At 44.5% G+C, this 144,179-nt stretch overlaps 1 pseudogene; it reads left to right on the top strand.

The window, feature by feature from the left end:
- Positions 1-34,139: 34,139 nt before the first annotated feature.
- On the top strand, positions 34,140-87,723 carry LOC126470901 (AP-2 complex subunit mu-like; annotated as a pseudogene).
- The last annotated feature ends 56,456 nt before the right edge of the window (positions 87,724-144,179 follow it).

The following is a 144,179-nucleotide window of genomic DNA, read 5'->3' as shown; positions in this document are numbered from 1 at the left end:
TGTATGGAAAACCGACACACACGGACCGATACCTGCACAAACTGTCAAACCACCACCCGAGCCAGAAAAGAGGTATGATCAGTACGTTCGCAGGCAGCGGAAGAAGCCACCCCTCCACAAAGGGATGACCCGCCGCCGCAAATACAGCTCCCGGAACACTTGCTAGCTCAAATTCGACATAAGAACAGAGTGGCAAAAGAGTGGAAGATAACCCGAAACCAGGCCATAAGGAGGCTGCTCAATCGTCTACAGAGAAAATTGAAGGTAGCGCTCAATGAGCATAGAAACCAGCAATGGCAAAACCGCCTCTCAGCCCTCAAGGTAGACGATCACACACTTTGGCAAGCAACCAAACAATTCACAAGAAGACGCGCTAGGATGCCGCCACTGCATGGCGAGCGGGGTATGGCCTACAGCCATGCTGAAAAGGCCAACGCCCTCGCCGACACTTTCGAGAAGCAGTTCCAAGCGGCTGAACCCCAGGATGATGAGCATGAAAGACTGGTCCGTCGTCAACTGGCTGTCTTCCTCAATGCTGAGGAGGACGCAGAAGACGAACCCATAGTTTTTGCCCCTGAAGACGTGGCAAAAGTAATTAGGTACCTCCCCTCCAAAAAGGCGCCAGGACATGACAATGTCACCAACCAGTTGGTCAAAAACCTCCCACCCACGGCGATCGAACACCTCGCGAACGTCTTCAACGAGATTACTCGTACCCGCGAGTTCCCAGCTTGCTGGAAACACGCGGAAGTGGTCGCAATACACAAACCAGGGAAAGACCCTCTATTCCCGCAGCACTACAGGCCGATTAGCCTCTTGCCAACTCTCAGCAAGATCTATGAGCGCCTCTTGCTAAGACCCATACAAGAACATATCACCAGAGAGCAAATTATGCCGGATTTCCAATTCGGATTCCGGCAGAACCACTCTGCCCCACAACAGATCATGAGAGTGGTTGAAGCAGCCACAGAGGGCTTCAACCACAGAGGCTACTGCGGGATAGTGCTACTAGACGTAGCCAAGGCCTTTGACTCAGTATGGCATAGAGGGCTACTCTACAAGTTGTACACCCAAGGGTTCCCCGGGAGTATAGTTAAACAGATCAAATGCTATCTCTCGAACAGAACTTTCTCTGTCAAAGTAGAAACGGCCACCTCCACCAGAAGGCGTATTCGTGCTGGGGTGCCACAGGGATCGGTCCTGGGGCCCGTTTTGTACAGTCTGTACACTGCGGACACACCAACGGCCCCCTTGGTGCACACTGCACAGTACGCTGACGATACAGCCTTCTACACAAGAAACGCGAACAAGGACCTGGTCATCCGTAGGCTACAAAGGGTTTTAGATGACACAGAAACTTGGGCCCGTCGCTGGCGAATCACCATCAATTCTGAAAAGACGCAGGCGATGCTGATCACCCGTAGGCTCGGAAGGCGCGAACCTCCTCAACGGCCCCCCCTCCACCTTCACCTAAACGGAACCCAACTCCCCTGGCGCCGAACCGCCAAGTATCTTGGCGTAACCTTGGACTCTCGTCTTACGTGGAAACCCCACATAGACGAGGTCCATAGGAAGGTCTGTGCCAGAATGTCCATCCTGTACCCAATCCTCAACTCATCCAGCTCCCTTTCCTGCTCAGTAGGAGTGAACGTATACCAGGCCCCGATCTGGCCAGTCATGGAATACACGTGTCCTGTCTGGGGATACGCGGCGAAGCAGCACCTGGACAAACTCCAGAGGCTGCAGAACCGTGCCCTCAGGAGGGCATTGCGTTTACCCCTTGGATTCCCTATCGACGATTTGCATGCCGCTGCGGAAATCCCACTCCTGAGAGAGCGTTTTCAAGACCTGGCAAGGGCCTTCTATGAAGGTACTTCCAGGTCGGGAAACGCCCTCATCCACTCCCTAGGTCGGTATGACATGTCCCGCGATAAACACAATCGCCCCATGACGATCTTCGACGACTAAGTCGAAGAGAAAAATCCCAATATCCATTCCCAAATCCTGCTCCTACCCAAATTACTAAAATTATCTCGCCAAACCTCAGGCAAGTACCAGACTCACACAGAACAATCATCACAGTTCACAGACACCAAAAAAGTACAGAAATAATCACACACACAAGTACACAGGGGAGTAAAAGCCGAAAGGCTACAAACTCCCCCTCACACTTCCCCAAAGAGGGGAAAGTACTAGATGAAAGCAGCAGCGGCTCCAGTTCACCACCGGCAATGTAGGGTGAAGCTTTGACAATGCCAGCCACTCGTGCTGGCGAAACGTCAGAAAAATCATTAGATGAACGTCGGCCGAAGAACCCGAGACAGAAACCAATAGGCAGTTTGTCAACAAGTGGCCACGAAAGCCTTGACAATTTTGTATTATGATCACTGTCCACCGCGACGCTGGATGCCGCCTGGTGGCGCTGCGAGCACGTGATGCGGTAGCAAAAGTATGTTAGGAGGACAGACACGAACGGGGGATCACCTTGACTAAGATACAGGCTGCAAATGGGGAACTCCATTGAGATAAACGACTTTGACAAAGGGCAGATTATTATTACGCAGATCCTGTGAACGAATATCTAGAAACCGGCGAAACAGGTCGAATGTTCACGTGCTACTGTCTTGAGCACCTGCGGAAAGAGGTTGAAAGACAGTGAAACTGCCACTAGGCATTAATTGGTTGACGTCCACGACTCTTCGCAGAATGTGGGGTTTGAAAGATTGTCTGCTCTGTAAAGTAGGATAGATGGTGATCTGCGGCATGTATGCCGTAAGAGCACAATGCTGGTGCACGCACAGCGTTTCGGAACACACCGTTCGCCATAGATTATTGAACATGGAGCTCCACAGCAGACCATCCCTACGTGTTCACATGTTGAGCCACCGACATCGTCAATTACGATTGCAGTGGGCATGGGACCATGGGAATTCGATCGTCGGCCAATGGAAACATGTCGGCTCTTCGGACGAATCACATTTTTGCTACACTAGGTCGATGGTCGTCTACACAAACGCCGTTATCGAGGTGAACGGCGGTTAGAAACGTGCAGCGAGCCACGCACGCAGGCTGGTGGGAACAGTATTGTGCTATGACAGATATTCTTTTGCGCTTTCATGGCATCTGTGATAGTAATCGAAGACACGCTGACAGCTGCGACCCACCTGCGTCCCCTTTTGCTTGGTGTCTTCCCCGATAGCGATGTCATCTTTCAGCTGTATAATTGTCCTTGTCTCGGGGCAAGAACCTTGCTACAGTAGTTTGAGGAGGATTATAGTTGCGAGCGTGTGGGTGCTATTCTGTCATTCTGCGCAACGGATTAATCTGAGATGTACCCTTTACCCTGTGGCTCCTGCAAGATGCAATTTCCACCCCCACACTACTACAGAAGTCAGACAGACGCTCCTAACGTTCTAAAAAGAAATGCCTGAAAAACTTTCAGCAATAAATATCTTCTGGAGTCGTCCGCTGTAAGGAAATGAAACAAAAATTCACAAAATTTCTTACGTAACTAGTGGGATACTTGGGTACTGGAGTAGTGCTGTTTAGTGTAAGAAAAACATGAAACTAACGAGAATTATTATTTATTTTGCAAAAATTCTGAGAAATCACAATGGCACTTTTAGTTATGAACTGAACAAGTTATTTCCGGGTTCATTTCGGAATGTGAAGTTACCTCTTAAGGATAGGAATCGCTAATGAAATTTCTATACAAAGTTTAAGATTGTTATTGACTTGGCAGAATGGCTGAGAGCTGCGCCTACTCAACTTGAACAATTATCCGTTAGAATGTTGCTAGGTACGGTCGAGGCTGTCGCGTTTGGAATGCAATGAAGTGTATTGTTGTGGAGGAAATATGGGGCTCGCAAGAGCTGTAGTACACAATACCGTAAGCTGTGATGACTGCTGTCTGCGCCGCTTGCTGCTGACAAATAAGATAACTCTTGTTCTATCTGGATTGACCTTCGCCAACCAAACTCTCCCTACGCCTTGATGAAGTCAAGGACTCCTATTCGCCCCTAGTATAACTATTGGCATGGTACACCGGTCAGATAACCAGTCCACCGCGATGCCACTCAAAAATTTGCTCGCTGTCATTTAACTATAACTCTGTGCATTCACACCGCACAGTAAGTGTGGTGGCCAACACAGTGAACAACGCTCTTTGAGTACACGTACGAGCGCACACGCTCTCGTTATGTGTTCTCGTCCCAAGACCGACAACGGAACGGCCCCTCTCCATGCTAGACGTGAAGGGGTATATCTTTCGGTCTTTTCTGTTACCCCTTCAGCTCAAGGTGTCAGGAATATCGTCTGGCAATCAGCATTGCTCTTCTAAAACGGTAGAATGACGTTTCGTTTAAGTCGACCAATCTGGAAATCTGTAGTATCGGCGTTTGTCGTTTGCTGTCTCCTTGTGAAAACCTCTGAAACTGTATGTTATGTTTTTAAAGAATGCGTAGGCTGCGCGCTCCCACACAATGTAGTGGAATTTGCTTTTAAGCCGAACACAGGGTCGTTCTCCCCTTTCACTCGGGCAAATGCTGTCCGCTCCACAGGCGGTCGCCGTCCGATGTAGATAGACTGAATCGTCCTCTGAAGGGACCGGCCTCTCGACGTGCGGTCCGCCTCTCCCGAACTAAAAGCTCTTGTGACCGTGTCTTGAATGTGTGTGTGTACGCCAGCCTCGAGTATCTCAACCCCGTCGTGCACGTGTTATTTGCGTATCGTTTACGTGAATTCATACAACATTGACTTTATCTTATCGACTTTCGGTTCGAATGAAGCGTTTTGATGTTTGGAATATGATTGTGAGGGCATAACATGTAAGCAATGAAGGTCAGGAGACCACGATGTCTTACATAGTGAACTCACATACAAGTCTTAACGACTAAATTCGCTTGGTGTAAATCCTATTGAACACATCTCGGTCGCTGTCGGACGTCATCACTGCATACGCAAATCAGAGAGAGAGAGCCATCTTACGATGCATGGCGGAGGGTACACTGTGCCACAACCAGTCATTTTCTTTCCTGTTCCACTAGCAAATAGAGCGAGGGAAAAACGAGTGTCAACATAACTCTGCATGAGCCCTAATTTCTCTCATCTTATGTTTGTGGTCCTTACGTGAAATGTATGTAGAATTGTTCTGCAGTAACCTTCAAATGTCGATTCTCTAAATTTTCTCAATAATATTCTTGGAAAAGAACATTTCCTTCCCTCCAGGAATTTCCATTTGAGTTCCCAAAGCATGCCTGTAGCACTCTGCGTGTTTGTCGAACGTATCGGTAACAAATCTAGCAGCCCACTACTGAACTGCTTCGACGTTTTTCTGTAATTCGACCAGGTGCAGGTCCCAAACACTTGAGCAATACTCAAGAACAGGCCACACTAACGTCCTATATGCGGTTTCCTTTACAGATGAACCACACTTTCCCAAAATCTCCCAATAAACCGGACTTTGGTTTATCGGGCGCCATCCTGGCATGCTCAAAAATGGTTCAAATGGCTCTTAGCACTACGGGACTTAACATCTGAGGTCATCAGTCCCCTAGACTTAGAACTACTTAAACCTAACTAACCTAAGGACATCACACACATCCATGCCCGAGGCAGGATTCGAACCTGTGGCCGCGCGAATCCAGACTGAAACGCCTAGAACCGCTCGGCCGGCTCTCGCATGCTCGCTTCATTTCATATTGCTTTGCAACGTTATGATATTTAAACGATGTGATTGTGTGAAGCAGCACACTACAAATGTCAAACATTACACGTTTGTTTTTCCTATTCATCTACATTAACTTACATTTTTCTACATTTAGAGTTAGCTGCTATTCACCACACCAAGTAGTAATTTTTTCTAAGTCATCTTGTATCCCCCTACAGTCACTCAACGATGACACTTTCCTGTACACCACAAAATCATCAGCAAACAACCGTAGATTGCTGCCAACCCTTTCTCCTGATCATTTAATATAATAATGTAATAGGTGTTCTACCACACTTCCTCGGAGCACTGTTGACGATACCCTTGTCTCTCATGAATGCTAGCCGCCGAGGACAACGTACTGGTTCCTATTACTTAAGAAGGCTCCGAACCACACACATATCTGGGAATCTATTCAATATGCTCATACTTTCGTTAACAGATACCTTCTTTAACCAAACGTTCATTAAATTAATAAATAAATATCGTAAGGCATCTGATTTTGACTTGTATATTTTGGATTCCCAGAATGATTTGGTGATTTATATGACAGATTTTATATATGACAGGTTTTATATATCACAAATTTTATAAGTGACGGAATTTTTTGTGTTCTGTGCATCATATGATTTTTTTCTTGCCTTTCGTAATGTGGGAAGTATAGCTCCAAAGAAAACGTCTTATCTTTTACTCTTGATGCCTATAAGATTATGACCAATTAAATTTTGTTTTTCTGAAGAATGTAGGCACTGCCAGTTGCTGTTCACCTATAATTACCGCCTGATAACGTATCAGCGCCGACTTATTCTTCACAACATCCTGTTTGTGGTAATTAAACAGCTTCAATGTTGCATGTAACACTCCTTAGCTTGACAGACATATAATTGGTTACGCCACGCTGACGAGCTCTAACCGTGTTCCCCAACTCGTGCAACATTACTAGTTTCATTATAGTGTGAAAATGTGTTTTATGTCGGCATTTGCCTCTTGTTAAGCCTACGTAGACTCGTACCAGCGTACGACTTAAACAGATGTATACTCTGAATTGTCAAAAACAAATTGTTGTGTAACATTTCCAATGTTGAGATGGCGTACCCAGTTAAAAAAAAAAAAAAAGGAAACTGTTGCAGTAACAACTCGGAAACACACCGACGTAAATGTAGAATAGGCCCTATAATTACGAAGCGTTTTGGAGTTTTTCGTCACGTAGTGTGTTTTAAAATTATTGAGCAACGTTTGTTTCGAAAACAACGATCGTGTGAAAGTCAGCTCACTCTCTTCGTCCACGAGACCCAGAAAGCAATAGACACAGGCGACCAGGTAGATGCCGTGTGCCTTGACACTCGATACAGTTCCGCAATGCTGCCTAATAATCAAAATACTAGCGTATGGAATATCAGACCAACTGTGGGACTGTACTGAAAGATTTCTAGCAAACAGAACACAACATGTCATTCTGAAAGGAGATAAATCTTCAGAAGTAAAAGTAACGTCTGGTGTGCCCCAGGGGAGTGTTACAGATTTAACAATATATAGAAATGACCTAGTAGATAACGTCGAGAGTTCGACGAGGCATTTCGCGGATGATGTTGTTGTATGCCTAACAGTCGCGACGCTAGAAAATTGTCGTGAAATGCAGGAAGACCTGCAGAGGATCGACACTTGGTGCCTGGAGTGGCAACTGATATTCAAATTAAACAAATGTGGCGTATTGTGAATTCATAGACAGCGAACTTCCGCCATTGGAACAAGAAAGGGAAGAAGTGATAGTGGTACACAGAGTACCCTCCGCCATACACCGCAAGAATGTCAATGTAAGCATGTAGATGTCAATGTAAAAAGTTCAATGATAAGCTGCACGAACACGTCTTCTGAGCAAACCGTGTAAGGATTATCTGAAAAGTTCCAGTAATCTTAAATACACACAATAGTCATCAAGTATTCACACCCTCTTCATTTGTAGAAATAGCTTTTCTCTGTACCGAAAAGTAAGGTTTCACAGTGTTTGAAAATTTTATCGCCATATCCCTCAAGCGTGGAAGTGCGGGAATGTGAGTTTGGTAGCTTTCGGCAAGGTGTTAATAACACTTTCCATTTCCGTCAGTGTATTAATCCAAGTAATAATGCGTGTCACTGCGTAGTCATGGCGTGTGACATTGGCAGTCTGTTATGAAACGTACAACTGAACACCAGATAGCAACTATTTATTTATTTACTAAGTGAGTACCCGTCATGGCTAGGGTATACATTTATTCCAGTCCTATTAGACCACCTCCTATTTCCCCCTCTGTCTGACCATGTATTACTCCCCAGACTGTCTATCTGTTCCTCCCTTCTGCATCCATCTACTCCTTCTCTCCTCCGTCCCTCCCCTCCTACCCCATCTAAGCCAATTTCCTCCTGCTCCCTCTACCTCCTCTTCACCCCCCCCACCCCCACAATCATGTGGTGAAAACAACAGTCTTGGTTGCAGAATTGATTTTATTGCTATATTTATTCATGACGAGTGTTTCGCATAATACAGGGTATCATCAGATTGACGACTATAGTGTTGGTAAGTGGGTTTTGGTTGCCACGATTAGGGCATCGGCAAAAATAGACTGCACTTGTCATATATAGCAAAATAAATCTAAGCAAGTATTCGCTCACGCCATATGTTAAAAGCGTAACACTTGTTAACCTTGCAGGTCTGTGTAGCATATACCAGTGGATACAAGGCAGAATCAGGCATGCACATAGTTCGTAACATGATAAATATGCTGAAGGCACCGTTCTTCGTTCTCTGGTTGGGTTGGATTGTTTGGGGGAAGAGTTCAAACAGCAAGGTCATTGGTCTCATCGGATTAGGGAAGGAAGTCGGCCGTGCCCTTTCAAAGGAACCATGCCGGCATTTGCCTGGAGCGATTTAGGGAAATCACGGAAAACCTAAATCAGGATGGCCGGACGCGTGATTGAACCGTAGTCCTCCCGAATGCGAGTCCAGTGTGCGAGCCACTGCGCCACCTCGTTCGGTCGTTCTCTGGTCTGATGCGCTATACTGAGCTCAGAATGACAAGGGCAGTCTATTTTTGCCTGTCCCCTATTTGTGGCACCCAGAACCCACCTACCAACATCATACTGGTCAATATGAAGTTGTCTTGTATTATGTGAAACGCTCGTCGTGAATAAATAAGGCAATAAAATTAATTCAGCAACAAAGACTGTTTCTCTCACCACATTCTGCATACTGCTTGCTGTACCAACACGGCGTGAAGGGGAAAGGATTTCCCCTTCCCCTTCTATCACTTCTTCCTCCTCTCTTTATTCATCTCCCCCTCCCCTCTCTCAGTCCATCTCCTCCTCCACTCTTTTTCCTCTTCATCTCACTGTCCATCTCCACCTCCCTCCTCTCCCTGTCCATCTCTCCCTCTTTCCTTCTTCTGGCCATCTCCTCCTCCACATTCTAACTGCCCATCTACTCCTCCTCCGTTTCTTTGTCCATTTCCCTTCCCCTCTCTCTGCCCATCTCATCCTCTCCCATATCTCTTCCTCCCTCTGTTGTTTCTCCACGTTATGACTCCTACCACAATAGGAGATTCCTGGTTCTTACACCCACAGTGTTTTTTACCAGATAGTAAGTAATATGTGTACCAAGTTTGTCTGAAATCGATCGAGGAGGTTAGAAGGAGTTTTTTATCCACAGCTTTGTTCCCATACGCACATGTCACATACTCGTTTATTTCACATATATTTAATATATTTCACACATATTTGTACACGTATTTCACCTGTATAGCGAATTTCGTCTTGCAGTTTCGTTTCCACACAGCTCAGTGTTTATGAAGTCATACCTCCTGAATTATGTGTCGTACAATTATATATATATATATATATATATATATATATATATATATATATATATATATATATATCCAGTGGTATATGTGAATTCTGTCTCCGAAAAATGTTGCGAATAGAATTAGTAGCAAAGATGCAATAAATTTAATCGTCATGCATGATGTGGCAGTTTTACTGCATGAACAATGAAAATGTAGTAAGCGATAAACATTTTTAATTTAATTAGTCCGTCAGACTTGTCAAGAAGAAAAAGTTTCGTGAAAGTTTTAAATTATGTGTAAAGTTTGTTGCATGTCACTAAATGCCCTCATTATGAAATACTGGATATACAAAGACTGCCTATTCACGTGTCATGGGTTACACAGCTTTTTCACCCTCACCCCTTTGATAGGTAAGTGGTTATTGCCCCCAAAGCGATTTCTCGCAGACATTGTTATGTATACTAAGTTTGGTTGAAATAGGTTCAGTGGTTTAGGAGAAGTGGAACATATGCACATTCATATATACACACATACGTGCTTACATATTTTTAATATGTATGGAGTCTGACAGATTAGAAATATAAGGTCGTCTACTATTCTTCACTAGACATTCTTCAAATTACGTCATTACATTAACTATGGCTCAAGTGCTGCAGTAAAAATTATATCTTGAATGGAATCTATCACTGAGATATAAGTTAGGACACAAACAGTAAAATAAGTAGCAGCTTTATTAAAGTAGAACACTTTTGGACTTATGTGAAGAGGGCGACGTAATAAGAGAGAATTTTCAAGCTATGGATGGTGGGAACAATGTACTTGATGGAAAAGATATGAGAGACAGAGATAGAGAGGCTTAGGGAAGGGCTGGAGTGCTATTGATTCATCGCTCTGTGAAGTTTTGTTCGTGAGACTGATGTGCCACTCTCACTAAGAGTACGTCTTCCCATGCCTGCAGAGTCTACACGGAGCTCTGCTGCAGTTTCACATTTTCTCTCGTTGTCTGACTGAATTATCTCGTTATAATCAGAAAATTCTGTGTTCGATATATCCATAAGGTCAGCTACTACATTCGACTGAGAATACTCCGCAACGTTCTCTTTATCAATGCTATCAGTCTGACATTGGTCCATTTGTGATGAGATTCGAATTTTCTCACTGCTTTGGAGCACATGTGCCTTGCTTCTAGTAAGCCTGCATTCAGATTCCTACTCCTAAGAGCCTTAAATTGCTACTGATCGCAATGCCAAGCAATTCTACCTTGAAATTTGTTCTAGTGAGCCACTAATTCTAAATCTCTGACAATGCATATCAAATAAAAACAACCCTAATCTACGATAACGTACAAGAGCCTCAAGTAATCTACCATCCTACGTATTAACACAATGCTGTTCTCCATCAGGAACAGTCAACAAGTGACACAGAAGTAACAGCAATAAATGAATGAGAATACAAACAAACAACACACAAAAATGTACAAATCATCAATGTATTTAGCGCCAGAAATTCTTATGGTTATGCAAATATAATTTACCTCAGTGCACCAGATGAATTTTAACATGGGAAAACAGAAATCTTGTAGCAGAAATCTCATCTGACAGTTACAGAAGGTGTCATCAGTTCAGGATCCTGGCAGAGTCACCAAATTCGAAGACTGTACTGTGCCTGCAGTTTGATTTGAAAGATTACAGGCGACTGTAAGTTTACACATGACAGCATATCACTTTAACTTGTAAGCCTTCCACTTGTTTACCTGGCCATGAGGCTGCTAAATTAATTCCTCCCTCTGACAGTGATTGTTGCTGCTAGCCTGCATTAGAGGTTATCACTTTTATTAGAATTTTAAATAAAACTGGAATGCTGAGAAAAATTAATGAAATGACAGCCCTGTCATTATATCAGTCAATTTTTGATGGGTGACTAATGTATGGGATTAATATTTCAAAAAATATGGCAAGAGTTTATTTATCGTAAACTAGGACAAAAGGCATAAGTTAAGCAAGGTGACAAATAAATCATGAACTGTTGAAACACAAATAGAAGCAACAAATAATTAGCACTCCACTGGCTGGCGTTTGGTTGGCAAAGACAACAGTTAATCTGTTTAATCTATTTACCCTGGCCTAAACCTGGATAACGCAGTCTGAACTTTTCTAATGCTGAATAGACTTTGATGGATTTATTCTACACAGAAGTTATACTGCGTTGGTGCAGCTGAGAACAAGTGGCAAGACTGTGATATTGTTTGCCCCAACAAGCCACAGCAGCAATACGATATTGCTTCCTCGATCCATAGCACTATCTCAGGTGACTGTCATGGTGCAAGCATCTGCAGGGTAGCAATGTGTGGCACCTGTAATTTATTATCACAGGCATGAAATATATGAAGTTGCAGGCAGGACATCTGTTAGACGGCCACAATCACTTTCTAATGGAGACCTGAAATCTCAGCAGACTCCAGCGTGTGACCCTCCTGCTCGCCAGTCATACCATGGAGCCATTTGACTCGCTTATTCAATACAGCAGTGCAAACAAGGAGATCAAACACCAAGGTGGCAGACCTGACATGAGTAAGATTGTCCTCGGCACAGTGAGATGTCAAAGGTCTAAATTACATCTAAAATTTCACCACACACTCCCCAGTCAAGACCAATGCTGGTGCGATGTCACGCTCAGGATGAATGTCGTCATGCTCAGGATGAATGCCCCAAGTGTCCACCAATAACAAGAGTCCAGGCCAGAATTTCCTCTCTGGACCAGAATCTCAATAAGGAGAGCATTTCTCCACTCTTCCCCTTCCATCAAAAACTCCATGAACTCCAAAATTACTTCAGCACAACTGCCCCCCCCCCCCCCCCCCCCCGCATGGGTTTCATGCCAATCACAAGACTCCACGAGTGCCACATCTCCCGTCTAGCTCATCTGATCTACCTCCCAGCAAATTATAACCAAAGTTAATAATATTCATTTCCCTGCTGGAGAAGCAGTCAATCCCTGACTCGTAAATTTCCACAGAGGGAGGAGAAGACGTTACGCTCCCGAACTGTGTTTCCCATGCCCACTTACGGCAGCGTGTTTTGAGAGTTTTCATTTAGGCCTAAAGCTAACAACACATTTATCACAGAGATCTTATCTAGACAGGCTGAATGTTATAGCATTTACGAGCAGGGGCCTCAGCTAAAATAAGAGTAGGGCTTTTGTGTTCCAACGTGGACCATTTCGAAGCCATCATAAATGTTGTGTTCCATCCTAAAATTCTTCTGAAGGCCCAAGATTTCCCAAAAAACTCGGCAGGCAGACGGACAACACCATCTGATGGCTCCATCTATAGCATCCGGTCCAAGGCCAACATGGAAACTCATGGATTTTTACGACATCGTCTAAATGCCTTTGCTGGGCGATCCACTTTACCTCCTGCGCCCTGTTCCTGCTGTGGCCAGAAACGCCTAGCCGCTATATCCAGGCAGGCAGTTTTTCGCCTCTTAGGCCAAAAGCATTGTTTGCATACCGATACAAGAAATGTTTGGGACCAGCACTCTGCCCCCGCTAAGTGCTTTGAAGTGCTCCTCTCTCTAACAGCTGCAGGTGGCTTCCAAGCCCCAAATGTCCACTGTAGGATTTACTATTCTCAACTCCAGAAAATACTATTCAAAGGAGAGCTACCATAAAGATCCCTCATGCATTATCAATGTGCATGCTCCCATCAGTGCCTCCTCATGTTGATGACTACCTGTTGTCTTACAAAAAATGATGCCTAGGGTGTAATAACAACATTAAAGAATAGTCTTGCATATGAAAATAAGTAAGAGAGTGACTTGTTCCCTTTCATGGTCTGCACACAGCTGTATTGTCACTATATTAAACAACCATTTTCTGTCAGAAACGGACCATACTGATGTATGGTATGTTGCGAGATTATTAATCAGATGCATGACAAACTGAGAAACATGCACCCCACAATAGATAACGTGACAAAGCACTTGGTAAGAGTAAAGTGGCATGTAATCTTCGGGATTAAAAACATTGGCAAAGATCGTATAACTGAAACCAGGTATGATCCAGAGGCAAACAGCTGCAACGAAGAAGGGGTTTGTGAACGTTTTTATGTTGGGAACAGCTAGGACACTAGATATGTGAAACTTTTCGTTGCGAATGTGATGCGGAGTTAGGTATATGGCATGTGATGTAAGGTAGTATTTGCATTTACACTGAAGAGCCGATGAAAGAGGTAACCATCATGTAGCACTAGCGCGGTCGAAGAGAAGGACATTGAGGACTTAAGAAGTAAAAAATTTGTAGTTAGTTTTAATCACGTAAGGTTTCCAGTATTCGTGCCATGATGTAATGCATCGAAAATACCCTGAAGCGCCAAACAAACTGGTATAGATATGTGTATTTAAATACAGAGATATGTAAAGAGGCAGAATACGGTGCTGCTGTCGGCAACACCAATATAAGACAACAAGTGTCTGGCGCAATTGGTAGATCGGTTACTGCTGCTACAATGGCAGGTTATCAAGATTTAAGTGAGTTTGAAAGCGGTGTTATAGTTGACGCACGACCGATGGGACACGGCATCTCCGTGATAGCGATGAAGTGCGGATTTTCCCATACGATGCCTCCACGAGCGTACCGTGAATATCAGGAATCCGGTAAAACATCAAATCTCCGACTTCGCTGCGGCCGGAAAAAGATCCTGCAAGAACGGGACCAACGACGACTGAAGAGCATCGTTCAGTGTGACAGGAGTGCAGCCCTTCCGCAAATTGCTGCAGATTTCAATGCTCAGCAATCAAAAAGTGTCAGCGTGCGAACCATTCAACGAGACATCATCGCTATGGGCTTTCGGAGCCGAACGCCCACTCTTGTACCCTTGATGACTGCACGACACAATGCTTTACGCCTCGCCTGGGCCGGTTAACACCGACATTGGACTGTTGATGACTGGAAACATGTTGCCTAGTCGGGCGAGTCTCGTTTCAAATTGTATCGAACGGATGGACGTATACAGGTATGGAGACAACCTCATGAACCCATGACCCTGCATGTTAGCAGGGGACTGTTCAACCTGGTGGAGGCTCTGTAATGATGTGGGGCGTGCGCAGTTGGAGAGATATTCGACCCCTGATACGTCTAGATATGACTCTGACAGGTGACACGTACGTAGAATTCCTCTCTGATCACCTGCATACATTCATATCCATTGTGCATTCCGATGGACTTGGGCAATTCCAACACGACAATGAGACACTCCACACGTCCAGAATTGCTACAGAGTGGATCCAGGAGCACTCTTCTGAGCTGGCCACCAAACTCCCGAGACATCAACATTATTGAGCATATCCGGAATATCTTTCTACGTGTAGTTCAGAAGTGGTCTCCATCCCCTCGTACTCTTAGGGATTTATTGACAGCCCAGCAGGATGCATGATATCAGTTCCCTCCAGCACTACTTCAGAAATTAGTAGACGCTATGGCACGTCGGTTGCACGATATTAGGCAGGTGTACCAGTTTTTTGGCTCGTCAGTGTCGTAGAGCCTGGGCAGTAGGGTGATTGAGCCCTGTCATTTTTCAAATTCATCGGAATACACCCATTCTTTTCACAGTTTTTTGGTACTGTATTGGGGTACTGCCAAGAACAGTGCGAGTCGAGTATTTTCAGTATTCGTTACTGAGAAAGTCGTGATGAGATACTAGAATTTGTTGAGATTCATCTGAGTCTAGGTTTTGGCCCAGGTTTTGAGATTGTTTGAACTCAAAAGTATTCAGAATTCATGTGGACTATGGAAAACTGATGTTTACAAATTTGAACCATTGTAAACCAGTATATAGAAGTCATATTTGCAGGAGAGCTGCAGCTGAACGTTTTTGATACACTGTGAGAAAGATTTCGGGTACATGATTGACCCATGTGGCTCTCCTGAGCGAACTTGCTTCCTTCAGTGTAGAATTTATCTGCCAGTTTTAGACTAGAATCAATGAATTGCTGCTTCTAGGATGTAGTAAATGGATTTATTTTAGTTTTGTTGAAGGAGAAAAGAACTAGCCACATATATCTCCAAGAATCTTTATTTTACTTCTATAGCCGGTTCAGGCTGTGGCCGAGCGGTTCTAGTCGCTTCATTCTGGAACCGCGCGACCACTACGGTCGCAAGTTCGAATCCTGCTTCGGGCATGGATGTGTGTGATGTCCTTAGGTTAGTTAGGTTTAAGTAGTTCTAAGTTCTAGGGGACTGATGACCTCAGATGTTAAGTCCTACACTGCTCAGAGCCATTTGAACCATTTGGTTTGGGCTGTTATATCCGTCTTAAGATGGCTACACTTGTTTCAGTATGCTCTGAATATCGTCAACAGCATGTCCTCTTCTCCTGTACTGCGTAAGTACACTATCTTATCAAATGTATGTGGACACCTGTTATTGGACATTTCCATGGAGTGTGTCCAAACTTCTCCAGGCTGCTTGAACTCTGTTGCGGACATTTTCAGTGAGGTTTCTGAAAGTCTGTGGAGGAATGATAACCCTTTAGTCCTCAACAGCGGAGGCCAAAGGAAGTACTGACGTTGGACGCTGGAATCTGGAGCAAAGTTGACATTCTAAGTCATCCCAAAGGTGTTCCAACGTGCTCAGGTTGAGACTCTGAGCAGACCAGTCCATTTCAGGAATGTCATTATCCACAAGCCATTGCCTCACAGATGCTACTTTATGAGAATGGGAATTGTCATACTGATACAAGCAATCATGAAAATGTTCAAATGTGTGTGAATTCGTAAGGGAGCACACTGCGGAGGTCATCGGTCTCTAGACTTACAAACTACTTAAACTAACTTATGCTAAAAAGAACACACCCACCCAAGCCCGAGGGAGGACCCAAACCTCCGGCGGGAAGGGCCGCGAAATCCGTGACATGGCGCCTTAAACCGCGCGGTCGCTCTGCGCGGCTAGACAATTATCGTCTCCGAACTGTTTCTCTACTGTACACAGTACAAATTGCTCTAAAATATGTTCATATCCTTCATCATTTTGCGTCTTCTTAAGCGCCGTAAGCGACCACACCCTAACCACGAATTCCAACCTCATACGTAGGCGGCACTATAATGACAGCCGTCCGCCAAACTCGAACCCTTCATCAGATGTTGTAAGGAAAAGCGTTATTCACCACTCATTCCAGTCATTCACTGTCCAGTGGTGTCGCTCTTTACGCAGTATCAACCGTCACGTTGACTACAGAAATATATGTTTGACCACTTACATGACTGTCTTAAGCAAATTTTTTTTCTTCTGACAATGATTTATTGACTCTAAGACAGAAAAGGACACGCCACGAAGGAAATGCCCGAATGAGACGGAAATCTGTAGATGAGATGTATATTTACAGAAAAACAATTGATTACAATCGCTGAGAAATTTCCAGACATGTCTTTCCGCATGGAATCTCATTGACTGGAGTGGAATTGTCTACAGTGATGTCCCGCTTCGAATAGAGTCCCGATGACTAGCGAAGACGTGTCTGGAGACACACCAAGCTTTCGCCCGCCATACGGCCCAGCAAGTAGGACTGATGACCTGGGATGCCATTTCTTTTCATAGCAGCACTGCGGTACTTGGACGATATTCTACGTCTCGTTTTTTTTGCCCTTCATGGCAAGCCATCCTGGGCTTACGTTTCAGCAAGATAACGCGTACCCGCTCTCGGCGAGAGCTTCTGCTGCTTTTCTTCGTGCGTGCCAAACCCTGCCTTGGTCAGCAAGGTCGCCGGATCCCAATTGAGAACATCTGTAGCATTATGGGCAGGGCCCTGTAACCAGCTCGGTGTTTTGACGATCTAAACCGTCAATTGGACGGAATTAGGTATTATATCCCTCAGAAGGACATCGACTCAATCAATCAATGTCAAGCCGAGTAACTGCCTGTATTACGGTCAGAAGTGGACCAATACGGTACTGATTTGCTCGATTTGTGAAGCTCTTTGTCTTGAATAAATCATCAATTTTTTCTGAAATGGTAATCATTTATTCGTCTGTACATATGCACCACATCTACCGATTTCCGTCCCATTCGGATTATTCGTTTTTCTAATCTTATACTGTATTTCACTGTTTTAACCACCATTCTTCTCTCCCCGCCTCCCGACAAACAGACATTATATTCTGATGAACCAAAACATTATGACCTGCTTAATAGCGTGTTGGTCCGCCTTTGGAATGCAACACAGCAGCGAGTTTACGTGGCATGGACTCGGCAAGTCCTTGCTATGTAGCACCACACGTCAGGCCACCTGGTGTAGCCGTACGGTCTAAGGCGCCTTGCCATGGTTCGGGCGGCTCTCCGCTTCGGAGGTTCGAGTCCTCCCTCAGGCACGCGTGTGTGTGTTGTCCTTAGCACAAGTTAGTTTAAGTTAGAGTAAGTAGTGTGTATGGCTAGGGAGCGATGACCTCAACAATTTGGTCCCATTGGCACTTACCTCGAATTTCCAAATTCATCAGACGTCTGCACCCATGCCACGCAACTCCCGTAAATTGTGTTTTATGGCGTTCGATAGCATGGCAAATGTATTCGATGGGTTTCAGATCAGGAGAAGCTGAAGATCAAGACATCGACATGAGTTCGCTATCATGGCCATCAAACCACTATAGCCCGATTATAGCCTTGGGCACGGACAGCTATCCTGAATGAAGTTGCCATCACTATCGGGGATTACAGAAAGCACAAAAGGATGCTTAGGGCCCGTAATAATGTTTACGAAGTCCACATCTGTCATGGTGCCTTCGATTACTGTCACGGATCCCATCGAAGACCAGGTCAATGTCCTCAACAGCATAATATAGCCTCCACTGACGTGCATCCGTGGTGCAGTGTATGTTTCCAACAGCTGTTCGCTGAGATGACGGAATATCCAGACATGAAGATCGGCCTGGTGTAACAAGAAATGTGCCTCATACAACCGGAAGAGACGTTTCCATTGACCCGAGGTACAATGTTGATGATTTTTTGCCTATTAAATCGTAATTGACGATGTCATTCGGTCAACATAAGAACACGTAAGAATGTCTACTGCAGAAGCGTATTTTCAACAATATACGATGAACGATGTGCTCTGAAACCCTTATGCTGGACCGTCATTGTACTCTGATGTCATTTTTACCACAGATCGTCGCTCATCTTGCCTTACATAGTGGGCAAGGATCCAACCTCCACATTCTGTGATGTGTTGATTCTGGATACCCAAACACACTGGCAGTACTCAAGAAAGGGTCACTGGTAAGAGAATGACTTCCGGTGGTACGATGACGCTGTAACTGATAAACAGTAGTTGTTTACTGCAGACAGGGGCGGAAATAACGATCTTATCTCAAGGTCACTGATAAGAGGTTCCAGTGTCAGGTTACCTACTGACAATTGGGTGAGGTGACATCCACTTCCTTCTCCCTAGGGAACCACCGTCCTGCCTACACACATTAGACAATTATGGGAGGTATACTGAAGGTCACAACATAACCTGATATTGGTCACATGGCCTCAAGGCACTTGTGTGATGTAAAATCGGCGGGAAACCCCTCCCATTACCCTGTCTCTCTCAGCCAATGGGAGCACATTAAAACTATGGGAAACCCCTCACCTCCCTCTATCCCTCTCGACGAAAGGGATCACATTAAAATGGTGCGAACACCCTCTTCCTCCTTTTAGCATTAGTTCAATTGCATGAACCCCTTCATACGATGTTAGTACGTCATAGGGAGGGATGCAGGTTTGTTATAAACAAGTTATTACTATCATTAATTTTTCTTTATAGTTCAGTAGTGAAAGGGTCAGGCGATAATAACAATGATTTAGCAAATTAGGTTGTTGTTTACTATTAACCATTTTTGGCAATACAATTTGTTAACAGGGTTATTAGATTTCTTATCAACATTTTCTTTTACAATCCTTCTTCTGATTTATTTACAAAGCCATTTGTTTATGACGACTTATGTACAGTAAATTTAAAATGTATATCTTTAGAAGTTTTTGATGACACATACACATCAGTCTAATTACAATATTTCTGGAATAGGTTTGGGATTGGGTTCAGAAGTTGTCTGAAGGTAGATCCACTGGAATTTCGCCCAGGATATTGATCAGGGTGGTTACTCTTGCACTATGTCTTAGATAGCATCTGAAGATGGATCCACCCACTTTAAGTCTGGGGTTACCATCCGAAGGTGGAACCACTTGCAGTATCTCTCTCCCTCTCTCTCTCTCTCTCTCTCTCTCTCTCTATCCCTCTGTGTGTGTGTGTGTGTTTTGGTGTATATAAGAGGACGTGCTGAAAAGTAGTGCCGCCGAATTTTTTATTCTGTTCTCAATGTTAGTTGAGGTATTACATGTCATATACAGGATGTCCCAGCTATCTTGTCCACCCAAAATATCTCTGGAACAATAACAGCTATTGGAAAACGACTTTCACCGGTATCAATGTAGGGCTGGGGCCCATGAATGTACATATTTGGAAACATTCTAAAATGAAAGCTTATGTGTTTCTTAACACAAACTTATGTTTTTTTTAAATGGACCTCCTGTATTTTTTCTTCAGCAATCCATAGCGTGACAAAGCACATACACAATGGCGTTGATTGCACCGCAATATTCCCATTACATCCCGAGATATTGAGACGCGAAGTTGACGCTTGAAACACCCGACATGCGCTGGTAGCGCACGTTCTGAGGCTCAGGCGTGAACCCCATGCTGCCCGTAATCGCGATGTTATTGACATGTCCAATCACACCTCCATACTTATCAAGAGGTCCGAAACGAATAATACGGTCTGCTGCCATCAACTCTCATAAGCACATAATGGTTTCCCTCTTGCACGTTTCACGTATCTACGTACACAATATGAACCAGTATCGATCGGTGTACACCCGTGTTATTTATCCTGCGCTCCCAAAATAAGGTTTATCTAATGCGTTATATGACCCATTGTGCCTGTCGCGCAGGGCCTGGCTCTACCTAGTCAAGTGTCCAACGTAGTTCCCACTACTGCCACAGTTACCACTTCTCCTTGTTTATGGTTTGCGACCCATGCAAACTCCTGCACTCCACCACCCTCCGAGCATCCCATTTGTTGTTGCTTTGGCGTGCAGTACACCGCTTTCCAGTGTAGTCGTGCATCAGAGTAATCTAGTGACGGCACGGAGGTAGTACACATTGTGAATAAACGTTATGTTGTGGAACTTATACTGTACAGTATAATGTACACACATGAAGATATGGTAGAAATGCCACTGACATATGGAGAATGTACGTTGACGGGAAACACGTTATGAGATTACTTGTTTGTTGATAGTACTGTTAGCGAACATTATGATTATTAAGTTAATATGTCTGTTTTCTACCCTACTCTACATACCTGTACTGTACCCTGTTGTAGGTGGACGAAATGCTGTTCAGGCAGAACGACTGTACAGAAGACGATTCCCTGACAAGCCATCGCCTTCGCGCCGGATGTTTGGTCGTCTCACATCTCGTCTACGTGAAACGGGAAGCTTAAATCCAAGACCTCGACATCGTCCTAGATCACGCACAGATGAACGTGCTGAAGTTACTGTCTCGCTACCATAGCTGTGAATCCTCAAATCAGCACACGTCAAATTGAACGTGAAGTTGGTGTGTCGAAGTCAAGTGCACAGCGTATTCTTAAACGTCATAAATTTCATCCTTACCATGTTCATTTACACCAGGATCTTCATGGAAATGACTTCTGCAATAGGGTAACATTTTGTCGGTGGGCTCAGCAAAAACTTCTTACTAATCCAAAATTTATTTCAGATGTTCTCTTTACCGACGAGGCATCATTCTCCAACAAAGGAATTGTCAATATGAGGAATATGCATTATTGGTCCGCACACAATCCAAAATGGCTCCGTCAGGTAGAGCATCAACGTCCGTGGAAAGTTAATGTTTGGTGTGAGATTATTGGAGATTCCATTATCGGACCTTTTTTTATAAATGGCATCCAAAATGGCAGACAATACTCCAGATTTATACGACACAATCTTCCTGTTCTCTTGCCGGCCGCGGTGGTCTAGCGGTTCTAGGCGCTCAGTCCGGAACCGCGCGACTGCTACGGTCGCAGGTTCGAATCCTACCTCGGGCATGGATGTGTGTGATGTCCTTAGGTTAGTTAGGTTTAAGTAGTTCTAAGTTCTAGGGGACTGATGACCACAGATGTTAAGTCCCATAGTGCTCAGAGCCATTTGAACCATTTGAACCTGTTCTCTTGGACACCACACTTCTGAACCGGAGAATGGTCATGTGGTATCAGCATGACGGATGCCCTGCACGTAACGCCTTACGAGCACGACGACTTCTGAACCGTAAGTTCCCTGGTAGGTGGATTGGACGAGGTGGCCCAGTTAGGTGGCCTGCCCGATCTCCGGACCTTACACCGCTGGATTATTTTCTTTGGGAGCAGTGAAGGATGCTGTTTACCAACATGAACCAACAACACCAGAGGACATGAAGCAACGCTTTATTGATGCTTGTACAACCATCAAAGAGGCAACAGTAGCACGAAGTAGGGCACCCTTCATCCGCAGAGTGACCCTATGTATGCAAGCCAATGGGCATCACTTTGAGCATGAGATGTGAACGCTATGTTTAGTATGTAGTGCTGGTATCACAGTGGAAGTTTCTACAAAGGGCCATTTTACCCAGTGATGTTAAGAAACATTTGCTTGCAACAATTTGTCATTTAACGCATTAGATAAACATAACATTGATAATTATGTGATAATAAAACTAATTGGTTAAGTATGTTTACATTCATCTTTTATGTCCTACCTGAACTTCCCAAATCAAAACATTTTTACCTAAGCAACGGTAAAAATTTTAGTCCACTTGCTCGTTTCACTAAAACCATCAACATGAATTTTACTATTACGAGTGAATGATTAACTGTCACTTGCGCTAGATCTACAGTAAAGTAAAGTTTTAACGTTGAACGGCATTACCTTTTAAGTAACGGATTAACGATAAGCGAAGTTAATTTTGTGACTAACGTTGCGGTACACAGATATGTTACAGAACCGCATCACCCCTAGCCTATGGGATAAATACCTGCTGGGATATACGATGTTAATGCAGGATGGCACCAGACCGTATTACTCGTTTCGGACCTCTCGATAAGTATAGAATTGTGATTACGCATGTCAATCACATCGCGACTACGGGCAGCATGGGGTTCACGCCTGAGCCTCAGGACGTGCGCTAGCAGCGCATGTCGGGTGTTTCAAGCATCAACTTCGCGTCTTAATATCTCGGGATTTAATGGGAATATCGCGATGCAATCAACGCCATTGTGTATGTGCTTTGTCATCCTACGGATTGCTGAAGAAAAAATAAAGGAAGTTCATTTAAAAAACACATATGCTTTCGTTTTAGAATGTTTCCAAATATGTACATTCATGGGCCCCAGCCCTACATTGATACCGGTGAAAGTCGTTTTCCAATAGCTGTTATTGTTCCAGAGACATTTTGGGTGGACAAGATAGCTGGGACACCCTGTATATTACGTGGTTGATTTTCCCACTTCGCTGACAAATGGTTAAAATGGCTCTAAGCACTATGGGACTTAACATCTCAGGTCATCAGTCCCCTAGACTTAGAACTACTTAAACCTAACTAACCTAAGGACATCACATACAGCCATGCCCGAGGCAGGATTCGAGCCTGTGACCGTAGCAGCAGCGCGGTTCCGGACTGAAGCGCCTAGACCCGCTCGACTACAGCGGCCGGCTCGCTGACACAAGTTACAACACTCTTCTACAAGAGGTCTTTAAATTATAGTGTGGAGCGCGACAATGTGTAATGTATTTATACCTCTGTGGGAGGAACAGCGTGCTGTGCTCCTTCAGAAAACTGAAAGCCCTAATTCAAAGAGTTCATCCATACATGGAGCACCCTCTCTTCAGCATGACAATGCCCGACCCCATACAAGTGCTGCGACATCTGCAACAATCCAACGCCTTGGGTTCACAGTCATCGATCATACCCCATACAATCCGGAAGGCGCCCCATCCACTTTTCCAAAACTTAATAACACCTTCAAGAACTTCACTTTGATAGTGATGAAGTGGTACGAGCAGAGGTGAGATCAAGGTTCCACGAACAAAGTCAAACACTCTACAGTGGTGGTATCAACAAAATGGTATCTCGTTGGGAAAATTTATTCGTCGCCTGTGTTGAGATACAAATACTTGGATGTGAAGATAAAAGATGTAGAATGTTAATAACGTTTACCTCATTTAAAAAGCCTTAAGAGTTTCCACATAAAAAATTCGTAGGCATTACTTTTCAGCACATACTTGTATAAGTGTTGCTTTTGGAAGTTAGTATTGTCATTATTGACATTTGGATAAAGTATAGTTTGAAGATACTCTGGTTTGGTTGAGACTCTGCATTACAGTTGGATGGTAAAAATAGCAACTCACACCAGGTAATTTAAGCACTAAGGGAATATACACACATCAAAAAACGTTTTGCATCACCCCAGTTCCCAGACCACCTGAAGATAGACGTTCACTGTGGATATTGTATCACAGACACAGTCCCTTTGACTGTTCAGAGATGTCACTAAACCCACCCAAACATTTAAACAACCATGCATGAGCAGTACACCTATTTGACGGAGGGGGTCCGACAGCCGATCAGGAAGACGAGGTACACAGCTCGTGTTGTCTGTAGTTCAACCATGCCTAGACGGTCAATACCGCCCTTCGATGGCGTCCGCATTATTACTTTGTGCCAGGAAGGGCTCTCAACAAGGGAAGTGTCTAGGTGTCTCGGATTGAACCAAAGTGATGTTGTTCAGACATAGAAGAGATACAGAGAGAGACAGGAACTGTCGATGATATGCCTCACTCAGGCCACCCAAGGGCTATTATTACAGTGGATGACCGCTACCTACGGATTATGGCTCGGAGGAACCCTGACAGCAACGCCACCATGTTGAATAATGCTTTTCGTGCAGCCACAGGAGGTTGTGTTACGACTCAAAGTGTGCGCAATAGGCTGCATGATGTGTGACTTCACTCCCGACGTCCGTGGCGGGGTCCATATTTACAACCACGACACCATGTAGCGCGGCACAGATGGGCCCAACAACATGCCGAATGGACCGCTCAGGATTGGCATCACGTTCTCTTTACCGATGAGTGTCGCATATGCCTTCAGCCAGACAAACGTCGGAGACGTGTTTGGAGGCAATCCGGTCGGGCTGAACGCTTTAGACACACTGACCAGCAATCGCAGCGAGGTGGAGGTTCCGTGCTGTTTAGGGGTGGCATAATGTGGAGCCGACGAACGCCGTTGGTGGTCCTGGAAGGCGCCGTAACGACTGTACAATACTTGAATGCCGTCCTCCGACCGATAGTGCAACCACATTGGCGAGGCCTTCGTCTTCATGGACGACAATTCGCGCTCCCATCGTGCACATCTTACGAATGACTTCCTTCAAGATAACGACATCGCTCGACTAGAGTGGCCAGCATGTTCTCCAGACATGAACCCTATCGCACACGCCTGCGATAGATTGAAAAGGGCTGTTTCTGGATGAAGTGACCCACAAATCACTCTGAGGGGTCTACGGCGAATCGCCATTGAGAATTGGGACGATCTGGAACAACAGTCCCTTGATGAACTTGTGGATAGTATGCCACAACGAATACTGGCATGTATCAATACAAGAGGTAACTGGGTATTTGAGGTACTGGTGTGTACAGCAGTCTGGTCCACCACCTCTGAAGGTCTCGCTGTATGGTGGTACAACATGCAATTTGTGGTTTTCATTAGCAATAAAAAGGGTGGAAATGGTGTTTATGTTGATCTTTCTTCCAGTTTTCTGTACAGGTTCCGAAACTCTCGGAACCGAGGTGATGCAGAACTATTTTTTATGTGTGTATACACTTGTACATTTGTATACAGAATGTGGAAAATAAAGAAAATGGAAAAATATGGAAAAACGGAAAAGTGGAAAAATGCGGAAAATATAGTAAAATATTCAAAAATGTGATAATAACGGAAAAACACGGAAAAATCCAGAAAAATATGGACAACAAATGGTAATACACAATATTTGTATTTATACAGAGGGAATAGTCGAAATTTTAGGCATAAGCAGTAAATCAAAGTACGGAAATCACTTCATGATCCAGATCGTACCTATGTGATAGCGGCAGTTGATCAGTGTTCCGAACATTGTTTCCATCTTGTATCTTTAGAATATATGCTAAGCTTAGACAGCCGTAGTTGTACTGTGTTCTGTGTTATTAATATAAGCTCACTGAACAAAAGGTTAGTCACTCCTATGCGCACGCACACATGAATCGGTAAGGATTTTCAGATGACGTTCCGAGCCGAGCACCCACTGCCTCTACGTGACCAGCGATCAGGGAGACATTCATGTTTCAAACGAACATTGTACCGGAATTCTGGTCGGAAAGAGATGCTGATTGAGAGGGACAGGAGACGCGTTTCACTGCTTGTGAGTGAAAATCGCTTCCAAACCCGAAAGATATCGCTGCACGCCGTAAACAAAGAACCAACGCAACCGCTCACCAAGAGAACATTGCAACGGGATCTGCGTGCAGTGAATACATGAAGTCGGCCATCTCACAAGAGGCCATTGCTCACACACGCCCATAAAGTTCATTGGCTGGAAGAATATGTGATTGGTGTTCTGAATCCTCCTACATCTCGATTGATCTGCAGAGTCACCTGGGTTGAAACCCACAGAAAATCTGTGGGACATGTTGGAACAGCAGCATCCCATCAATTTGGTAGAAATGCGCTGTGAAATTCTGGATACGATTTACCTGCACAACCTTGTGGACTCACTTCCTAACTGAATCCAGTCGGTAATCAAGTCCAGGGGCGATATTACCCGGTGTTAAGTAATTCTTGTAATGGTTTCTCTAGGGGTGACTATTTTTTTTCTGCTGAGCTTATAAGCTAGTGTGGGCTGCTATCTTTATCATCTAACTACGATTCGCCACCCAGTCATAGTACCTACAAAGTGAACTTTTTCCGAAATATCTGCCTCGAAAAAGTCCTCTAAACACACGTTGCAAGCTATCAAAAATCATCCCCTACATATGCACTAAAGCACACAAATTGTGGTGGACGACGGATACGCTGCAAGGTTAGTTAGCGCATCATAGACAGGTATGTTCACTTCAACTATCTTAAATTCCGATTTATGCGTACAAAGATCTAACTTCATGACCACTTAACGACGATGATGCTAACTTACACTTTTCTCCTATCTCGATGACACGGAACACCAATCTGCTGCAGGCATAAAGCTTTGGTTCAGGATGTATCTAACACATGGAAATAGTAATTTCCGAGGAGGTTCGCAAGAGAGCTTCTGTAAAGCTTGGAAGGTAGGAGACGAGGTACTGGCAGAAGTACAGCCGTGAGGAGGGGGGTTAGTCGTGCTGTGTTAGCTCAGATAGTAGAGCACTTGCCCGCGAAGGGCAAAGGTCCCGAGTTCGAGTCTCGGTCCGGCACACAGTTTTAATCTGCCAGGAAGTTTCAATTTTCGAGGAATTGAATTAATCCTCTCTGTAAACAAACACGGCTCAATTACACTATTTTGTTTGTTGCTTTCAGACACGAAAGTGACAAATTTCCCTACAAAATTTCGGCAGGGAAGCACGGGAAACCATTTAAAGTAATTAACAGAACCTATAGATATACTGTTGGTCAGTGTTTAATGCATATTCTAATGGCTGAAGTGCATTGAGGGGATTATAACCCTATGGACGGGAATGTAATGCAAGACTTTACTGGAAATATTTTTTTTAAAAACATCTGGAAGGTAAATTGAAATACCTGAAAGCCTGTATGGTTTAAATTATGCAAATGGTTATAACACCTCCATAGTTGACACCCTAAAATACTCACTAGTGGCAAACCAAACACATCACAAAAAAAGAAAATATCCCCATACAGTCCCATTTCTAAGTAATATTTCATATTAGATTGCCAATGTCTTCAAACAAAAAGGTATATACATATCCTTTACCATAGGCAAAAAGATTGGACAGAAATCACCTCACAACAGCGATACAATAAGTGTACAGAACTGAATGCAATGAACTCTGATTGCTTCTACATGGGTCAGACAGGTAGATCATTTGAGATTAGATTCAAAGAACACATGGCAGCACTAAAAAACAAAAAAAAATACCACACATCAGCAATAGCCACCCAACTGCATGAAACAAAACACCTTGTTAACAACACAAGCATCAGCATCCTACGCTTCCAATCTAAAGGCAAAAAACTAGACTTCCTTGAAACACTCCAAATATACAAACACCAAACAAACCAAATTGAATACACTTAAATGACAAAAATGACAATAATATCATCTCTCTTTTCAGCAACTGCCTACGTTATTAAATTTGCAGTGCTCACACACACACACACACACACACACACACACACACACACACACACACACACACACACACACACACACCTTAATATTTACCATAAATCTGTAGCTATGCTGCCATGACAGCCCTCAAATGTACAAGAGATTGACGTCATATACAAACATACCATCACACCAACAGCTTGGATCCCTGACAGCTTGAAACTATATGTACATAAAGTAATGGCAGAAATTGTGCATCTGTTTGCATATTATAAAGCATTAACCAATGTAATACCCCAACCTTTAGTGAGTTATTACAAGTAACAGATATCATCTTAGGAACCCTGCTTTGGAAAGTTTTCTCTCATCCAATCACTCCTTCCACCCTCTCTCTCCCTCTCACCTTCTCTTTCTCTTCCTCTCCCTCTACCTCCAGCCTTACATTTCTGTCTGTGAATCAAAACCAAAAATGTTATTTATGCATATTTCACCTCTCTAGTCAACATAATTATTATACTTAAAATTTGCAACATATCATTATGTAAACGTGTATGAAGTTTAAGCTACATAAACTTGACAAAATCGGATTTATGTACCACCTGAAATATTTATTCCAACACATGTATTAAAACCTCAAAAAAGATCTCCAAATCCTTCAAAACTTATTCTGTAAAAATGTTATAATGATGAATATCCTTTATACTTCGTGATTATGTTTCTCTTTTACTATATGGCTCCTACACCTAATAATTTACAGACGCTAATGAAAGTTAACCCTGTGGGGACTAATATAAATGACTGAGAATGAAGTAATATTTACTAACAACATTTATTTTATCAAACCAGAGGTAAATTACGCCAAACATGTTATTAGATGAATACCATAAACAACTTACAAGTGGTTTAAGAGTACAATGGACAAGGATCATGGGTGGCAAAAGTGAGTCAACTACTCTGGCCATAAAAATGTGGATAACGCAATCTGAACTGATCTGAAGCTGAGCAGACTTCGAATAATCAAATCTACTGTAGTTTCACTACATATTTGCAGCTAAGAGAAAGTGGCGATTGAGATCTGTACGCCCTGACAATGCTGGAGCGGCAGTACGTTACCCTGTTTGCTTCGTGTGACGATATAACTTGCAGCTGGCAAGATGTATGCAGTGGAGGTGAGACGTGAGACAGCACCTGTGAATCGATCGCGGCCACGAAAGAAATGCAAAAATCTCACGGTCTAGCGATCAGGCAGATGGATCGCAATTTACTCTCTACCAGAGCCCAGAAATCACGGTAGGTTATAGTGTGTGACACACCCGTTCGCTGGTCGCACCAAGAACCAATTTGGCTCACTTAAACGACAGAGGGCACAAGGATACTAAACAACCAAGACAGGTAAACTAAAAACGAATAAGTGTGCAGTTGGCAAACGAGTAGTCCGAGATGTTTGAAGTCGCACTGTCGGCACAGTACGAACTTCACCACAGGCGCCCCAGTGTAAACTACTCGCAAGTGAAGTCAGTCTCAGGACAGGTGCCAAGTATCGACCACACATGCCAGAGCATTGACCAGAATTCCTCTTACCAGACCAAAGTCCAGCACCTGAGTGCTTCGCACCTCTCCAGAAAAAAATACCGTTTTACCGCAAAGTGTACGAACGACACCGCCTTCACGCCATCTTGAGCCAATCACAGGGCTCTAGAGGCGCTAAATCTCCCCTCCCACATAACAGCGCAAACTCATGTCAAACCAGGAAAAGAGTTATGAAACCTGCATCTTTGGAAAGAAAGGAAATCATCAATTACTGGCTTTTTTAAGTTTTCGTGGAGGGGGAAGATGATTTTCTTTGAAGTTGTGTCGCTTCCCATGGCAACAACCGAACAGATACAATCTTATAGATATTTATCTCTATCACCTGTGCCTTGGAGCTTGTTAGTCCTTGCTATGAGGTGTAATAAAGATTCTATCTCCAAATGTTGCTCAGATGATGGATTTTTCTTATACAGCCAAGGTGGCTGGGGAAGCGATTCACTGGCTCACTTGCACCATCGGCAAACACGAAAACAGGTGAATTTTTATTATGTGTAGCTCTGTGCACAATGCCCAATTTACGACTCCACTGTGAAGACGCGTTCCTTCAGTCCATTGCCCCCAGCCCAGGCTTCAGCTGGCACCGTGGCAGGTGGCTCAGCATTGTTCTACTGGAGACCTGTCTCAACAAGAGGCTGCCCTGTGTGCCTTATACGGCTGTGAGCCTTTCAGGCAAGATTTACTGAGGGATGGGATCGCCGACAATTGCTTCTAACTCCCAAAATGCCGTTTGTACGAGCTAAGAACCATAAAAATACCTCATGCTTTTAGCGCCCTATCGGGCTCCCTTAACGTCTGCTCAGGCCATTAACTTTCTAGAGTCTCACTCAATGTGCATCATGTTGTAATAAAATCATTCATAATTTTCTGTATGTGGAAAATAGGTGAGAGAGTAACTTGTCTTCTCTTACCAAATTTCTTTACAAAATATGACAGTATACAGGTCATGTGTCATGACAGTGAAAGGAACCTGTGACTCTATCTTACTTATGTTATTATTACCATTGTTTCGAATTTGTTTAGTTTTTGTCAAAAAGAAAAAAAGCCAAATCCATGTTCTGAAATAGAGTTTTGTTTCTCCACTAGACAGTGCAATAAATTCCTCCAAAAAATCGTAACACAACACACACATATGTCATACTAGCAATTGTAAATTCATCTGATGATGGAGGTTTAAACCTTTGAAACATGTTGTGGATATAAATAAACAGTAACTGGTAACGGTAAACTTGTTGTTTCGCTTGATAGAGAATTACTCTTAAGAAAAGGTATTGCCAGAAATGGTTAATAATAAACGACATGTTAATCTGTTCCATGATTTTTACTATTTCCTGACTGTTTCGCTATTGAATCATACAGAAAAATTGCTGTTAATAATAACTTGCTTTTGACGAACCTGAACCACTCCCTAGGATGCTCAGACCTCGAATGAAGAGGTCAGTGCAGTTAAACGAGTTATTGTGCTCCCACAAGTTGAGAGAGATAGGGGGATGGTAGGGTTTGCCTGCCAGTTTTGTATCACACAAGTGCCCAGTATCAGATTATTTCATGACCTTCAACACCTCTCACACAATGGTTTAAGGTGCGTGGTCAGGGCAGTGGTTCCCCAGGGAAAGAAGTGGGAAGATGGGGCGTGCGGGTGATCTCACCCAGTTGTCTTAGTATGGGGCCCAATACTGGAAGTTCTTAGCAGCGATCTTGAAGTAAGATGGTTACCTGGACCCTTACCTTTAGTGCATAACTACTGCTTATCAATCACAGCATTATCTTACGACTGGAAGTTCTTATCTTATCAGTGACCCTTTCTTGAACACTGCTGAAGCCTTTGGGTTTCTAGACTGAACTCTACCATACTACTGTCATGGACGTCCAACATCTTGTTGCCCACCTGTGGTTTCACTGTCTTTCAACCACATTTAATAGAGCCTCACGAACAGTAGCACGCAAACAGACGACCAGCTTCGCCGTTTCCGACGTAATTTTTCCCAAGCTCCGGGCACTAGACCGTAACAATCTGTCCTTTGTCAATGTTGCTTAAGCCAGTCGATTTCCATATTTGTGGGCTATATACTCATTAAAACGATCCCCCACTCGTCCTCGCTCCGCTTATATATTTTCATTACGATATCATATAGCCACATCGTCATTTGGTGGCATTCAGTTTCGCAGTTTCCAGTGATTATAATGTTTTACTTCATTAGAATATGAATAAGGCGTAAGTGAAATAAAGCGTAATCAGTTTTCTCATTAGCCTGTCAAGGTCCAGATTACAGAAGAGTTTTGAAATGATACAGCAAAAATGGCACTGTTTGTCGCACAAGTTCTGAAAAGTTCATTTTGTTCTGGTCCTGAAATCTTTCAACATCCTTCAATCACTTTCAATAGGTGTTCAGGACAGTAGCATGTTAACAGCCGACCAGCTTCACCGTTTTCGAGGTGCTAGTCCTCAGGCGCCCAGCCATCTAAATCTACATCTGTATGATTACTCTGCAATTCACAATTAAGTGTCTATCAGAGGGTTCATCGAACCACCTTCAAGCTACTTCTCTACAGCTCCACTCTCGAACAACTTGGAGGAAAATCGGACACTTAAATCTTTCCGTGCGAGCTCTGATTTCTCTTATTTTATTACGATGATCATACCTCCCTATTTAGGTGGGCACGAAATATTTGCACACTCTGAGGGGTAAGCTGGTGATTGAAATTCCATGACAAAATGCCCTTTGCCGAAGTCGCTTATGTCAGTGGAGTTCCCCTTTTGCGGTCTTACCGACTCTATAATGATTATTTATTAGACCCTTGCACCGTTTATAAGCTGTTCTTGTAATGTCACGTAACCGTAACGGCACCATATGCTATTCAACATTCAGCCATGTAAGTTTTATTACTTGTTATAACACGAAAAGGTACTTGCACCCGTTTCTACGGTACGTCATCTGAGCTTGTGTAGCTGTATTTCGAATTTGTTACCTACAAACAGCAGAGATTCTCTAGAAACCAATATTATTAGTAACCCAATTGCATAAGGCGAAAAAAAATTTCATATGTAACTGAAGCGCACTGTTTTAAAATACCTGGATTAAATTGTGAAACAAATTGTGAGGGCAGAGCACCGACATAACGATTAACAAGGCGCATAAATTATCACAACCTACTCGATCATGTCGTGCGGAGATGGCCGCAAATGACGAAGTGACAGTACTGTAGCCGCTTCGGAAACTACGTTGCGCTAAATATAGGGTGAAAGCGAACTCCACTGACAAAATTTTGAAGGTTGTTCAGGGAAATTGTGATATAAGGCAGCAGCGTTCTCCTGTGGTTCGTTCCATCTCTTACCCACATTTATCTTTGTATCTGTATTGCTCTAAAAATATCTGCAAAGAAGTATAAACTGCAATGGAATGCCTTCTGTGCCATGTTTGGAAGCAAATTGTTCCATTCACTCACGGTATTACCCAGCCAAGTGCAGTACAGACATAGCAATTCTTTTGAATATACTTCTCACATAGCGTCACTTTTATCTATTTCGGATTAATAACCATGGGCTGCTTTAATTATGGTGCTCCATTTTCAGTAAATATGTCGTGTAAAGTGCTACTTTTTCAAAATTGTGTCCTCTCTTTCACACACTCTATGACTCGTTGATTCTGTATGTTTTAAAGACAATTTCCTTCAATATTTCTTTGCCGCGCTTAACTTCGGTGACCTGACGGGAACCGGTGTAGCCACTGCGGCAAGGCCGTTGCGTGGATATTAATAAATTGATTAAAACTGTCAATGGGGTATTTAATATTTTCTGAATCCCACTACAGTCAGCATGGTGTCCTTCCTACTGCAATTTGCACACTATCAACAAACATTTAGCTTGCACGTTCCGTCAGCTATTCTCTCAACACTGACGCCCTTTTTCCTTTCTCGTCTTCAACAAAGACAAGGTGGTCAGAAAAAATCAGGAAACCTTATAAGGGTGTTGCAAGGTAGGTTGTGCTGAGAAATGAAGTTAGTAAATCAGGTCGTTGTGAGCACAAATCCAAGCGACCTGCCAAAGACGGTGTCGCCAAACGAGTTCTTCGTTTGGTTTCCTAAAACCGAGCGACGGTAGAAAGTATCGAACTCAAGACAAAGACCTGGCAGTCTCGTGCACTAATATTTACTCTATGAGAACAACTGACACTAATTTTACATGGCTTGCTGCTTGAATTTGCACGTGCAATGGCTTTATTAGCTAACTCCAATGGCTGTTAACTCAGAAATGGCTTACCGTATCGAATTTTTTCTTATCAATTATTTCTCAGCCCAACCTACCCTGCAACACCCATACAAACTCTTCAGACTGTTTCCGACAACGCTGTATAATTATTTTAGCAGCAAGCCAAGGCAGCGTACAGGACAGACATTTGCTTGCATTGCTAAGTAACAATGTGAACTTCTTTGACATGGACGTGAGTATACATAGTTACGTCGTGAAGTAAGTTTCTGCCATGCGTGGGCATACGGAGCGCTTTGTCAAGTAATACTTTATGTTGACAACAATAATGCCGACTTTACTCTTCGCCCTCAATCTTTTATTCAGTTCTGTTTGGTACTGACTCCCGCAGAGCCATGAACTGCGGACTGCTAGCTCGTTGCAGCTGTGCTGGACTAATCTACCCACTGACTCACCAGCCTGCCGGCAGGCCAGCTACAGTCAGCCTGCCCAACACGGACGGCCCGCAGTTCGTGAACCCAGGCTGCCACGCTCACCACGTGTACACTATAGCACTCATTACCTATACATGTTGTAGGGTCGCAATGTTTCACGTAATCTACTCAAGTGCGTAAGGTAAACGGAAGTTGCAAGGGCTACTTGGCTACAGCATACACAATTGCAATTACTTTTACATTTCCATTTAAGACACACATATCAAAAAACGTTTTGCATCACCTCGGTTCCGAGAGTTCCTGAACCTGTACAGAAAACTGGAATAGAGATCAACATAAACATCATTTCCACCCTTTTTATTGCTCGTGAAAAACAGACATTGCATGTTGCAGCACCATACAGCGAGACCTTCACAGGTGGTGGTCCAGATTGTTGTATACACCGGTACCTCTAATACCAAATTGCACGTCCTCTTGCATTGATGAATGCCTGTATTCATTGTTGTATACTATCCACAAGTTTATCAAGGCACTGTTGGTCCAGATTGTACCACTTCTCAGCGGCGATTCGGCGTAGATCCGTCAGAGTGGTTGGTGGGTTACGTTGTCCAGAAACAGGCCTTTTCCAGTCTATCCCATGCATTTTCGATAGGGTTCATGTCTGGAGAACATGCTAGTCACTCTGTTAGAGCAATGTCGTTATCCTGAAGGAAGTCAGTCACAAGATGTGCACAATGGGAGTGCGAACTGTGGTCCATGAAGACGAATTACTCGCCAATATGCTGCCGATGTGGTTGCACTATCGGTCGGAGGATGGCATTCACGTATCTTACAGCCGTTACGGCGCCTTCCATGACCACCAGCGGAGAACGTCGGCCTCACATCCCACCCCAAAACAGCAGGGAACCTCCACCTCGCTACACTCGCTGGACAGTGTGTCTAAGGCGTTCAGCCTGACTGGATTGCCTCCAAACACGTCTCTGACGATTGTCTGGTTGAAGGCATATGCAACACTCATCGGTGAAGAGAATTTCATGCCAGTCCTGAGCGGTAAATTCGGCATGTTGTTGAGCTCATCTGTACCAAGCTGCATGTTCTCGTGGTTACAAAGATGGACCTCGCCATGGACGTCGGATTGAAGTTGCACATCATGCAGCCTATTGCGCACACTTTGAGTCGTAACACGGCGTCCTATTGGTTTACGAAAAGCATTATTCAACATGGTGGCGTTGCTGTCAGGGTTCCTCCGAGCCATAATCCGTAGGTAGTGATCATCCGCTGCAGTAGTAGCCCTTGTGCGGCCTAAGTGAGGCATGTCATCGACATTTCCTGTCTCTCTGTATCTCCTCCATATCCGAACAACATCGCTTCGGTTCACTTCGAGACGCCTGGACACTTCCCTTATTGAGAACCCTTCCTGGCACAAACTAACAACGCGGACGCGATCGAAGCGCTGTATTGACCGTCTAGGCTTGGTTGAACTACAGACAACACGAGCCGTGTGCGTCCTTCCTGGTGGAATAACTGGAACTGATCGGCTGTCTGACCCCCTCGGTCTAATAGGCGCTGCTCAAGCATGGTTTTTTACATCTTGGGGCGGGTTTAGTGACATCTCTGAACAGTCAAAAGGACTGCTTCTGTGATGCAATATCCACAGTCAACGTCTATCTTCAGGAGTTCTGGGAACCGGGCTGATGCAAAACTTTTTTGATGTGTGTACAACCGGCGTTCAATAAGTAATGCAACTCAATTTTTTAAAGGAAGGTTCGTTTTATTCAGGATTCCCCCGCACCATACTTTTCCCTACCCTTTTGGCAAAAATTTGATAATGCGCCAGCCTTCCGCCACGTTACCGTGAGGGCCTTTATGCCCATGTGGTACCACTCTACCAGACAACGTCTTGCCCATCAATAACCTGTCCATCATCCACATACTGCTTCCCGCAGCGTGCATCCTTCATTGGGCCAAACAGATGGAATTTGGAACGCGTGAGATTTGGGTTTAGGGTGGATGAGGAAGAACAGTTGAGTGACTTCTTTTGATCTCCTCTCGGATGCGCAGACTTCAGTGAGGCCTTGCATTGTCATGGAGAAGGAGAAGCTCGTTTGCATTTTTGTGGCGACAAACACACTGAAGTAGTTTCTTCAATTTCATGTGGATAGTGCAATACCTTTCATGAGGGAGGACATCTAACAGAATAGTCTCTTCAGAGTTCCGAAAGACCGTCGCCATGACTTTACCGGTAGAGGGTGCAGCTTTGAACGTTTTCATTGGAAGAAAGGTGGTACGGTACCAAACCATGATTGGAGTTTTGTTTCTGGTTCGAAGTGATGAACTCGTGTTTGATCGCCTGTAACGATGTTCGATAAAAAATTTTCACGATCAGCCTCGAAACGCGAAAGCTATTCCGCGCGAATGGTCCTTCGTTGCTCTTTATGGCCTTCTGTCAGGTGGCGAGGAACCCAGCAGGAACGTTCTTTAGAGTACCCCAACTTGTGGACGAGTGTATCAGGGCTACCAAAGGCCTCACCGATGACTCACCGTGCTTTTGTTCACTGCCAGGTCGCCACCGACATTCTGCAAGCGCCTATGAATATCTGCTATGCTCCAGTTTTCCGCCAAAAGAAACTTAAGGACAGTTCTCTTCTTCGAACGTACCTCCATTAGAAACGCCATTTTGGAGGTTTGCGCCGCCACCTATGAGAACCTCACCTATAGCTGCACGATTAATCTGCAATCTACACTTAAGTGGTTCACAGAGGTTTCATACAACCACTTTGAGATTATTTATCGACCATTCCATTCTCGAATACCACTTGGAAAAAAATGAACTCCCAAATCTTTCCGTGCGATGTCTGATTTCTCTTACGTTATTACGATGGTCACTTATACCTGTGGAGGTGGGATTCAACAATATATTTTGTATTCGGAGAAGAAAGTTGGAGACAGAAATTTCATGAAAATATTTCGTCACAACGTAATGAGTGCCACACCAACTCTTATATTTTCAGTGACAATCCTTCCTCTGTTTCTCAATAGTAGAAAGCGAGCTGTCCTTTCTATTTCTATATGTCCTCCGTCGTTACTATCAAGCAAGGATCCCATATCGTGCAGCAATACCCCAGAATAGGACGGACAACGCAGTCTTTGGTTCACCTTCCCCACAACATTTTCTATGTGATGCTTTCAATTTAAATTGTTGCTAAGTAACTAAATCGACAACCTTTAAGTTTGTGTAACGTGTTGCGTAACCGAAATTAGCGTAATTTCTTAATACTCATATAAATGACCTCAAACCTTTTATTGTTTAGGTTCAATCGTCATTTTTCACGCTGTGCAGATATCTTGTACAAATCATTTTCTAATTGGATTTGATCTTCTGTTTACTTTACTAGGCGGTAAACCACTGTATCGTCTGCAAATAATCTAAGAGGAATGCTAAGACAGTCTCCTAAATCTTTTATATAGATCGGGAACAGCAGAGGGCCTATTACATTTCCTTGGTGAACATCAGATATCACTTTCGTTTCGCTAGAAGATTTCCTGTCAGTTTCTACGAACTGTTATCTACCGAACAGGAAGTCACCAACAACACGGCTGTGGCGATACCTCATAGACATGCAATTGCATTAGAAGTTGGTTGTGAGAAAATTCTGAAATATTTGTCAACTTGAGACTTCCTGTCGTTGTCATCATTACTTCGAGTGAATAAAGAGCCAGTTGTGTTTCACAAGAACGATACTTCTAGAATTTGTACTAGATATGTGTCAATAGATCGTTATCTTCGAGGTATTTCATAAAGCTGGAACACAGTATATGTCCCGAAATCCTGCTACAAATCGATAACTATCACATGGATCTGTATTTCAGTGGATTACTTCTATTTCATTCCTTGTGTATTGGTGTGAGCTGTGCAACATTACAGTATCTAGAGAAGGATCTGCCGTCGAGCGGGCAGTTGTATGTGATTGCTAAAAATGCACTTGTAGCATCAGCATACTTTGTAAGTAACTTAATTGCTGTACAGTGGACGCGAATAACTGCATTCATTAAGTGACGTAAGCTGTTTCTCTACACCGACGGTACCTACTACCCGGTTACTCATGTTGGCAGTTTTTATTGGTTCAAATTCTTGAATACTTACTACGTGAATACTACTTGAATACTTGCTTTGCTGAAGGAATTTCGGATAGCCGTGTAGAGAAACTTCATCGTCGTTAAGAGTACCATTGCCACCAAGTAATATGATAAGTGTGATTGTCTGTGTCTTGCTGCTGGTATACTTTAAGTACAACCAGAATCTCTTTCGTGTTTTACCAGATTTGGAGAAAGAATTTCGTTGTGGTAACTATTAAAAGCATCTCATATAGACGTCCACGGTAAGTTTCGAGCATCTGAAGTCCTTGCCAGTCTTGGAGATTTTACGTTGTTTTCAGTCTCGCATGATTTTTCCCTTTGTTCTGTAGCAGTGTCCAGATCTGTTTTGTGTCCTATGGGCGAATTGTTTAATCTCTATTAATTTACTTGGTAAAATCTCTCCCTTACCTCCAACACTATTGCTCTGAATATAAGTCACATCTGGTCGGTGATAACATAAAAATACATGGAAATGAGCGTATGGCGTCGTTGGCCGGGAGTCCCCTATTCGGGGAAGTTCGGCCGCCAAGTGCAAGTCTTATTTCATTCGACGCCACATTGGGCGACTTTCGCGCCGGTGATGAGGATGAAATGATGATGAGAACAACACAACACCCAGTTCCCGAGCGGAGAAAATCTCCAACCCGACCGGGAATCGAACCCGGGCCCGCTTGCATGGGAGGCGAGCACGTTACCACCCAGCTTTTTTTTCCTGTTTCTTTATTATGTTCGGTATTGTTCGTTGCATTTGGTCTGGACGGACATCACAAGATATCCGTTCAAGTTCATCGTTGATTCCTGTACTCAGTTTTTTATTACAGAGGGCGATCAGCCCTCTGACCGAACACACTGAGCTACTGTGCTGGCACTAAGCAGGCGGACGGTGATAACATAGTATGGAAGGAATAGACACTGTCTCTTAGGTAGTCATCAAGGGAATTTTTGTCTGTCTATCTAAATACATATATGTTGCGTTTATTTCCACTGTATTTGGATGGTACGACATTCAGTCTCACTATGACAACCGTGTGGTCATCAATCCCTGTATGCATCGAGACATTCTCTATTTGCCCACGATTGTTTGTCGCTAAGAGGTCTACTATGTTACTGCAATCATTGACACTTCGTGTGCGCTCCTCATCTAATTTCTCAAAATAAATTATGGTAGCAGGGATGCCTAATATCAAGCGTGCTACCGTACAAAGTTTTGGGGCAATGATGGTGAATTTCTAGTAGGAAAGCAAAATATTTGGGACTTCACTGTCTGGCTTGTCTGTCATTAGGAACAGTCTCGTCTCGTCTTCAAAACACGTACTGACGTTCTCAAGTGTGCCATTTTCAGAAGCCTAGTTCCAGGTTTTCCCTTCTTCGACGGTAGCCTTTTATTCTCTGACATAGTTTTATGTTGTGCAGCTAAACAAGGAACCAGGTAATTATGTTTACAAGAAATCACTGTCAAATGACCGTTATCAGAATTAAGAAATCAATGTTTGAGATTTCATTCTAATCTGACGCGGCAAGTTAACCGAGAACATTTACTCGAAGAATATCTATACCTCCTGTACTTCCTCCGAATACTTTTCACTTGCACTACCTAAATGTTCACATGTTGACACTCTAAGATACACTCCGTAACTTTCTATTATTTTATTTGACACACAAGCGTTTTCAAAGCGTTAATACATTACCACTTAGCGATTGCAGACGCTCTCGCCAGTTCACGTCCACGTCAAACCTGATCAACTTTAACAATACCAATTAAATAACGCAAGACTATCGATTCCCTTCATTCAGTGATACTAAATACATAACTGTATTGGTAGTTATTCTTTTGCTTATCGATCAGATTCTTTATCTGACGCATATTAACACTCTGTGGACGCACTGTTTCCTCAGTGGTTCGGAACATACCATTTCCACCAACTTCCTAGGCTGATCGTTGGAAGGAACTGCTACCATATTGGACAAATTAATAGTTTCATCTCCACGGTCCGAGATGTTCTCCTTGTCATTTCTGCCATCCAAAATGGCACCGTCTCTCACACCATGCAAAATGTGTTTATGACACAAATTAGTTAATTTTTCAAACTACTAATTTGGACTTCCTTAACAACTATATTTACCAGACAATAGCATACTGTGTTTAGTGTGACTGCTTCACTTAGAGACAACAAATGAAAAGAAATACCCTTCGTATTGCCATAATTCCTGTCTGATAAAGAACTGATAAAAATTTGTAATAAAAGTTTTCCATAACAAAGAAAAACTTAATTTTCGGTCATTTATTTATTTTTTCGGTCAACTATTTATTCTTAATTTTGTCCAAGTCACTGACACTTCAAGCTAATGTATACATTAAGGATCGCCTCATCTCGAGATGACGTTAGGTGTTGGCTCTGTAGGCTAACGAGTCGCTAGGCAAGTTCAGTCTGTGAGAGACGATCAGGTAGACCGGAGCCCGTCAGGCCAGCCAGGGTAGAGTAGGACGTGGCGACACCGGGCCTGACTCAGCACCTTCCGGTTATGCGAACCAGCGCGACTGAGTTGTGTTAATGTGGGCTGTAACGCGCAATGCACGCCGCTTGTCTCCGATTTATTTTCCAGTGGTTGTAGTTGTAAGTTAACAGTGATACACAACAGTATGGATAGGCATAGTGATGAAGAGGGGGCGAATATTCACCTCGTGTATAACTGCTGGATGCAGTGGAAGAGCAGCATAATAAGACTGTTTGTGGGAAACGATATAAGTACCAGGATATCTCATATTCAGATTTTGCACTGAAATCGTTCTATGTACTGCTGCTAATATTGTAAGAAACAATGCAAGTGCCAGGCCATTCTCATTTACATCAATGGATGGTCCAAAGATATTATTGGAGCATCTCCATAACACTTTCCATGGAGACACAGATAAGTACCATCTACACATATCATTAGTGTCTGTTCTCTCTGACTTACCAACGAACATGTACATTTACGTGCTTTAATTCTTTATTTATTGGCTTAATGCATCAAGATGGACCTCAACACAGAATTTAATACTGTTAGGAAGAAAGCGGGTGCCAGAAAAGACTTGAGAGTTCATGGAAGGAGGGAAGGAAGATTGGGTTTAACGCCCCCGTCTGCGAGGGGCGTTTGAAAAGTCCGTGCAAAGTCCGAGAGATGGCACCACCGGTGCGTATCGAGCTCATGTTTAGTTAGTAGCATCTTTGGAAAGAAAGCACACCAAGTTTCAGCCATATTGGTCCATTTCTTTGTGTTTGGCGTTCGTGTGAATCAGGGAAGTCGAATGATAGTCAAAAAATGGACTAAAAAGAATTTCATGTGATGATTAAACATTAATTTATGAAAGGCAAAACGTCTCAGGAGACTAAACAGAAGCTTGATAAACATTACGGTGACTCTGCACTTTCGATTAGGACAATTTATAAGTGCTTTCAAAATTTCCGAAGTGGCCATATGGGCACAAGTGATGTTGAACGTTCTGGACGCCCTGTGGAGGTTATGACTCCAGAAATCATTTATAAAATCCATGATATGGTGATGGATGACAGAAGAGTTAAGGCGCATGAGATTGCTAGTGCTGTGGGCATCTCGAATGAATGGGTACATAATATTTTGCATAAACATTTGGACATGAGAAAGCTCTCCGCAAGATGGGTTCCGCGATTGCTCACGCTTGACCAAAAACGGAATCGTGTGAAGCGTTGCAGGGATTGTTTGCAGCCAGTCAGGAAGAATCTACAGGACTTTAAGCGTCGTTTCGTCACTGTGGATGAAACATGGATACATTACTATACTCCTGAAACCAAACAATAATCTAAACAATGTGTTACCAAGGGAGAATCTGCACCAAAAAAGGCGAAGACCATTCCTACGGGCGGAAAGGTTATGGCGACTGTCTTTTGGGATTCGCAAGAGCTAATCCTCATCGACTACCTGGAAAAGGGTAAACTATTACAGGTGCATATTATTCATCGTTATTGGACCGTTTGAAAACCGAGCTACAAGAAAACCGCCGGGGATTGGACCGCAAAAAAGTCCTTTTCCATCACGACAATGCACCAGCACACACCACAGCAGTTGTGGTCGCAAAATTAATGGAAATAGGATCCCAACTCGTTTCATATCCCCCCTATTCTCCAAACTTGGCTCCCTCGACTACTACTTCTTCCCCAATTTTAAGAAATGGCTGGCAGGACAAAGATTTTATTCGAACGAGGAGGTGATTGCAGCAATTAATAGCTATTTTGCAGACTTGGACAATTCCTATTGTTCGGAGGGGATCAACAAATTAGAACAGCGTTGGATGAAGTGTATAAGTCTAGAAGGAGACTATATCGAAAAATAAAAAAGGTTATCCAAACACATAAGTAGTTTTTATTTTTGCACGGACTTTTCAAACGCCCCTCGTACATCGAGGCCATTAGAGACCGAGCACAAGCTCAGAAGTTGTCAAGGATGGGGAAGGAAATCGGTAGTGCCCTTTCAACGGAACCATCCTGGCATTTGCCTTGAGCGATTTAGGGAAATCACGGAAAACCTAAATGTGAACGGCAGGACGCGGGTTTGAACTGTCGTACTCCCAAATGCGAGTCCAGTGTGCTAACCATTGCGCCACCTCACTCGGTAGAATTCATGGAATGGCTTTGCTACTCAACAGCGATAAATAACGCAGCAAAAATTCCAGTACGACAGATATGTATTGTCCTTAAATCTCAAAATATGTTTCGTGAACCATATTTCTTCATGTTGTTATTATAAATTAAACTGGCAAATGTTTTAATAGCGATAAATGTATATAAATATTTTATTTTATATGTTGCGGTATATTGTATTTATATTATTTTGTTGCAGGTAACAAGCAAAAGCAAGGACAAAAGTAAGGAGCCGTCGAACGAATGGAAAGAGGAGTTATTTCTAGACTTTTCTGCTGTGGGTGCACCAGCATATCTGTACATCAATACATCCAAACTCAAGCCGACCCACCTCTCCTCAACTACAGTGAATGATTCCAACAAAATTCTGATCAAGAAAACCTTCAGCGAAATTGAGGAATTGAATGCTTATTCAATCTTCAAGGAAGGTTGTACAATGCAAAAATGTGACATGTCTGGAGAAGTTTCCGCAGGTAAATCTGTCATCTCAAAGAAGTGCTGAATAAAAGAAAGATCTGTCTATGCTTCCTTACATGGAGAAGAAATACCACGTGTTTTACAGAAACATTTGTCAGTGAGGCAACTGAATCAAACAGAAAATTGGAATTAAATTTTAAAAACTTAACTTTTCCTATTTACGTATCTGTTATTTTGAAAGTTTTCCTTTATAGTACTAATTAAATTTGTATTAATAATCCAGTAAAACCATTATTAATGCTAAACAAACATTACATAACATTTGAGATTTTGTTTTCATTACCTGAAAAAAAAAATTACCATTGGGCACTTAACACCGTTTTCCTCAAACACTCCGCATTATGCTATGCTGCGCTGTTGCTGTAGCAATGAAAACCACGTCACTGTACTTTCGCATCCGAAGGTTTTTGTATTACGCTGTATTCTGTGTTGTACTAAGGTTATGTTTAGGAAAATCACTGAAAACATAAATCTGGATGGCTGGAAAGGACTTGTAGCTCTTTCCTCCAGAATACGAGTCCAGTACCTTACCACTGCGTAATATATACAGGGTGAGTCACCTAACATTACCGCTGGATGTATTTCGTAAACCACATCAAATACTGACGAATCGATTCCACAGACCGAACCTGAGGAGAGGGGCTAGTTTAATTGGTTCATACAAACCATAAAAAAATGCACGGAAGTACGTTTTTTAACACAAACCAACGTTTTTTTTAAATGGAACCCCGTTTGTTTTGTTAGCACATCTGAACATATAAACAAATACGTAATCAGTGCCGTTTGTTGCATTGTAAAATGTTAATTACATCCGGAGATATTGTAACCTAAAGTTGACGCTTGAGTACCACTCCTCCGATGTTCGATCGTGTGTATCGGAGAGCACCGAATTACGTAGGGATCCAAAGGGAACGGTGATGGACCTTAGGTACAGAAGAGACTGGAACAGCACATTACGTCCACATGCTAACACCTTTTTATTGGTCTTTTTCACTGACGCACATGTATATTACCATGAGGGGTGAGGTACACGTACACACGTGGTTTCCGTTTTCAATTACGGAGTGGAATAGAGTGTGTCCCGACATGTCAGGCCAATAGATGTTCAATGTGGTGGCCATCATTTGCTGCACACAATTGCAATCTCTGGCGTAATGAATGTCGTACACGCCGCAGTACATCTGGTGTAATCTCGCCGCAGGCTGCCACAATACGTTGTTTCACATCCTCTGGGGTTGTAGGCATATCACGGTACACATTCTCCTTTAACGTACCCCACAGAAAGAAGTCCAGAGGTGTAAGATCAGGTGAACGGGCTGGCCAATTTATGCGTCGTCCACGTCCTATGAAACGCCCGTCGAACATCCTGTCAAGGGTCAGCCTAGTGTTAACTGCGGAATGTGCAGGTGCACCATCATGCTGATACCACATACGTCGACGCGTTTCCAGTGGGACATTTTCGAGCAACGTTGGCAGATCATGTGTGGGTTCATGGCAACAGCAGCTAACACACCAACTGCACCCGCTTCTCCTGTGACGGGCCTGTTACGGACCCGTTTGCGTGCTACGACCATACCTGTTGCATACAGTTGGCGGTAGGTGTTTTGCAATGTGCGACACGTTGAATGCTCTGTGTCTGGGAACCGTTCTGTATACACACTGCAGGCTTCAGCTGCATTTCGTCGACACTCGCCATAGATGAGTATCATCTCCGCCTTTTCAGAGTTCGAATACACCATGGTCACAGTTCCTACAACACTACACTATCACAGACGTCTGGTAACACGGTGTACTACAGTTGGTCTGCGTGCGGAGACGAATGCAGAATAACAATAGCAGCAAGCTCTACATGCGGACACTGCGACAGCTAGACCAAACCACAACAGTGCACTACAGCCACACTCGTAAACACGGTCGTCATCGTAAACATGTACTTGCAGATGCTGCTCGCCGACCGTGGCCCGTGTTTGTTACAACACGCAACTGAACGTCGGAGGTTTCAAGCGTCAACTTTAGGTTACAATATCTCCGGATGTAATTAACATTTCACAATGCAACAAACGGCACTGATTACGTATTTGTTCATATGTTCAGATGTGCTAACAAAACTAACGTGGTTCCATTTAAAAAAACGTAGGTTTGTGTGAAAAAACATACTTCCGTGCATTTTTGTATGGTTTGTATTAAGCAATTACACTAGCCCCTCTCCTCACACTCGGTCTGTGGAATCGGTTCGTCAGTATTTGATGTGGTTTACGAAATATACCCAGCGGTAACGTTTAGTAGTTTACAACGAACTGTTTGTAACGGAAAACCAAAATGTGAGTAGGAAAGACAGCTCTCCCAAGTGTGAGCCTAACGTCCTACCCATGAACCACACATACCCCGCTCACTTCTTTTTCATAATATGTCACTCAATCGAAGAATAACATCTATAGTTAGTTGCATGATATTCAATCATGGCAGTTTTCCTTTTCATTTGTATCTCTTAAAACTAAGAAACTTAGAAACTCGTGATTAAATAACTGAGACGTTGGAGATATTAAACATGTAATACAAAATTGCTAAGGTTTTTGTGGCCACTTGTGTTCTTCCTGCTGGCTTTTGCCTCAGGACCTTCAGCTCATGTTGGTTTAACCATGTTTATAATGTGTTACCAACATGATTGGCTGGTGTTGTCAAAGGATCATCCCCCCCCCCCCCCCCAAGAACTCCTCAGCCACCGGTAATGAAACGTTAGAAAAATCCTCAAACAATCGTCAGCCAAGGACCCCCACCCCCAAAATAAAACCAACAGGCAATAACGATTTAACCTTCGCAGGTTCAAAGACCCAGCAACATAGAAAACTATACTTACCAGAACTGAAAAAATCTTAGGGAACCATCCCTATAAGGATCACTAGTATTCTAATGAACGATGATAAGGCGGTTCTTAGATGCTCGATAAGATTTAATTCAATTAGCAGTTTTAAAGTCTGGCTACAGCCCAATCGAAAAGACGCTGCCATCGTTTTTAGTAGTTTACAACGAACTTTTTGTAAATCAAAGATAAATGACTTAATAATCTTGTTTGTGAACATTATTAGTAGAGGAAAATCTAATTATTACTTCTGTATTTAGAAATTAAGAAACTTTTCCGTTTTGCTATAAGTGAAGGAACGTTGATAAAATCATTGTAAGCTTCCAGTTACATGAGTTAGTGAAAGACCCACAAGACTGCACCCAAGTGCTCCTCGACCATTGTCATGTGCTTGCTGCTGCCTTCTTTATATAGCGGTGCTACTGCCTGTGACGCCACTGGTTCCCAGTCCAGCGCCAAATAAGTTAATGTCGTGGTTGCAAGACCGAAGCGCCTGTTTCAACTTTCTGATGACCGAATCTGAAACTGTGGTTACCTGCAGACCGCCGTCTTTATTGAGGTTGTTTCTGGAGATTTCTATCTCAATAGCTTCATTTATAACGCTATTCTACGAACTATTTGTCAGCTACAGCTGATTTCTCAGGATACTGTAGGCAGGAAAAACCTTTTGTGTCCTATATTGCGCTGTTCATTAGTGTGAACAGTCCATCCGACATAAACTGTTCACACCGACACGGTATTTTCTGTACACCTGGAGCTCTGATTCAAATGGTTCAAATGGCTCTAAGCACTATGGGACTTAACAGCTGAGGTCATCAGTCCTCTAGACTTAGAACTACTTAAACCTAACTAACCGAAGGACATCACACACATCCACGCCCGAAGCAGGATTCGAACCTGCGACCGCAGCAGCAGCGCGGTTCCGGACTGAAATGCCTAGAACCGCTCGGCCACAGCGGCCGGCTGGAGTTCTGAGGCCGACATTATCTTTCACGGGCTCTCATGAATCGTCGAGGTTTTCTTCGAGGCCTGCAGACTGAAGGATTTTGTTTTTTTTATCCTTCACTGAGAGACAGAACGCCAAAAACGCAGTCTCAGAGAATCTGTCGAGAAAAATAAATGTCGCCTTGTGCAGCAATCACATAATTCTGAGAGTACTATGGGATCAGACAGTATGGAGATTTGAGTCGGTCCTGAAAGCGACCTCGGATGGCCGAAGTGGTAGCGACTTATCACGATGTGATCGCCCTTACGTCTGGTTGCGTTGTGCCCTATCTCCATGGACTTCGATTGTGCGTTTGATAAAATGAGCCATTCTTTCCTGTCTGCCATGATGGGCCGTATGGCCTTCGCTGCCACCTTTACCCGCGTAATCATGAGCATTCTTCATGGTGCCTCGTCGAGGGTGATGATTAAAGATAGGGTGGAAGGACACATCCCATCTTACGTTCAGCCTGGCAGGACTGTCCTCTTCTCAATGATACTCTATGCAGTAGCGGCAGACCCACTTCTAAGTGAGCTGGAACATCTTTTGGTGATCACACTGAGAGGACACAATTTCCAGTGCCGTACTTACGTGGATGATCTAGATTTTTTCGCACGTTCTGAGGAGGAGACCCTCATGACGTTAGGATGGATCGAGCAGTACGAGAATGCGGCATGAACATAGTCAAGCCATGTGTCATGGAATTCGGCAGAGGGCTTCGGGATGGGAGTGGGGTCGTGCTGCGGACGATGGATGCACTTCGGTGTTCGGACACCGTATTTACGAGAGATGTCCGCCGTACGACGGCCCATTTTACAAGCTCTCCGCATAGACGTCCAAAGCGACTTCCTCCGAGCGCTAGACACAGTCCAAAGGGGCGCTTTCATCAACACCCACATAACGTCCCTGATATCACATTTGGCACAGGTCCTACCAGTGACACCATTGATGGCACAGCGAACTCAGGCTGCCTTTGGATACCTACTTACTAACGTACTTATCTTCAAGATGCGGTACGATACCCTCATCTTCCTCCCTCGTAACGGAGTTATCAACGTTAGTTCGCATGCGGCGACCCTTTATTTCAATATCATGCCTAAGATGTAGGCCCATCGGCGACAGAATTTCACCTGTCTCCTCGATGATGAACTGGCGCCTCCGTCCTGCCTGCTCCTTGTTCCACTTCATCACATCTTCCCTGCTCTCTCCCACATCAAAAGATTCATCCTCAAATGGTTCAAATGGCTCTGAGCACTATGGGACTTAACTTCTGTGGTCATCAGTCCCCTAGAACTTAGAACTACTTAAACCTAACTAACCTAAGGACATCACACAAATCCATGCCCGAGGCAGGATTCGAACCTGCGACCGTAGCAGTCGCGCGGTTCCGGACTGAGCGCCTTAACCGCGAGACCACCGCGGCCGGCGATTCATCCTCGATTATAGCTATGTGCACACGCATTTCTCCCGTACCAGGGCACCTAAGGTGCGTGATGTGTACGGCCTGTTGATGAAGAATCACCTACGGAATGTAGTTGAGAGACGCCACGAAGGGATGATGTGGTCTGCCGTGTGGCGAGCGATTCACCAAACATATTTCATGATGGAAACCCGGGCCACCTGTTACCTCATTGTTAGCGAAAAGTTTCCGACAAGACATGGACTGTCTCCGGCCGAATCCCTAATGCGTATGCGACCGACACGGATGAACATCCCCTAGAATGCGGACCTTCAGCGGATGCGTGGCTTCTATTTCGGAAGATACTTGCCTTCTACCCTATATCCGAGTGCCGCCCCACACGATCGAGCCTGGAATGCTCCGTCGTCCGGTTGAGACCTACTTTCCCCAGTCAACGACACGTGCGGTGAACACACAGAATTGCCGAGTGTGGAGATTTTCACCTCCAATCACTGTGCATTAAGTTCCTCTGTATGGTGAACGTGTCACAGTATGGTGTGGCTTCACGGCTACGTTCATCATTGGTCCATTCTTTTTTAAACAGGTTGGCGCTCAAGGACCACACGTGTGCAGTGTGACTGGCCAACGTTACTGCGATATACTTCGCCAGCATGCCAAACCAGCCCAACATGAGAGAGACGCAATGAACTCAACAGTTTTCATGCAAGACAGGACCCCACCGCACATCGCTCGTGAAGTTCACCTGCTTCTCCGAAACGCATTTGTACACAATAGAATTATCTGGTGATCGTTTCCAAATGCTTGGCCGGTACGAATACCTGGTCTCACTCCCTGTGATTTCTGGTTGTGGGGCTACCTGAAGGACAGGGCTTACCAGGGTAAGATTCGCACATGTGCTGATCTGAAGCGCAGTATATCAAGAGAGGTAGCCAGCATACCTACGCACATGCTTTGTTGTGCTGTGCAGAATGCAATCCTGCACTTTCAGACCCTTCTGGACACTGATGGGCACCATACTTGACCCTTTTTGTAGCAATAACGGTACCGGTATGTAATGTTATGCCGGCCGGAGTGGCCGTGCGGTTCTGGGCGCTACAGTCTGGAGCCGCGAGACCGCTACGGTCGCAGGTTCGAATCCTGCCTCGGGCATGGATGTGTGTGATGTCCCTAGGTTAGTTCGGTTTAAGTAGTTCTAAGTTCTAGGGGACTGTTGACCTCAGAAGTTGAGTCCCATAGTGCTCAGAGCCATTTTTTGTAATGTTATGATGTACCGTAGCAGCATATTAAAAGTGTTGCAATTGAACTGATTCTGCATTCTTTCTCCTGCCCATGTCCTTGACATTAATGCTACGAAGTTTGGTCCAGGTACGGTTATTAGTTTCCGTGTTATAACGTGTTAAATAGGGTAAGTTTAACTATAACCACACGGTACACTGCATCTTCCACCTTGTGATCATTGTGATATTTTTGTTTTTGTGATATTTACAATTTTTTAAAAAAGAAAGTAGTTAAGGCGACCTCTATGACAAGTGGGAAATGCGGGTTCGAGTCCCGGTCCGGCACAAATTTTCAGATGTTTCCAGTAAATTGCATAGGTGTTGTAGTACCGCATTCGTAGTTTGCGAATACATTTCATGACAAATGACTTTGTCAGCTCTTAATTACTTTGATCAGTATCTTAAAAAGTTAACTTGTGTGGTGAGTACAATGATCCGCAAACACGAAGCCTCGGGATTCGAAGACATCGGAGCAACAGCATCAGCTACATCCTACCCTGTTTGCTGAAAATCTTTTGCCACATAAAATCTTAATAGGAAACACCTGTGCAACGTAGGCCTGAACAGAGGTTCAAGTGTAAGCAAGAAGCATACCACCCCATGAAAGTACATTAATATTCCAATAAGGACGCAAATATATATGGCTGAATTTACAATACAGGGAAAAGGTAGCAATACACGAGATCTAGATACAATATATAAATCATATAATTCATCGGTAGACAAACTACAGAGTTTTCACCATAGTGGCGACGAAGAGGCGTCGAGTAAGTGTAGTTAACATTTCTTCCGAAGCAATATCTCACATCCACAAAAGAAATTATTATAGAGCGCATGTAAATTTGGGAATGAGTGTAAATGTCTGCTTGCAAGTCACTTTGGTTTACAGATGCCTACTAAGGAGACAGATTTACGTCACGTTGTGTTCTCAAACAAGACAAAAGTGAACAAGGCTAAAATAGTCTGCATATGATATTTGCACACAAAAGCTCACGAATACCATACGACTTCACTTAACCTGACTTTTAACATAATTCCCAATTAACTGAAAGGGTCGGCAGGGCCTGCGGTAGGCTACGATCTTACCACACGTCCGATATTTGCTCGTCAAATACCCTCACATTCAAACTAGACAAAATGTCCGCAAGAGTACTTTCTATACCATACTAAAAGGATCTAAGTAAATTATGTCTCCCGAAAACGCGACCGAAAAGAACACGAATTCAGGTACAGCGTTTTCATTGGCTGAAACCGGTCAAAACTACACTCCTGGAAATGGAAAAAAGAACACATTGACACCGGTGTGTCAGACCCACCATACTTGCTCCGGACACTGCGAGAGGGCTGTACAAGCAATGATCACTCGCACGGCACAGCGGACACACCAGGAACCGCGGTGTTGGCCGTCGAATGGCGCTAGCTGCGCAGCATTTGTGCACCGCCGCCGTCAGTGTCAGCCAGTTTGCCGTGGCATACGGAGCTCCATCGCAGTCTTTAACACTGGTAGCATGCCGCGACAGCGTGGACGTGAACCGTATGTGCAGTTGACGGACTTTGAGCGAGGGCGTATAGTGGGCATGCGGGAGGCCAGGTGGACGTACTACCGAATTGCTCAACACGTGGGGCGTGAGGTCTCCACAGTACATCGATGTTGTCGCCAGTGGTCGGCGGAAGGTGCACGTGCCCGTCGACCTGGGACCGGACCGCAGCGACGCACGGATGCACGCCAAGACCGTAGGATCCTACGCAGTGCCGTAGGGGACCGCACCGCCACTTCCCAGCAAATTAGGGACACTGTTGCTCCTGGGGTATCGGCGAGGACCATTCGCAACCGTCTTCATGAAGCTGGGCTACGGTCCCGCACACCGTTAGGCTGTCTTCCGCTCACGCCCCAACATCGTGCAGCCCGCCTCCAGTGGTGTCGCGACAGGCGTGAATGGAGGGACGAATGGAGACGTGTCGTCTTCAGCGATGAGAGTCGCTTCTGCCTTGTTGCCAATGATGGTCGTATGCGTGTTTGGCGCCGTGCAGGTGAGCGCCACAATCAGGACTGCATACGACCGAGGCACACAGGGCCAACACCCGGCATCATGGTGTGGGGAGCGATCTCCTACACTGGCCGTACACCACTGGTGATCGTCGAGGGGACACTGAATAGTGCACGGTACATCCAAACCGTCATCGAACCCATCGTTCTACCATTCCTAGACCGGCAAGGGAACTTGCTGTTCCAACAGGACAATGCACGTCCGCATGTATCCCGTGCCACCCAACGTGCTCTAGAAGGTGTAAGTCAACTACCCTGGCCAGCAAGATCTCCGGATCTGTCTCCCATTGAGCATGTTTGGGACTGGATGAAGCGTCGTCTCACGCGGTCTGCACGTCCAGCACGAACGCTGGTCCAACTGAGGCGCCAGGTGGAAATGGCATGGCAAGCCGTTCCACAGGACTACATCCAGCATCTCTACGATCGTCTCCATGGGAGAATAGCAGCCTGCATTGCTGCGAAAGGTGGATATACACTGTACCAGTGCCGACATTGTGCATGCTCTGTTGCCTGTGTCTATGTGCCTGTGGTTCTGTCAGTGTGATCATGTGATGTATCTGACCCCAGGAATGTGTCAATAAAGTTTCCCCTTCCTGGGACAATGAATTCACGGTGTTCTTATTTCAATTTCCAGGAGTGTATTAGTTACTGCTAAGAAAGTCCTGCACTTTGTCGCTTTGGCGATGATACCTCGTACCTGCAGAAAGAGGCGACGTGTGATTGAACGTCTGTGATGAAAACGAATGACTTGCATCGACGGCGGAGTAAATGGCTCTGAGCACTATGGAAGACGGCGGAGTACTATTGCGATATACGTAAGGGCTTATTCTAAACGGCCGTCTCTCAGTCTAAAGTGTATCGTACCTTTTTTTTTTATTTGGTCCACCCATTCTCCACACTAACAAGTGTAATACCTGAGTAATAGTGTATCCAGGAACACATGATGTTTCCTGGTCGGTGCTTCAATCTAGTGACCGAATGTAGAAACCCACGAAGGAATGCGCACTACTTGCGACCACCATTAGCAATTTCTGGCATTTTCTACTGTTTTTGTTGTTGTGAGACACGAAGTTGTGATTTGTGCAGCGTTTGTCAATAATTCGAGTTCCACATATTTAAGTGCTGTTGTAACTTGAAACAGTTTTTCACTTTTGGACAATCATTAATTTTCCGGAGCAATTTTAGAAAAATACTGCCGCACACGTGATGTGAAGGCTATCATTTCAATATGGAATACGAAAATGGAATAAGAAGAAGCTACGCTAGGGTCTGCGGATATGCTTGAAATTTCTCAAAGTTAGAAGTGGTAGGAAATCTTCATATTTTCAAAGAAGATTTGTTTCGACTGGAAAAGAGAAATTCATCGTACTGCTTTAGGAATTTGATGTCTGTGTACTGAACTAAAAATCTTATAAGCGTGAATACAATTGAGGGAGTCTGAGCAGTTCTTATGGTCTCCTTACGTGACGTTGTCAGCACGAGTCGGTTCTCTAAATTTGTTTTCAGAAATACCGCAACCAGCAACATTTTTATGTATTTTTATTGATGCCAAAAGGCGTTTCTGGTTTTCAAGTATCTTCAACTGGATCTTCAGTAACATCGTTGCTACTACACTTTGCGAGTTGTATACTTACGATGTATTACTCGTCAGTTGTACTTTCTACTCTGTTTGTTGTTATTACGTTTTTCACGATTACGGAAGCGGCACAAACCCTTTTCCTCTTGTATCTCGCTCAGAAACAGCACGGTATCCGCCATGTTGTCCACTGACATCTTTGTTTACATCGGATAATTGTATCTGTCGTCAAAGTTATATTTTACCAAAAGATTCTGAAACTATTATTTCTAGTCTAAGCTTCCGTATGACTTCAAACACTTGAAACTGTTTAGCCTGAATGAGCTGACTACTCGGTACGGTTATTAAATAAGTGTCGTAGTGACTTATTAGATTATATGGAACATTATAAAAATAATATGGTAAATTTTATATAAAAGAATTAATATTACGTATTTTACTGACAGTTGGAGTGACATTTACAAACATGGACAGAACAACTGACTTACACGATGTAGAACTACTATATGCGTTGGATGGGCTGACTCAGCATTATGTTTTTTATTACTTTACTTAGTGTGTGATTGTATGCGCCAATTATGGAAATTCCTTTCAAGAATTTTATTGACTAACTCTGTTTGGTCATTCAGGAAGTCATTTGAGAATGCACGTTTGTGAGAATAAATTTCCATTTCTTGAAGTAAGTTCATCTTTGTTTCTTCGTTGGCCAGGTACAATATTTGTAACTTTCGAGTTAGGTCTGTTACTTGATGTTCACTTTTAAGCAACATGTAGGGTAAAAATAGAAATGATTAAGTTTTTCTAAAGAAGAGTGTCCACGTGTTCTCTAACTGTATGTTCGACATAATTTACAGGAAAGAGAATCAGTAAAATCTCATCCGACTTTATGTCAATGACGCCAGTTTTGATACCGTCATCTTCCCAGTCTATCGCTGGTTGTTTGAGGTCTCCCCCTTTGATAACATCATGATCAAGAGCTCTTCCACCTGTGCAGTTTGATGGCCGGCCGCGGTGGTCTAGCGGTTCTAGGCGCTCAAGTCCGGAACCGCGCGACTGCTACGGTCGTATGTTCGAATCCTGCCTCGGGCATGGATGTTTGTGATGTCCTTAGGTTAGTTAGGTTTAAGTAGTTCTAAGTTCTAGGGGACTGATGACCTCAGAAGTTAAGTCCCATAGTGCTCAGAGCCATTTCAACCATTTGAAATTCACCTCATATCACGTAAACACGTGAGTCACCCATTGTCAGGCGAAGATCCAAGTAGCATGACAGTGGAAAGGCATCTAGCCCACATGTGACACAATTAAGATTCTACAGAGATTGTGCAAAAGAACTTGCCCGCCCCTCCCTCTGCCCTTCTAGCAGCAGTTTAACGTAGGGCCCTGGAGCGACGAATGGTACCTAGCGACTGGATAAAAAAGTACCGTTCATTCCCTTTTACAAGAACTAGAACAGATGGGCCTAATTATACACTGATCAGCTAGAAAATTATGACCACCGACTTACTAGCGATATCCACCAGTCTAGGCGATAGCAGCGTCATCTAGCGAGGAATGACTGCTAGTCAGACACACGTCTGATGCATATAGGATCAGATAGCGTGCTGCCCGTGTCTAGAATAAAGAATGCGTGCGGTCTATCTGTGGTTTACCGAGGGCAGATTGTGATGGGCCGGAGGCTCGGTACGAGCATTTCAAAAATTGCACAACTCGTCGGGTGTTCTAGGGATGCTGTGGAGAGAGTCTTCAACACTTGGTGAAACTAAGGTGAAATCACGTCCGGACGTCTTGGGGTTGGGCGGCCACTCCTCAGTACATATGTCGGTCGTCGTAGGCTGGACAGACTGTTAAAACAGTACAGGCAGCGAACTGTGGCGGAACTAACATCGGACTTTGATGCTGGACAGTGCGTCTGAACACACGGTACACCGAACACTTCTAATGATTGACCTCAGCAGCCGACCGCTCATACATGTGCCAAAGTTAACACCACGACATCGGCAATTACCACTGAAACGGGCACGTGACCATCGGCACTGGACTTTGACGCAGTGGCAGAGCGTTTGAAGGTCTAATGAATCCCGATGCCGTCTTCATCGTGCCGATGGGAGGGCGCGAATCCGTCGTTTCCCAGGGGAACAGCTTCTTTACACCTATACTGCGGGACGGAGACAAGCAGGCGACGGTTCCCTTATTCTCTGGGGAACATCCACGTGGGGCGTCCATGGGTCCAGTGGAGCTCGTACAAGGCACCATGACGGCCATGGAGTATCATACACTGGTTACAGAACACGTAGGCCCCTTCATGACAACCGTGTTTTCCGCAGCATTGGAATTTTTCAAGTCAATGCAGCAAGTCACAAGCTCAGGAGTGTGATGATGAAGTGGTTCGAGGAACGCAATTGCGAGATCCAGTAGTCGTGCTGCTCCCTGCCACGCCCCCCCCCCCCCCTCTTCCCACTACTCACCAGATCTGAATCCGATCGAACACATCTAGGATGTGTTTGAGCGTGGCGTCAGAGCTCATCACCTCCCTCTCCGGAATTCACAGGAATTAGGTGTCTTCTGTGTGTATATGTGGTGCCAACTTCCTCCAGCGACCAAACCCTCATTGCTTCCATGTCACGGTCGGTCGCCGCTGTTCTAGGCGCCAAAGGTGGACATACAGGCTATTACGTAGGTGGCCATAACGTTCCGGCTGATCAGTGTAGATCAGTATAGGCTTATAACGGCAGTCTGCTGTACAATTACGGAACATGTTCTATTCTCAGGTATTATGTCGTATTTAGAGATTGAAAACCTCATCTATAAAAAAAATGGTTCAAATGGCTCTGAGCACTATGGGACTCAACATCTTAGATCATAAGTCCCCTAGAACTTAGAACTACTTAAACCTAACCAACCTAAGGTCATCACACACACCCATGCCCGAGGCAGGATTCGAACCTGCGACCGTAGCATCCTCGCGGTTCCGGACTGCAGCGCCAGAACCGCACGGCCACCGCGGCCGGCCATCTATAAAATCTCACATGGATTACGCAAACAGAGATCTTGTGAACCTCAGCTCACTCTGTTCGTCCATGAGATCCACTGTCCCCAAGACATCGGCACCCAGGTTGATGCCGTTTCCCTTGCCTTCCGGAAGGCATATGATAGAGTTCTGCACAGTCGTTTAGCGAACAATATACCACCTTAACGAGCATCGGACCAGATTTGCATCTGTATTCAAGACTTCCTTGTAGACAGAACTCAACACGTCGCTCTTTACGGACCAAATTTGGTAGATGAAAAGATAATTTAAGGAGCACCCCAATCGAATCTGACAAGCCAGTTACTGCTTCCAGTGTATATAAATGATCTACTAGGTAATATCGCAAGTTTCATGAGGCGGATCGTGGATAATGCGGCGGTCTATGCGAATGTAGCAACGCCAGAGCATTGTAGCAAACTGCAGGAGGAGCTGCAGAGTATTGATGATTTGTGCAGGACTGGCAGTTGACACTGAACGAAAGTAAATATAACACGTTACGCATATACAATAAACCCGCGACTGTACGATCACATTATTGTGACATGACATTTCACTGTAAATGGCAACTACCGTGAAATACATGTGAGTAACTATTTACAGTGATCTGAACTGTAATTTCAGTCCGGAATCGCGCTGCTGCTACGGTCGCAGAGTTTTTTCTAAACAAGAAGTTTAAAATGTAACAGCTCCTTAATTTTTCATAAATTAAATAAATTCTAGAGATTCATGCTTCTGTAAGTATGGTTTGTACGCTGTGCAAAATTCATCGGAGAATCTCTCTTACTTATGGAGAAAACTGTACCTATAGCGACAAGTGCAGCCAATAGTAAGTGAAAAAAAAAAATGATGAAATTTCACGTATATAAAAAAAAACTTATTTTGTTAGTTTTTGAACTTCCATTGCACTGAGTGTGAATCCTGAATCCTTCCAGGTCATGCTGAGAAACTTTTATGAATTTATTTGTAAAGGTATAGACAGTGGAAATTAAAATGTCCTGTGAAGCCTCCCCTGCTCCAAGTCAGCCCGTTTGACGTCCTACCTCCCCCCCCCCCCCTTCCCCCCTTAACAGAAGAGATTGACAAGATCCAACGAAGAGCGAACTTTTCGTTACGGGGTCGTTAAAACAGCGAGAGGGCATTACGGATTTGCTGATCAAGCTACAGTGGAATACATTAAAAGAGAGACGTTGGTGCATCACGGAGAGGTTTACTATTGAGCTATCGAGAGTACTTTGTGGAAGAGCAGGGCAACGGTTCCACCCACATACGCCTAGCGAAATGACCACAACGAGAAAATTTAAAAATTTTGAGCTAATACGAAGGCTTGCCGACAATCATTCTTCCAACGCGCCATTGGCGGATGGAGCAGGAAAGGGGGCAACTGATATTGGTACCAGAACTACCTTCCCGAATACACCATAAGGTGGCTTGTGGAGTATAGATGTAGACATAGATGTAGATGAAAACAGTCTAATAATCGCTAGCAGTTTTCGAAAATTACGAGCTATGTTCAGCACACGACACTTTTCAGTTACTCGCTTGCGGGCTAACCCACATGGATGTGCTTGTGGACTGATCACGCCCCGACTGAGACACCACTCTAGACTGACCGCAGATGCTCCCAATAACAATTCGGACTCCATTCCTGAGTCCTTAGGTAGAGCCGACAAACCACAGAAAATTAGAAAATTCATGCAGATGCACTAACCACTCCACCACGGTGGCCGAGTGGCTTTGCACAACTGCGTGAATTACCTCAGCACGTCTCCCACCTCAATACTAATTCACACTCACGCCTCAGCTCACTTGGTAGTCTATTATCGCACGAATTAATAATAATCAGAGACTCACTTATGGAGTGCATTCACTTCATTATTAACGTACAAATTTCTGGCTAATACGAGAAAATTTTAACTTGTCAGCTATAGCCTAGGAAACTCACGAGATTAAAACATGTGCCATGGAAGGTACAAGTGTGATATTCAGCTAAACGTCTTACTCGAAAATTAACTTGAGCATATAGAACTGACTCGTGAGAACAGAGTATTACATCACTTATAAAAAAAAATAACCGAATATTAAGATTCAGTTAACAGAGGAGGAAATTAGTAACCATATAGATGCTAAAGCATCAATGCTTACATATCATAAAAGGAATATTTGGAAATATTAACAACAAAAGCTGAAGGTGGCCAAAATGAGCAAGGTGACAGCTACAGGAGAAACGTTCGGTGAATTCTAAAGAAAATTTGTGTCTGTAGATCTTATGGTAATTGCTAAGACTTTTGGTCTCGTGTAAAGTCCGCAAAAGACTCAAAGTGCTCCGTCGGAGATCAGGAATCATACCTTGGAATCGAAACAGAGAATCGTGGAACACTGAACCCTGCCTTCCGAAATCGTTTCATAGATGAATATATTACGGGGGTTCCTCCTTTCAAACGTCACAGAAGTGCCGGATTGACAGATGTTGAGATGAGAGACAGTGGAATAGTATACTGACTAACACAAGAAAGACAAGTGGAGCTGATAGGATACATTTAGATTATGGACAAGAAATTATTCCCCTTCTACCGTATATCGTTAGAAAACGATGCGTAACACGCGACTGGAACAAGATGCAGAGTACTTAACTGGTCAAGGAGGATCATCAGAAGGACACGCGCAACTACAGTCCTAAACCACTGATGTATATCTCCTGTACAGGGTGGTTCACAATTCATGTGACACACTTCTAGAGGTTATAGTTCAAGTTTTACGTAGGAACCCGTGTCCAGAAATATCGCCCAAAAATCACCGTCAAAGTTACAGGCGCCGGCACCTGTAAATGTAAGTAAATGAAGGATGATGCCATGATGATGTTAAAAACTTTCATGAATGACGAAGATGGTTCAAATGGCTCTGAGGACTATGGGACTTAACTTCTGAGATCATCAGTCCCCTAGAACATAGAACTACTAAAACCTTAATAATCTAAGGATATCACACACATCCATGCCCGAGGCAGGTTTCGAACCTGCGACCGTAGCGGTCTCGCAGTTCCAGACTGTAGCGCCTCTAACCGCTCGGCCACTCCGGCCGACTGACGAAGATGGATCAACGTATCAATAAGGTAAGGGTCCCTGGTTAGGAAACGAACGCTTAGAAAGTTACAATCGAAAATTTTTCTGATAACTCTGACAGTGGAATATACGTACTGGTAGTGTTGTTGCTAAGAATGTAGGCTACTTTCAGAGGTGGACCAAGACGAGAACAATTGTGTAGTAAACATGGACTCTAAAATGCGTAGCTGAGGAGCTATGAGCACTTGCTCATCTTCACTACTGTGAAATACATCTCCTCTATTGAGCAAGTGCTCATATATCTTGGAGTATGATTTAAGAGCCCAAGTTTACTAGATATTTTTTCTTGTTTTGGTCCATACCACCGCATCTGAAAGTTTCCTACCCTACAGTCTTAGCAATAGCAATGCCAGTACGTGTATTCCACTGCCAGAGGTAAAGGGTGACAATTATTGAACTACATGAAAAAAACGTAAATTAGTTACAAATTACGACATGCACACGCTTTATTCAACATGTAAAAGTCACAACAGATTTTCGGCTTTAGGTTATGACATGTTCGGTATGACTGCCGCCGTTTGCGATGATGTGGCGCAGACGAATAGCGAAATTCTGCATGAGCCGCTGAAGTGCCGGAACATCAATGCTGTCGATGACCTCCCGAAAGGCTATTTTCACCTCAGCAATGGTTTTGGGTTTATTGCTGCATACCTTATCTTTAATATAGCCCCACAAAAAGAAGTCGCGTGTGTTCAGATCTGGAGAACATGGCGGCCAATCGAGGCCCATTCCAGTGGCCCCTTGGTACCCCAGAGCCTGTAAGCGGTTCTCAAAGTGCTCCTCTAGTACATCAAACACTCTCCTTCTTCGATGGGTTCGAGCTCCGTCTTGCACGAACTACATCTTGTCAAAATCAGGGTCACTTTGGATAATGAGGATGAAATCATCTTCCAAAACCTTCACGTACCGTTCAGTAGTCACCGTGCCATCAATGAATATGGCACCGATTATTCAGTGACAGGACAGTGCACACCAGTCACCTGTTGAAAGTGAGGAAACTACTCGATCGTGAAATGCGGATTTTAATAAGGATATGACACTTTTAAACTGTCTGACGGTGAGTTGTTCCATTTGTTTGTTAATTCTATTAAAAAATTAGATTGGGGACACAAAGAAGTGGCGTTCAATTGAAAGACTTACACCAGGCTGTTGAGCCACACGAAATAATAATAATGCTGCTTGAATCAAATGATCGTTCCAAAGAGATACTGTTCCATAGTCTCAGGAACAGCGCCACCTCACTCGGTATGTTTTTGAAGAAAGGAAAAAGCCAAGAACGTGGGGGGCAATAATCTATCGTGGAATTTGTGCAGCTCTGCTAAGTAGCAAACTGAAATGGGAATGAGGTCTACAGATGACATGTTGATTGTTGACGGAAACGTACCACGCACAACATTAGTCTCATATGAGCAGACTCCAGTAATGTCTTTAAACCATTTCCCTTTAGCGTGCATTACACAATGGAAGGAAGATCAGCACCTAACGTCTCATTGACAAACATGCCACCACTGATGGACCACTTCCCTTCATCAGATACTTTAGTGATACAGGGTGACAATTATTTAACTATATGGAAAAAAACGTAAATTAGTTATAAACTATGGCGTGCACACACTTTATTCAGCATGTAAAGGTCACTACAGATATTCGGATTAAGGTTATGACATGTTCGTTATGCCTGCCTTCACTGGCGATGAAATTCTGCATCACCCGCTGAAGTGTCGGAATATCGATGCTGTCAATGACCTCCTGAATGCTGTTTTCAGCTCAACAATGCTTTTGGGGTTATTTCTGTTCACCTTGTCTTTAATATAGCCCCACTAAAAGTCACATATGTTAAGATCCGGAGAATATGGCGGCCAATTGAGGCCCATACCAGTGGCCTCTGGGTACCTCAGAGCCAGAATGCGGTCCCAAAAGTGTTCCTCCTTCTTCGATGGGGTCGAGCTCCGTCTTGTATGAATCACATCTTGTCGAAATCAGGCTCACTTTGGATAATGGGGATGAAATCATCTTCCAAAACTTTCACGTATCATTCGTTTGTCACCGTGCTGTCATGCAACATCGCACCAATTATTCCGTAACTGAAAATTGCACTCCACACAGTCACCTGCTGAGGGTGAAGAGACGTCTCGATCGCGAAATGCGGATTCTCAGTCCCCAAAAAGAGTCAATTTTGCTTATTGACGAACCCATCCAAATTAAAATGGCCGACAACAACAAGGCGCTTATGCATGCGCATACTAATTCCCATCATGCCCCTCGGCCATCAGTGCAACTTGGACGTCCTAACGCAAATCGTTCAGATGTTATGACAACTTCATTTCATATAGTTCAATAATTGTCACTCTGTATCAGAATGGTTTTCGCTTATAACTTCCGATTCGTTCGTTTCCGGTATACTGACGGTTACCTCAAATTAATACATTTCTAATTCTCCATCGTCCTAGAAATTTTGTAATATCATCACAGAATCACCCTGTATATACACTAAATACTTTGCAGTATTCGTGTCACGATGCAATGCATCAAAAATTACGCTGAAGTGCCAAAGAAGCTGGTAAAGGCATGCGTATTCAGGCAGAATGCAGCGCTGCGGTCGCCAACGCCTATATAAGACAACATGTATAACATAGTTTTTAGATCGGTTACTGCTGCTACAATGGCGGGTTATCAAGATTTAAGTGAGTTTGGACGGGGTGTTATGGTCGGCGCACGAGCGATGGGACACAGCTTCTCCGAGGTAGAGATGAGGTGGGAATTTACCCGTACATCCATTTCACGAGTTACAGTGAATATCAGGAATCCGGTAAAAAATCAAATCTCCGAAATCACTGCAACCGGGGCAAGATTCTGCAAGAACGAGACCAACAAAGACTGAAGAGAATTGCTCAACGTGACAAAAGAGCAACCCTTCCGCATATTGCTGCAGATTTCAGTGCTGGGCCATCAACAAGTGTCAGCGTGCGAACCATTCAACGAAATATCATCGATATGAGCTTTCGGAGCCGAAGGCCCACACGTGTACACTTGATGAAAGCACGACACAAAGCTTCACACCTCTCCCGGGCCCATCAACACCGACGTTGGACTTTTGATGACTGGAAAAATGTTGCCTGGTCGAACGAGTCTCGTTTCAAATTGTATCGAGCGGATGGATGTGTACGGGTATGGAGACAACCTCATGAATCCATAGACCCTGCATGTTAGCAGGGAACTGTTCAAGCTGGTGGAGGCTCTGTAATGGTGTGGGGCGTATGCATTTGTAGTGATATGAGACCCCTGATACGTATAGATACGACTCTGACAGGTGACACGTACAGTACTTAAACATCCTGCCTGATCACCTGCATCCATTCATGTCCGTTGTGCATTCGGACGGAGTTGGGCAGTTCCAGCAGGACCATGCGACACCCCACACGACCAGATTTGCTAAAGAGTGGCTCCAGGAACAATCTTCTGAGTTTGAACACTTCCGCTGGCTACCAGACTCCCCAGACATGAACATTTCTGAGTATATTTGGGATGCTTTGCAATGTGCTGTCCAGAAAAGCTCTCCACCCCTCGTACTCTTACGGATTTATGGACAACCGTGCAGGATTCATGGAATGCGTTCCCTACAGCACTACTTCAGACATTAGTCGAGTGCATGCGAAGTCGTGTTGCGGCACTTCTGCTTGCTCGCAGGGTCCCTACACGATATATGGTAGGTGTACCAGTTTCTTTGGCTCTTCAGTGTAGATCCATTTACAAGCGCTGACGCCTGTAACTTTGACGCTCTGAAACGTCGTTGTATGATGTTTCCAGACATGGGTCCCTACGTAAAACTAGTTCAATTAAGTGCCTCTACAACCTCTACAAGTGTGTAACGTGAATTGTGAAACACCCTGTAGAATTATGCACTATTTTGTATCTTTGACCCTGGAAATCTCCTCTGTAAAAATCAAAATTAATTTTTCACATAGCCATATTCTGAAACTCAGCTCCTTCTTTTCATTCATAAGATCCAAAAGGCATTATTAACGGCGCAAAGCTTGATACAGTGTTCCTGAACTTCCTAAATGCACTCTTTGCAGTTCCGTACTCTCCGTTAGAGAACAAAATAAGCTCTATGTCAAAATATTAATTGTTATCACCCATTAAAAGAGAACACTGGCCGCCGTGGAGCGCTATAATTCGGCGTAGAAATGCTGGCAGGCTGACAAATAACGCTGCACAGCTGGCAAAAGTCACGACAGTGAAGAGGTGTGTATGTGCCAGTCGTTTGTATGGAATTAACACAGTACGGGGGATCAACGCGGAGACGTGGCCAAATGGCAGATAGGGGCTATCGTGTTTGGACGTGTCTATTATCATACTGTAGATGAACTTGCCCGATTTGTTGGTGTATAAATGTGGACTGTCCGCTGTGTCTAAAATATATAGTGTACCACTCGTAGGCGTGTAGAAGACGGCTTAAGAAGAGTGCTCGTACAATCATCATAACCGACAATGACTCGATAGCGTTATCACTGCTTGTTAATGACTATTGGCTTCAAGTCATCAGCAACTGCTGCTGTCAGTGAATTCATGTACACTTCACCATATCTGCAGGTGAACGTAGTTACTTGTCATATAGGTCATATTCACGATAAACATTATGTTGTGGAACGTGTCAACAGAACAAACCTTGAACATACACACACTTATATACGTATAAAAAGACGAATAAATGTTTATTTGGCTGCATGGAAGCCATTTAAAGGCTTTTTCTGTAAATATAACTAATTATTTCTATTCAAGGACTGCTCTACGTATACAAGAAATTGTTAATAAGAAAGGTCAATCTACATTTGAAGACACTTCTGCTATCTGCCAGACCTTTTATTTCGGTAAGCAGATTGTCAGAGAGTTATATAGCTGAATATTTCATCCTTTCTGTGCCAAAGTTAGATTCTTGAAAGGATAATGTGCATCATTTTTCTTTCCTTCTAGGGCTGTACTTGTGAATTTACTCTGTTAATCTCTGTATGAGATGTATTGATCATAATGAATTTCATGAATAAATAAATGTACCACAGACTGTGGTTAATATTCCTAGTAGTTTAAAGATATGCCTAAAAGATATATGTGTGCCAACCTTTCACTTAATTCTAATTAGTTCCTTCTGTACAAGGAATAATTCTTGCGTATACTTAGGATCTACCTCAGAGGGTTGGGTTGTTTGGGGGAAGAGACCAAACAGCGAGGTCATCGGTCTCATCGGATTAGGGAAGGATGGGGAAGGAAATCGGCCGTGCCCTTTCAAAGGAACCATCCCAGCATTTGCCTGGAGCGATTTAGGGAAATCACGGAAAACCTAAATCAGGGTGGCCGGACGCGGGATTGAACCGGCGTCCTCCCTAATGCGAGTCCAGTGTGCTACCACTGCGCCACCTCGCTCGGTTAACTACCTCAGAATATTATCCCATACGACACCAGTAAATGAAAAGACGTAAAATATGTTGACCTGTTGACATCTGTATCTCCAAAACAGGCAGTTATTCATATGTCAAAAATGGCCTGACCTAAACGTTTTAGCTGGTATATTAGATGGTTTTCCAGTTCAAGTTTTCATCGATGTGCGCACCTTACCTTTTCCTTTCTTTTTCAGTGTTTAAATGTAGCTCATTTGTGTAAAGCCAATTAGTAACGCCTAAAAAACATTATTTGCTATTTTCTCTACTGACGCTGCTTAGGAAGGGAACCTGCATGCAACGTACGTTTGGATCGAATGCAATGCAAATGGTCACTGCTGACAGTGGTGCATAAAGGTCCACATGCTCAGTTTCCCAGACGACACTGAAACTGAATAGTAGCAGACTGAAGGCATGAGTGTGGTCTGACGAATCGCAATAGTGCCTCTTTAAGGATTTTGACACTCGCTGAGTGTACTGGCGGTTCAATGAGGCGCTTAACCCACAATGTGTGGGAGGGTATAGTGCAGATGATGCTGTCATGTTTTGAAGATGTTTTTCGTACCATGACTTGGGTACACTTATTCAGATTACCGTGAACATGAATCGTCATGTTTATTTTAACATTGTTGCCCTCTCTCGAACATCTTTACAGAATAATGGAAAAACTGGTATAAACCGACTTCAGGAACGATCAGGATGTTGGTAGATCTCCCAAATTCATATGACCCGATGCAGACTGTGTTTTTTCCAACTAAGGTAAGTAACACAGCCATAGACAATATTTCTCTTCATTCTTCATTACTGGACGGGCACCTGTTTGTAAAAGGATGACTGGCCTTCCAGACCATGACACACAAATTTTAACATTAAAAGGCTTTTGTACGCAAACAAATGTCACATATACTTACAAACAAGTAGGAAAGCTAATCTAACAGCAATAGAGAGTTCTTAAACCTCGGTAAGGAACAAGAGTGGCAGGATATTAATAGTGCCGATAACACAGATGACAAATATAATGCTTTCCTTAACACTTTTCTCATGCACTTTGAGAGTTGCTTTCCATTAGAACGTTCTAAACGGGGTACTAGCAGTAAAAGACAGCCTGGGTGGCTAAATGGTGGGGTTAGGATATCATGTAGAACAAAACGGGAATTGTATCAAAATGTTAGAGGCAGTCACAATCAAACTACAGTTGCCCATTACAAACAGTATTCTCAGGCGCTTAAAAATGTTATTAGGAAGGCAAAGAGTGAGCAGTGCGCAAACAGAATAGCTAATTCACAGGATAAAATTAAAACCATATGGTCAGCTGTGAAGGAAGTGTCTAGTCAGCAGCACAAGGTCGACGAAATAAAATCAGTTAGTAGTAAAAATATTTCCGTTACTGATAAATCAGATATATGTACAGCAATCAACTTGAGGTTGAAGCCCTTTTTCCGTGATTGCTTTAACAATACATATGTTTCTGGACAGAGTCCGCCTTTAGCAAAACACAATTTTGTTTTTTAACCCAAACATGTTTCACTGCAGTTGCAGCATCTTCAGTGGGCTTTTATTTTATGGCTGTTAAAGATAAAGAATGTTCTTTGCTGTTTGTATGCATGTAACTATTAGTTTTTAAATCATAATTGCAGATATTTGAAAAAAACACATAAAATTATGAATCCATACCTGGTGTGGTTTTTCTGAAGTATTGTGTTTCTACAGTGACTGATTTGTTTCACAGTTTGTCATCTGCTACCACTTACACCTTAAAGGAGATAAATTGTTTAAGCCAATATTACGATTTTTTTATGCAACTAAGGCGTTTAATTGTGTTGATCACAAAATATTGCTCCAGAAGTTGGACTATTACGGAATAAGGGGGAATAGTTCACAACTGGTTCACCTCTTACTTTAACAACAGACAGCATAAGGTCATTGTTCTCAGTGTTGAGAACAGCTGTGATGTGGGGTCTGAGTGCGGTATGCTCAAATGAGGGGGTGCCCCAGGGATCAATGTTGGGGCCACTCCTGTTCCTTATTTATATAAATGATATGCCCTCTAGTATTACAGGTAACGGTAAAATATTTCTGTTTGCTGATTACACTAGCTTGGTAATAAAGGATGTTGTGTGAAACATTGGCTCGGTTTCAAACAGTGCAGTTCATGACATAATTTCATGGCTTGTAGAAAATAAACTAACAATAAATCACAGTAAGACGCAGTTTTTACAGTTTCTAACACATAAATCAACAAAACCCGACATTTTAGTTTCACAGAATGGGCGTATGATTAGTGAAACTGAACAGTTCAAATTTCTAGGTGTTCAGATAGATACTAAACTGTCGTGGAAAACCCACTTTCAAGATCTTGTTCAAAGACTTAATGCTGCCATTTTTACTATTCGAACGGTATCTGAAGTGAGTGATCGTTCCACACGAAAATTAGTCTACTTTGTTTATTTTCATCCGCTGGTATTGTATTTTGGGATAACTCTTCCCAGTATAAAAGGATATTTTTGGCTCACAAATGGGCGGTTCGGGCAATAAGTGGGGTGTTTTCGCGAACCTCTTGTCAACCCCTGTTCACTAGTCTGGGTATTTTGACATTAGCCTCTCAATATATATATTCTTTACTGTCGTTTCTTGTTAACAATATCAACTTATTCCCAAGAATAAGCAGCTTTCACTCAATTAATACCCGTAGAAATCCAACCTGCATTTGGATCGGACTTCCTTAACTTGTGCAGAAAGGTGTGCAGTATACTGCTGCATCCATTTTCAATAAGCTACCACAAAAATTCAAGAATCTTGGCAGTAATCCGCGCACTTTCAAATCGAAACATAAGAGATTCCTCATGCGTCACTCCTTCTATTCTGTTGAGGAATCCCTTCACAAATTAAGCTGATTCTTACGTTATACTGTTTACTGCGTTTACTGAAACTTATAGATTGACTTTTTTTGGGGTACATACACATTTTATTTCTTGTGGTCCTTCAGTTTCTCCCGGCGTATTTCTTGCTCGAACAGTCCACGAGTGTACTGCCGGTCCATAGTGTCCATAGTGCCCGTTGGTCACTAAGGACCGGCATTACACTCGTGGACTGTTCTGGCATTTTATTTCTTTTGTGTTATTACTTTTATGTTGTACTTTCATGTACTGACACGTTCCATGACCTTGGAGATTTGCTCCTCAATTTGGTCCTACAGAACGTGACCCTACGACTTATCTTACAAGACAGGTTTAGGAAAGGAAAAGCTACGTTTTTAGCATTTATTGACTTAGAGTAAGCTTTTGACAATGTTTACTGAAATACCCTCTTTGAAATTCTGAAGCAGCAGTGGAAAGTACAGGGAGTGAATGGTTCAAAAATGGCTCTGAGCACTATGGGACTTAACATCTGAGGTCATCAATCCCCCATAACTTAGAACTACGTAGACCTAACTAAGCTAAGGACGTCACACACATCCATGCCCGAGGCAGGATTCGAACCTGCGACCGTAGCGGTCGCGCGGTTCCAGACTGAAGCGCCTCGAACCGCTCGGCCACACCGGCCGGCGAGGAGTGAATGATTACTTGCAACTTTTATAGAAATCAGGCGGCAATTATAAGATTCGGGGGAGGGGGCATGAAAGGGAAGCAGGGATTGAGAATGGAGTGGGACAGGATCTTAGTCTATCACCGATGTTCTTCAGTCTGTATACTGAGCAAGCAATAAAGGAAACCAAAGAAAACTTTAAAGAAGAAATTAAAGTCCTTGGAGAAGAAATAAATACTTTTAGAGTAGGTGGATCGTGAGTCGTGCTTGGATAGCTCAGATGGTAGAGCACTTGCCCGTGAAAGGCAAAGGTCCCGAGTTCGAGTCTCGGTATGGCACACAGTTTTAATCCGTCAGGAAGTTGCATATTAATGCACACTCGGTTGCCGAGTGAAAATCTCATTCTGGAAACATTTCCCAGGCTGTGGCCAAGCCATGTCTCTGCAATATCCTTTCTTCCAGGAGTGCTAGTTCTGCAAGGTTCGCAGAAGAGCTTCTGTGAAGTATGGAAGGTAGGAGACGAGGTACTGGTAGAATTAAACCTGTGAAGGCGGGTCGTGAGTCGTGCTTGGGTAGTTCAGATGCTAGAGCACTTACAGGCGAAAGGCAAAGGACCGAGTTCGAGTCTCGGTCTGGCACACAGTTTTAAAGTGTCAGGAAGTTTCATATCGGTGCACACTCGGCTGCAGAGTGAAAATCTCATTCTGGAAAGTCTTTCAGGTTTCTCATAACATTTTAACTCTCTCAAAGACAGCAAAGGACTTGGAAGAGCAGTTGAACGGAATGGACAAGGTCTTAAATGGAGGATATAAGGTGATCATTAACAAAAGCAGAACAAGGACAATGGAATGTAGTCAAATTAAATCAGGTCATGCCGAGGTAATTAGATTAGATAACGAGAAAGTTAAAGTGATAGATGGCTTTTGCTATTTGGGCAGAAAAATAACTGATGAAGGCCGAAGTGGATATAAAATTTAGAGTGGCAACAGCCAGAAAAATGTTTCTGAAGAAGAGAAGTTTGTTAACATCGAATATAGACTTAGGTATCAGGAAGCCTTTCCTGAAATTATTTGCATGAAGTGTAGTCATGTATAGAAGTGAAACATGGACGATGAACAATTTAGACAAGAAGAGATTAGAAGTTTTTGAAATGTGGTGCTACAGAAGGAAAAAGAAATTTGTGGCGCAACCTGACTAGAAGAAAGGATCGGTTTGTTGGACTCATTCTGAGACACGAAGGGATCACCAGTTTAGTACTGGAGGGAAGTGAGGGGGGTAAAAATCGTTGAGGGATTCGAAGGGATGAATACAGTAAGCAAATTCCGAAGGATGTAGCTTGCAGTGGTTATTCGGAGATGAAGAGGTCTGCACAATATAGAGTAGAATGGAGAACTGCGTCAAACCGCTCTTCGGATTCAAGACCATAAAAAACAACTTCTATATCTTTACAATGAATAGGTTGTGGATATTCCCGTCTTCCAAGATGACAACATCTGTGCTCACAGCGCTGCCGACGACCGTCCCTGGAGTGACGAACACTCAGGCACCTTATGGCTCATCGTCTGGCTCGCTATGTCACCCGATGTTAGTAAAATGTCTGGCTCTGAAACTTCCTTGGAGCTTAAAACTGCGTGTGGTATTTGTCTCGAACCCGGAACCTCGCCTTTCACGGACAATGATCTTATCGATAGAGCTATCCAGTCACAGCTCAAGACCGAACTTCAAAGCTGTACTTCCACCACTGTCGCCCCTAATTTCCACAGGATGCCACAGCTATTCTCTGTACCTTCGCTGAACAGCTGTCCTGGAGGATAAGTCCTTCTTCTGTTGTAAGTCGCCAGGAAGTTTGAAACAACCAACATTCCCACAGTTTAAGTCCAAACAGATGTAATCAACAACGACTGGATTCAGCTGGGTATATTATACCTGAAAAACCATATGGACTATTTTACTCACCGAAGTGAGGCCGATATCAATTCCAGCGGTGGAGATACACGGTTCCAAAGTGAAATCTCCTGTGAGTTGCAAATATTTTGTCCGTTGAACTTATCAATCTACGGAATATTGGACCAGTTTTGTACCTGGACGGATGTATTCCCTTAAAACTACAATCAGATATCGTTATTCAACCTTGTCCTGTCCAAGCCTCTTCTTCGTCCCTGATGATATCGTCGTCGAAGGGAGATTAAACTCTAATCTGCCTTTCGCGTAACTTAATATAATTATCTATTCGCTGTACTCTTTTCTGTATTTAAATTTACTTTGTACAACACAGCAGGTGCTTAATATGCCGTTGACGAACATTAGCCGGTGGCTATAGTATCGTCAAGTTCAATAACACCCACGATGCGGCTGAAGTCGGCAGTTACCACACTCGATTATGCAGAGAGGCTATTGAAATTCATTCGCGCGTCATCTGCTTTAACGCGGAGGAGTCAAGGAGAAAACATAACAGTACGTCCATGCCGTAGTTACGTCAGACCTTTGTTGCGCCATGGAAAGGAAACGCAAACGACCGAGTAACGACGGTGTCATGAGAAACCACGCGCGCCGTCTGCTAACATAAGCCGCTAGCCCTTTGTCTTGTGGGTACTGCGAAGGCTTTGCAGCGTCAACTCATAATCCAGCATATGATTAACGAGAGAGGTAGTGCAGTCGTTTTGACGACGCAGTTTAATTCAAGAGGACTACGGTTTAAATCTTTGCCCTGTCAACCAGATGTAGTTTTCCCGTTCTTCCCCTGAAACATTTGACACAAAACCTGCGAAGGCTCCTTTGAAAAATATCACAGCCCATTTCCTCCCCAGTGTGTGTGCTGAGTCTCCCATGACCATGGCGTGCTCATAACGCTGTCTCACACAAGTACGCGGCTTCTCTATATCCTTCAGAGTGATCTTCTGTTCACGCCCCTTATATACCCTACTAAATCTGGTAACAGTACTAAAAACGAACAATACCAACCCAGTCTGGTGGCCGTTCCATCTGTCACAGAGAATTGCAACTCTAATCGTTTACATACCCGGCGATGAGGTGTACGTTTACGAAGTTCACTGAAATCTGACTATATGCTCAGCGTGCTTCATTTTTCTGGTAGGCAGTCGGAGCTGTGACGAATGGGGTATTGTCCTACGGCCGCTAATATGGATAATATGGAGATCGAATGTCATAAGCGACTTCGACAAATGGCAGAAGATTGTTATGACCTGCATCCTGGGAACGAGGATCTCGGAAACAGCGACCCTGGTCAAATGGCTCCAGACTGAAGTGCCTAGAACCGCTCGGCCAATCCGTCCGGCTCGGGTGCTACTGTGATGAGCATTTATAGAAACATCTTGAACGATGGTGCAGCCACGAGAACGTGATAAGGTGGTGGATGGCCACTCCTCACCACAGAATGTGCAGTTCGGACGCTTTTCCGCTCTCTACAGCAGGATAGGCAGCGATCTGTGGCAGATCTAACTACTGAGTACAGCGTTACTCCAGGAACAAGCGTTTCAGAGCACACCATTCAACGCACATTTTTCAACTCGGGACTCCGCAGCAGACGGCCCCTGCGTTTTCCCATGTTGACCCAACCATATTGTCAGTTACGACTGCAGTATGCTGAAGAACTTCGAGACTGGACAGTGCATCAGTGGAAACGTGCCACCTGGATTGATAAATCACGTTTCTTGTTCCATCAGATCGATGGTCGTGTTCGGATACGCCGTCAGGAAACAGAACGGCTCCTCCAGAAACGTTCCGCACCACAGACGCAGGCCGGATGGGGATAGTATTATGGTATGGGGTTCATTCACCTGTGTTTCCATGGGACCTGTGGTAGTAATAGAAGTCACCACGGCAGCCTGTGTCTCCCGTGAACGTTACTGCGGAATGAAAACATCGATGTCTTTCCCGGCAGCGATGGCATCATCCAGCGGGATTCCTGTCCGTGTCACAACGTCAGAATCGTGTTATAGTGGTTCTAGTGACATGACACTGAGCTCACGTTGATGTCTTGTCCACAAAATTCGCCTGTTCCGATCCCAGTGGATCAACATGGGCGGCACTAGGCGCTAGCTCTGCACCCACAAACCACCGGCTCGTAGTGTACAGAAACTGCGTGACTTGTGCGTAGGCATCTGGAGTTAGGTATTTCCGGAAACGTAGCAATGACTTCACGAATTTATACCAAGCAGAGTCGCTACCGCACTAAGTTCCAAAGGTGCACCAACATGTTATTATGCAGGTGGTCTTAATGTTTAAGGTCATCAGCGTATATCGATCGTCGCGTAAGACTAAATACATCCTCTAACCAACGTCGTGTATGTAGCCATTTACTCGAATTTGTACAAAATTTTACTGACGAGCGATTCAAGCACTGAGCGCGGCATTGTGTGGGAACCAAATCGGGGAAGCCAGTCTCCGACAGGTGCATGCCCTCTGGGGCGTTCTATGATAGTCTTAAAAATGCAGTTTCTCTCTTTAGAATTTAACCGTAAGTCTGTATAAATGTTTTAAGTATGTCGCGTCTTACAGTTCTCAACTATTGATGAAAAGTCCATGTTGAACCTTGAGCGGGCGCACCTGTGTAGAAAGTGCCCCAAACGCAAATAAAAATGTTTTGCACCGTTCCAGTGTTGTTTCAAAATTACAAAGCCATACCTTTTCCTTCGTTATTACTTCAGCTAACACAGCGTTAAACAGTGTTGTTTACGTCTAAGCGAGCAGCAGTAATATGGTTTGTGTGAAATCTTATGGGACTTAACTGCTAATGTCATCAGTCCCAAAGCTTACACACTACTTAACCTAAATTATCCTAAGGACAAACACTCACACCCATGCCCTAGGGAGGACTCGAACCTCTGCCGCGACCAGCCGCACAGTCCATGATTGCAGCGCCTGAGACCGCTCGGCTAATCCCGCGCGGCAGTAATATGGTTTAAACAGCGAGCTACGTAAGAAAAAATTTACGATCGGTGTAAGAAAACGACCCACATTACGGACTACCAACACATTGGCACAGAGAAGCAGTTCTCTGTCAGATAATGAGTAATATAATAAGCGGGTGGCTAGGATCTGATGCAACTGCGCTGTTTAGTGCTTCGAGTGGGTCAGCACTGTGGCATAAAATCTGTCCGCGTCAACAGAGTGATATAATGAAAGTTTATGTCATTCTTGTTAAAGTAAACAGTGTTCTAGCGCACATTATGTACCTTTATTTTATCGTTGTTGAATTAAACTAAGATTATACTATGTTTCTGGTCGTACGTGTTTAACTTGGTCGCATTAAAACAGCTATTCTTTGCACGTGTACAAAGTTCGCCACGAGCTCGCTAGTGTTATGAAAATCGACGCGCCCGTTCGAGGGTTAAAGGTTTGACACCAAAGCTGTAATTTACACTAAGAAGAAGTTGTGCGACATGAACGACAGGTGGTAGGCATGGTTCTACACTGAAGAGTCAGCGAAACTGGTACACCTGCCCAATATTGTGTAGGGCCCACCGCGATCACGCAGATGTGCCGCAACGACGTGGCATGGATTCGACTACTGTTTGAAGTAGTGATGGAGGGAATTAACACCATGAATCCTGCACGGCTGTCCATAAATCCGTAACAGTACGTTCTGAACAGCTCGTTGCAAGGCATCCCAGATATGCTCAATAATGTTCATGCCTGAGGAGCTTGGTGGCCGGCGGAAGTGTTTAAACTCAGAAGAGTGTTCCTGGAGCAATTCTGTGGCAATTCCGGACGTGTAGGATGCCGCATTGTCCTGCTGGAATTGCTCAAGTCCGTCGGAATGCACAATGGACACGAATGGATGCAGATGATCAGACAGAATGCTTACGTACGTGTCACCTGTCAGAGTCGTATCTATTTGTATCAGGGGTCTCACATTACTCCAACTGCACACACCCCACACCATTACAGAGCCTCCACCAGCTTGAACAGTTCCCTGCTGGCATGCAGGGTCCATGGATTCATGAGGTTGTCTCCATTCCCGTAAACGTCCATCCGCTCGATACAATTTGAAACGAGACTCGTCCGACCAGACAACATGTATCCAGTCATCAACAGTCTAATGTCAGCGTTAGCGGGCCCTGGCGGTAGGTAATGGTTTGTGTCGCGCATTCATCAAAGACACACGAGTGGGTCTTCGGCTCCGAAAGCCCATATCGATTATATTTCATTGAATGGTTCGCACGCTGATACTTGTTGATGGCCCAGCACTGAAATCTGCAGCAATTTGCGGAAGGTTGTACTTCTGTTTCGTTGAACGATTCTCTTTAATCGTCGTTGGTCCCGTTCTTGCAGGGACTTCTTCCGGCCGCAGCGATGTCGGAGATTTGATGTTTTACCTGATTCTTGATATTCGTGGTATACTCGTGAAATGGTCGTACGGGAAAATCTGTACTTCATAGCTATCTCCTAGATGCTGTGTATTTTTTCTTTTTTTCTGGCATGTTGTGTTCAAAGAATGATCGCCTTTGGCGATTTTTTCTTCTGGAGTGGCAAGGTGTGAGGAATAGTTTCACTTTATCGTGTATTCGATTGCAAAGGGACTTGAGACCTTTGAAGGTGTTGGTTAGGTAGTTGTACGACTGAGTGACAGTAACTATTTACATATAAAATACGAGATTACATCATCTTTGTTGGTCCTCTGGGGTTGCAATAATGGCTCGAGGCACCTTGGATTTGTGCCAATGATGTGGTAGGGCCTGGCCTTCATTCGCAAGTTGGTGGTCATATCCTCGATACTCGTGTAATTTGTGAAAAATACGAGTTGCCTGGTCTTTTATCTTCTCAGCGACGTATTTCTCTCGAATCAGCTCGTGCATTTCTCTCGTCGTTGTCCACCTTGGGGTACGTAGGCTCCATTTCAAACACCTGTTTTGTAGTGGTAGCAAACTGCGTGTATTAGAGTCACACGTTGTTCCCCAAGACGTCGAGCCGTACAGCAGGGAGCGCTGTACCGCTGCTCTATAAAGTTTTAATTTCGTTGACAGGTTTAGATTCCTGTTCGTGAAAAACGGCGTGAGTGCCCGAATTATCTTCATAGTATTCCATTTTCTATCTCGTAAAAGTCATCCCTTTATCCAGTATCACTCCCAGGTATTTCGTCGTCGTAGTCCAGTGTATTGACTGTCTACTGATGGCAAGTCGCGTCCTCAGTTCCGGTCGTTTCTTCGTAAACAGTATTGCTGCAGTTTTCGTAAGGTTTGGGGTTATTTTATTGCTCTTTGCCCATTGTTCGGTGACGACAAGTTGTCGGTACATCCTGTTGACAAGTTACTCAATGTTCCTTCCAGAGGCTAGGGAAGGCCGTGTCATCGGCGTACAGACTGGCGGTGACGTGTTGAATGGTGGGAATGTCGTTAATATACAAATTAAACAGGTATGGCGATATCGCCGCTCCCTGTGGGCAGTGATGATTTCTTCCCATCTGTTTGTACAAACAGACTCCTGACCTGCAGAAAGCTATCAATCAGCTTGATGTAACAGTCGGAGAGACGGGTTTGATCGACTAGTTTGACTATAAGCTTGTCACGCCACATCCGATCATATGCCTTTTCGGTATCTAGGAAAAATCCAACTGTGGAGTTCCGTCTATTCAGGTTGAGTTGTATGGATTCTGTGATCTGAAGCACCTGAAGCTCCGCCGATAACCGTGGTTGGAAGCCAAACTGTTGATGGCGGATGATGTTATTTTCCTCCAGATAGTCTTTGAGACGCTGTAGCAGTACCCGTTCCAATATTTTGCCGAGTGTGGACAACAGACTAATCGGGCGGTATTTGCCTGGCAACGTTGGGTTTTTTCCTCTTTTGGGAATAGGAATCATCTTCAACGTCTTCCAGTCTGCAGGTAAGTAGCCGTTGAGTAAGCACCTGATAATAATTCGAGTTAAGAGAACGATGGCCTTTCTCAGAAGATACTTAAGATCGGCGTTCGTCACAGAGTCATTGCCAGGCACCGAGTTGTTCGTCCGCCTGATGAATTTTCTAACCGCAGCGGGAGCGTTAAGAACAGGCCTCTGTTGTGTGGGGAGTTGGCGGAAGTCGGCGATTCGCTGTCGGATACGGCCCTCTTCCCTTGCGTTCTGTACACCCTGTGTGGGCCGAACTGTCATGGTTCATAAACGTCAGCATACAATTCAGCTTGGCCAAGAGAGTCGTACATGAGGGCATCGGGGCCGCGTATTACTCGCTTTGGTGGTCTCGGTTGGCGTAGTGCCCTGACAAGTTGCCACTCTTCCCTAGTCTGAAGAAACATTTCGTCCGTCTTTGTTTCCCAGAGGTCTTGGCGCCATTCTTCAGCTCGGCTGCGTAGCTCCCGGGACAAACGATGCATCAGCCGTCTATCTTCTGGATGTCTGTATCGTTGCCATCGTTTTCTCTGAGTATTCCGGTGATGTTTGATGTCGACGAGATGAGGAGGGAATGTTTCAAATTGATGCTCATAACGAAAGATATCACTCGCTGCCCGTCTTGTTGCCAGTTGGATTTTAGCTGTCAAAGTTGCCACAGTGATGCCAATTTCCGGTATGTGGAGACGGCTTGGGTCGGTCGGACGTTATTGTTGAGGTATGTCGCAAAGAGATTCCAATTAACAGCTCTGGAGCTTGAAGGTGGTACTGGGAGGCCGCCACCCTCGAAAAGTCAGAGAACTGGTAGATGATCAGAGGACAGGTCCTGGATGGTCATGAGCTCTAGATTTGCAGCGATATTTTTAACAATCGCTATATCGAGAACGTCAGTCTTCTGGACGGTGAACTTAGGGACATGTGTCGGCTCGCGTGGCCCATAGATGGTGACTTGAAGATCATTCTCTAGATCGTAGTGTAGCTGTCCCTTTCGGTTGGCTCTCCTTGAATGCCAAGCACCATGTTTGGAGTTAAGGTTTCTTCCCAGCAAGACTGTATTAAATCGGTCGAATAGCATGAAGATCTCTGACCACCACCTGTTTCTTGGGGCTAAGATACGCTGCCACCAGAGCTATGTTTCCTATTGCCGTGAAGATTGTAATCGCTGTGGCTGCCAGTGATTCCAGGGGCGGTAGATCCTCCTGATGATGTCGTATAGTGTTTTTGACAAACACTGCAGTTCCGCCACCTCGTTGTCCAACCCGGTCCAAAAATAGTTCAAATGGCTCTGAGCACTGGGACTTAACTTCTGAGGTCACCAGTCCAGTAGAACTTAGAAATACTTAAACCTAACTAACCTAAGGACATCGCACACATCCATGACCGCGGCAGGGTTCGAACCTGCGACAGTAGCGGTCGCGCGGTTCCAGACTGTAGCGCCTAGAACCGCTCGGCCACCCCGGCCAGCCAACCCGGTCCGTCCTATAAACATGCATGTTGCGTAATTTGAAACTAGCCATCTCCGTCAGGTGCGTTTCCGATATCAGAACTATGTCCAACCTGTGCCGACTGAAAAATTCGTTCAGTTCAGTTTGTTTACGTCTTGCTCCGTTGGCATTCCAAATGCAGAGTCGGAGGTGTCTTCTTCTGCGGCCGTTATCCATTGCTTAAGGAGCGGTAAACGCCTAAGATCATTCCTTCCACCAGCGTGAGGATTCCTGTCAGTTTTTGTTGAAGTTGTACGAGGAGGGCTGCGATGTCCAATACGGTTGGTGTCAAGGTGCCTAGGGTGGCTGTAGTAGACGCAGATGTTGCAGGTTGGTCTCTCCTAGGCGACAGTGTGTCTATATAGGGTCGTGAAATCCGTCGCCTCAGGGTCCTCTGTAGGGTAGCTGATATTTGGTGCTATCCGGATGGCTGTTGTTCTGATGCCTCACAGTCCATCTTGCTAGTCGTCGCTGGCGTTGTCGATTGGTGAACGATCTTCACCATCGGGTTCTTGGCCTGCTGTTGCGACTGGACTTTTATATTTCCGGAGGAGTGCCTCGTATTTTTCTCAGCCGCGCCACGAGGCACAGTGGTCTTTGTCACATTTAGCACATTTTGCTTTGGAAGTGCAGGGCAGGCTGCAGTCTTTGGTTTGATGGTCTCCATCGCACTTCACGCGGCGGGGTGGCATCCGGCAATAATTTGCCATATGCTCGAAGCGTTGACAGTTTTTGCAGTGTTTCGCCCCATCCTTGGACTGATAATCTTCAATGCGCACTCTCGTATAGAGAAGGTACCGGATGTCGTAGATTTTATGGTTGTCTGAGGAAGGCTGACACAGTACGTGAGCAGCCTAAGTTACTCACCGATGACTTGATCTCCTTCTCTCCTTTTATACTGATGTACCTTTGGGTGGGGGAATCCTTTTTCACTTAATGCTTCATGGAGTTGACGTTCTGTGACCTGTGCAGGCAGTCGTTTGATCACCACCTTAAGTTCCTTTTCCTCCAGTGGTTGATGTTTGAAGTGTGGCAAGTCGTAGGTCTCAAAAAATTTCAGAGCCTTTTTTTGATCCTCAAAGGACTCGAAACGGTATTTAATCTGCTCCTTCTGGAAGATGGCCTTCAGGGTTCCGGAGAGTTGTTGTTGTAGCGCATTATTCAGTTCCACATACTGGCCAGTATAATAAATCGGCACTGGTGGAACACGTGTTTGTTTCTCTGCGTCAGATGCAGCAGCGGCTTTGTTGTTTCAACGTTCCTAGTTCAAGGTTTCGTGCATGCGTGGAGTCGTCTTTGTTGTCATCTCTGGGGGTAATAGGTGTGAACCTACTGGTAGTCTCAATCGTCTCAGCTCGTCCTTTCTGAGGCTTCGCGTCTTCTTTCGAGTTTCTCCGATACTGCCGTTTGTGTCGCACTAGGACGAAGTCATACGTTTCTGCAAAGCTGTTGTCTCTTTCCGGTGGCTCTTGGTCCATCAATTCCATGTTCTCACCGAATTCTAGCGGTGTTGTGCTGTCGTGGTCCACATCAGGTTCGTCATGAAGGACGCTACCACGCGGTGGGTACGAGTTTTCTTCGTCCCTGAGGGTTTCAGTTTTGCGCGGCACCGACGGCTTCCGCGAAAGCTCTTGTTTACCGGTAGAAGCGGCTGTTGGTGTCAGTTGGGCGTGTTGTTCTGTCGTCACTGCGGCGCCAGGCGGTTACACAGCTCCGCTCGAGTGAAACGTTGAACTTTCATAAACCATGTCCATAGCCTGTGTCTCCCTCCGATGTCCACCTGCAGGTGCCGAAGTCACCATAAGTGGAGTGGCCGATGGGGCCTGAGGCGGGCAGACCCCGCCGACCGGCGATCGACCCCCTCCTGCATGCGCGCTGCACGGTTTGCTCGCGTTGACATCACGCTATAGACTGAACTGAAAACTGTGCCAGACACTTCTTGTCTTATACAGGCGTTGCCGACCGTAGAGCCGTATTCTGCCTGTTCACATAGCTATGAATTTCAATAAGCCTGCCTATACGTTTGTTTGACGCTTCAGCGTACATATGAAACTTGATGCCTATTCAGATTTCGCGCCAGTCGCATAAGAGGTTCGCTTCAAATACACGCTGGAACGGTCGTGACCATTAGTTACCTTTGATACTGAACGTGATGAGATGATGTTACTCAAGAATGCCTTTCAGACGACAAATCCGCCATCATCAACACCTCACTGAGTTTGAACGAGGTCGTGTAACAGGGTTACAAGAAGATGGACGCTTCTTCTGCACTACTGCAGAAAGACTTGACGGGAATGTAGTCACTGTACGTGACTGCTGGCAGCGGTGGTCACAGTAATGTACGATCGCAAGAACCAGGGCTCCTGACGGCCACGTGGCACTACAATGAGGGAAGACCATTGTATTCGGCGCATGGCTCTGGCTCATTGCGCTGCATCTGCAGCAGTTGGCACCACAGTTACACAATGATCTGTTACAAATCGGTTACTTCAAGGACAGCTCTGAGCCAGACGCCCTGTAGCATCATTCCAAGGACCTCAAATCAATGCGATTTGCAGCTTCAATGGTATTAAGCGAGAGCTAATTAGAGGGCAGGGTGGAGGTCTGTTGTGTTTTCTGATGAATTCGGCGCCGTTATGGCCGCATGTTGGTTAGAAGGAAGCCAATTGAAGACCTAGCATGTAGACAGACTGGATTTGCAACCTGGAGTTATGCTCTAGGGTGCCGTTTAGTATGACAGCGCGGGCAATCTCGTGGTTATCGCACCTACGTTGACTGCAGATTTGTACGTAAACCTCATGATTCGACCTGTTGTGCTGCGATTCATGAACAACATTCCAGGGGGTGCTTTCCAACGGTCGCAGGTTCGAATCCTGCCTCGGGCATGGATGTGTGTGACGTCTTTAGGTTAGTTAGGTTTAAGTAGTTCTAAGTTCTAGGGGACTGATGACCACAGATGTTAAGTCCCATAGTGCTCAGAGCCATTTGAACCATTTTTTTTTTTTTTTTGCTTTCCAACGGATAACGCCCGCCCACATACCAGCAGCCTTGGCCTGCTCGATTAGCAGATCCGTCTCCTGTCGAGCGCATATGGGACGTCATCGGACGAAAACTCCAGCACCATCCACAAACAGGATTAACTGCCCCTGTACTGACAGACCGAGTGCAACAGGCATGGACCTCTATCTCACAAATTGATATCCAGCACCTGTACAACACAATGCATGCCCTTTTCCATGTTTGCATACGACATTCTGGTTCTTACACTGGTTACTAATGTAACATCATTTCACACTTGCAGTGTCTTATCTCGCGGTTACAAATACTCTACCTTAATTACATTTTGGTGTTACGATTTTTTTCTGTCAGTGTATTTTAAAACTCGGAAACTCAGTGAATCAAAACCTATAGATGAACTAACACTATACAGGGTGTTACAAAAAGGTACGGCCAAACTTTCAGGAAACATTCCTCACACACAAATAAAGAAAATATGTTATGTGGACATGTGTCCGGAAACGCTTACTTTCCATGTTGCAGCTCATTTTATTACTTCTCTTCAAATCACATTAATCATGGGATAGAAACATACAGCAACAGAACGTACCAGTGTGACTTCAAACACTTTGTTACAGGAAAGGTTCAAAATGTCCTCCGTTAGCGAGAATACATGCATCCACCCTCCGTCGCATGGAATCCCTGATGCGCTGATGCAGCCCTGGAGAATAGCGTATTGTATCAAAGTCGTCCACAATACGAGCACAAAGAGTCTCTACATTTGGTACCGGGGTTGCGTAGACAAGAGCTCTCAAATGCCCCCATAAATGAAAGTCAAGAGGGTTGAGGTCAGGAGAGCGTGGAGGCCATGGAATTTGTCCGCCTCTACCAATCCATCGCTCACCGAATCTGTTGTTGAGAAGCATACGAACACTTCGACTGAAATGTGCAGGAGCTCCATCGTGCATGAACCACATGTTGTGTCGTACTTGTAGAGGCACATGTTCTAGCAGCACAGGTAGAGTATCCCGTATGAAATCATGAGGTAGAGTATCCCGTATGAAATCATGATAACGTGCTCCATTGACCGTAGGTGGGAGAACATGGAGCCCAATCAAGACATCACGAACAATGCCTGCCCAAACGTTCACAGAAAATCTGCGTTGATGACGTGATTGCACAATTGCGTGCGGATTCTCGTCAGCCCACACATGTTGATTGTGAAAATTTACAATTTGATCACGTTGGAATGAAGCCTCATCCGTAAAGAGAACATTTGCACTGAAATGAGGATTGACACGTTGTTGGATGAACCTGTAACGACTACGCTCTTGCGTACGTTAACTTTATAAAGCCTGTACTATAGTAAGTTGACGGGCCTCCCTTATAAGAAAGGATTTTGGTAAATATGTTGACCGCGTGTACCTGAATGGAGGCAAAATCAGACTTACACTCACTCAGTAAATACACTCCTGGAAATGGAAAAAAGAACACATTGACACCGGTGTGTCAGACCCACCATACTTGCTCCGGACACTGCGAGAGGGCTGTACAAGCAATGACCACACGCACGGCACAGCGGACACACCAGGAACCGCGGTGTTGGCCGTCGAATGGCGCTAGCTGCGCAGCATTTGTGCACCGCCGCCGTCAGTGTCAGCCAGTTTGCCGTGGCATACGGAGCTCCATCGCAGTCTTTAACACTGGTAGCATGCCGCGACAGCGTGGACGTGAACCGTATGTGCAGTTGACGGACTTTGAGCGAGGGCGTATAGTGGGCATGCGGGAGGCCGGGTGGACGTACCGCCGAATTGCTCAACACGTGGGGCGTGAGGTCTCCACAGTACATCGATGTTGTCGCCAGTGGTCGGCGGAAGGTGCACGTGCCCGTCGACCTGGGACCGGACCGCAGCGACGCACGGATGCACGCCAAGACCGTAGGATCCTACGCAGTGCCGTAGGGGACCGCACCGCCACTTCCCAGCAAATTAGGGACACTGTTGCTCCTGGGGTATCGGCGAGGACCATTCGCAACCGTCTCCATGAAGCTGGGCTACGGTCCCGCACACCGTTAGGCCGTCTTCCGCTCACGCCCCAACATCGTGCAGCCCGCCTCCAGTGGTGTCGCGACAGGCGTGAATGGAGGGACGAATGGAGACGTGTCGTCTTCAGCGATGAGAGTCGCTTCTGCCTTGGTGCCAATGATGGTCGTATGCGTGTTTGGCGCCGTGCAGGTGAGCGCCACAATCAGGACTGCATACGACCGAGGCACACAGGGCCAACACCCGGCATCATGGTGTGGGGAGCGATCTCCTACACTGGCCGTACACCACTAGTGATCGTCGAGGGGACACTGAATAGTGCACGGTACATCCAAACCGTCATCGAACCCATCGTTCTACCATTCCTAGACCGGCAAGGGAACTTGCTGTTCCAACAGGACAATGCACGTCCGCATGTATCCCGTGCCACCCAACGTGCTCTAGAAGGTGTAAGTCAACTACCCTGGCCAGCAAGATCTCCGGATCTGTCCCCCATTGAGCATGTTTGGGACTGGATGAAGCGTCGTCTCACGCGGTCTGCACGTCCAGCACGAACGCTGGTCCAACTGAGGCGCCAGGTGGAAATGGCATGGCAAGCCGTTCCACAGGACTACATCCAGCATCTCTACGATCGTCTCCATGGGAGAATAGCAGCCTGCATTGCTGCGAAAGGTGGATATACACTGTACTAGTGCCGACATTGTGCATGCTCTGTTGCCTGTGTCTATGTGCCTGTGGTTCTGTCAGTGTGATCATGTGATGTATCTGACCCCAGGAATGTGTCAATAAAGTTTCCCCTTCCTGGGACAATGAATTCACGGTGTTCTTATTTCAATTTCCAGGAGTGTACAATGACACGTCAAGCAAGCCTAAAGTGCAACTACACATTAGGACGGACAAGAAACAACACAGCAGATGCTACCAATTGTTAATAATACGGTCGCCAGCCTAATTAGGCATTAACTGAGTTTCTTCCCTGTACAAGAGGGATTACGTTCAAGCACAACAACACGTAGTAACACTGCATTATATGGTAAGTTTTAGAACCAGAAAATCTACTGAACTAATATTTTCACTTTCTGTACTAATATGGACAAGCTATAAATACACAACAATACACTATAATGTTTACTACAAAATTCGTATTGTCTATTGATCTGAGTGAAATCGGGCATAGGTTACCCTAGAAACAGCACTTTCTAAACACACATACAATGTCAATTTTAAAAAGGTAAAACATTGATAAATTTAAGTTTTATATTGACTTTAACTTTGCTGGTCAAATCAGTTCAGTACACTTCAGAATTCAAATGAATAGAAAAGAAAAGGGGGGGGGGGGCTGAAACTGTTATGATCACTGTACTGAAATTTTTGATTACCTAAATAGTTAAGCACTCAAGATTTCCAATATATGAGTTACTATTCTTTTTGTCTTATTTTCTGCTCATTTAACTACCATTATTTTTGTCTCAAATTAATTGAACTTCATTACTAAACCAATTTCAACATTGTCTTCAAACTTTGTCAGACCTGAGTTATTATTTTATTAACAACAAAGTTCCTTAAACATCATTCTAACTCAGATAGGTCTGCAGGTAATTATTATCAACATAAACTTTAAATCTTCCGCTCGGGACACTCGGGTTGCACAACATGTGGAAAGGACCCTGTCTAGGTTTGTGATGAGGAAAATTAAATGATAGAACAGTTATGGTAAAAGTTAACTTGTTATTGAACAGTCAGGAACAAAAGTAACACTGGTCCACACGAATACAGTACTAAAAGATTCAACCTGTTCGTATCGATGCGGCGGTCGGCAGGCGGCGAGATGGCGAGGTGCGGAGCACACATACAATCACGGCAATGGCTGTTGAATTATCGGCACTTTACTTCTTCATAGCGTCGCAATACTTTCCCATTTAGTGCCTATGGACTATAGCCGAGCTGTATAGTCGACGGAAACGGCTCATCCGAGGCTCAACGAAATCACGTTTTCCAGGATAGCCTCCTCGATCCGAAACGTGTTTCTCAGACCGATGCCCAACTCCGACTACTACTGATGCTGAGCCCGTTATGCCGTGCCGCGCCCGTGTGCATTTTCCCGCGCTCGCCTGTCATTCACCTTTTACCGCTCCCCTACAGACAGGGTATTCCCCAAAGGTTTTACATTCCACATATCCTACCTAATACATTGCCTACGTATGGACCAGACGCACAAGTACAAGTTTAACATCTTACAACAGTTTCAACATTTCTTACATTTCCATTTTGTTATAACATTGCTTGAAATTTGACATAAATATTAATTTTCACATCGAAAATTGTTTACAGTTTCTTTAACATAATGACATGAAAAGAAAAAAGAAATGAAATCAGAACATCGCTTACACTAATTTATCGAAAATCAGAAGAAAAAATTATTATAGGTACAATAGAATAGCGTTGGTGTTGTTACAAACCATACGCAGAAGTGTACCCGTGGAGGCCAATCAGCTGCTGATAGTGCCTGCACACGCTTTACATGGTACGGAAGCAACTGGTTCTCCCGTAGCACTCTCCATACAGTGACGTGGTCAACGTTACCTTGTACAGCAGCAACTTCTCTGACGCTTACATTAGGGTTATCGTCAACTGCACGAAGAATTGCCTCGTCCATTGCAGGTATCCTCGTCGTTCTAGGTCTTCCCCAGACGCGAGTCATAGGCTGGAATGTTCCGTGCTCCCTAAGACGCCGATCAATAGCTACGAACGTCTTCCTGTCGGGACACCTTCGTTCTGGAAATCTGTCTCGATACAAACGTACGGCGCCACGGCTATTGCCCCGTGCTAATCCATACGTCAAATGGGCATCTGCCAACCCCGCATTTGTAAACATTGCACTGACTGCAAAACCACGTTCGTGATGAACACTAACCTGTTGATGCTACGTACTGATGTGCTTGATGCTAGTACTATAGAGCAATGAGTCGCATGTCAACACAAGCACCGAAGCCAACATTACCTTCCTTCAATTGGGCCAACTGGCGGTGAATCGGGGAAGTACAGTACATACTGACGAAACTAAAATGAGCTCTAACATGGAAATTAAGCGTTTCCGGACACATGTCCACATAACATCTTTTCTTTATTTGTGTGTGAGGAATGTTTCCTGAAAGTTTGGCCGTACCTTTTGTAACACCCTGTATATGTCTGACCTGGTGATTGGGGGGGGGGGGGGGGGGGGGGCACCATATTTGAATAGCGATGGAGTAGTAACGCAAGGCGGTCAGACTGCATTTTTAGAGCGATGAAGCTGGTATCTCTGCCCACACATTGGTGGGCTATTTGTGTATAACCATAAAGGTGAGGTACAGATCTGTAGAGTTTATAGAATGACGTTGGACGACATGCTGTCAGTGCTTTCCCCTTCAGTTTTATACATATCAGGCATCAAGTCAGATCACCGGTGACCAATATAGTGCTCAAGAATATCGTTCTTTCGCATTAAGAGAGCAAAAGCATCTGTTGCAGTTGTAAAAAAGCAGAATGTGAGAATGTGAATGATTCTATGGTGTTCTAATTTCTCTTGAAGATAACAGATGTTATGAAGTTACATTTTGGAAATATTACAAACGAAAATATTGAGAACAACATTTTGCTCATTTATGAATAACTTTAAGAAATCTTGGACTCCGATTATCGTCATATGCTGGTGTTCTGAAAACATTCATTACACAATATGGAGTAAAACCTCAGGCTAAGGAAGAACAAGCAGAGATAAATTACTTGGCAGATTGGAAGGTGCCGAGATGGTATAATATATAGAAGGAATGAACTGTTCCTAGATGTGGATTAACAAGTTATTCTTTTGATGTCATCACAAGATCTGGTAGTGTTTGTACAAGTTGCTGGCAAAGTACTCATGAAATCTGACCTGTTAGGTATGCCAGAATGTAAATGTAGTATCAACAATAAAATTGTCACGGAGGCCAAAGGAAAAGGTCTGACTGCAAGTGGTGACGACCCAGCACGTTGGGGAAAGCCTGTAGTTGTCACAGAAGATCGTCAGGTTTAATTAGTGTGTGAAGTAAATCAGAATCTGAAACGGAACATTGCATCAGCTTCATTCCACCTGATGGAGAACTGGAGATAATGAGGTACCGTACGACGAACGATATCTCATTGCCATTCAGAGCTGTTGCTCTTGCAGAGAAGTAGGACGAACCAGGATAGAGGAGAAAATTGTTCTGAAATCAAAATTCTGACCTACTCTTCTGGGTCTGATGATGGAAGTTAAAATTATAATATCCCAAAATACGTTAGATTTACAGTTAATTTGCCTCGAAGGTATGGGAGAGTGAAAAGTATCAGAGAATGCAATTGTGTGGAAGATCAAGACAATGGCAGCTATGAAAGACACACAGTTATCGGCAGAAACAAAACATCTTGAAATTGATACGAACAGGAAACGGTCATGACCGCCTATATCCTTGAATTTTGAGGTTCCGTTCGCTCCCTCTGGCTTCAAAGCTCTGTATTTGAAAGTATTTAAACCAAAGCTGAATTATTCAGATCACGGTGTTATAAAATAGGTTAGATACATTGGAAGTAGTATGAAACATGGCGCTAAAATTCTCATTAAATGTCTCAAATAATAGGTGGTATGAATTTAATACATTACATCCCATTCTGAAACATGTTACGTCTAAAGAACAGAAAAAGCTGAATTTTATGAAGTACCGGTACCAGTAAGATGTAAAAAAGTTGGTTCTGTTTTAAGATTAAACATCGCATATGGTCTGTAATTGTTATACATGTTTTAGCACCTAAATCTATGGTTTAATCAATTCAGAATTCTTGTTGCGGGGTAAATGTTTAGAAACAGTAGTGAAAGAAAATTGTATAAGCAACTTGGATGGACTGCAATGAAATACTCAAACTGCTTATTGCACGCTAAAATGAGCGGTCCCTTTCCCCCGTTTGGATAACTAGCGTAGGTTACGGACACACGGGTCACCTCAGTGGCGTCAAATAGAAAGACTTGCACCAGACCATTGAACCAAACGACATTATTATTACTGCCTATATTCATAATAAAGTTTGTACGGCACTCTTAGAGCACAAGTTCTGCTCGCACTTGGCCGGTTTCCATATGAATAGCAATGCGTGACCGCATCAAACTGCACAGGTGGAAGAGCTCTTGGAAGGAGAGGTTTTCGGCAAATGGACTGGCCTCCCGTCCCCTCGATTTAATTCCTACCGACCACGTGTGGAATGCTTTAGGGACACGTATTGAGGCAATTTCATATGCACCAACGACCATTCAACAGCTGTGTGCAGCGCTGGCGGAGAAACGGAAAGCCGTGTCACAAGAAATCCTTACCAATCTGGTGACCAGCACGGAAGCACGTTGCAGAGGGTTGACCGCCATCTCTATTGATCACACACTTTATTTATAATGTAATGTCCACGGGACCGTCATGAATCGCTGTGATTTCACTGTAATTATTGTCTCGGAATGAAAGTTTCACTTCCGTTCGTGCCACACCGTATATCTTTCAGTTACCTTCTGTACTATACTGTAGCAGTTCTTTCTATGTATGGTCCAAGTTTCATCGAGATAAGAGGGGTGACACGTCATGCGGAAGTTCCTTTCGTCCATACGTTTTGCACACTAGTGTATTTGATCAAGTTCCGGCCGGCCGAAGTGGCCGTGCGGTTAAAGGCGCTGCAGTCTGGAACCGCAAGACCGCTACGGTCGCAGGTTCGAATCCTGCCTCGGGCATGGATGTTTGTGATGTCCTTAGGTTAGTTAGGTTTAACTAGTTCTAAGTTCTAGGGGACTAATGACCTCAGCAGTTGAGTCCCATAGTGCTCAGAGCCATTTGAACCATTTTGATCAAGTTCCACAAATGTTACGTAACTGAAACCCTATTCGAAGGCGCTTATACAATGCCACATAAGAAAGTGTGCAAGTTCCATCAAAGAAAACAAGGTCAGCCTCGAAATGCGGCAGTGAACGTAAGGAATCCATCACATTGTCCGCTATAACTGAGCGAAAACTGCACTTTGTTATACACTCCTGGAAATGGAAAAAAGAACACATTGACACCGGTGTGTCAGACCCACCATACTTGCTCCGGAAACTGCGAGAGGGCTGTACAAGCAATGATCACACGCACGGCACAGCCGACCTACCAGGAACCGCGGTGTTGGCCGTCGAATGGCGCTAGCTGCGCAGCATTTGTGCACCGCCGCCGTCAGTGTCAGCCAGTTTGCCGTGGCATACGGAGCTCCATCGCAGTCTTTAACACTGGTAGCATGCCGCGACAGCGTGGACGTGAACCGTATGTGCAGTTGACGGACTTTGAGTGAGGGCGTATAGTGGGCATGCGGGAGGCCGGGTGGACGTACCGCCGAATTGCTCAACACGTGGGGCGTGAGGTCTCCACAGTACATCGATGTTGTCGCCAGTGGTCGGCGGAAGGTGCACGTGCCCGTCGACCTGGGACCGGACCGCAGCGACGCACGGATGCACGCCAAGACCGTAGGATCCTACGCAGTGCCGTAGGGGACCGCACCGCCACTTCCCAGCAAATTAGGGACACTGTTGCTCCTGGGGTATCGGCGAGGACCATTCGCAACCGTCTCCATGAAGCTGGGCTACGGTCCCGCACACCGTTAGGCCGTCTTCCGCTCACGCCCCAACATCGTGCAGCCCGCCTCCAGTGGTGTCGCGACAGGCGTGAATGGAGGGACGAATGGAGACGTGTCGTCTTCAGCGATGAGAGTCGCTTCTGCCTTGGTGCCAATGATGGTCGTATGCGTGTTTGGCGCCGTGCAGGTGCGCGCCACAATCAGGACTGCATACGACCGAGGCACACAGGGCCAACACCCGGCATCATGGTGTGGGGAGCGATCTCCTACACTGGCCGTACACCACTGGTGATCGTCGAGGGGACACTGAATAGTGCACGGTACATCCAAACCGTCATCGAACCCATCGTTCTACCATTCCTAGACCGGCAAGGGAACTTGCTGTTCCAACAGGACAATGCACGTCCGCATGTATCCCGTGCCACCCAACGTGCTCTAGAAGGTGTAAGTCAACTACCCTGGCCAGCAAGATCTCCGGATCTGTCCCCCATTGAGCATGTTTGGGACTGGATGAAGCGTCGTCTCACGCGGTCTGCACGTCCAGCACGAACGCTGGTCCAACTGAGGCGCCAGGTGGAAATGGCATGGCAAGCCGTTCCACAGGACTACATCCAGCATCTCTACGATCGTCTCCATGGGAGAATAGCAGCCTGCATGGCTGCGAAAGGTGGATATACACTGTACTAGTGCCGACATTGTGCATGCTCTGTTGCCTGTGTCTATGTGCCTGTGGTTCTGTCAGTGTGATCATGTGATGTATCTGACCCCAGGAATGTGTCAATAAAGTTTCCCCTTCCTGGGACAATGAATTCACGGTGTTCTTATTTCAATTTCCAGGAGTGTATTTACTCGTTCTGGATATATCTGGGCTTGACTGTCTTTGTGGCATCATCTTACACATACAGTCTCTAGACAGGAGTGAAATGTGGAGCGAATGAGATCCGAAAGTTTCATGTTCCCTTATTCTGGTAGTAGTGTATTAAATTTTTATATCATTCTGTGTGTAGCCACAGATTTTGCGATGTCTCCGTGTCTTATGGAAACTAATGGCAATAACTGGTAGTTAGACTAACAGGAAATAGTTCTCTAGCGTTTTATGTCTAGCTCTGTGCCTAACGTTGCGCGGTAACCGGGATGGTAGGGTCTCATCATCATGTATGCCCTGGCTCGCTCCTCGGACTGTGCTGAGGCACATGGCGCATCAGTTTGAGATGAATTAGGAGAGCCCATGACGAGAAGTTAGAGACATTCGTTGCACTATTTACCACTTTTTTCAACTGAAGCTTAGCTGTATTTATTAAGGCAGGTGAACTCGTAGAAAAAATGACATTGGAGTTCTGAAAATCCTCATGAGTTGTACCAAGAGTATCAGTTTGATGTGAAACAGCTGTTTTGTGTCCAGTCAGTGCAGTATGAATTATTAAACAGTTCTTTTTCCACAAAATAATAACTCGTGATATGTAGGTGAAGAATCGCCGTCTGTAGTCTCGTCTTCTTGCGACCGCATGTTCTCGTGGCCGCCGATGGCAGCAATTTTGCACAGTGACTATGTTCCTCTCTAGTTTTTCTGCAACATTGCTGAAGCAACATCCAGCTTCTCGTAGCCATGTTACACGACATCGTTCAAACTCAGTGAGATGTTGACAATGGCGTCTTTGTCGCCTTAAAGGCGTTCTTAACTAATATCAACTCACCACGTCCAGTCTCAAAAGTAACTAACGCTCACATCCGTTTTAGAGTTTACTTAACGAAAACCTGATTTGCATCCCTATAGTGGCACTTCTAGTGCGACTCCTTTGCGACTAGTGCGAAGTCTGTATGACATCATCTTTCAGATATAGAAACACGTCTACCAACTTTTATTTATGTCGCACAACTTCTTCTTAGTGTTACGTTTCTGTCCTTCGTCGGTGTATGAAATATACACTCCTGGAAATTGAAATAAGAACACCGTGAATTCATTGTCCCAGGAAGGGGAAACTTTATTGACACATTCCTGGGGTCAGATACATCACATGATCACACTGACAGAACCACAGGCACATAGCACAGGCAACAGAGCATGCACAATGTCGGCACTAGTACAGTGTATATCCACCTTTCGCAGCAATGCAGGCTGCTATTCTCCCATGGAGACGATCGTAGAGATGCTGGATGTAGTCCCGTGGAACGGCTTGCCATGCCATTTCCACCTGGCGCCTCAGTTGGACCAGCGTTCGTGCTGGACGTGCAGACCGCGTGAGACGACGCTTCATCCAGTCCCAAACATGCTCAATGGGGGACAGATCCGGAGATCTTGCTGGCCAGGGTAGTTGACTTACACCTTCTAGAGCACGTTGGGTGGCACGGGATACATGCGGACGTGCATTGTCCTGTTGGAACAGCAAGTTCCCTTGCCGGTCTAGGAATGGTAGAACGATGGGTTCGATGACGGTTTGGATGTACCGTGCACTATTCAGTGTCCCCTCGACGATCACCAGTGGTGTACGGCCAGTGTAGGAGATCGCTCCCCACACCATGATGCCGGGTGTTGGCCCTGTGTGCCTCGGTCGTATGCAGTCCTGATTGTGGCGCGCACCTGCACGGCGCCAAACACGCATACGACCATCATTGGCACCAAGGCAGAAGCGACTCTCATCGCTGAAGACGACACGTCTCCATTCGTCCCTCCATTCACGCCTGTCGCGACACCACTGGAGGCGGGCTGCACGATGTTGGGGCGTGAGCGGAAGACGGCCTAACGGTGTGCGGGACCGTAGCCCAGCTTCATGGAGACGGTTGCGAATGGTCCTCGCCGATACCCCAGGAGCAACAGTGTCCCTAATTTGCTGGGAAGTGGCGGTGCGGTCCCCTACGGCACTGCGTAGGATCCTACGGTCTTGGCGTGCATCCGTGCGTCGCTGCGGTCCGGTCCCAGGTCGACGGGCACGTGCACCTTCCGCCGACCACTGGCGACAACATCGATGTACTGTGGAGACCTCACGCCCCACGTGTTGAGCAATTCGGCGGTACGTCCACCCGGCCGCCCGCATGCCCACTATACGCCCTCGCTCAAAGTCCGTCAACTGCACATACGGTTCACGTCCACGCTGTCGCGGCATGCTACCAGTGTTAAAGACTGCGATGGAGCTCCGTATGCCACGGCAAACTGGCTGACACTGACGGCGGCGGTGCACAAATGCTGCGCAGCTAGCGCTATTCGACGGCCAACACCGCGGTTCCTGGTGTGTCCGCTGTGCCGTGCGTGTGATCATTGCTTGTACAGCCCTCTCGCAGTGTCCGGAGCAAGTATGGTGGGTCTGACACACCGGTGTCAATGTGTTCTTTTTTCCATTTCCAGGAGTGTATATGGGCATATACACTGAAGAGCCAAAGAAACTGGTACACCTAGGCAGGTGTACTAGTGTGGGCCCCCGCGAGCACGTAGAAGTGCCGCAACATGACATGGCATTGACTCGACTAGTGTCTGGAGTAGTGCTGGAGGGAAATAACACCATGAATCCTGCAAGGCTCTCCATAAATCCGTAAGAATACGAGGGGGTGGAGAGGTCTTCTGAACAGCCCGTTGCACGGCATCCCAGATATGCTCAATAATGTTCATGTCTGGGCAGTTTGGTGGCCAGCGGAAGTCTTTAACCTCAGAAGAGTGTTCCTGGTGCCACTCTGTAACAATTCTGGACGTGTAGGATGCCGCATTGCCTGCTGGAAGTGCTCAAATCCGTCGGCATACACAATGGACACGAATGGATGCAGCTGATCAGACAGGATGCTTACGTACGTGTCACCAGTCAGAGTCGTACCTAGACGTTTCAGGGGCCCCATATCACTCCAACTGCATACGCCCCACAACATTACAGAGCCTCCACCAGCTTGAACAGTCCTCTGCTGACATGCAGGGTCCATGAATTCATGAGGTTGTCTCCATACCCGAACACGTCCATCCGCTCGATATAATTTGAAATGAGACTCGTCCGACTGTTTCCAGTCATAAACAGTCCAACGTCGGTGTTGACGGGCCCAAGCGAGGCGCATAGCTTTGTGTCGTGCAGTCTTCAAGGGTTCACGAGTGGGCCTTCGGCTCCGAAGGTCCATATAGATGATGTTTCGTCGAATGGTTCGCACGCTGACACTAGTTGATGGCCCAGCACTGGTATCTGCGGGAATTTGCGGAAGGGTTTCACTGCTGTCACGTTGAATGATTCTTTTCAGTCGTCATTGGTACCGTTCTTGCAGGATTGTTTCCCGGCCGAAGTGATGTCGGAGATTTGATGTTTTACCGGATTCTTGATATTCATGGTACACTCGTGAAATGGTCGTACGGGAAAATCCCGACTTCATCGCTACCTCGAAGATGCTGTAACCCATCGCTCGTGCCCCGACTATAACACCACGTTCAAACTCACTTAAATCTTGATAACCTGCCATTTTAGCAGGAGTAACCGATTTAAAACTGCGCCAGATACTTGTCGTCATATATAGTTGTTGCCGACCGCAGTGCCATATTCTGCCTGTTTACATATCTATGTATCTGAATACCTACACCACTTTCTTTGCCGCTTCCGTGTATTTTGATTGCATTCACTTAGGAGCGTAATTATTTGGTCTGTCAAGGCGCCGTAGACCCTAGTATTAGACATAAACACCAACAGTCGAACAGACAGACAGACAGGCAGACAACAAAGTGATCTTATAAGGGTTCCGGTTTCACCGAATGAGGTACAGAGCCTAAAAATAAGTCAGGGTCTAATGCATTCCTGAAAAGACGCTCATTGGGAAACAGTGTCACAATAACGTGACTAGTGAGTGTACCGTGTTCAAATATGTCCACGCAACGTTATGCCCCCACACACCGTAACACTGTGACCAACGAAAGGCATGTTCGGCAACGCAGGATGAACACTTAATGCGGCCAGGAACATTGTCGAACATGTTCGTTTTGGTGGTCCAGGTGTTAAGGATTGTGGAGACATAACGTTGTATAGGGTTACTGACCTCCATATCTTTGAACATAGTACACTCACCAGTCAACGTTGTTGTGATGCTGTACTCATGTAGGGGTGCATTCGGTCCTGACTTCAGTTTTATGGATGTTAATATGCGACCAGTTGCAGCTGCAGCGGCGCATCTAAAGCTAAGTACTAATTAATTGTTTGTGTATAGTAGTTTATTTAGGAACTTTAGTAGTCTTCAACCGGTGTTCTTGGTGTTTTCCGGTGAAATAACTTCAGAAGAAATTTTTGCGAACTGCTTTCAGTTTCGTTACTGTCATTAGACGTTTGATTTTCTTTCTGTGTTAGTATTTTGTTATATTCTCATTTGTTGTTGATTAATACTGTCAATAATAGTAGTTACTTCCCTTGTAGAGCAAGTTTGTGAAAATTTTAGTCAGTTTTTAACATCTTCTTATTGTAGTAGCGGAACTTAGATAAAGTTGTTTTCTTGTTTCAATAATTGTAAAATTTTACCATGAGTGAGAAGTGTGGGCTTTGCCGTAGGTTCGTGAGTAGTGGATTGCAGTGTGAGACTTGTTCGAAGTATTTTCACTGGGGGGAATGCAGTGGGGAAGCCAGTGGGCATTCTGGTGAGATCCTCTCCTGGAACTGCAGGTTATGTAGCAAGAGTAAGTTGATAGAGGAGCAGGAGCGTAAGATCTGTGCCCTTCAGGTGCAGTTGAAAAACGCACAGGAGGAGCTAGATAGGATGAGGAGGGAGAAGGGGGTTGGGGAATGGGAGCTGGCTGTTGGCAAGAGATCTGCTAGGAGAAGGAGATTTTCAGATAGTTTTACTATTGGTGTTTGTAATAGATATGACCAACTGTCAGAGTCTAGTGGAGAGGAATCTCTAGTAGCTGTAGATGTAGGAAGTATGCAGCAGACCTCAGCAGTTACGGTGGCTAGGACAGTTGCAAAGTCTAAGAGAAAGAAGAAGGTTCTGCTGTTAGGTAGTTCTCATGGTAGAGGTGTAGGCCAGCAGTTGCAGGAAGTTTTGGGGAGTGAGTACCAGGTCACCAGCATTGTGAAGCCTTATGCAGGATTGGCTCAGGTGACTTTTAACATAGGGGGGTTATGTAGGGATTTTACTAAAGAGGATCAGGTAGTGATTGTGGGTGGGGCTGGTAATAGTATTGATAGGGATGGGGAGTATGACATAGATGGTGACCTGGAAAAGATAGCCACTCAGACTGGCAACACGAATGTGCATTTCGTGGAACTGTTTCAGCGTCACGATCGGCCTCATCTTAATACAGCCGTCAGGCGTAATAACATGAGACTTGGGGGTGCGCTGATGACAGAAGGCATGAGTCACATTTCAGTGGTGTCGGTGGAGTCTATCAGTAGGACGGGTTTCACTAGACATGGCCTGCACCTCAACAGGTATGGGAAGGGGAGGTTGGCAAAACTTATAGGTGACAGCATAGGTGGGGGTGGTGGGATCACTCATGAGAAAATTCCGGTAGTTGTGGGTGTTAGAGCTGTACCTTTTTTAGATTGAAGTCAGCTGATAGGTATTCCTGCTTAAGGGAAGTCTCTCTAACAAAGAAACCACTTTCTACAAAGCTTGGGTATCCGATTAATGAGGGAATTAGTATATTTCATCAAAATATACAAGGTATTAGAGATAAAGTTAGTGAACTGCTTATAGATGTTGACTCTGAAATTATTGGTATATCTGAACACTTCTTAAATAAGGAGATAATTCAGAGGCTTCCTTTACCAGGATACAGGTTGGCTGGCAGCTTTTCTAGGAGCTCTTTGCGGTGTGGGGGAGTAGCCATGTATGTGAAAAACGGTATCCCATTTGAGTCAATTGATGTTTCAAAGTACTGCACTGAAAAGGTGTTTGAATGTTGTGCAGGTGTGGTTAAATTTAGTGGAGCTAAACTTCTTACTGTTGTTATTTATAGATCCCCAGACTTCGATTTCACAACATTTTTGCTAAAGCTAGAGGAGGTTCTTGGTTCACTTTATAGGAAATACAAAAAGTTAGTTATATGTGGTGACTTCAATATTAATTGTATAAGTGATTGTGCAAGGAAAAGGATGCTGGTAGACCTCCTTAATTCATATAATCTTATGCAAACCGTATTCTTTCCAACGAGAGTGCAAGGGAACAGTAGAACAACCATAGACAATATTTTTGTTCATTCGTCATTATTAGAAGGGCATTCTGTTAGCAGAAAGGTGAATGGCCTTTCAGATCATGATGCACAAATTTTAAGTCTAAAAGATTTTTGTGCTGCAACACATGTTAAATATAGTTACCAACTTTTTAGGAAAGCTGATCCAGTTGCTGTACAGACTTTTGTAAACCTTATCAAGGAACAAGAGTGGCAAGATGTTTATAGTGCTGATACAGTAGACGATAAATATAACGCTTTCCTCAAGACTTTTCTCGTGCTCTTTGAAAGTTGCTTTCCGTTAGAACGTTCAAAACAGGGTACTAGCACAAACAGGCAGCCTGGGTGGCTGACTAAAGGGATAAGAATATCTTGTAGAACAAAGTGGCAATTATATCAAAACGTTAGAAACAGTCAAAATCTAAATGCAGCAGCCCATTACAAACAGTATTGTAAGGTGCTTAAAAAGTTATTAGGAAGGCAAAAAGTATGTGGTATGCAGATAGAATAGCTAAGTCTCAGTATAAAATTAAAACCATATGGTCAGTCGTAAAGGAAGTGGCTGGTCTGCAGAGACAGGTCGAGAATATAGAATCAGTGCGTAGTGGGGATGTCCGTGTTACTGATAAGTCGCAAATATGTACAGTACTTAATAATCACTTTCTGAATATAGCAGGTGAACTAAATAGAAACCTAGTCCCAACAGGGAATCATATAGCGCTCTTAGAAAAAAGTGTTCCGAGGCTGTTACCTGAAATGCTCCTCCATGATACTGACAAGAGGGAGATTGAGTTAATAATTAAATCACTAAAGACCAAGAACTCTCATGGATATGACGGGGTATCTAGCAGAATACTGAAGTATTGTTCCACGTATGTTAGCTCAGTACTTAGCCATATCTGTAACTTTTCCTTTAGGAGTGGTCGGTTTCCTGACCGATTAAAGTACTCGGTAGTGAAGCCACTTTATAAAAAGGGAGACAGGGATAATGTTGACAATTATAGACCTATTTCTATGCCATCGGTGTTTGCTCAAGTTATCGAGAGGGTTGTATATACAAGGTTACTGCAGCATTTAAATTCACATAATTTGCTGTCAAATGTACAGTTTGGTTTTAGAAATGGCTTAACAACTGAAAATGCTATAGCCTCTTTTCTCTGTGAGGTTTTGGACGGATTAAATAAAAGGTTGCGAACGCTAGGTGTTTTCTTTGATTTAACGAAGGCTTTTGACTGTGTTGACCACAAAATATTACTGCAGAAGTTGGAACATTGTGGAGTAAGGGGAGTAGCTTACAATTGGTTCGCCTCCTACTTTAAGAACAAAAAGCAGAAGGTAATCCTCCGCAATATTGAGAGTGGTAATGATGTTCAGTCCCAATGGGGCACTGTTAATGGGGCGATCCCCAAGGGTCGGTGCTGGGGCCACTGCTGTTTCTTATTTATGTAAATGATATGCCTTCTAGTATTACAGGTGATTCAAAAATATTTCTGTTTGCTGATGACACCACCTTGGTAGTGAAGGATCTTGTGTGTAATATTGAAACATTATCAAATAATGTAGTTCATGATATAAGTTTGTGGCTTGTGGAAAATAATTTGATGCTAAATCACAGTAAGACTCAGTTTTTACAGTTTCTAACCCACAATTCAACAAGAACTGACATTTTAATCAGAGAGAATGGGCATGTTATAAGCGAGACGGAACAGTTCAAGTTCCTAGGCGTACGGATAGATAGTAAGCTGTTGTGGAAAGCCCATGTTCAGGATCTTGTTCAGAAACTAAATGCCGCTTTATTTACCATTAGAACAGTATCTGAAATAAGTGACATTTCAACACGAAAAGTAGTATACTTCGCATATTTTCATACGCTTATGTCATATGGTATTATTTTTTGGGGTAATTCTTTTGATTCAAAAAGGGTATTTTTGGCTCAAAAACGGGCTGTTCGAGCTATGTATGGTGTAAGTTCGAAAACCTCTTGTCGACCCCTATTCAATAGTCTGGGAATTTTGACATTGCCCTCACAGTATGTATTTTCTTTAATGTCGTTTGTTGTTAGCAATATTAGCTTATTCCCAAGAGTTAGCAGCTTTCACTCAGTTAATACTAGGCAGAAATCAAATCTGCATGTGGAATGCACTTCCTTGACTCTTGTGCAGAAAGGAGTGCAGTATTCTGCTGCATCCATTTTCAATAAGCTACCACAAGAACTCAAAAATCTTAGCAGTAGCCCAAACACTTTTAAGTCTAAACTGAAGAGTTTCCTCATGGCTCACTCCTTCTATTCTGTCGAGGAGCTCCTGGAAGAGCTAAAAAATTAAGCAAATTCCAGTGTTACCTTCTTGATTTTCTTTATTTAAACTAACGACTTGTCGCCTGAATATGTTTCTTATATTTCATTTTATCTGTTTCTACAATCGTGTTATAATTTCATGTATTGACTCGTTCCATGACCATGGAGGCTTCTCCTAAATGTGGTCCCACGGAACAATAAATAAATAAATAAAATAAAAAAATAAATAAACAGCGCTGTTTGAGGAGGTCTTGAACGAGAGGATATTCGGAGAATGAACTGACCTGCCCGTTCCCCCGACTTTAATCCTGTCAAGCGCGTTTGGGGTACTTTCGGCAGACGTATTGCAGCACGTCTACATGTTCCATCCAGTGGACGCCAACTGCGTTGTCGGAGGAATGGAACGTCCTTCCACCATAAATCGTTACCAACCTTGTGGCCAGTATGGGAGCACGTTGCTGAGCGTGAATTGCTGTCCGTGGCATCACACTCCCTATTTACAGCAAGGTCCCGCCTTTGTAACGTCCATGGGACCATCATGAATCACGGTGACTTCAGTGTAGTTATTGTCTTTCAATAAAAGTGTCCTTTGTGTTCGTATCCTTGCGTATTTCTTTCAGTTACCCTCTCTACTGTACCGCAGCAGTTTTTTCTGTGTATGGCCCAAGTATCATCGAACTATGTTACTTGACAGTGCAACTTCATGCGATGGCTCCTTTCGTCCTTATGTTTCGCACGCCAGTGTAGTAACAAGATTCGAGGAGTGTTCAGTAAGTGATGCAACATTTTTTTTTCTGAAAGCGGGTTGGTTTTCTTTAGGTTTCCAGTTTACCATATTACACCCCTGTCTTTTGGCTACCAAAACCTATTTTTCAGCATAATCTCCATTGAGTGCGACGGCCCTACGCCGTCTTAATAGGAGGGCTTGTATGAGCGCATGGTACCACACTAGTGGTCGACGTCGGAACCAGCGTCTTGCTGCATCAATAATTTCACCCATCATCCATGTACTGCTTCCCGCAGAGTGCATCCTTCATTAGGCCAACCGGATGAAAGTCAGAAGGTGCGAGATTCAGCCTGTAGGGTGGATAATGGAGAACTGTCCAACGAAATTTTGTGAGCTCCTCTCGGGTGCGCAGATTTGTGTGACACCTTGCGTTGTCATGATCAAGCAGAAGCATTTTTGTGGCGACGCACATGGGTTGCATCAAGAAGGAGGACATCAAACAGAATAACCCTTCCAGACTCCCAGAAGACCGCCACCATGACTTTACAGACTGAGGTTGCAGGTTTGAACTTTTTCATCGAAGGAGAGGTAGTGTGGCGCCACTCCACGGATGCCGTTTTGTTTCCGGTTGGAAGTGATGAACCCACATTTCATCAAAGCAAATCCGCACAGGTGGTCCTTCGTTGGTCTTTATGGTCTTCTGTTTGACGACGAGGAACCCGGCGAGCACACACCTTTGAGTACCTAACTGCTGGACGAATGTGTCAGCACTACCAACATAGATGTCTAGTTACGTAGCGAGGTGTTTGACTGTGATCTGTCGATCACCTCGAATGAGAGGGTCCGCACGTTCCAACATTGCAGGAGGCACAATTGACGCCTCGCCCAACGACTCACCGGGCTTTAGTTCACTGTCAGATCCCCGCAGACATTCTTCAAGAGCCTATGAATATCCGCTATGCTCCGTTTTTCCGCCAAAAGAAACTCAATGTCAGCTGTCTGCTTGGAACGCACCTCCATTACAGACACCATTTTGAATGGTACGTATGGCTCCGCCACCGATCGGAACTTCATGAAACTATAGGCCTGAAGCGGGAATATTCCACAACGTTCCACAAAAATTCCGGATTTTGAACCGAAATTGGGGGAGAAAAAATGTGTTGCATTACTTACTGAACGCCCCTCGTATCAGCGTCAAAAACCACAGTCCCGGCGTCAGTGTAAATGGCCCCACAAATGTCAGCGCTATTGTGCCATATGTAATCAAATGTTTCCTTTGCCCACTGATACATGCTGTAAAGCGATTCTACACAGATAATACCGCGACAAAGCCCCGTGTTAGACGGCATTTCAAGTCCAATGAAACAAGTTTACTGTTACCAGTCACTGTTTATTCGTTTCCACAACGCGTTTCGCGTTTCAAAGGCTTAAAACTCCCTCATCAGGTAGATTTATGTATATTATGGCATGTGTGTGTTGTATTAAGACTTTGGGGTAACCTCTGGCATTGTTTAGTACAGAAAAAAAAACACTATTTCTCAACATGGCTATGTGTAGGTCTCTGACTAAGGACTGAACGTAAATGTATATCTGAAAGTAAATTAACTAAAATATAATCTCTCCAGTGGTCACAGGCTGCTTTCTCTCTAGTAACGCATTATATATAAACCGTCACAATTCGTAAACAAACACGGTGTCTAGAAGCTATCAGATGCAAAGAACATATAACACGACGTAAAAAAATGGTTCAATGGCTCTGAGCACTATGGGACTTAAATTCTGAGGTCATCAGTCCCCTAGAAATTAGAACTACTTAAACCTAACTCACCTAAGGACGTCACACACATCCATGCCCGATGCAGGATTCGAACCTGCGACCGTAGCGGTCGCGCGGTTCCAGATATAGCGCCTAGAACCGCTCGGTCACTCCGGCCGGAGGTTCGAGTCCTCCCTCGGGCATGGGTGTGTGTGTTTGTCCTTGGGATAATTTAGGTTAAGTAGTGTGTTAGCTTAGGGACTGATAACCTTAGCAGTTAAGTCCCATAAGATTTCACACACATTTGAACATTTTTGAACCCCGGCCGGCAACACGACGTAAACACTATTTCAAAGTTCGAAGACCATATAGCAAAACGAAAATATTATTTTGCAGCAGGTCTTAAAACACTGAAGATCTTTGGTTCTACAGATGAATAGGCGGTTCGTTCAAATGGCTCTGAGCACTATGGGACTTAACATCTTAGGTCATCAGTCCCCTAGAACTTAGAACTACTTAAACCTAACGAACCTAAGGACATCACACACATCCATGCCCGAGGCAGGATTCGAACCTGCGACCGTAGCAGTCCCGCTTACACGTTATAAATAAGCAAATTTTGGAGTAACATATTGATATGTAATTAAATTATATAGGATGTGTTACTACAGAGAAAGGAACCTGTGACCACTGAAGGCGCTGTTTTAGTTAACTTTCACATTTACATTTACGTTTACTCCTTAGTGAAAAAACTCCCCCGAAGTATATTCTGAAGTAGTGTTTCGCTCTTACTCTACTGGACAGTGCCACACGTTACGCCAAAGTCGTAACAAAACGCACACGTGCGATATTATGCATAAATAGACCTAATGATGGAGGTTCAAACCTTTGAAACGCTGTTGTGGAAACTAATAAACAATGACTAGTAGCAATAAACTTGTTGTTTCTTTCGATATCAATAACAGGCGCGGTACACCCTGAGATAAAGTGTTCGCATCTAAAAACATTCAATGTCTTTAGGAACAGTCGGTGTTTCCCTGTAGACCTCCTGTTTTAACTTTTCCCTCAGATAAAAGATCAGATGTGTTAAGTCTGGTGGATGTGCAAGACTCTATGTATTTAGCGAACGATCGATCCAGCTCTATCTCCTAGTTTTCTGGGACGTCTTCCAATAATTTGAGTAGCATACCTGCCAGGAACTGTAGATCAATAAAATAGAGTTCAACGATGCGATTCTTGAAAAGCCCGCAATAAATGTAGGCAGACCTAGGTCGTTGTTTATCCACTTTTATCATCCAGTGTGGATTTTCAACTGACCCGTTGTGGATATGATGATGATTTATTTTCCCCGTAGTTTGTCAACGATCCAACATCTGCAAACAAAGTCTTTCACAGGAACGAAGCATGAGTTTGCGTCTTTCGTAGACGCCATTCGCAGAACTATAATCTATTTTGAAAGTCATTTCCATGAAGCAGTTGATAGGATGAAACATGAAAAGGATGAAATGTGTCGAAATGTAGTACTCGCAGAACCTTTTTTATGCCCCTCGTATACTCAAACTGATTCGTAATGCGGCGTGTACGTTATTTCTGTTAAAAAATTAGTTGCGGTTTTTCGTCGGTTGATTTTGTTTTACGTTGGTGTATTTTATTCATCGCCAACGGCTTGGTGACACCCTTTGCCATTAGATCACCCATGTTAAGTACTGACAGGCTGCGCTAGTATTTGGCTGGGAGACCTGTCTGGGTTTGCTGAGCGCTGTTGGCAAGCGGGGTGCACTCAGCCCTTGTAAGTCTTATTAAGGAGCTGCTTCATTGAAAAGCAGCAACTCCATTCGCGAAAACTGACATCGACCGGGAGAGCGGTACGTTGACCCAGCGTCCCTCCATATCCGCATCCAGTGACGTCTATCGGTTGAGGATGACACGGCGGTCGGTGGGTACCGTTGGGTCCTCCGAGGCCTGTTCGAAGGGAGTATTTTGTTCATAACACATCCACATTCTGGATTTTTTTGTTTATGATGTCTGCAGAGACAGTTTGCGATGATCAGGTTATCTTTCTGCACGCAGTTGCTCCGTGATCTAAGTTTGGCGACATGCGCCATAAACGTAACTTCTCCCGCTAAGAGGCACGTTTATCCATTACATCATTTGTGCAAATCATGACAACGCTGTAACGCTACATTGAAGTAAAAGCAAAATTACTTTTAAATCTGAAGGTCTTGACTTACTGAGTTGGACGAGCGGTTCTAGGCGCTTCAGTCCGGAACCGCGCGACTGCTACGGTCGCAGGTTCGAATCCTGCCTCGGGCATGGATGTGTGTGGTGTCCTTCGGTTAGTTACGTTTAAGTAGTTCTAAGTTCTAGGGGACTGATGACCTTAGAAGTTAAGTCCCATAGTGCTCAGAGCCATTTGAACCATTTGAACTTACTGAGCTCTGTCAGCTAGGAAGCCCAGAATCGAGTGAAACAGCTTTTATAGTACTCAGTACGCTCGTTTTTCGTTCAGTAAGTGACGATGCAGATCCGAAGCTGTGTCTACCGGCAGGCGCTCAGACAATGAGTAACAATATATGTAATTTCTAATTAACAAGGGTCGGACAAAAATATGGAAACACTAAAAACACAACACATGGGCGTCTCTAATACGGTGCTGAAAACACGTTGGCACTCAAAACAGCTTCCAGTCACTTCGAAATCGACAATACGAGTAGAGGTCCTGTACGGTTTTCAGAGGAATAATATACGAGGGGTGGAACTTTAGCCGGCCGTTGTGGCCGAGCGCTTCTAGGCGCTTCAGTCCGGAACAGCGCTGCTGCTACGGTCGCAGGTTCGAATCCTACCTCGGGCATGGATGTGTATGATGTCCTTAGGTTAGTTAGGTTTAAGTAGTTCTAAGTTCTAGGGGACTGATGACCTCAGATGTTAAGTCCCATGGTGCTCGCAGCCATTTGGTTGGAACGTTAATAGTGGCAACTATATATTTACAGCTCGTAAAAAATAGATACATGTTTCAATGTTTTACTGACCTTCAGAGTAGTCACCAGCATTGAGTATAACCCGTTGCCAGCTATGTGGAAGTCGTAGGATACTCTCAGCAGTGCCAGTTGTGTTGACAGTTCGAGCGGCCAGGTCTATTGCCCGACGAATCTGTAGCAGATCTAAAGCGAATTCCGTGAAGTGTCTCCTTCAGTTTAGAAATCGAGTTGAACTCACGAGGGCGTAAGTCAGTGGAGTGCAGTAGGTGGTATAGCACGTAGCAGCCCCATCGGTCAAACAAATCAGTAACAGCTTGCACTGTACGTGCTTGAGCGTTGTCCTGAAAAATGATGGTCAGGTCCTGCAGAAAGTGTCATCACTTCTGTCTCTAAGCTGGTCATAGGTTGTGTTCCAAAAATGAACAGCATAGAGACAGAAGTGATGACATTTTCTGCAGGATCTGACCATCATTTTGCACGACAATCGCAGTGGGCGATGGGATCTGTGTGAACTGGGCACTCTCGTCTTGCAACACAGCATCACCATTGGGAAACGAACACCCTACAATGGAACTGACCTGGTCAGCAAAAATGGTTACATAATTCTTGGCAGTAAATGGATGCAGAGTAACTATGAGGCGCATGAAATACCACGATATGGCTGCCAAAATCATAGCGGAATCCTCACCATGTTTCACCCTAGGGACGTAAATTCGACCAGAAGTTGGAAACAGTGTGAAACAAGACTCATGTGAACAAATGAGTTTCTTCCATTTCTACGTACTCCAGTTTTTATGGCTTCGTCACCACGTTTTTCAGTTACGGATATCTGCATCACTGATGAGTGGTTTTGGAATTCCACCTCACAACCCAATTCCCTGCTTTTGTAGCTCTTCTAGCTTTTTTTTTTTTTTTTTTTTTTTTTTTTTGTGCTGACAGCATTCGCGAGTACAACATCCAGTTCTGCTGTGTCTTTTTCAGCTGTCGTCCTCTTGTTTTTGTCGCAATCATCTCCAACGATCGTCTGTCACGATCGCTCAACACGCTCCAATGCCTTCAAGCGGATGATGTTTTTCACTTTCCCTATATGTGGTGTAAATCTTCGATGCGGTGTCTCTTGAATGATCGAAAACTTCTGCTCTCTTGTTTGTGCAAGCATCCACCATACGACCACCGAAAATTTGTCCTTTTTCGAATTCACTTAGCTTCGACATACACTGAAGTGACAAAACTCATGGGGTACCTCCAAATATCATGTCGGACCTCTTTTGACCGGTGTAGAACAGCAATTCGACGTGGCATGGACTCAACAAGTCGTTGGAAATCCCTTGCAGAAATACTGAGCCATGCCTGACATTTCCAGTCAGTGATCAGTTCAGTTGGAGCAAAGGACATTCTACGTAAACACAGCACACACCGTTACGGAGCCTTCACCAGCCTGTACAGTGCCTTGTTGACAATTTGGGTCCATGGTTTCGTGATGTCTGCGCAACACTTTAACCCTAACATCAGTTCTTACCAACTGTAATCGGGACGCATTTGACCAGGTCACGGTTTTCCAGTCGTCTAGGAACCAACCGATATGGTTACGAGCCCAAGAGAGGCGCTGCAGGCGATGTGCTGATAGCAAAGGCAGTCGCGTCTGTCGTCTACTGCCATAGACCATTAAACTCGAATTCCCCCTCCCCCCACCTCACCGTCCTAACGGATATGTTCGTCGATTCCTGCGGTTATTTCACGAAGTGTCTCTAGTCTGTTAGCACAGACAATTCCACGCAAACGCCGCTGCCCTCGGTCTTCAGTGAAGGCCGTCGGTCACTGCGTTGACTGTGGTGAGAAGTAATGCCTGAAATTTGGTATTCTCGGTACACTCTTGACACTGTGGTTCTCGGAATATTGAATTCCCTAACGACTTCCGAAATGGGATGCCCCAGGCGTCTAGCTCCATCTACCTCTCCGCGTTCAAAGTCTGTTAATTCCCATCATGCGACCGTAATCTCGTCGAAAACCTTTCCAGAAGACTCATCTGAGAACAAATGACAGCTCCACCAATGCACTGCTCTTGTATACCTTGTGTATGGAATACCACCGCCATCTGTATGTGTGCTATCGCTATCCCATGGCTTTTGTCACCTTAGTGCCATCCACTCACAAGCATCTGAACACTGTTCTGACCACGGCTGACGCTTCCAAAGGCTTGAAAACTTTGCACAAATGCCGTTCGTCTACATCTACATGATTACTCTGCAATTCACATTTAAGTGCTTGGCAGAGGGTTCATCGAACCCAATCATACTATCTCTCTACCATTTCACTCCCGAACAGCGCGCGGGAAAAACGAACACCTAAACCTTTCTGTTCGAGCTCTGATTTCTCTTATTTTATTTTGATGATCATTCCTACCTATGTAGGTTGGGCTCAACAAAATATTTTCGCATTCGGAAGAGAAAGTTGGTGACTGAAATTTCGTAAATAGATCTCGCCGCGACGAAAAACGTCTTTGATTTAATGACTTCCATCCCAACTCGCGTATCATATCTGCCACACTCTCTCCCCTGTTACATGATAATACAAAACGAGCTGCCCTTTTTTGCACCCTTTCGATGTCCTCCGTCAATCCCACCTGGTAAGGATCCCACACCGAGCAGCAACATTCTAACAGAGGACGAACGAGTATAGTTTAAGCTGTCTCTTTAGTGGACTTGTTGCATGTTCTAAGTGTCCTGCCAATGAAACGCAACCTTTGGCTCGCCTTCCCCACAATATTATCCATGGTCTTTCCAACTAAAGTTGTTCGTAATTTTAACACCCAGGTACTTAGTTGAATTGACAGCCTTGAGAATTGTACTACTTATCGAGTGATCGAATTGCAACGGATTTCTTTTGGAACTCATGTGGATCACCTCACACTTTTCGTTATTTAGCGTCAACTGCCACCTGCCACACCATACAGCAATCTTTTCTAAATCGCTTTGCAACTGATACTGGTCTTCGGATGACCTTATTAGACGGTAAATTACAGCATCATCTGCGAACAACCTAAGAGAACTACTCAGATTGTCACCCAGGTCATTTATATAGATCAGGAACAGCAGAAGTCCCAGGACGCTTCCCTGGGGAACACCTGATATCACTTCAGTTTTAATCGATGATTTGCCGTCTATTACTTCGAACTGCGACCTTCCCGACAGGAAGTCACGAATCCAGTCGCACAACTGAGACAATACCCCATAGGCCAGCAGCTTGATTAGAAGTCGCTTGTGAGGAACGGTGTCAAAAGCTTTCCGGAAATCCAGAAATACGGAATCAACTTGAGATCCCCTGTCGATAGCGGCCATTACTTCGTGCACAAGAACGATGTTTTCTGAAACCATGCTGATTACGTATCAATAGATCGTTCCCTTCGAGGTGATTCATAATGTTTGAATACAGTATATGTTCCAAAACCCTACTGCAAACCGACGTCTGTAGTTCGATGGATTACTCCTACTACCCTTCTTAAACACTGGTGCGACCTGCGCAATTTTCCAATCTGTAGGTACAGATCTATCGGTGAGCGAGCGGTTGTATACGATTGCTAAGTAGGGAGCTATTGTATCAGCGTAATCTGAAAGGAACCTAATCGGTATACAATCTGGACCTGAAGACTTGCCCGTATCAAGCGATTTGAGTTGCTTCGCAACCCCTAAGGTATCTGCTTCTAAGAAACTCATGCTAGCAGCTGTTCGTGTTTCAAATTCTGGAATATTCCCTTCGTCTTCCCTGGTGAAGGAATTTCGGAAAACTGCGTTCAATAACTCCGCTTTAGCGGCACAGTCGTCGTTAACAGTACCATCGGCACTGCGCAGCGAAGGTATTGACTGCGTCTTGCAGCTTGTGTACTTTACATACGACAAGAATTTCTTCGGATTTTCAACCAAATTTCGAGACAATGTTTCGTTGTGGAACCTATTAAAGGCATCTCGCATTGAAGTCCGTGCCAAATTTCGCGCGTCTGTAAATTTTAGCCAATCTTCGGGATTTCGCGTTCTTCTGAACTTCGCATGCTTTTTCGGTTGCTTTGCAACAGCGTTCGGACTTGTTTTGTGTACCATGGGGGATCAGTTCCATCTCTTACCAATTTATGAGATATGAATCTCTCAATTGCTGTTGCTACTATACCTTTGAATTTGAGCCACATCTCGTCTACATTTCCATAGTCAGTTCGGAAGGAATGGAGATTGTCTCTTAGGAAGGCTTCTAGTGTCACTTTATCCGCTTTTTTAAATAAAATTATTTTGCGTGTGTTTCTGGTGGATTTGGAAGAAACGGTTTGAGCCTAGCTACAACGACCTTGTGATCACTAATCCCTGTATCAGTCATGATGCTCTCTATTAGCTCTCTATTCAATACAACAGTGGAGCCCACAAGATTAGCTAGAATCTGAGCTTCCGCGTTGTTTTTATCTTCTGTACAGCCCATGTATGTGGGTATATGCTCATTTTTGCTAGCGGACGATACAAAAATGGTTCAAATGGCTCTGAGCAGTATCGGACATAACATCTGAGGTCATCAGTCCCCTAGAACTTAGAACTACTTAAACCTAACTAACCTAAGGACAACACTGACTGAAGCGCCTAGAACCGCTCGCCCACAGCGGCCGGCCGCTGACGATACAACTTGTCAGCGTTTACAGTACGGCGACAGCACTGCACCAACAGAGGAAATGCCTAAAGAACAACACATTCGAAACACCAAAACAAGAATCTACCGCTCTAAACTTTTTTATGGTAATTTCGATTAGAACGTTGGTTCTGAATGACTGTGACAGATTCCAGTACCGACGGCTGCAAATTGCTACCGAATGTTGGTACCTCCATGTCAATATCGGGCTAATGTATCAGTGGAGAGAGCAGGTGATAGTCCCGCGTAATTGAAAAGCTTATCCTCCAACTTTTTTAAAAACTTGAAACAGTGAAACACGGAAATTTAGTTTTTTATATTTTCAAATAAGTATTTCAGGCATAACATCAAAAATGGTGTGCAAACTTAACTACAAAAATGTTAAGCTTTGGGAAATGATTAGACAGAATGAGTTGATTTGTAGCTAACACGTTTTCTGGGTAACACGTGGCTTAAACACGATTCCGATTGAGTAAATTTCATGTGATAAACTTAGAAAACTGGTAATCAATACAAATACAACATTTATTTACATACTACGACTTTCACTGGCCAGAATATAATGATCACCGACCTACTATCGATATAAACCCGTCCAGGCGATAGCAGCGTCACCTGGCGAGGAATGACTGATAGTCAGACACACACAACCAGTGCTTGTAGCTGTCCATGTGTAGACTAGGGAAGGCACGTAATTTATTTGAGTTTGACTGAGGGCAGATTCTGATGGCCCAGAAGCATTTCGGAAACTACACGACTTCTCGTGTTTCCGAGGAATGTTGTTTCGCGTGTCTTCATCACTTGGAGAAACCAATGTGAGACAAGGCCCAGACGTCGTGCGGTTGGGCGGCCATCCCTCATTACAGATATCTGACGTCGTAGGCTAGGCAGACTGGTAAAACAGGTCAGACGCTGAATTGTGGCGAAACTAACATCAGACTTTAATGCTGGGCTGAGTACAAGTGCGTCTGAACACAAAGTGCACCAAACACTCCTAACGATTGGCTTCCGCATGTGCCAATGTTGACACCACGATATAGCAACTACGACTGAGACGGGAACGTGACCCTCTGTACTGGACGTTGGCGCAGTGTCAGAGCGTTGCATGGTCTGATGAATCCCGATAGCTTCTTCATCATGCCGATGGGTGGTTGCGAATCTGTCGTCTTTCAGGGCAACAACTCTTTGACACCTGTGCCGCAGGACGGAGACAAGCTGGCGGCGGCTCCATTATGATCTGGGGAACATTCACGTGGTCGTCCATGGGTCCAGTGGGTCTCATGCAAGGCACCATAATAGCCAAGGAGTATCGTACACTGGTTGCAGATCACATACATCTGTAAAGGATGAGCCAGACAATAGGGGATTTTACTTTATTACATGAGCCTCAAACCGGTAACTTCGTTTTCCCACTGCGGCCAAGCCACGGCTGGCAGCGTTAGCTGCCTGTAAATTCTTTCGTCCAACGGTTTAGTAACAGGAAGTCAGCACCGATGAAGGGCACCTTGTTCACGCGCCTCTCTCATGTGCTGACGAGGTAACGCCGCCCCAGGCGTCGCTTAGCAGGCAACGCTCTGGAAAGTTCCATGCCGCCCGCACGGTTTGCTCGGTCCTGACCAATCAGGGCGGAGGAAGCCGCGTGGTGCGCTGAACATACCCGGCCGCCCGTCGCCGGGCTCGCCCTCTTGTATTCTTGCTCACCCGCGAGTCGGATGCGCGCCCTGGAGCATTGAACATCCCCCCGCTTCTCCCGGTGCTGCGGCACTGTGGACTTAGTTTTGGCAGACAACCACTTTCGGTAGCTTCGCGAACAATGTTCGCCAAATTGTGAGCTCTGGCTCACCCTCACCTCCCTAGGCCTATGTAGCCCCTTTTCATCATGCTTTAGCCAATAAATGGCCTTTCTCTAAAATTTACACTATTATTCCATAACGCCCACCGCCTGCCCATACCCGCCATCCTGTACAACTGGTGTCAGAAGTGGGATTACGCGTGACATAAAGCTAGATGAGCTGTTACAGTGGGTTCTGTTTAAAATTACATTAACATACATAAATATAGAAATGAAGCACACAAGTATCATATCAAATTGTTGCAAATACCATGTCAATAACTAAAAATAAAAGTTAAATGCCTCCTTAGGCTAACCATCCAAGTGTAATAACATTCACATTTTGAGAAGACGTTTCTCGTAACTCAGTATATTCGCTGAACACAAAGTGAGACTGACAAAGAAAAATGACACTAGTTTTGTGCAGGTGGGGCGTAGATTGTGTCGTTGGATGTCAATGCTGTTGCTAACGAGAGGGGGGAAACAAAACTCGACGAGGATCTAGAGATTTTCATAGTGGATACAGAAAGTGTAAGGAGTTGAATTAGAGAAGACTGAACTGAGCGTAATTTCTGGAGGACTTTCCCTTTATGAAGGTATAGTGCACGGCGCATCGTTGACACGACGTTATCGCCTACTTAACTGTGTACATGACAATGCTGCGACTCCAAGATAGCTACTTCATACTTCTTCAAACTCGACTTCCATCACATAAAAAAAAAACTTTACTGTGCGACCAAATTCGTCGTCCTTATCCTCTCAACATTTTGCGACTAAACTCGCCGTCTCTATAACTCCGTAGTGCTGGCCTCATTGGGCCCAGCTGGTTGCTTAAAACTCCGTCTATCCTCGGTTATCTCGCAGTGTCCTGGGACACGTCATACAGTTAAATGCTACTACTTCAATAGTCGGTATTCCTTCGGAAAATATAATGGGGAAACAAAGAAGGCTCAAGGTTTTGAACAGAGATTTCCGCTTACTGGCGTTTAGCTGCGGGCTAGACGCGGTTCGCGTCTGACGTTGCCTGATCAGCTGTCGTCAGAGAGCACGGAACACTGCTCTCGTGAACTCTTCTTCGAGATGGAAGATCGAAGTCTGAGCTGAATAGTTTTGTGTTAGGATACGCCCGGGTAATAGACTGCAAAAGGCGTTGTTCGGTTGAAAGTTGTCAGATGAAAGTGGATAGGACGGACTATGTCGCGGAACGGAAAAGTGAAGAAACGACACAGACAGCTAAGGGACCGCGCGGGTGCCAGCCGCGTCACGTAAGGTACGTGCCCTTGCGGGTGGTGCATGTGGTATGTCCCTCCAGATAAACATTCAAATACAAATCAAAATAAAGCATGGTTACATCCTAAACTACCCTTCTAAAACAATTTATCACCTAAGACATCATTATTATTAACCAGATAATTGGCAGTACTCGGGAACTTACTCTAGCATGCTTGAAATCCTACAAAATTATTATCCTCATCAGTATAGTAACACAACGACACATGGAAACACTAGGTTGATACAAATACTAAATTACTGGTGCTGGCAAAACTTTAGCAAAATTCTCTAAATAGTTAGTAATAAAACAGTCAAAATGAACAACAATAAGATAATACATGGACTTAAGTAATTGGACACAAGTAATTAGACATAAGTAATTGGACGTAATCAATTAGACACAAGCAATTTGACATAAGTAATTGGCAACTCGTCATAGTGATATAAGCGGTGGCAAAACCGTAACAAAAGCAAAAGTTTAAAATATTATTTCCTGCAAGCAAAACTTCCTTATCCTCCAGTTACATTTCGTAGCAAAATGAATGTAAGCATCCCCTGGTATCCCTTTAAGCTCTCGTTTGTATTTTCATTCCAGCCGATCTTTGGTACTTCTACCCACAGGAAAACTGTCATTAAGTAATGGCAATGTTGTGTGTAATGCTGTGGAATAGTGTAATGTCACGTTAATACTTCCTTTAAGAAGATTCTGATGAAAAATGATTTTATGTCTCCTTCAATGGACAGACCAATAATTATTAAACGTGTGATAAACCGTTTCCTGTGTTGATTTGTTTTTGCAAATATTTGTGATTATCAGTCACCCAGTCAATCGTTCAGGGATATGATTGTTGTTCCTTTTGTTAATTCCCTCACTTACCTGCTTCCATATAATCAATATTGGCGGCTCGACGAAGCTGGTTGCATCTCGAAGATGTCGATATGACTTACCTGTCGGTGCTTTGGTTTTTAATAAAATTAGAGTTCATTTGTCATATAAAAAGTGTGTAGGGAGCAAAGTAAGTTCCTGACTATTGAAAATGTGCATAAAGTTATTCATAGGGTTCGTTATATCGTGGTTAAGAATTTCTGTGTTGAGATTCAGTGCAGCTTGAGGTGCTAAGGTGCGACACGCGTCGCGCTCGTGAGATTGTAAGTTGCTGACAGCACAGCTGACAGACAGTACGGCTGCGTCCGGTTTCACTGGCTCGGCAGCATAACTGGCGTTCATGCTGGGTCCGTCCTCTTGCTACGCATGGAGTTTATCTCTCGGTACAGTCACAAAATTTCCTTCCAGAGTTATCTTATGTTGTTCACGACAGTTATGCATGGAGAATGTTCTTTTCTAAGGGACTCTAATAACTTCAATCGCTAGAGGTCACAAAACTATCGGGTTACAACTATTTTACTTAAACACTCTGTTCTTCTAAAATTTAGGTAAATGGCAGGTGTTAGGCTTCTAGATAAACTGTATTTTGCGATAGCATTCCAAACCCAACACCTTGGCTAACGCGTTTCCCACACAGCGGTCGTTTACAGGACACATATTACGACAAGGGCCGGCTTCCTTGACGCCATATAGATCCGTTTATTAACTGTGGTGGTAATACAACATAGCCGGAGATCGATCTGAAATTCCAACGTTTACTAATCCTGATGGTTTAGACAATGCGTACCAGGAAAAAGTTCTCTCTCACGATTTTGTTCCTTACTGAAAACACGGATAGACAACACAAATAGATTCCCGTCTTTAGATAATACTAATAAAATCTGCAAGGCAATATTAAGCTGGTGATTTTATTTCTATAACTATCCCTTTAGGTTTGCTGTTTAAACTGCAACGTACGAATGTACGAATGTGTAGCGTGGCTGAGGCACGTGGCCTGCAGGGCGAAGGTAGGGTGGTGAGGAGGGGCGAGGGGAGAGGTGCAGATGCTGCACGCACCAAAGACAGAGGCGGCGGGTGGGGAAGGGGGAACTGCAATGGCCGCTCTCTCTCTGCAGGCTGGTGAGAGGGAAGGGTAGGGAAGGGGGCCGCGTCGCCAGCTGACAGAGAGGGGCGGGGCTCGGCGCATGTGAACAGCTGTAAACAACAGCGGCGGTATTTACGCGACTCCTTCCGTGGCATTTGATAAACAGAAATACGTGGTACCAAAAAAATTACCTTGTTGTCTGTTCAACATCGCATCATGAAAACAATAAAATAGCACTTGAGGAAGACTCCTTTTACTTTAGAGTAGCCTATTTGTTGTTTAACTTGGACGTATTTATTCATGTTTTTATAGTTGTGTGATCATTTAGCAAAACATACATGTAATAGGGCGTCTTTCAAAGGACAGGTAGACGTCAGCATGTAGTCATTGATCTACTGGCATTTACGAAGGCGTGTTACTATCAAGTGTTTATGGTAAAGCTTTAATACCTGTGTTCGTGCACTATTCACTAAATTAACAGGTGAAATACGAATCCCTTTGATATATTCTAGATTAAATGATTCTTTCTCTACGTGTTCTTTTGACAAGGACAACTTTCCCCTTAATTCCATGATTAAAGAATGTTTGTGGTTTTAATTCTCGACTGCTACGACAACATTACTGGAGACGTTAAATGACAAGACAAAATGATTACATAACTCCAGTCACTTCCATTAACATGTGACGTCATAAATTCTATTACCAGTTACCAACAGTTGCCAATTCTTATGTCTACTTATAACTAACATGCACAATTTAATTAAATGTATAGTAACTACGGTGTTTTCCGTCAATTAATTCTCTTGCTGCATGCAGGACTTTTCCAACTGTTTACATACCATTCCAGACCTACTTTCAGGAACGCAAATCATAGGGGTTTGACCTTAGAGCATATCTACGTTGCTGTCTAGGCGGTTGTATTACCTTCTTTCTTGCTTTTTTGGGTGGAACTACTGGCGTAATAGGCCGAGCTTCTCCGGTCGGAATTTCGTGCTGAACCAAATCCGTAGCCGGTAGAAACTGCCTCTCTTCAAACAACCACGAAAATTCCTCTAATACTGGCTGCAACATCCTTCTCTCCTCACTGTTTAAATGACCCAACTTCTCTGCTAGCTGACTCCTTAACGTCGACGCGACATATCGCACTTTTCTAACTGAACATTTCTTTCCTTTCCTTCCTTTCTTATCTTTATTTCGCTGCTTCTCAGCTCCTCTTATTTCCTCAAAAATTTCCTGACCACTGGCAACAATAGTACCCTTCGGTATCACAACATCTTCTACACCAAAATTATCTATACTTACTGGTATCGCAAAACCCTTCTGTCTCCTCTCCGGTCGGCAGATACTTCTCTTTATATGTACTGACTGACGATCTAAAACATCATTCTGGGTGAGCGGGTCAACCAGAATGTCTGTCTTGGGGCGTTCTTGATTTTTGACATCTATCCAGAGAATCTTTCCACTTCCGCCTTTTATCCTCACAGGGTCAGTGGTTTTTATCGCCCACATCTGCGGTTTTATGGGAGACTGGGAACGGCGTCTTTCGCAGCTCCCTCGCGTCTGACGGGGGTGCGCACTGCCAAATCAGTGAATTGCTTCGCCGAACTGCACAGTTCGCGTTCGATAATCCACTATCCCCTGATAACGGTGCAGGAAGTCATTCCCTAGTATGATGTCAAATTCACCCTTCTTTAGCCTCACTACCTCCATCCTCTGACTGTATTTACCACCGTCTATTTGCAGATTCACTACACACGTACCTGCAGGGACAATTACTTCCTCTCCAGGGCCACTGATATTGTACCGGGGTGGCTGTAACGCCCTTCGATCATTTTTCTCCACAAACAGTACACTAACTTGAGCACCAGTATCAACTAAAATTCTAACTAATTTGTTCCCGAGTACGCCAACTATACTAACGTGTTCCACCTCTTTACATTTTTCGGTCCTAACCGGGTGTATTATTTTTGTCGGGGGCGCGGGTGGGTGGCGGAACCTGCCCCCCAAGCGTTTCCCTGATTCGACCCCGCGTTGCGGCGGTGGCCGCGCATCTGATTAGAAAATGGAGACTTTGTGGGGCAAACATTATTAGCGTGACCTACTGTCTGGCAAATAGTGCAATACGGCGCGCGACAGCGCATTGCCGTATGGTTGGGCTTCCCACAACGCTGACAAAATACTTCTTTTGCTGGGACCGATACTGGGTCCGTTGGGCGCGGGGCGGCAGCGAAAAAACGCAACACCTCTTCGCGTAGCATTGCCAAACGAACAGCTTCAAACAGAGAAGTGGGGGAGGCTGCTTTGACTTCTCCTCCGATGCGGGGGTCAATACCGCGGACAAATGCATCAATTGCACGCGCTTCGGCTTCTGAGCGCAAAATTCTGTTTTCACTGGCATTTTCGCCTAGCTTATAGGTACGACAAGACACTGCTCGTATGCGATCTGCAAAGGCATCAAAATCCTCATTAGGCTTCTGCCTAAGGGTTGATAATTGATCTCTATAATATGAGGTACCTCTGGTATCGGAATAACGCGTAGTCAATCCGCGGGCCAATACTTCAAAATCGTGCGTGTCACGCAATTCGTCCACCGTTTCTATGAACATTCGGGCTTCCCCTGTCAACTTGAGTCTGGCTACATTGACCAATAGATCATCCGGCCAGGCACACGTGCGACCCACATCACGAATATTTTGTAAAAACATAGCCACATTTTCGTGGGACTTCCCAGAAAACGTGGAAATGAAATCAGCCGCAGGAAAATTGCTTACAGTCGCCATGTTAGCAGAAATTGTGGCGTTTGTATTAGAGACAGAATTAGTGTTAGTTGCCTCTGTTTGAGCATTGGTTACAGGGGTGGAGCTAGCCACAGGTATGGAAGTTCGCGCACTAGCTTCCAGCGTCTGTTTCAAGACGCGGTTTTGCTCAAGTAGCTCCTGATTTTGTGCGAATAACTGGCGCATTTGTGCATTTAAGGCCTCGAGCGGGTCTTGCGAGGCAGGTGCCTCTGCGGGGGTATTCCGTTCCGTCGCTCGTGTTCCCATCGGCATGTTTACAAATTTATGGGACGCTAGTGACCAAAAAAAGGTAATAATTGTTACAAGAAAAGGACGGCCACAAATATTCCTAATCCAGCGGCGGAAGATCGTCGAAGCTATAGTTGAAAGCATCGCGGCGACTTACATGGCGATGGAGGCGGTGCGACGCAGTGGTGGCGGCGACGGCGTGGTGCAGTGGCTGCGGCGGCGGCGGTCGGCGGGCGGCAGCGGGCGGCGGCGGCGTCCGGACCCTCGAGCGGCGGCCGGCGCTGGCTCGGCCGGTCGGCGATGGCGGCAGGCCCCTGGCACGTTGGTGACAGCGGCGGGCGGCGGTGGGCGGCGCGGCGGCGGCGGCTGGCGCGGCGGCGGATGACGGCGGCCCGGCCGGTCGCGCAACGCAGGCTCCTCGAACTCAGGCAGCGGGCAGCGCGGCGGCGTCCGGCTCACGTGGCTGACTAGCGTGGGCTGCCTCGCTGCAGCGCGCGCCCTGTACGTGTTTAGTGGAGCAGCCACAGCCCACGTGGAGCAAACGTGGCGGCCGGTTGGCGCATTCCATGCGCGAAGTGTACGGCGTCTTGCCGGAAAGAATTTTATGTAGCGACAAAGTCACTACGGGAACGTATCCCACTTCTGACACCAACAGGAACACTTAGCCTGTTTACCTAATTCACACTGTTATGTTTTGTTCTAATTTTGTTTTGATATTCTATGATATTTTATGATGTTTTGATATTCTATGATGATTTGATGTCTTATGATGATTCTTGCATGCACACAATATTGTTGATGTAAGTCCCCTTGCGACCCTTAGGAGGTCTTTAGAGTCTCTACACCCTCCCATAGGTTAAGACCCCAGCCGTCTTCCGTGAGGGCCATTCTTAATCAAGTGATGTTCACTTTCTTTTGCAAGATAAATTTGTTTACATTCAAATAATAATTACATTGAGCGAATTCACGTACGTTCTCCGCTCCCACGGAAGGCGGAAGAATGTAAAGGATGAGCCAGACAATAGGGGATTTTACTTTATTACATGAGCCTCAAAATGGGAACTTCGTTTTCCTATTGCGGCCAAGCCACGGCCGGCAGCGTTAGCTGCCTGTAAATTCTTTCGTCCCACGGTTTAGTAACAGGAAGTCAGCACCGATGAAGGCCACCTTGTTCACGCGCCTCTCTCATGTGCTGACGAGGTAACGCCGCCCCAGGCGTCGCTTAGCAGGCAACGCTCTGGAAAGTTCCATGCCGCCCGCACGGTTTGCTCGGTCCTGACCAATCAGGGCGGAGGAAGCCGCGTGGTGCGCCGAACATACCCGGCCGCCCGTCGCCGGGCTCGCCCTCTTGTATTCTTGCTCACCCGCGAGTCGGATGCGCGCCCTGGAGCATTGAACATCCCCCCGCTTCTCCCGGTGCTGCGGCACTGTGGACTTAGTTTTGGCAGACAACCACTTTCGGTAGCTTCGCGAACAGTGTTCGCCAAATTGTAAGCTCTGGCTCACCCTCACCTCCCTAGGCCTATGTAGCCCCTTTTCATCATGCTTTAGCCAATAAATGGCCTTTCTCTAAAATTTACACTATTATTCCATAACGCCCACCGCCTGCCCATACCCGCCATCCTGTACACATCCCTTCCTGAATATCACGTTTCCCGACGGCAGTGGCATTTTTCAACAAGATAATGCACCATGTTACAAGGCCACAAGTGTGATGGAGTTGTTCGAGGAACACAGTGGTGAGTTCCAGTTGATATGCTGCCCCTCCAACTCATCATATCTGAACCCAATCGAACACATTTGTGGTGTGATCGATCTTGGCGTCAGAGCTCATCGCCCCCTCCCCGGAATTTACGGGAATTAGGTGACAAGAGTGTGGAGATGTGGTACCGACTCCCTCCAGTGACCTACCAAGGCCTCATTGCTTTCATGCCACGGTGGGTCGCCACTGTTATCCGTGCCAAAGGCGGACATCCCGACTATTACGCAGGTGGTCATAATGTTCGGGGTGATCAGTGTATGTTGTAATATAAGTCAGGATCTGGCAGTCGCTCCTTCAGCAGAAGAAACATTAGTGCCACTGTTTCTATTACATCACTGAATGTTCTGCGAGAATAACATTGCGGATTGCCGCACAGAGCTCTGTAGCTTACCTGAAAAAATATAACATCTTATAACTGCTCTCCCGTAGTCGTATGTTGCACGATTTGTCCTCGTGGTTTGCGAGGTAAAGATCTCTTCCTCCCCTCCCCCTGCCTTAAAAAGCTAGTGAAAGCCGTAATGAGATTTGATTTGGTGGTTTTAGTACCTACTTTGGCAACTGTTATCTCGATGCGTTCACTATTGTTGTAATGAAGTCCATTACGACATTAGTACCTCACCGAGGACATATTTTCGTCATACGTATACCAGTTCACTCTAAGTACATGTACAAAATTTTCTAATCTGCTGTGTTTGCTCGCTAGTAACAAAGATTATCACATTTTCCTATTATTTATACCTACAAAAGCGCTGTTGGCTGGCAAATAATTATGCCTTCGTACCAGAAGAGTAATGTTCATTGTTACGTCAAAAATTTGAAGCAGTTTAATAAAAAAATCAGCAATCATATGGAAAAGCTTGCAGTCAGAAGAAGTAGACAAAGAAGTCTGTCAAAGTCCGTCGTTATATTTAAAAAAAATGGTTCAAATGGCTCTGAGCACTATGGTACTTAACATCTGAGGTCATCAGTCCCCTAGAACTACTTAAACCTAACTAACCTAAGGACATCACACACATCCACGCACGAGGCAGGATTCGAACCTGCGACCGTAGCAGTCGCGCGGTTCCAGCAGAAGCGCCTAGAACCGCTAAGCCACACCGGCCGGCTTATATTTAAAGCTTACTCTCGTCCGATTTCGAGCTTTCAAAGTAGAACTCGACCGTTTCCCTCTCGAATAGCACGGTAGAGTCTCTCTTTTTCCTTACTTTATCTCGATGTTCATTCCTGCCTTTGTAACTGGAAGGTAACAAAATATTTTGGCGTCTACGTTTATGTCTATACTTCTCAGTCCACCTTACGTTGTGTGGCGAAGTGTACTGAGTGTACGACTGTCAGTTCCCCCTTTCCTGTTCCATTCGCGTAAAGAACGATGTTGGTAAGCCTCCGCATTAACTTGAATCTCTCTAAGTTTTTCTTCCTAGTCTTTCCGCAAGGTAAACATAGGAGGGAGCAATATATCAGTTGACTCTCCTCGTATACGCTCTCGGAATGTTATAAGTATCCGCATCGTGATACACAACGGCTCTCTTGCAGCGTCTGCTGCTGGAGTTGGGGTGAGCGTCCCTGTGATACTTTTGTGTTTACTAAACGAACTTGCTACAAGAATATTTACATACTTTGTTTTTTTTTTCTCATCTACAGGTGTTTTTCAAGCAGAGGGATGAGACGCAACCTGTTTGCTCTTCAAAATTAGACGTTTTTTCGTTTAAACAAACAAACAGAAAAAAACAATATAAAAATATTAAACTGTCAATGTTCACTACGCGATGCAACGAGACAAATGTGAGCAACTACGATGAGATGCGACAATTTTTTCGTCAATGGATTTACCTTAAAGAGTGAAAGCAAATTAAAAATAAAGCACCCGGGGATGTATTACGCTTGGGCAATAAAAACAATTGTCTAACTCTATTTAAGACGAGAAATAAGAAATATTGACGGGGAACGCTTTATTGTACAAATTAAAGAAAACGTTTCGGACACAATAATGTAAAGAAACGTAGAAAACACAAAATATTGGATGCAAGGTATAGACTGACATTTCAGTAGATGCGATGCGTTGCCACGTCGCTACCAATTGCAATAGCCGGAATTTTCGCTCCTGTTTGCGTCAAGCCCGCGGCGCACTGGATAATTCCGTCTACTTTTCCATTACGAATGAATGCGTCACGTCACTAATGGCATGGCTGTAAGCGAAACTAATTTCGGTGCTTCGCTGCTTAACTGCTTCCAGCAGAAGGAAATTTCCGTCCCAGCATTGCCTGTATGTCGTTGACCACAACACATTACAAAGAAACAAAAACAGGCTCCGCACCTGATAAACTGTGGTAGTTTTACCGAGCAACACAATGCTCGTAACTCACCAATGAGACAAATGTTGAGAGCTCTCATCTAGTTTGCTGGCAGTGCATCTGTTTATAAAACGCTATAACAACGGAAAAAACTTTATAACACTAGAGTCTCATATGTCTTTCTATGTCTTTTTTATTTCTAAACATTTAGTCGGAATATCTCAATTATGTAACCAATTTCACTAATGTAGGTTCTCAGTTTTATTCCTTTAATGCACCGTTCATATAAATTACATTACTGAACACTTTGAACCTTAAGCCACTACCAAATTTCTGCAATATAGCACCAGAAGTACAGTAAATAGGTAAGACATATTAGAGGATGAATTTGTATTTGTATAAGACAATTGTTTTTTAAATTACTTACATCGTATTGGTGATGTGCGTCTCAACTTAATAAAATGTTTTTTTTCTCGTTATGTGATGACAGTTACGGAAAAAGAAAAAAATGAAGTTGACATGCATACGACCAGGGCCATGAGAGTGATTTAAACAACAGTTGTAATATGAAAGGCTAATGTTATCCACTGCACTTGTCGTATTATATTGCACACATCTCATAATGGCCTAAGGCCTAAACTGGCAAGTAACGTAACTCACATAAAGGAATAAAACTGACAGCCTACGGTGGCAAAGTGATTCCGTCATTTAGACAATACACTGTGGCTGTGGACCCGAGTGCTTAGCAGAAGCTACAAGACATAACTTTGAAGGTATAAGCCTGCCGTTTCTCTCTCGAAAAAAACGTAGACACTCTCATTTTCTTTACTTTATCTCGATGTTGATTCCCACCTCTGTAACTGGAAGGTAACAAAATATTTTGGCAACTACATCTACATCTATACGCCTTAAGCCGCCTTATGGTGTGTGACGAAGCGTAATTTGTGTACCACTGTCTCCTCCCTCCTCTCCTGTTCCAGTAGCGTAAAGAACTATTCCTGGTAATCCTCCGCCTGCGCTTGAGTCTCTATAAATTTACATTCCTAGTCTTCCAGCGAGATATACACAGGAGAAAGCAATAAATCAGTAGACTCTTCTAGAAACGTACGTTCTCGGAATTTTATAAGTAACTACATCATGACACTCACGGCTCTCTTATAGTGTCTGCCAGTGGAATTAGGTGAGTATATCTGTGACACTTTTGCGTTTACTAAATGGACTTGTGACCAAAAGTGCTGTTCTTCTTTCGATCGTCTCTGTTTCTTTTATCAATCCTATCTGGTACGGATCCCATACTGACAAGATATACTCAAGTATACGTAAAACGAGGGTTTCGCTTTCACATAATAATGGAACTGTTATGTAACTTCCGTCACATGTACCTTTTATTATTTTATTAATGTTGTCATATTATTAAATTTAAAAAAATTAATTCCAAAGAACTAATTAAAAAAGAATGTTATAATTATGATGTAGTGAAAACGTTGGCCTAATCAGGAAAGTTTTCTATTGCATTCAGATAAAGAGCACGTTTGAAATAAGCAGTATTATCGCTGGGCGCGTAAGCGCGTACTAGGGAAGAAGTAGTCGACGGAGAGAGTCATTTAGGTTTTCCGTGATTTCCCTAAATCGCTCCAGGCAAATACCGCGATGGTTACTTTGAAAAGGCAAGGTTTATTTCCTTCCCCGTCCTTCCCTAATCCGATGAGACCGATGACCTCACTGTCTGGTCACCTCCCCCAAAACAACCCAACTCAACCCAACGGAGAGAGTAGTTAGCGACAAGTGATTATGTGAAGAACGGTGGGCGAGAATGTAAGGAATAAACAGCAACATTTTTAATATATGGCCAGGCATATTATGTGTTTGCAAATGGGCACAGTACATTGTAATCAAAAGAATGGGAAGAGAATACAGAATGCGAAGAGTAATGAGGGTTATAAAGCGTGTGAGACGAAGGAGACGAGCAGCCTGAGAGATATGTTACGCAATATAGATGAAGTTAAGGAGTGTATACCCAGCAATGTTGGTGAGAACATAATGAGGAGGATGGGACACGTGAAGTGCAGGTGAGAAGAAGTTTTGTTCGTGCCATTACCGATTCATTCGAAATCTGCCGATTTCAACGGACACCCGAAAAAGTAATATACGGCAAGAATATATAGCTTCTGACAGCGGAATGAAATTAGTGGGCGACAAGAGTGATTGCAATGTACACTCCTGGAAATGGAAAAAAGAACACATTGACACCGGTGTGTCAGACCCACCATACTTGCTCCGGACACTGCGAGAGGGCTGTACAAGCAATGATCACACGCACGGCACAGCGGACACACCAGGAACCGCGGTGTTGGCCGTCGAATGGCGCTAGCTGCGCAGCATTTGTGCACCGCCGCCGTCAGTGTCAGCCAGTTTGCCGTGGCATACGGAGCTCCATCGCAGTCTTTAACACTGGTAGCATGCCGCGACAGCGTGGACGTGAACCGTATGTGCAGTTGACGGACTTTGAGCGAGGGCGTATAGTGGGCATACGGGAGGCCGGGTGGACGTACCGCCGAATTGCTCAACACGTGGGGCGTGAGGTCTCCACAGTACATCGATGTTGTCGCCAGTGGTCGGCGGAAGGTGCACGTGCCCGTCGACCTGGGACCGGACCGCAGCGACGCACGGATGCACGCCAAGACCGTAGGATCCTACGCAGTGCCGTAGGGGACCGCACCGCCACTTCCCAGCAAATTAGGGACACTGTTGCTCCTGGGGTATCGGCGAGGACCATTCGCAACCGTCTCCATGAAGTTGGGCTACGGTCCCGCACACCGTTAGGCCGTCTTCCGCTCACGCCCCAACATCGTGCAGCCCGCCTCCAGTGGTGTCGCGACAGGCGTGAATGGAGGGACGAATGGAGACGTGTCGTCTTCAGCGATGAGAGTCACTTCTGCCTTGGTGCCAATGATGATCGTATGCGTGTTTGGCGCCGTGCAGGTGAGCGCCACAATCAGGACTGCATACGACCGAGGCACACAGGGCCAACACCCGGCATCATGGTGTGGGGAGCGATCTCCTACACTGGCCATACACCACTGGTGATCGTCGAGGGGCACTGAATAGTGCACGGTACATCCAAACCGTCATCGAACCCATCGTTCTACCATTCCTAGACCGGCAAGGGAACTTGCTGTTCCAACAGGACAATGCACGTCCGCATGTATCCCGTGCCACCCAACGTGCTCTAGAAGGTGTAAGTCAACTACCCTGGCCAGCAAGATCTCCGGATCTGTCCCCCATTGAGCATGTTTGGGACTGGATGAAGCGTCGTCTCACGCGGTCTGCACGTCCAGCACGAACGCTGGTCCAACTGAGGCGCCAGGTGGAAATGGCATGGCAAGCCGTTCCACAGGACTACATCCAGCATCTCTACGATCGTCTCCATGGGAGAATAGCAGCCTGCATTGCTGCGAAAGGTGGATATACACTGTACTAGTGCCGACATTGTGCATGCTCTGTTGCCTGTGTCTATGTGCCTGTGGTTCTGTCAGTGTGATCATGTGATGTATCTGACCCCAGGAATGTGTCAATAAAGTTTGCCCTTCCTGGGACAATGAATTCACGGTGTTCTTATTTCAATTTCCAGGAGTGTATATAGAGTGAAGGTAGCTACAGTCCGCTCACAACACAGTGATGAGGAGAGTGAACCTACCAACAGTTAATTACGTCGAAATTAAAACATGTTTGGTATCAAAAGGAGGAAGGGAACAGCGAAAGGCAGAAAGAAAAAACAGATAACGTGTTTGGACGAGATGACGTTTCGTGGAGTAATTTGGAAGTGAACCAAGACCTTTTATGGCTAGAAAAAGGTAGCGATTCGAAGTGATGCGCACAAATTACGAGTATGATACCTATTGGAGTACACGGAATAGAGACTCAGGTGTTAACCGATAGTCGCACACAGATTAGTATTCTATCTTAGTCCTTTTATAAGCATTTTAAAACTGTAACAGATATAGCTGAAATTCTCGCTGTGAGAGTAAAAGTAACAGGTGTTACTGGTGTCTGTAGTAAACCAATCAAGACTCTTTAAGTCTTGATACAATTTTCTATTAAAACATTTCGCTTGAGCATGAATTTTTGGTGGTGTATCAAATGAGGACCGAAAGTACTGTGGGTATAGATTGGATGCTGAAACAGAAGGTGATTATTGATAGAAGAGATAATGGCATGTTCTGTGGGAGCAAGTAAATCAGAAATAAGCTATGATAATATTGGTAGGAGGTTTGAGGTTCAAGATACAAGGTAAGTCTAATTACGTTAGCTATTTATGAAGGGTTTAGTGAAGGGTCCGAGTGTTATCATGTTAGAAATATCAACATGATATCTCGCTCCTATGATTAGTTTGCAACTATAGTGGAAGATGTTTAGAGTATATCTCCTGAACAGGAGGAGTCGTATAATATTTTGATTAATAATAGAAAGGTTATTCACTTATCGGCATACTACCTGTCGAGTAGAATTGGATAGGTATTTCAGATATTTCGTGCAATATTGCCATATAAACCGTAGGGCGTGAGGCAAATATGTAGCTGACATTGGAAAAATTATGAAAACTGTGTCCCACGAAAGCACCGAATTTACATTTGATAAGATTATGTTGGGTGATAAATCGAAGAGTATAATAGAAGGACTGATTAATTTTCCACCACGACAAGACTTTGACGCTGTGCAAAAAAAGAGATATTGAGAGAAAATATGAGAAAACCTACTGAGGCATGAATTTAAAGGCACGATACTAATCTAAAACCAATGAAATTCAAGATAGGGGACAGTATCCTGGTGAAAACTCAAGAAAAATATAGTTAGATAGACAATGAAATCACTAAATTCAAATTTATTTATAATGGACCATTTAAAATTGAAAGCGTTTCTCACCTTAATGCTTTCTGTCTGACACCCTCATTCAGGTAAAAGGTTAGGTGTGGATAACATTGTGGACATGAAACCATACCAGAGCAGAAACAATTGATGTTTACACTACCAGTAAATAATTACAAGTAATCAATAACTAAAAAATTCTTACTTTAGCAGACAAGAAGATTAAACGTACAACAATTAGTTTTAGAACATGTACTGTATACAAATTAGTGACTTAAGAAGAACTCAAATTTCATGAACCTGAAATAGATGGACGTTTGCAATGGCACATACAGGTTGTTTTTACCTAGCAACGGGAACAAAAAAAATGAAAGAAACAAGATAAGAAGAGCTGTGCATCCGGACATAGTTAACATGCAGGCAAAAAAGTTAAAGCTGAGGAATGAGTGTACCAGGTAGTGCACCATTAGTCTGTTTTCTATTTCCAGGGGAAAGAGATTCGTAAGAAAGCGATTATAAAAAGAGTATGTCATACATGTGAACCACGTAATGTCAAAAATGTCATTAGTAATTATAAACTTTATGTGGACATGGATAAAGCAGTGCTGTATGAATAAGTTTCCTGATTTGCTTTTATTAACTTTCATGGTAAATTAAATAACGAAGATGAGTATGATAGGAAACAGAAATTGCAACAGAATGATAAACTAAAGGATAACTTAACGTAGTAATATTACTTGAGTATATGCCTGTTTATGTGAGAAGATATTTTCTGTTAGGTGCTATATTAAGGGGACATGTCTGTGAACGGGCTGCATTTTTAACTTTATCTTCGCCCTCAGAGTGCAACTGATCTATAAATGAAAGATAGTTCAAAATTCTTACACACAATTAGGGTCATTAGTCAAAAAATTTCCAAAAATCATTGAGATATTTATTTTATTTTGGTACTGACAACAATATTTATAATAGTATAACACATGGAACCCTATTTCACTGTGGTACCATTTTCTTATGAACCGCTGACTGCACAGCTTGGAATAAGAGAGTCACACAACATTTACATAAGTGTTTTATGCCTCCAATTTCCTTCGCTGGTGCTGATCCGTGAAAAAGGAAAGTAATTTATTTTACTACAACAAAAATATTGAAAAACATAGCTCAAATATCAACGACATCATCATCATGTCATAAATTTTGCGGAAAATAGTAGGCAAGGGAGGTAGAGTAGGTCATTCTAAATATCTGTATCAATTTTTGTGAGATGAACTTCAGTCATTTAGGAGAAAAGTGTACGTGAATGATGAAAATTCAAGTTTTAGGTAAATAGCAAAACAGTACTTAAAGATTTATTAACTTACCACCATGCTTGTTTAGAACATTCCAGCTGCATACTCCAGTTGTCCTCCTGTTTCTTTATCCTCCTCACTCTTTCTCTTCATTCTTTTCTTTATCCTTGACTCCTTGGAAGCTGCTTCTGCAGCTGTCTCTGCTTCGGTTACCCGCCGCTTATCAATAGCAGTTAGAGCTGAAGCCATATTCCTTCCCATCTGGATGTTCAATTTCTTAATAACACTGATCCTTGAAATTGCACCATCATTGAATGTTATTATTTCATCCATTACACCAATCTTCAGCACCGTCAGCCCAACAAATAGTTTTGGGCATTGTCTCCCATATACAGCTGTTGAAGATTTCATTTGCTTTCTGAGAGAGACCCTGCATAAGTTTCCTAAGTAGATTTTTATTTGCCAGATCCCTATATATAGACCTAACTGCCTCCATTACAGCAAGTGGTAAGGAATGCTTGTGGGTATATTGTATGCCTGTAGCAATGCTCAACCAATACTTGCACTTTTGGACAAAACCCATGCTGTGGGGTTTCATCTGTTGATTCTCTGTGAAACCATGTTGCACAAACAGCTCGTCTCGTGTTCCCCAAATCTCCTACATTTCTCGTTATTGCTAGTCCATAATATAGAATCAAAGAATCAATTTCACTTTTTGTAAGTGGACCACCTATGTGTTTTCCGTCTGACAGTTTTTTTCCACTAAAGTCTTTACAAATTTTCTCAGCCGAGCTCCCATTCTTTTTTGTACATGCCCAACACATTCAAGCTTTTCTATCAGAGTGCCCCATATGGTCTGTCATTAACAACAGTAGTGTGTCCTTGACAGTCTCCATCTCCAAGATATTCACACCACGACTGGCTTCTGATCTTCTAATAATGTTTAGAACTCCTTTCGTTTCCATGTTTCCACTTGGGCCATCAAAGTTCTTTACACAAACCTGGATGCCAATAAATTTACTTGAACAACCCTGGCAGTGCTTTGTAAGACATTCATAATATAGCATCTTACCATTTTCAATAAATGTGGCAGTTACAACCCCATTCAGAGAAGTATGATCTCTCTTCTGCCAAGATCCATCAGATGCTGCTACAATGTCTGTATTCTCAAACAAGGCTACTGCTTCTTCTGCTGCTCTTTTCATTGGATGTTCACGTACACCACATAAAGCTGTATGTATTAATTTATTGTATCTATCAAACTTCAGTGGAGGTGGAGGCATATCTGTAACTGCCCAAAAAGTCTCGGCAGCTCTCCTCCCCTTTCAATAAATTGCATTGCATAAGGAAGCTGAATATTTACACTGTAAGGTCGACTATCAGTTACTGGCGACGTCATAGAATCACTGTGCATCTTACATGAGTTACAGGCAATCACTAACCGACATGAAAGACCCTTCCTTGCTGAAATGTCCTCAGAAACGTCGATACCATCTTCACAGTTACAGTACTTACATTTCACAGCAGTCTTCAAAAGTCTAGATAGCATATTTAGGTTCACAATAACGTTTCCGTCGTTATTGCTGCTCACAATACTACTAGGCTTGTTCTTATTACATTCAGAAAGCGAACGTTTACGTCTAGAAGCACTGCCTGAGAGACAGTTTCTGCGGGTGACTTTTGAAGCAATTGATGTGTATTATTCGTTCGTGTTTGGGACTGGTTGCAGCGAAACTTTCGTTTGGGGCTAAATTTCTTTTACTGTCGGCATTTGTAACACAGGAAACACACACACAGAAACAAAACAACACACAATAACTACAAAACCACATTCGTATGAAATTTGGAAATAATATATTCTCAGATCTCTGTTTACATTCGAAACATAGCCTTCTAGACATGCCTGTACTTTGGTTTCAGGAGTCAGTGCCTTCTAGAATATACCTGTCTTAACGATTCGTAACTAACGACGGAAAGAACAGAAGAACAAAATAATGCAGCGCTTACTCTGACGCACTTCAAACTGACATATGGATGTGGCCTCTGTGCAACATTACGTTCAACCTCAATTTTAGAACGAAAGGAAAATGGTAATGCCCATAAACTGTACATTTTTGAAATCATTTTCACGAGCATGTCTCCTTAACTGTAAACAAATTTCATGTGAATATTTCATGATGGTAGTGACAAAAACAGAGCAGAGCAGTTACACGGGCTTTCTGATTCCATTCCATTGTCCATTTCAGTCAGTGTTTTTTGCTTGTTTGGAAGATTCCTTGAGTCTATATTCGACAATATAGATCAATGAAACGTGGGGAATGTGAAACTCAACCTCACAGAGCCTAATATTTTTTCGCCTATATAATTTTGCAACCAAAATGGAACTGTGATATAGTTTCTGTCATATGTGTCTTTTATTATTTTATTAATGTTGTCATATAATTAAATGTCAATGAATTAAGTCCAATGACCTAATTAAAAAAGAATATTGTAATTATTATGTAGTAAAAACACTAGCCTAGTGAGGGGAGTCTGCTATCGTATAGTGACAAAGAACACGTTTGAAGTAAAGAGTACTGTCGCTGGACGCATAAGAGTGTAGTCGCGCAGAATTAGTCGACCAAGGGAGTTGTGGCCGGCCGGTGTGGACGAGCGGTTCTAGGCGCTTCAGTCTGGAACCGCGCAACCGCTACGGTCGCAGGTTCGAATCCTGCCTCGGGCATGGATGTGTGTGATGTCTTTAGGTTAGTTAGGTTTAAGTCGTTCTAAGTTCTAGGGGACTGATGACCTCAGAAGTTAAGTCCCATGGTGCTCTGAGCCATTTGAACCTTTTTTTTTTTTTTTTTAATAAGTTGTTAGCGGCAAGTGGTCAAACGCAGACGCAGTTTCATCTTTATATTGTACGAGGCTAGCCATCGTAGTAGTTTTTCTTATCTGAATAACAGAGTGCTTAGTGCAGAAACTGTTATGTAGTTTAAATGCACTTTACCTCAATCGTATACCTAAAAGGATCCTATACTATCACAATTATTTATTCCGAGAATGTCACCACTGAAAGAATAGTAAAATATTGAATGTGATAAGCTTATTTAATTTGAGTAACTAAGATAATGAAGTGCAATTTAAAAATTGAGTACTACCCTAAATAGTCATTTAACAGTAATGAACTTTGTTCCTTGGTAGAACAACTAGTTAAAAAGTAATGACTAACAGTAAATGAGTAAAAGCGTAACTTAAATGGTTGTGGACAAAATATTACTTCAGAATAATAAATTTAATGTTTTTGTGTGCATTGCAAAGTCTGCTCTCATTTGCAAATTACGTAACAGTGTAGCGAAAAATTACTTATTCTTCGCTAAATGAAACATTACGAACTTTCCAGAAATTACTTACTGCAACAGAAAACAAGTATTTATCAACATTTAATGTTCTGGAACCAGTAACAGTTAGTATTTCAGTGAGTAATCCAAAGCTATTCGTTATGCGGACTGTTTTCCAAACAATTAACCTTTGCCTGTATGTATACAGTGCAAATTATTTTGCTGGTGCAGTGATTAACTTTAAGTCATAGTATTAACTGTGTTGTTACATCTGAGCTCGAGTCAGTGCTTTTGGTTTAGTTCTCGCCTGATCACCATTCACTGAATAGTTCTTAATTGCAGGCTATAACCAATCAATAATAATAGAACAATTTTTACTAACACAGTGAGCTGGCTACCGTTCTTTAGTAATCTGCAATCCAAAATTATAACAGACTTAGTTTATTTATTCCAAATTTCATTACATATCTGTTATTTTTACCTTTCTTGTCAAAACTTCTTTCGATCGGTATCGCGCAAAGGTAGACGCGCGATAACAATTCGGTTTTAACTGTATCTGCACTTATCTGGAGTTACATATTCTTTGGAAGATGCCTTTGCCAAACAACAGGGAATATTAGGTGCACTTGATTAACCAGAAGTGTAGGTCCATTATAGCTGAACAACACTTCCTGAGCATTCTTCCAATGAATCTCAGTCTTGCATCTGTGTGCATACTCTCAGATACGTAATGGACGTGAATTCTACAACTGATTGGTCTGCAGGCGTGGGATCCATATATATTATTAAAATGTATGTATGTTTTTATGTACCTTCCCCATCTCCTCCTAAGTCACTGAACCGATTTCAAGTTAGCGTAATACGCATATCATCTCTGTCTGGCAAGAATCGCTGTGGGATTAAGAACCATCAACCTCACACAGGGGTGGGGGTAGGGGTGAAAAAGAAGCGTCACTCCCGACAATCGAATTCCCAGAATGTATTCATTAAGTATTTGAGAATGAGACCACTTACTGACCTGCAATAAATCTCACACCTGATTTCAAAACTTTAAGAAACCTTTTCTCGCTGATAATAGCCACAAAACACAGAGAAGAAGAAAGTTTATCGCTTACTGCATTGTCACTGTTCATGTAGTAAATTTGCCTCATGGCGCGTGACGTTTTAATTAATTACTTCTTTACTACAAACGGTATTAGTGACACACTTTGCAGACAGTAATCACATGCACAACTGAATGAACATGCAAAATTACGCTGAGGTGACAAAAATCACGGGATGCGTCCTAATATTGTGTCAAACTTCCTTATGCCGGGAGTAGTGCAGCAACTCGACTTGGGATGGGCTCAGCAAGTCGTTGGACGTCCGCTGAACAAATAATGAGCCATGCATAATTTATAGCCGTCCACAATTGCGAAGGTGTCATCAGTGCAGCATTTTGTGCAGGAACTGACCTCTTGATTGTGTCCCTTAAATGTTCGATGGGATTCATGCTGGGCGAGCTGGGTGGCCAAATCATTCGCTCCAGTTGTCCAGAATGTTCTTCAAAACATTCGAGAACAGTTATGGACCAGTGACATGGTGCACTGTCATTCATAAAAATTACGTCGTTGTTTGGGAACTTGCAGTCCATGGAAGCCTGCAATTTGTCTCAAAGTAGGCAAACGCAACAATTTCCAATCAATGATGGGTTCAGTGGGACCAGAGGACTCGTCCATTCCATTTAAACACTGACCACACCATTACAGAGCCACCAACAGCTTAAACAGTGCCTCGTTGACAACTTGGGTCCATCGCTCCGTACGACCTGTGCTATACTCGGACCCTTCCATCACTCTTACCAACGGATCTGATCAGTCCAAGGTTTTCCAGTTGCCTTGGGTCCAACCGACATGGTCATGAGCCCAGCAGAGGCGCTGCAGGTGATGTGCTGTTAGCAAATGCATTCGTGTCGCGCCGGCCGAAGTGGCCGTGCGGTTAAAGGCGCTGCAGTCTGGAACCGCAAGACCGCTACGGTCGCAGGTTCGAATCCTGCCTCGGGCATGGATGTGTGTGATGTCCTTAGGTTAGTTAGGTTTAACTAGTTCTAAGTTCTAGGGGACTAATGACCTCAGCAGTTGAGTCCCATAGTGCTCAGAGCCCGAGCCATTCGTGTCGGTCGTCTGAGGCCATATCCTATGAGCGAAAAATTTCGCCGCACTGTCCTAACGAGTACGTTCGCCGTACGTCCCACATTGATTTCTGCTGTTATTTCAAGCAGTATTAGCACTGACAACTCTCGGACGATAGGTGAAGGCCGTCGGCCTCTGCGTTGACCGTGATGAGACGCAGTGCCTGAAATTTGGAATTCCCGGCAGACTCTTGACACTGTGGATAATGGTATATTGAATTAACTAAAGATTTCCGAAACTGAATGTCCCATGCGCCTAGCTCCCAACTACCATTCCGCGCTCAGAGTCTATTACTTCACAACGTACGGACACCTTTTCGCATGAATCACCTGAGTACAAATGACAACTTCGCCAATGCACGGCCCTTTTATACCTACTGCACGCGATACTACTGCCATCTGTAGATATGCATATCGCTATCCCATAATTTTTGTCAACTCAGTGTATATCGTTGTACAACACTTAGTTCAGGCGATATGACGTGATATAGATTGAGTTGCGTGAAAACAAAATGTAGGGCTAAACTCACTACGGAGACAGGTGAAATATGTGATGGTTGGTTGGTTGGTTCATTTGGGGGGAAAGATCAAACAACGAGGTCATCGGTCCCTTCGGATTAGGGAAGGATGGAAAAAGAAGTCGGCCGCGTTCTTTCAAAGGAACCATTCCGGAATTTGCCTGAAGCAATTTAAGAAAATCACGAAAAACCTAAGTCCGAATGGCCGGAAGCGTGTTTTAACCGCCGTCCTCCCGAATCCGAGTCCAGTCTGCGCCATCTCTCTCGTTGAAATTTATGTGAAACATGTTAAATACACTGAAGAGCCAAAGAAACTGGTACACCTGTCTAATTTTGTGTAGGACTCCCGGGAGCACGCAGAATTGCCGCAACATAACGCGGCATGGACCCGACCGATGTCTGAACTAGTGCTGGAGGGAATTGATACCATGAATCCTGCAGGGCTGTCCATAAATCCATAAGGGTATAAGAGTACGATGAGGTGGAGATCTCTTTTGAACAGCACGTTGCAAGGCATCCCAGATATGCTCAATAATGTTCATGTCTGGGCGGTTTGGTGGTCAGCGGAAGTGTTTAAGCTCAGGAGAGTGTTCCTGGAGCCACTCTTTAGCAATTCTGGACGTGTAGGGTGCCACATTGTCCTGCTGGAATTGCTCAAGTCCGTCGGAATGCAGGAAGGACATGAATGGATGTAGGTGATCAGACAGGATGCTTACATATATGTCACTTGTCGGAGTCGTATCTAGACGTATCAGCGGTTCCATATCACTCCAACTGCACACGCCCCACGCCATTACAGAGCCTCCACCAGCTTCAACAGTCCCCTGCTGACATGCTGGTTCCATGGATTCATGAGGTTGTCTCCACACCTGTACATGTCCAACCGCTTGATACAATTTGAAATGAGACTCGTCTGACCAGGCAACATGTTGCCAGTCATCAACAGTCCAATGTCGATGTTGACGAGCCCAGGCGAGGCATAGGGCTTTGTGTCGAGCAGTCATCAAGTGTACACGAGTGAGCGTTCGGCTCAAATGCCCATATTGATGATGTTTCGTTGAATGGTTCGCACGCTGACACTTGTTGATTGCTGAGCATTGAAATGCCGGCCGAAGTGGCCGTGCGGTTCTAGACGCTACAGTCTGGAGCCTAGCGACCGCTACGGTCGCAGGTTCGAATCCTGCCTCGGGCATGGATGTGTGTGATGTACTTAAGTTAGTTAGGTTTAATTAGTTCTAAGTTCTAGGCGACTGATGACCTCAGAAGTTAAGTCGCATAGTTCTCAGAGACATTTGAACCAAGCCAAGCATTGAAATCTGCAGCAATTTGCGGAAGGGTTGCACTTCCGTCACACTGAATGATTCTCTTCAGTCGCCGTTGATCCTGTTCTTGCAGGAACTTTTTCCGGCCGCAGTGATGTCGAAGATTTGATGTTTTACCGGATTCTTGATATTAACGGTAAACTCGTGAAATGGTCGTACAGGAAAATCCCCACTTCATCGCTACCTCTTAGATGCTTTGTCCCATCTCTCGTTCGCCGACTATAACACCAAGTTCAAACTCGCTTAAATCTTGATAACCTTGCCATTGTAGCAGCAGTAACCGATCTAACAACTGCGCCAGACATTTGTTTTATATAGGCGTTGCCGACCGCAGCGCCGTATTCTATCTGTTTCCATATATCTGTATTGGAATAAACATGCCTATACCAGGTTCTTTGGCGCTTCAGTTTGTATGTGACATACATGTGACATGTGAATACTCTGGCGAATCCAGGGGTTAAAAGCTCCTCCTGAACCCCTCGATCGTTTTCAACCAAACGTGGTACACGTATTTCTTATTACACATCTGGAAAGAAGTACTGTGCGTGTAAGAACGTTGAGCCTTCTATAGGTGCGGGAATGATAACTTGGTGATGGTGAGAGAGGGGAAACAGAAGATGGACAGCTATAGAGGGAGAAGGGAATAGGTGATGTGTTGGTAAATGTGCCAACACCTTGTAGATAGAGGAGGCCGAAATGCACGCTATCTAACGCAGACGGGCGTGAATTCTGGAACAGGATAATTAGTGAATTCTAATAAGAAAAGTATGCAGCTCCTCGAATACTAATCTTTATTCCATCCTTGTGGTACATCGCTCTTGTTGAGACATGCTTTATACGGTAAGTATCAAACTATGTAAAGCTACTGGCGCCTTGCTAGGTCGTAGCCATGAACTTAGCTGAAGGCTATTCTACTGTCTCTCGGCAAATGAGAGTAAGGCTTCGTTAGTGTAGTCGCTAGCAAAGTCGTCGTACAACTGGGTCGAGTGCTATTCCGTAACTCGAGACCTGCCTTGTGGTGGCGCTCGGTCTGCGATCACACAGTGGCGACACGCGGGTCCGACATGTACTAAATGGACCGCGGCCGATTTAAGCTACCACCTAGCAAGTGTGGTGTCTGGCGGTGACACCACATTCCTCCCCCGCAAATTGGCGAACGGTCGTGTTATAAGGCTTCCGCCCGCCGTGGGGAGGACCCCATGTTGACGTATGCGATGAGGTGGGGAGGCTAACAACAGGCGAGGCTGCGCCACCCGCACCCGGCCATTCGGTCCGAGGGGAGCTAGGAAACGCCTGAAAACCTAGTCCAGGGCGCACGTCAACATGCGGCGTATGCGCCCGTAAAGAGACAGGAGGGGCCGAAGGGTCGACCTCCATTGCGTCGGGGTACCCGACGCGCGATGACGTCATGTGGTCCGGAGCGGGCAAGAGTTCCATGGCGGAGGACAGCTGGTCACGGGAAGCGATCGGCGGCGCGTGACCCAGGGAGGCGCTTGGCGGCTGCAGCGAAGCGTCGAACGCGGGCGGCGCCGGCGGGAGAACAGGCGGCGGCGGCGGCGGCTGCGGCGGCGCGTCGCCGTGGGGCCAAATGGAAGGCATCGTCGGTAACACCTGGGGATGAGGCGAGCCAGTAGATGGGTCCCCAGGGCGCTGAACGGACGGCACCGTCGCTGAAAGCAGACGGGGAGCGGCAGAACCCGTGCGACGACAGAGGTGCAGCTGATTGAGATGCCGACGCACCTCACCAGAGGCCCCCAAAACCAAATACATCGCGCGGCCGAGGCAGCGAAGAATGCGCCCTGCGAGCCAACGCCGTGAACCTCGATAGTTGCTATAGAATACAACGTCGCCTGGAGCAAAAGCAGGAGTCTGCCGCTGCACAGGAACCTGATGCGGCGGGTGCAGCAAAGACATCAAGGTTCGATGAGGACGACCGTGGAGCAACTCAGCCGGCGAGCGACCATCTCGGGGCTGAGAGCGATACGATGACAAAAAGAGCAACAACGCGTCCTCCCGAGAATGCGACTCTTTCAGCATCAACATCAGCGACTTGAAAGTCCGGACCAATCGTTCAGCGGCACCGTTTGACTGAGGCGAAAACGGCGCGGATGTCAGATGTTGAATACCATTGGCCTGGCAGAATGACTGAAATTATGCTGACATGAATTGTGGGCCATTGTCGGAAACAACAGTCTGCGGAAGACCTTCAATGCAAAAGATAGCAGACAACGCTTGGATGGTGGCAGAGGACGTCGTGGAAGACATCCGGACAACAAAAGGAAAATTACTGAAAGCATCGACCAGAACCCACCAGCGAGCATTCCAGAATGGACCAGCAAAATCGATGTGCAAGCGTTGCCAAGGGGAAGTGGCTTTTGGCCATGCAAAGACTTTCCGCGGCGGTGCGGATTGTTGTTCGGCACACGCCATGCAAGAAGAACACATATTCGTAATCGCAGCATCGATTCCGAACCAAGTACAGTGCTGACGAGCAAGTTGTGTCGTTCGCACTATACCCCAATGTCCTTGGTGAAGAAGCCGTAAAACAGAGGACTGTAACGAACGGGGGACCATGACTCTGGACTGATCATTATCAGAACGCAACAACAAAACACCACGTCGAACAAAAAGTCTCTCCTTGTGAGCAAAAAATCGGCGAACCAACGGATCCTCGATCCGAGACTTTGACAAAGGCCATTGCGTAGCAACAAAACGCAAAACGGTAGCAAGGACAGGGTCAGCAGCTGTGGCTGTAGCTACACGACGAAAATCAACCGGAAACGATTCGACCACTGCATCGTTTTCCGAATCAATGAACATGCAAGCAAGTTCGGAAGAATCGAATGCTTCATCCTCAGCAACAGGCAAACGGGACAACGCATCGGCGTTTCCGTGCTTAGCAGTGGACCGATACAAGATTTCGTAGCGGTACTGCGAGAGGAAAATAGACCAGCGAATGAATTTCTGCGCTGTACGCGGAGGTACAGGCTTGTGCGGATGAAAAAGCGACGTCAAAGGTTTGTGGTCTGTGATGATGGTAAAGTGACGACCATACAAGAAATCATGGAACTTAGTAACACCAAAGACGAGAGCCAAAGCTTCTTTCTCTATCTGTGAAGAATTTCTTTGCGCAGATGAGAGCAATTTTGACGCAAAGACAATAGGGCGATCATGCGAGCCAACTTTGTGCGCAAGCACAGCACCGATCCCGAATTCCGATGCATCTACCATCAACAAAAGGGGTTTCTGGGGATCGAATGGCGTAAGGCAAGTATTAGAAAGCAACGCCGATTTCAACTGGCGAAAGGCGCGTTCGCATTCTGTCGTCCAGACGAACGGAACACCTTTACAGTGTAAGCTATGAAGCGGAGCTGAAAGGGAAGAGGCATTGCGCACATTCACTCACACCTTGTGATTCTAAATCGTTTAATGTTCTTGCGACCTCATCACGCAATGCGTGGGGAACATTGCGCGCTCGGAAAAATTTCGGTTGCGCGTTGACTTTCAGTTCCAAATGTGCTTCATAGTTCTTAGCGCAACCAAGGCCCGGTGCAAAAATGTCTGCAAATTCTTCACATAGACTAGAAACACTGTCTGAAGGCACAGTCTGATTCACTGATAGGACCTGATTTACTATAGACATGTTAAACAACTGAAATAAATCTAAACCAAACAAGTTCACTGCAGTAGAAGAACGAAGAACGTAAAATGACACAAGTTTTGTTTGTCCCTTGTATGTTGCAAGAAGGCTGCACTGTCCTAACACAGGAATTTTCTGTCCTGAATATGTAGTGAGCTTAACAGTTGCGGCACGCAACGGAGGTTTGCCCAGTTGTTTGTACGTGTCGTGATTGAGCAATGAAACTGCAGCTCCGGTATCGAGCTGGAATGGTATGACCTTGCCATTAAAGTCCAAATCTACAAAAAGTTTATTGTCCTGCTGACGACAAGAGCGACTGTCTCGTGCAATTTGAACTGATACAGGTACAGCATCACTTGCTAATTGACGTGATTGCCAGCGACGTCGACGCACACGTTTTGTGGGACGAACACAGTCACTGTTAGAGAAAGTGGCACTGGACGAAGTGGAATTAACTACATGAATGTCCATGGGGGAAGGTCCACGAGCCTGAGTGTCCTTGATTCGATTCCGGCGCGAAGCAAAGGGCCTGGAATGGTTGTGATTGTCTGATCGGAGCTTTTTCCAGCAAACACTTTGAACATGTCCTTTCTTATTACAGAAAAAGCAAATAGCTTGGTGTGACGGGCAATTGTCACGCGAATGTCTAGTTGCACACCGTGGGCATGATTTCACTGCATTTGTGTGCTGGCGCGGCACACCTGGTTTAGAACGTGGCGGCAGCTGTGCGGACGTGCGCGAGGGCAGTTGACCGGGCCGCGCAGCGCGCCCGGCGGGCCAGTTAATGTTACACACTGCTGGCGAAATTGCAAAAGATTCCTGAGCACAGTCAAGTGTGTCTTGCCTATCCAATATGTCTATCACTTGTGGAAGGGAGGGATTGACGAGTTTCAAAATTTGCTCCCGTATACGAACATCAGAAATGTTCTGTGCAATTGCATCACGCACCATAATATCTGAATAAGGAAGGCCACAGTCACATTCAAACACACAATCCCTAGTAAGGCCTTGCAAAGTTGCAACCCACTCCCTATTAGTTTGACCGGCCGTACGTTTTGTACGAAAGAACGTATACCTTTTTGCAACTACATTAACTGAATCTTTGAAATAGGCGTCCAATGCCGACAAAATTTCTTCGTAGGACAGAGTTGCTATGTCGCGTCGGGGAAACAATTTCACTATCACACGGTACGTTTGTACGCCGACACAAGACAATAAGTGAGGCTGCCGCTCGTTACCTTGAATTCTGTAGGCGGCGAGATGAAATCCAAACTGACGGGACCACTCGGTCCACGATTCTTGCGCCGCATCAAAATTGCGAAACTGCGGTGCAACTGCATGTTGTGGCTGCGGTAGCAGTGAAGCGGCGGCTGCCGCATCGGTTTGAATGGCACGTTGACCCTGGACGAGCTGTCCAAGGGCATCCAATAACGCCTGCGTCTGCTGATTCTGGAAGCGATAAAATTCGGACAGTACATCTGGCGAAGCCATGACACAAGTAAATGTAAGCAATGAGAAAGAACACGTTTCCCTCATCGCCAATGATGTGTTGGTAAATGTGCCAACACCTTGTAGATAGAGGAGGCCGAAATGCACGCTATCTAACGCAGACGGGCGTGAATTCTGGAACAGGATAAGTAGTGAATTCTAATAAGAAAAGTATGCAGCTCCTCGAATACTTATCTTTATTCCATCCTTGTGGTACATCGCTCTTGTTGAGACATGCTTTATACGGTAAGTATCAAACTATGTAAAGCTACTGGCGCCTTGCTAGGTCGTAGCCATGAACTTAGCTGAAGGTTATTCTACTGTCTCTCGGCAAATGAGAGTAAGGCTTCGTTAGTGTAGTCGCTAGCAAAGTCGTCGTACAACTGGGTCGAGTGCTATTCCGTAACTCGAGACCTGCCTTGTGGTGGCGCTCGGTCTGCGATCACACAATGGCGACACGCGGGTCCGACATGTACTAAATGGACCGCGGCCGATTTAAGCTACCACCTAGCAAGTGTGGTGTCTGGCGGTGACACCACAATAGTCATGAAAGGAATGAGTATGAGATGGACGGACTGAGGGAAAGGAGGAGGAATTTGACTTAGTGGAGATGGTGAGATGAACTTAGAGGGGGAAGAGGAGATGCACTAGTGGGGGAAGGAGGCGATGGGCAGAGATGGGGGAGGAGCAGATGGATGGTGAGAGGTGGGAAGAGCAGATAGACAGAGAGATGGGGAAGGAGGAGATGGACTAACAGAAGACTGGAATATATACATACCCAGACAATGCTAGTCATACAGTAACAGATCTTTCTGCCTATTTATGTGCAATTTGTTACATTTTTTTATGGGAGGTCCGACTGCCAATACCTACGCCAAGCGCCCATTCTCTGTAAGTCTACAGATACATGCCTGAAAGAGGGTTCATATAACCACTTTCACATTATTTCTTTACAGTTCCACTCTCGAACATTGCAGGGCAAAAACGAACACATAAATCTTTCCACTCGAGCTCTGATTTCTCTTTTTTTACGACAACGATTATTTCTCCCTATCTAGGTGGGCGCTGACCAAATATTTTTGCATACGGAGGAGAAAGTTGGTGACTGAAATTTCGTGAAAATATCTCGACGAAACGATAAACGTATTTGTTTTAATAACTGCCACCCCAACTCGAGTATCATATCCATGACCCTCTCTACCCTATTTCACTACAGTACAGACGAACTGCCCTTCTCTTTAGTGGATTTGTTACATCCTCTAAGCATTCTGTCAATAAAACGCAGTCTTTGTTTCGCCTCCCCCATAACATTATCTATGTAATCGTTCCAATTTAAGTAATTCGTAGGTTCCTAGGTATTTGGTTGATTTCATGCAACTTATATTCGTGGGTTTTGTCACGTAACCAAAATTTAATGGGTACCTTTATGTACTCATATGGATTACATCACACTTTTCATTATTTATAGTCAGTTGCCACTTTTCGTCCAATACAGATATCTTGCCCAAATCGTTTTGCAATATCTTTGATCTCTTGATGAATTTACTACACAGCAAATGACAGCATCATTACTAAACAATCTGAGAGGGCTGCTCATAGTGTCTCCTAAATTACACTGACAAAAAAATTTCGGGAATACATTTGTCAAGATAACATATTTAAGTGATTAACATTGCAGGACCAGAGGTTAATTTAAGCGCTATATAAGGCATTGCGAATGTGAAATCCTGTTATATTTATAACTGGTGTAACCACCAATATGTTGAACGCAAGCATGCAAATGTAAAAGCAATGTGTTGCACAGATGCCTGATGTCTGTTTGTGCGATGTAGCTGCATGTCTTTTGATCTTGGTTGGTCAATGCAGGGGCAGTTAATGCTGGTTGTGGATTATGCCGGAGTTTTCATGTGATGACGTGCCACATGTGTTCGATTGGATACAGAAGTGATGACTGAGCAGCACAAAGAAACATGCCAACAGTCTATAGAGCATGCTGAGTTACAACAGCGGTATGTGGGCGAGCTTTATGTTGTTGGAAAACGTCCCATGGAATGCTGTTCACGAATGGCAGCTCACAAGGTCGAATCACCAGATTGATGTACAAATTTGCAGTCAGAATGTGTGGGATAACCACAAAAGTGCTTCTGCTGTCATACGAAATCGGACCACTGATCATAACTCACGGCGAGTAGCAGGTCAAATGGTGTTCTGAGCCACTTTGTACAGGTTGCATACATTCAGGGACAAGCATACATTCAGGCTCAAACTTGATTGATTAATGAACCCACAACCTCCCCTTACCCTATTGTTATGCTAACTGATTTATGACCCCTGGGCATAATCTGTCCTTCTGAGAATTGATGTAGTGTATGGAATCAACACATCATACCTTAGGCTCTCAGTTACAGGAAAGTTTAGGGGCAGCGTACAAGGCCACCAGTATCTTCTAGCCAAATGCAAGGCTAAGGCATGTGACAGAGGACTTCGGGTCTTTATGTAAGGACTTTACACAAGAGGACCATGTAGTGATAGTGGGTGGGGCGGGAAACAGTTTGGACGGGGATGGGTCATATGACATAGGTGGGGACCTGGACAAGATAGCTTCCCTGACTCATGGCACCAACGTACACTTTGTTGAGCTTTTCCAGCGGCATGATAGACCACACTTTGATGGTGGTGTTAGGTGACTCACTGCGGGGTTAGGGATGGCTCTGAGGGCAGCCAACTTCTCATATATCTCTGGTGCCCGTTGGGACTACCAACAGATGAGGTTTCACTAGGCATGGCCTACACCGAAACAGGACTTGGAAGGGAAGAATGTTACAGATAATTCATAAAAGAATAGGGGGTGGATATTGGACCACACATGGTCAAATACCTGTTGTCATGGGTAGGAAAAGTGAGTCTTTTTTGGGATAAATCCAGACAACAGGTTCCCCTGCCTAAAGAGTATCTCGAGCAGTTAAAAAAATACTCAAACAATCACTCACAAGACAGATTTTAACACACCAAATATCACACATATCAGATGTCACAAAGAAACATACACAAACCATTAGAAAGAGTAACATGGGTCATTTCAAAGACTTAACAACCCTCCATCAAAACATGTAGTCAATAAAAAATCAAATACAACAATTAGAAGTTGAGCTCCAATCTCTGAGCTGCAAAGTAGTTTGTGTTTTTGAGCAGTGGCGTAGAGACACAGAAAACCAACATGTAGTATTATCATTGTATGAAAGGGCAAACTCTTACAGCAGAACTGCTTGAAGAGGTGGAGGATCATCCATTTATATCAGAAAAGGAACACAGTTCAAATCAAGACATAACCTCAGTACCGTAAGTGAAGATAAACACTTTGAAATATCAGCTATTGTATTAACAAGGCTTGATACCACCAAGAAATTAATTATTTTGTCTGTTTATAGATCTCCCAGTGGTAGTGTGGACACCTTTTTCAATAAATTAACAGAAGTTCTAGATAAAGTCTCAAGTACATCATTACATTAACATCAACACTAATATCATAAATGAATCCAGCAGCACCTTCATAAATATCCTTTTGACTTTTGGCATGTAACATCAGGCACCGAATCATTCCCTAAACTACAAGCCTACATACGATATCTATCAGTAATCACAATAAAAGATTTTTCAAAAGAACTATCAAAACAAAGCTGGAATGAAGTGTATAAGGAAACCAATGTGATTATGAAATTCTCTAAATTCTTCACATTGTTTAAATTGAACTTTGAAAAGTCATTTCCAAAAGTATGCATGTCTGTATCAACATCTCACAAAAACAGCTGGATAACAGTAGGTATTAAGAAGTCCTCTGTAACACTTAAACACCTAAGTTCAATGAAGTTCAATGAAAAAAAGTCGCAATGATCCAGAATTCTTAAATTTCTATCATAGATACAAAATGATCTATTAGCCCAGTCAAACTGTCAGAAAAAAAGCCTGTACCTTGCAAAAGGTGGGGTAGACGATTTTATTTTTTTAACTCGTTCATATTGTTGGAAAGGTTAGAAAACCAAGTTTTACCAACAAAATTTCTCTTGGGAAAACTTTCTGCAGTCAAAAAACTTCGAGAATTTCGGACTTTTTTCAGTTTTGTCAAAATATCTCAGTTTCATTTGCTCCTATCGCT

The sequence above is a fragment of the Schistocerca serialis genome, chromosome 3, assembly GCF_023864345.2.
Source record: "Schistocerca serialis cubense isolate TAMUIC-IGC-003099 chromosome 3, iqSchSeri2.2, whole genome shotgun sequence".
NCBI classification, from domain to species: domain Eukaryota; kingdom Metazoa; phylum Arthropoda; class Insecta; order Orthoptera; family Acrididae; genus Schistocerca; species Schistocerca serialis.
Note: the sequence above shows the minus strand (reverse complement) of the source record. Positions and strands in the feature narration are given on the sequence as shown.